Below are 117,301 nucleotides of genomic sequence, written 5' to 3' on the forward strand. Positions count from 1 at the left end.
GTAATCTCCATGCTTCACTGTACAATCAATTCCTTATTGATAAAATAATTAATTGAGGTTTCACTTTAGAATGTGTAAAAACAAATGCAAACCCTAAACTTGAACTTAGTTTCTCCAAAAGCATTCTATTGGCTTTCCCCAATTTTTGGTAACATTAATTGAGACTTTCACTGTCAAAGTTATTAAAAACTTTTTTTTTTTAAATGATCAAAAATCACAAAATTTTAAACGCTTTATATGTTTAATAATTAAACTCGTAACTCACTTAAATGATCTTGAATGGCAACTTTTAAAGTCAGCCATATTGCCTGTATATACCATTTTGAATTTAGTCAAAAATGTACTTTTTGGGATTTCTCCAGCACATAATGCACTCGGTGATTAAAACTGGGAAACTCTTTGATATTCCAAACTGTTTTGTAACATTTGAACCAATTTTACCATGAAGACACCAAACATGAAGTAATGGTGCAAAGCAAGTGTAAAAAGTCACATTAGCAATATTTAGATTTGTCTGTTGTCAATAGTGTTGCAGTGTAGTGTCACAAAAGTCACTTTCGAACCAAGTAGCTTTTTGTAGGTCAATGAGGCAAATGCACATGAATAATTTTTTTGCACTACTTCTAATTCCATTGTCCCAAAGTCAATGAGTTTTTGGTTAAATGCTTAAAAATAAGGTCTCTGGTTGACACTGCTCAAGATATACACAGTTTGGCTAAATGGGACAACAGCGGTTGTATTTTGGCTTAAATTCATGAAAGTTATGTTTATTTGAAGATTATCAGGAGGAACAAAACATGTAAGAATCCTAAACCTTTGTCGGTCACACAGCTGACTTTCTGCACTTTGAAAAAAGCCAATAGTATTTTTCCAGTGGCTTTTTTCAAAGGAACCTGGGTGATGCTAATTTCATAGTTGGCCTACAAAAATGCATTATCCCCGCAGCGCTCTGAGACCTCTTTCTGCTTGTCAAACGTTGTAAATGATCGTTTTCTCTGATCCTTTCAACCAATTAGAGTTCTTGTTCATGCGGTCCTTTTATTCTTTAGATTTACATTACACTGAATCTGCCACCATCTTAACCAGTTTTTGTACTGTATGGTTCTGAGCTATGCTGCAATACAGTTTCAAAAGTTCACACTAAACCAGTTTTGGCCCATCTCGGAGTACCAACTCAATTTCCACATTAAGTTGAATTACAGATGCTTTGAGTCTAGCGGCGTGTTGACTTCAGAGAAAGGAGAGGCACATCAAATTGTGTTTTGGTGCGAGTTCAAGACTGTTAGATCCTAATTGAATGTGCATGCCAGCTTGTCACTTGATTCCTATAAGGAGCCTATTTAAGTTGGGATCAAAAGGGACTCCGGAATGAAACCGCTCTTTCTGAAAACCCTGGTGTTTAACATATGCATTCTGTGTGGTTGTCCACAGAAAAGCCAGTTCAGCACTCATTAGCAGATGATGAAAAGGCCCCTTACAAAATGATCCAGACTATCGGTCTGTCGGTGGGGGCGGCCGTGGCCTACATCATCATCGTGCTGGGCCTCATGTTTTACTGCAAGCAGAGGCGCAATGCCAAGAGACTGCACAAGGGACAGGATGGAGACGAGCGAGAGGTGGAATGTCTCAACGGTGTGTGCTGGTAACTTCTGCTAGCATGCGATTGTGAAAAAATACAGACCCAGTTCTCTGATCCAGTTCTCTGATCGACCCATAGGAGACGTCCAACAGAACGGCCACACCACAGCAGAGATCCAGGAGGAGGTGGCGCTCACCAACATGGCCGCCAGCGGAAACCACAAACGCCACAGCAGTCAAGACAAGCTCCACTTCCCCCGAAACAACCTGCACACCATCACCACACTGGGTACAGCAATTAACTAGCAAAAACAGAGACCTGCGGACTGGTTTACAACTGGCTTTAACAACTCCAACGACATAACGTTTCTCCTCATGTAGGTAAGGGGGAGTTTGGTGAAGTGCTGCTGGCGAAATCGAAGGCCGCTGAGGATGAGGAGGAGACGGTGGTGCTGGTGAAGAGTCTGCAGACACGCGACGAGCAGATGCAGTTGGATTTCCGTCGTGAATGTGACATGTTTGCTAAGCTCAGCCACGCTAACGTCGCTCGTCTGCTGGGCATCTGTAGAGAAGTGGAGCCACACTACATGATAATGGAGTACACTGACATGGTAACATCAGCTCACTGCATCATATCTATCTATCCATCTATCTAGTCTATCTAGTCTGTCTATCTATCCGACCGTCTGTCTGTTCATCTATCTGTCTGTCTGTCTATCATTTCCACTTCTTCACTCAAAAAACACTCAAGACTGTGAAGTTTAGCCATGAACTTGTCTTCTGAACTTGCCTTTTATCCCCAATAGCATCAGAGTAATGTGCTCTTGTGGCATATGGCTTTTTTCTAGTTATATTTTGAAGTGCTAATTGAAATATTGTGTCCTGAGATGTGTTTCTTCACTCTTGCCAGTCTCATTTTGCCGTGTTATTTTCAGGGTGATCTGAAGCAATACCTGAGAGTGTCCAAGGGCAAAGACGAGAAAGTCAAAGTCCAACCACTCAGCACCAAGCAGAAGGTAGTTAATAAGTGTCTCCAGTCTCTCTTATATACAGTATATGTACATAAACACACGTCAGGACGAACCGCACTCACTCTGCTGTCTGCTCGCAGGTGTCGGTGTGTCTGCAGGTGGCTCGAGGCATGGAGCACCTGTCCAACCAGCGCTTCGTCCACAGAGACCTGGCTGCACGAAACTGCCTGATCTCCTCCAAACGACAGATCAAAGTGTCTGCTCTGGGCCTTAGCAAAGACGTCTACAACAGGTACAGCCAAACACACATCCTGCAACATTTGCTTTTTATTAAAGCAATTAAATTCACTAGCAATTCCTAATCTATGATTCGAGCCAAAGCCTTTGATTTATAAAATGAAAAGAACGTTCACTGAAGTCATCTTTTCCAATGCAAATGCTTCCTGTAGTGATTGTTCACAGGCTTGTGAATGTTCTTCTCTTATCATCACACACACTGCTTCCCCTTGTGACGAAGTCGTCTCTTTTCTGTGTTTGTGTAGCGAGTACTACCATTATCACCAGTCCTGGCTTCCTCTGCGTTGGCTCCCGTCTGAAGCCGTCTTTGAGGACGATTTCTCCACCAAGACGGACGTGTGGTCGTTTGGAGTGCTCATGTGGGAGGTCTTCAGCTTTGGGGAGCTGCCGTATGCCGACCTCACGGATGACACAGTTCTAGAAGGTACGTCTCAAAATGGGTTTTGTATTGCCTCGTAGGGGTGTGACGGTACACACACATGATGGTTTTTGACGTCACAGTTCAGTATGGTTTCGGTACAGCAGGGGAAACTGAACATTAAAGGGTTAGTTCACCCAAAAATTCAAATTAGTCCATGCTTTACTCACCCTGAAGGCATCCTAGATGTATATGACTTTCTTCTTTCAGACGAATCCAATCGGAGTTATATTCATTTTTGGTAGCACTTTTATTTTACAGTACGTGGTAAATATCTTGTACCTACAGGCAAGTGAGTGGTAACACAAGGTATTTACCTGAAGTGTATGTGCAAAAGATAATTATCAAACAACAGCTCCAGTGGCGCAGGTGTTAAAGTGTGTACCGTAGTCTTTTTGACGTGATCAACCCGAGCTTGAATCCGCCTTTTGCTGAACTTTTCAAAACTCACATCACATCGGAAAGGCATTTATTATCAATAAAATGAAGGAAATAATCAAAAAGTTGAGAATAAAGTATCAGGTAGGTGTAGGGAGGGATTTATTGTCCCAATAAGGTTGCATCCATTTAATAATTTGAATTAGTGCTGTCAAATGATTAATCGTATCCAATTTATAAGTGTTTGTTTACATAATGTGTGTGTGTACTGTGTATATTTATGGATATATAAATACACACACATGCATGCATATATTTAAGAAAAATTTTAAGTTTATACATTTAAAATATTTATATCAATTATATTAATATAAATATACATGGAAATATTTTGAAAATATATACTGTATGTGTGTATTTATATATAAATATACACAGTACACACACACAATGTAAACAAACACTTATAAATTGGATGCGATAAATCGTGATTAATCATTTGACGGCACTAAATTTAAAAGGATAATTTACACTGTTATTATCGCATACTGCTTTATAATGTACCTCAATACTGAGGTGCAGATAATTGCCACAATTTGCAATAAGTAGTATCAATACTTATTGCAGAAAATCCTGTTTTAAACGGTTTAAAACACTTAGTGCTTATATTTAATTACTATTTATTCTTAAATATAATAATCAGCACTCAACTTAAAAAATCGTATGCAAGACAATAATGCAGTTTACTTCTAAATTATACAATTTATATTTGTTGAAATATAGTTACACAGTGGCTGGCATAACTTGTTTCACAACAGATTTATTTAAACATACATTAAGACGTCGTTAATAGGTAAAATATGAGTATATAGTCTAATATTTTGTGAAAGGCTCTTCTCTAGACTGTATTTCTCTAGCGAACTAACAAGCTGTGGACACTGATGGTAATGAAATTTTGTTTAGAAGCTGTGTATTGACGTCTTTCCGCGGTTGAAACACTGATTGAGTGATTACATGAGGCATGAGATGTTCATTCATGTTTATTTTGTGTTATAACTAGTAGTAAAGCTGTTAGAACTGAGGCGTTTATACAGCGATCTGTCGCGCCACATCAAAGAGCACCAAAACAGCATTTACTGGGAAAAAAGGACATCATTTGAAAGATGAGACTTTGTTTCCTATCATAAGTAAGACTATATAAAACTGGAAGTTTCCAGTGAAGTTCCACTCATGCAGTGGTTAAAACAATCCTGTATTTGTTTGATATCGATTGCTTACCGTACCGTTACACCCCTTATTGACTTATGATTTCTTCCTAACTTTCTTTATGTGTCTCTACAGCTCTGCAGGAAGGGAAGCTGAAGTTGTCTCCTCCTCAGGTGTGTCCATCTCGAGTCTTCAAGCTGATGGTGCGCTGTTGGGCCGCCAGCCCCAAAGACAGACTGTCTTTCAGCGACATCACCGCCGCCCTCAGCGATCTGCCCTCTGAAAGTAAAGTGTGAGAGAAACGGATCGTCCTGCAAGCCATGGTTCAAAACCCTCCATCCTAAACATTCAGATTCAGCGTCTTGCCTCAAGAACAAAAGGACTTGGAATTTGATATATTTTCAACCATTTCTTCCTTTTTATAAATATATGTTATGTTTTAGGTTTCTCAAACATCTGGTTCTTAATGGGGTTTGTACCAAAAGCTGCCCTGTCACTTCTCAGTTTGAGTTTGCCCACACAAAACGTTGAAATATAGTAAAATATAGTGCGTTTGTAATACCAAACCATGCACTGACCAATTTTATATTTTAGAAGGATTGTCTCGGGAGCCTCTTAATTTATTTAAAAGGTCCTGTTTGTTCAATGTACAGAAAGGTACTGTTTATATGACTTTTTTAATTATGTTTATGACCTTTTTATATAATTCAGAAGTACTCATACAAACAGACTGTCGAGAAAACTGTTTATAAGACGACTTTTCATTGAGTTCAAATTTCAAGTGCCTGTAAAATGAAGGATGTCTTGATTTTAGTATGCTGTATGTTACGACTTGGAAAGCCTTGAATGTTTTGTTTTTTTATACATTTATAGTGTTTTACTGCTTAGTACGAGCTCCGTGTTTTGTATTGTAATTGCTACCCACACGTTACATATCGGTTTCTATAAACATTCAGAGGTATTCTTGAACAAACGCTTCTGTCACATACTCTGCTGTTGCAATAAAATTTCACTTTTTAACAAAGCTTGTTTTGTAAATGTAAAAAAACTAATGTAGCAAAAGTAAGCTACCTTGTATGCTTGTAAGAAGCTCATTGGCCATGGCTGACATTTTCCCATTTCCAGAAACGGCTTGCAGCTGTATACTTTCTGAAGTGCTCTTGTATGAAGTGGTGAGGGCTGGAGTTTCTGATTTTCTGGAGGAAATGTAGATCTTCCTTTTCACTGAAGAAAAGGTGGTTCTGGACCAGAAAGAAGTCTTCCTTAAGCTTTGATGGGAGGGAGGCATCACTGCCACAGACTTCATGAGTAGTGTTTTAGTTAGTGATGGCCATTTTTGAGTTAAATTAACCTTTTAAAGAGTCTTCTTTACATGCTCGATCAGCTTATATGGCTTGGACCTGGGAAACATGCAAAAAAAGAAAATTAAGGTGTTTTGCCACCATTTGCCTTTAATACAGCTTCCAACCTTCTTAGAATAGGTTCATACATCTTTTGAATAGTCTCCGGTCTGAAGAAGGGAATCGGCTTCTCGCTCGTCTCTCCAAACCTGTGGTTTGATCATGAGTCAGGTGACTGAGCCGCCAGGGCAGATACTGAAGTTCATCTTGGTCCTCCAGCTGTCTAGGTTTAATGACAATGGTCATCAGTTGTCTTCTGCTGAAGATCTTTCATGGATGCTGGCTTTGTGAAGATCTCTGTGGTGGAAACAGGGTCTTCAAGGCAGTCCCTATCATTCACTTTTAATTGTATTTTTCTTCCCCAATGAATTCTCGCCATGCTTTGCAACAGCAGTCATAATCGTAAAGACTACAAACACTAACCGGACTACCATGATTTATCCGTTTTGGATGTCTAACAAGCATATTATTTCACAGAATGCTGCTAAAAAACAATAGAAGCCCAACAGAAACCATCACATAAATTCTAATGGTTTCCATCAATATGAACCATTAGCTTTTTCAAGTAAAACCTTACAAAAGTCCTTTTTGTAGTGTGTTTTAGGATTTAACATCCCACCAAATCCATCTCATACCGGTAGACACCATTATAGCTTCCATTAAAACCAATACAATTCCCATCATAACCATTAAATCCATTAGATTTTCTGTTGTGTTTTGGGCAGGGGTCTATTGATTATTTCAGCAGGGTTGTACTGAACATTGCTGAACACAACTTATACTACACTCATACACAAACTAGAGCATCTAAACTAAAGATAACTGCAAGGATTTCACATTTTGTCCAACCCCTGTATTTGGCCATGCAAAATGATATCAGACAGTCAATAAATGAATAATTATAGTCTAGTACAGTGTTTTAGCACTTCTAGAAGTCAGGTGATGGCTCCCTCTGGCGGTGTGGAGGATGGTCAACAGGAACGATTGTGAAACCTCATAATCTATTGATTATATTCCCAACATAACATTGAAATGAATCATTTAGGTATACACATTTACGCTTTAATTTGTTGTGCTTTATCAGTAACTAAATAAATAAATGTCCCTGAAGGTTTTAATGAGATGGCGTCAGAAACGCAGTACTGTTTGAAATCCATTAGGTGGTGATGCAGATCAAATATAGAGAGGCATATTATAGTGAGAAGCTTATTTTAAGACACATTTTAGCAGTGCAGGTTCATGCACTTTCCCCAAACATGGCATAGTCTCACAATGAAGCATTGATTGAACCTGTCATGACAAAGCATTTGCAAAGATCTGAAATTAATATTATAAAACTTTTTTTTTTTAATCAAATGCACGGGTTAAATAGTCTATCATCGTCCTCCCCCCCTGTCTGTCTGTGTGTGTGTGTTTCTATCAGGGTGGATCAATGCACACACACACACACACACACATACGCGCACTCTCGTCCTGTCCGCGCATCTGCAGCGTCGCGTCGCTCCGTCTCTCTCTCTCTCTCTCTGTCGCTCGCGGCTGACGCGGGCCGCTCCTGGATATGTGCATGTTATAAAGCCGCCGCATCGTAGGTCGAAGGCCAGGAGACATGCCGGTGTGACTGGGCTCGGATATCCGTATCTTCCGCGCTATCTTGGCTAAGCCCGGCTCCGCGGCTGTGCTGGAGCGAGCGGCCTGTAAACACAAGATGTCGACCAGAACGCCATTGCCCACCGTTAACGAGCGCGACGCCGAGAATGTAAGTCAAAGATACACTGTATCGCTCCGCTTTAACATTCACGATGATCACGCGTTTGTTCTCGTGTGCGGTCTCGCGGACGCGGACACGAGCTGGTAATGATTTCACGAGCCGGATTGCTTGAGCGTGTACTCGTTTTGTCTTCTGAGGTTTGATAATCGTGTCCAGTGTTGATTTAAAGCTATTATTAGAGTTATATTTGTTTGTGTAACTGTATGGATTGCTCAGGTGCGTCTGTGCTGTTGACCAATGCAACACTGATGATCTGCTCCTCATCAAATCTGATTGATTTCCCATCATCATCATCATCATCAGACTCACTGCGAGCTCATGCTCCAGCGTCCCGGCACCACTTTTCTTAATGTAACTACATTATAATTAATATGTGACCCTGCACCACAAAACCAGTCATAAGGGTACTTTTGTTTTGCAATTGAGATTGCTACCAAACCTGGAAGCTGAATAAATCATCTTTCCATTGATGTATGGTTTATGTTAGGACAATATTTGAAAATCTGGAATCTGAGGGTGCAAAAAAACAAACAAAATATTGAGAAAATCACCTTTAAAGTTGTCCAAATGAAGTTCTTAGCAATGCATATTACTAATCAAATATTAAGCTTTGATAAATTCACGGTAGGAATCGTAATCTTAATATCCTAATGAATTTTGGCATTTAAAATGTATAACTTTGACCAATACAGTGTATTGTTGGCTATTGCTACACACATACCTGTGCTACTGATGGGACACACATATAATAAGCTCAGTAGGCCTACTTTAGAGTTTATTTTTATTTTTCCACTGACAAAGCTGTTGGTAGATATTTGGACTGACACAAGGGGAAGTTAAAGAAATACTGTACGTAAAAATGATATTTTCCTCCCCTCCCCACACTGCGTTCACACTGGGTTTATAGCGATCTGGATTTTAGCGTGGATTTAACTGGGTGGGGCTACTCGGTGAATGCCCTGTCGCTTTCCTCCGCTGTTTAGGACAACTTAAGAAGGAAGTGACGAGAGTTTTTATTGCTTTGTCACTTCAGGTTTGGCTGTCTTTAGCTTATCTTTCTGTGAAACACACAAGCGGAAGTCAGAAATGAAAGTTTGTGCACTACTCTGTCTGCTTTTCTGTAAGCGACACCTACTGTCACAAAACGAGTTTGCATTTTCATTCGGCCTGTTTTTCTGCACTGGTAAGGACATGCTTTCTCTCTGAGAAACACAAAAGGAGACTTTTTAACAATCTTAGTACTTAGTAGACCAAATAATCACCATAAATGTTCACAGTGTTCTCAGAAGCCTTTCTTTTTTTTGCTGTAATTGAGTGAAAAATTTCCACTTCGTTTGATTTTAAAATGCTGTTGGGCCTTCCAGAAATATCAGTCTATCATGAGATAAATGTGATTTGAAGGTATGAGGAAATGCAGTGCGGTTTTGGGATTTTTGCATTTTGTCAAAAAGCTTGATTCATAGAGGCAATAATCATTGCCAGCACAATGATCTTGATCGGTAAGTTGAAGACAGGAGGCCGTATAAAGCTCCTGTGGGTTTAATGTCATCTCAGGTTATAGGCCTGCAGAGCTCTGCTTATGTAAAGGATTCCTGTACTTGTGTTAAAATCCTCCAGTGATGCAGCAGACACTGTCAGGATCAGGTCTGCGGCCTGTGGGAGAGTCTTTATGGTCACACGGGGCGGTTGACTCCATGTAATTACAGGCTGTGATTAATGAAATGCTCAGAGGTCGTCTGGGTGTGGGTCATTAATTTATGCAGAATCAGTGGAGGAAACATCTAGAGATCGCTGTCATTGGCTCTGAACATCTCACCATATCAGTACTGCTATCGCAATTCAATTCAAAGAGTTGCTGATCATGGTTTTTAGTGAAGGATTCTTACACTTTCACATCTTCCGTGTCTTTGGACTTTAGTTTTTTTGTGGAGCACAAAAGATATTTTGAGAAATGCCTGAAAAGTGTTCTTCAAAATATCATCTTTGTGTTCCACAGAAGAAGAGTGATACAGGTTTGGAACGACACGAGGTAAATGATGACAGAATAATTTCTTTAAATGCATTATAGGTGTTGCAGACTGCCAGGTTTTCTCATGATATGAGCTCTATAAACCTGAAGAAGAGTTTGAAGTAATCATTAGATATTGATTGGCTGTTATTGCTTGGTTTGCATTCACTCTTGCCTGTTGTCATCGGGCTTGAAGTCGCTGATATGTGGATGAGAGGAGGGACTGTTTGCTGCAGTGTGTCCTGACAGAGGTCAAAGGGTTATGGATATCAGTGCACTCCTCTCTGTTAAAATCAATGCAGCTGTCAAACTGTAAGACGCTCGCACCCCCTCCATCGCAGCTGCCTTACTGTCTGTGTGTGAACAGAAGCACAGGAAGCCCAAGTGGTCCCCGTAATTGAAGAACAGAGTTATTTTGGAAATGAACCAGTGTTGTTTGAATTGCTTGAACAATTACTTGACTTTTTGGTCATTTTCGGTTGAATACATGCTGCTTTCACGGTTTATAAAACATGCAATATGTTTCAAATGATTGTTCGTATAGGCCTATAGCCTATAAATACACTACCTTAGGGACAAGACAAAGTGATGTAGTTGTTGTGGGGGGGGGGGATAGGATTGAACAGCATTGGCAGCAGCAATGGTTGTCCCCTCTACCATGTTTAAAGTTTATGGGCATCAAAATGATCTCTGAGTTTCCCAGTAGTAAATACGACTTGAGAGGCATTCACGTCTAATTTCTGATTAGGAAACTTGTATTTATGATAATTCTGATAGCACGTGAAGGCAGCATAAGAATAAGGGATGGTAGGAAAACATAGTGCTTTTAAAAACATTTCCCCCCTTCAAGCCAAACGTACTATTTTAGACAGCAGTTTAAATCCTGTGTAGATAGCGAATGTGTTTTTGACTGCCTCAGTGTGTTTTGTGACGCTGAGGTGAAATAGCAGAGCAATTTGATAATACTAGCCCAAAAATAATAGGCCGCCTAATAATAATTATAATAATGATGATAATGATAATAATAGGTTAATGAGCCTAATATGGTCTTGACTATCGACAAAGACATCTGCTATCGTCGATACACGATACTATCGTCTATCGGCACAACCCTAGACAAGCTAAATAAAAATTAGACCCCATTTACACATCCACTTGTGATCGGTTTGACAAAAACAAATCTTAAAGGAACACTCCACTTTTTTTGGAAATAGGCTAATTTTCCAACTCCCCTAGAGTTAAACAGTTGAGTTTTACCGTTTTTGAATCCATTCAGCCGATCTCCGGGTCTGGCGGTAGCACTTTTAGCTTAGCTTAGATCATTGAATCCTATTAGACCGTTAGCATCTCCGATAATTTCAATAATTAAAATGAAAAGTTGCGATTTTCTAGGCCGATATGGCTAGGAACTATACTCTCGTTCCGGCGTAATAATCAAAGTGCGGCACGATGACGCTTTTGAATCGAAACAATAGACCATTCATCAATAGACATCATTTAATGTCTTTTTGGAGATGGTCCGAAATGAAAGCAAAGGCGAGATATTAAAGCTCCCTTCATGACATCCAGGGAGCTTATGACGTTTGACGTAATCGGGCGACACTTCACCACTTTTTTTTATTTGTAATTTTTGTTATAAAAAATTATGGCCATTTGACTTGTGTCCTGTGTTTCCCATATATTGAGTTATTTGTGGCAGCCTGTCACAATATCAAAACTGACCGCCACAAATAGATTTTCCCAAAGGCTTATAGGCTACTTCGTTGAATAAACTGAGCACTGCACGTTTCAAAATTAAAATGCAGCGCAAGTGTGTTTATATGAATGTATCTTTGAAAAGAACTGACCATCTTCAGAAAAGCTTTGATGCATTTTCATTTCGTCTTTCCTGTAATGCCTGACAAAGGAGCGTTTGTGAGCGCGGTGTTTATTTGATTACAGCCGTTACAGAGGAAAGCGCTATATCTCCTGCTACAACAGCGCCTCCTGCTGGCAGAGAATGAATTGGCAAATCTGTGGGAAGCACTGGTGTCTGTCAGCAAACATAAACAAAAAGCATCCTTCAGAAATGTTTTGAGCCATGAATTAGGCTACTATCGTGTGCCCTGCATTTCTCAAACTCTCTTTTATGAGATAAAGAGGGGAAAAAAAGAAAATCGGACCAAAAAATCAGCATCATATATCGGCCATCGGCTGCCCTGATGTCTAAATATCGGCATCAGCCAGAGAAAAACACTTTTCGGTCGACCTCTCTTGCTGACACTTAAATTAATTGTTTTGCCACTTTTGCTCTTGTTATTAATGTATTTTGAATGCAAAGAGCACTTTATTTGTTCCAAAATATGAAGTTTTGTAATAACCAGTTGTTCTGGTCCGGATCTTTGACACTGATGTAAATTCAGATTTGCACCTATGAATGTAGACTTTTGAGCAGCCCTGGTGTAAATGTTGCTGTTGCATTACAGAAAGCAGTGATGCATGAAATTGAGTGTTTTTTTTCCATTTGTGTACTTGCTTGTAGAATGTTTCAACAACAGAGTATGGAAGTGAAAGTGATGCAGGGATCGAACAGAGCCATCACCATCAAATCAAATGTGATTCAGGGTGCTTTAGAGGGTTCTTGCAGACGCGCATTGGAAGGATTTCACTTTTACAGCAGTTGTGTAACAGTGGAAGGGCTGCGAGAGAAGGGAGTGCTGTAAAGGACAAGTGTGTGTGTGTGTGTGTGTGTGTGTGTGTGTGCACGGGGGGGAAGTGTTTATGGAGATCGTACCTTGTCGGAATGTTTTTGTCCTGGCAGTGTGTTCATTGTCATGCTAAAGCAGGAATGCCGATGCTGCTGTGTCATGAAAGTCTGGAAAACCGCAGCTGTTTCATCTCTTCAGGGTTCACTATTTATCTGTTGCTTCTGATCAAATTTGAGCTGTTCTAAAACCAAGTGAGCTGCCTGGATGCCTTCTAAGGGGCCTCTCAAACATTTGTGTTTTTGAGACGCAGTGCAGCAGAATGGAACTGAATGCAGTTCTTTTTAAAAGTTTTAAAACTTCTTTTACTTGACATGGTGACTTAATGAAGTGCTCATGGTGCAAGATGAGTAACAGCAGTCAATATAATGATGATCTCAAACTGAACGTACTGAATGGTTATGCTATTACATAACCTGTCTACAAATACAAATATTAGGTCGATATAATTGGAGCTACCTGTATCAGTGTTTATATTTAATCAACATTGGCGTCATCGTAATTTGCAGATATGTTTTTATATAGGCCTAGTTTATACGTTTATATATTTATGTTTTTGGGAAGTCACACCGCATGCCTTGTGATTTAAAAAATGTCATTTATTTTCGTCTTTTGACTTAACCACATGACTTTGTCTGTGAACATGTTTGTTTTCTTTAAAATAAAGTTTTGTTAAAATATTATTTTGGTATAATTTAAAGGAGTCATATGATGATGCTAAAAATACAAATATTTGGTGTAATGCAGTGCGTTTATGCGGTTTAAGGTTCAAAACACATTATTTTCCACATACCGTACATTATTGTATCTCCGCTCTGCCTCTCCTTTCTGAAACGCTATGATTTTTACAAAGCTTATCGTTCTGAAAAGTGCGGTGTGTTCTGATTGGTCACCTCAAGCGTGTGATGCCCCTTACCATATTTGGACACAGCCAACGTCTCCACGACATTGCGGCGTTTACATTTTAGGCGGTGTTTTGCAACTCTTCCAGCACAGAGACATGGGGGCGTGTTTCAATGAGGCGTTTTAGGATGCGTGCTTGAGTTTGAACTTTTAGAACGAATAGGCTCTAGTCTCTTTGGGTTTGAGACTTTAATCTTTACGACTTTATGGATCTTATGTATGCACGAACAGCTTGTAACACTCCAAAGAGAAAGGAAAACATGAAATCACGTCATATGACTCCTTTAATAAAAATAGGATGAAAGCGCATAACTAATAATTCAGAAAGCAGTAGGCTATTTTACACAATTATTCAGTTTTGCCTGTATAGCCTTCTTCAAGTGCAAAATGTGGTCCTGGCCAGCATTGCGTATCATGTGAGTATCATTGGATACCTCGCTGAGTCACCAGATGCACTGAATGCTGATTGTCAAGGCCTGGATTGGGCTTTCTGCCATTGTGCTCAAAATGCAAGATAATGTGGATCCTAGTTTCGTTTCTTGAGGCTTCAGGCGTGACTTATTGAGAAAATCACATGGCCTGAATGCAGGTGTGGTGGCAAGTTTTAGGAGTCCAGCCAGATTTAGTTGAAAATTTGGCGTTTGCTCAGGAAGATGTAACAAGGATGACACCAGCTCTACTGAAAATGGTCATATTTCAGTTATTTTGGTTTGTGTCGGAGCGCCAGATTCCTCTCTGGCATGAGGCTGTGTTTCTTCAAAGCTCCACATGTTCTAATAGCTTCTTTGAGTATAAATGTGCTTTAGCTTTTTGTAATACTGAATTCTGCTTGCATTGATGTCAAGAATAGTTTTCTATTCAAGGCAAGGCAGAACTCACCAATTGTCCTTGTTTAGGACCTTATTTGACTGCTAAGCTAGAAAATAAATGTCCATAAAAGAAAGTTATGTCTTTATACCCAGGAATGGCATGTTGTGGCAGCCAGCATGCATGAACAAAACCACTTTAAAGCAGGAAATGATGTCATAGAGAGGACCCAGAAGACCTGCAAGATTGTGTGTCAAGATCAATAAGTCTCTTAAAGATAACTTGATCTTTTTATGAAAAGGAAAGGTTATACGATGTCATGTGGTGTCAGTTCCCTGAAAGCTTAATGATATTCATCAATTAAAAAAATTCTAGCTTGAAAATATAGCCTATTTAAAGTCTTAACTGTGAAAATGCAGTATCCAAACGCAAATGGTTGTAATTAATGAGCACTTTGGAATAGAGACGTGAGGTTGGTCAAAAGATAAGTGAAAGCCATTTTAAATGCAAATGGGGCATTCCACAGAATTGCATTCTTAAGATATAATCAGACAGCATTAATATAGCAACAAATTATTTTGAACTCTAAAAACATACCAATACTATGCATTTCATCAATAGAACATTAAAAAAAGTCAATTAAATATTATTTTAAATAAATAAAATTTATGCTAAAAGATTTTTGGCCTGTCCCTCACTATGATTTTTCTTTTTCAGCAGGACTTTTAATTTGCAAAATTATATAAAATCTCATTTGCGTATTGTTCTAAATACAGTCTCGTTGTTAAGCAATGGTTTTGGCACAATTATGCATTTTTTCTATAAAATATTAATTGTTATTGGCGTTTGAAGTTCGTATCACAAATTGAGGTTGCTGTGAGATTTTTAGCTGCTATACCAAAAAAGACACCCAAACTTTCGATTGATTTGATGCATTTTCCTGTCTCAAATTTTTTAAATCGCTGTTGCAATATTGCTTATATCACAAAATATACCACCAAAAGCCCTATTTGGATGGGACTAGTTTATCTAAACTATGTTTGAGTTTTGATTCTTATCACCTGACATCTGCGAGTTTCGTGTATGGGTCTGTTTTGTACATCTGGGTGTTGCAGAGATCGCGCGCACTGTATGCGTGACTGCGTATAGTCGTTCGGATTGATTACCATATATAACCACAGTTTTACTACAGATACCATTGTGAAGCTATATGCTAGCAAATAGCAAAACCATGGTTGATGTGTGGTTACTTTAGTTTTTTTTGTAGTAAAACCATATTTAATTTTCGTAAAGATACATATGTAATTAAAACATGATGTAATCGAGTGCAGAAATGAACGTGAGTAATCTTACCTGAGGCTGATTTTACAGTAGCCAGTCTTAACAGTTTAACGTTACGTGATCTGGCTCGTGATTTTTATTGTTGTTTTTCTTTGCCAAGAGGCAAACATTTAAAAAATGTGCACGGTAAAAGCGTCTATGGCAATTAACGTTGGTCAAAACACACAAGCAAACGCACTGTGAAAGAAATGTTATCGGCAATCACAGACGTTCGTATTCGGACAGGATTAGTTTTATCACTGAGTTTTGCCTGTTGTAGTTATTGTCTAGCCTAAGTTTTGTAATATGACGCTCGACACTGCCCTCTAGGGGGAGGAGCCTGCTAAAAGGTTCCAAATTCCAAACTTTGAGTTTTGAGTGTTTAGGCTTTCGAATGATATCAAATTTAGGATAATTACTCAAATATGTAATCGGGATAAACAGGTTAAAAGTCTTCAAAAACATGCATTCATGTTGTATGTAAAATATCTTAGTACTTTTTACTTGACATTAAATTAAACTTGATGAATGAAACCATATGTAACCTTAAACATTAGTGGAATAATGTTGGAAATCATACCAAAGAAAATATTTTTGACTTTACTCTTGCAGTTAAAAATAAAAAAATTGCCTAGAAAAGTAATTTGGTGCTGAAATATTCAGTAAAATTGAACAAAATTCTAAATGTTGATGCTTTTAAGCCCTCCATGAGGCTGGACTCAGACCATCGTTACTGTAAACAGGCATGAGTTCAAGTTAACATTATACCACAGATGTTGCTGATAAAGCTAACATGCATTGAACACGTGACCGTCGTGCCCTTAAACTAACCTTCATTGTAAAGACGGCGTATTGACCAGGGTAAATGGATGAGACTTTTATTGGGTTACCTTAATGTTGTTGTGTGCCACGAGGAACAATAGAGGAGACACGGTGATGGTAAGACCACTAGAGAAGGTCTTTTCTCTGGTGATGGACGTTGTTCCATTTTATTGTGTTATATAGCACAGGTCATCCTCCGTTCACCAGAGTCACAGGACTTTACTGTACAAGTGATTCACAACAGGCTCTTCCATTCACTGAGGTCTGGACACAACGGTCTTGAAAGTCCTACCATTGTGTTTCTTTGTCAGGGAAATGTACTCTCTTGTAGTTTGTGTTAGGGATGGGTGAGAGACTCTAGCTGTTTAGCGTCTTGTAGTTAATGAATTAGTTTTAAAGCCAGTTTGAAAGTCAGCATGGAAATGGAAATTCACCTAGTTTGCAAATACAAGTTCTAGATCTTATTGTGAACAATTCATCCATGTGTTTCAGATTTTTGGACCTTGTAATTAGGATTGCAAAAAAGGTGGAAAATTTCCAGTGAATTTCGGAAACATTCCAGAAATTTTTTAACTTTTTTTTTTTTGGAATCTTCCAGGGATTTTTGGAACGTTTCCAGAAATTTACCGGAAAATGTCCACCCCTTTGCAACCCTACTTGTAATATGTAATCAAAATCTCATAACTGGATCTTTCGACTTTTCTGGTGAGATCTGTCACTATGAACATTTCATTGTGACATCAAACGGTACAACATTTCTAACCCGTTTAATATCTTACTGTTCATACTGGTTTGTACAAAGTTAACGTGATTGTGGTAAAAGCAGTCTACTGTTGCTAAATTCTCTTACAGTAATGCCCAAAAACATGTGATTCCAAATTAATTTCAATTTATGATCAAATTTCTAGTTCACATTTTAAAAGTTTTGTGCAAGTTACTTAGTCTGTTTATTGGTTGAATATCTATTAGCTACTAATATTATTTCACGTTAACGATACATATCATGAACTTTTTTTTTTTCTTTAAATAAGGTCTTTATAATTCTTGTCACCAGTGTCAATATCACAAAAAAAATGCTAGCTTTAAATTTAAAAAAGCTCACTGAAGACAAGTAACGAGTCAGCAATTAAATAAGAAACTAATTACAAAAAACTACAGTAGAACAAATAAGAAATGCCACATGCATTCTATAAAGTAATCAAATATATAAAAACACTGCATATTCTTCACTGTGTGTGAATTAAATATATACACCTTATTGAAGATACAAAAGTGATTTAGTCAAGAGCAGTGAGATTTTCTCTCTTTTGTTGTTTGATTAGCATGAATGGCAGGCAGCAGGAATATTAGACTGCTGTCACTTTAAGAGCTGCCTGGATCCAATATACTGTTACACAGTTTGACACGCACGCACAAGTGTGTGTATTTAACCGTTTAAAGCCTATAAAGCAGCAAAAATAGCTTCGCTCAATACTCCCGCGCTCCATGAGCACCGTCTCTCAGACAAGCGCGCGCATACAAATGTTGCTGATTGCATTTCAAGTTTTCGTGATGGAGACAATAGTTGAAAATCTCTACCGATCGACAAATTTCTACCAGTTAATCATGTCTACCGAGTATATCGCCCACCCCTAACTCTTGTTTAGTGGATGAGACCCATTATTTTACTGCTAAGGATTCATCGTTTCTTCTCTCATAATGAGCAATACGTTTAAAGTCAAATAATATTTATTGGATGCAGGAAGTCATTTTCAACAAGGCTTTTCCATTCTTATGTAGCTTAAAACCAATCATATTGTTTCATGATGTTCAAAATGAGGGCTTTCATGATGGCCAAAGCAGATCAGGCTTCCTGGCGTAGACACAGTCTCAGATAAACGAAGCTCCACTCCTGTGGTCCCAGCGCTCCTCTGGTAATGGATTCTGATATAAGTGCTCTCAGTGCTTCAGGCTGAAGGTCTCCGCTCACTTTATCCAGTAGCTTCTGTATATTTGACCACCAGATTTCTACTGCGGTCTAGCTGAAGTTAACTAGCTCCAGTGCTTTCGCCACATTGATGTAATTGTTTGACTGAGCTCAAAAAGTGCTAGGGAGGCCTTAAGGGAGTCTTGTACTGTGACACTCATTTAGGGTCAGGTTCATGTCATGCACATAGGACTAATGGGTGTGTGTGTGTGTTCAGAAACAGCCAAACTGAGATCAAATAGAATGCAGGGGTCTTGATACACTTTTACAAGTTAAACCATTTTTAATGTGATGTGTTATCTTTAAAAAATGCTCATGGCGTGAGATGCTGAAAAAAAAAATGGGGACAGAATAATACCGATTCCTACAATTGAAATGTTTTACTGTAATTGTCTTTTTTGTTGTTGTTGTTGAAGGTGATGAGTTTGTTACAAATGTTCTGCTTTAATGGATGATAGTGTGATGTTATTCTTTAAAGCGGATGAATTGTATGCCCCCGGGGTCTTCTGATTGGTCCACTGTTATGGAACTGATATTGTTTAGAGGCGCTGCATGTAAAAGTGGATTTTCTTTTAAATTAAACTCCCAGCATTCATGTGCGAGATGCTGCAAAAGATGCAAGAAGTGAACGCAGTGGTCATGCACCTCTGTATAGCGCCTGTTTACATAGAAAAGCAATTAAGAAGTAGCGCATTGAAATGTACAAGTTACACCAGAACGTAATTCTAATGGAATGCTTAAAAAGAAGAAAAACCTTTATTATATTACACATTTGGCACAAATTTCTATAAACAAATAGGTATTACTCTCACACCATTTAAAAGTGAATGCAGTCTGCCCTGTTACGGTCCAACCTGTGGTTTCAATCATTTTTCATATTATTTTGAGATTTTGTAATGCAGTTTTAGTAGACAAAAACTTAATCAAATCAAAATAAAATATATTTATACATGCATATATTTACAGATAGATTTGATTTACTTCCCAGCAATAACACAAAGACAATAGTGTTGATATGAAATCCACAATTGAAATGAGATGTTATCTAAATAATTTCAAATATCATGTCAATGTTATTTTTTAAATAATAGTTTAATTATATCAACACTTTTTTTGTAGTTTTGAAAATTAATTAGGAAATTATAGGAGTATAGAAAGGTTGAGTTGGGAGTGCTTTTCTTTTTAAATGTCAATTTTTTGAAAACGTTACACTGCAAGATTTTTTTTTGTTTGCGTGTAATTTGAATTGACCACCCTTTCCTTTCGTCTCTCAGCACACGTCTGTCGATGGCTACACGGACACACCAGCACCACCCACGAAATCAGCCAGTCGACAGAGTCTCCCGCGCTGCCGCAACTCGGTGGCGTCCATCACAGACGAACAACCTCACATCGGGAACTACAGACTCCTCAAAACCATCGGCAAAGGGAACTTTGCTAAAGTCAAACTTGCCCGCCATGTTTTAACGGGAAGAGAGGTGAGCAGATACATATTGTTTTATATACTAGTTCTGTCAAACGATTAATCTCATCCAAAATAAAAGTTTTTGTTTACATGATATATGTGTACTCTGTATATATAAATACACACACATACAGTATATATTTAGAAAATATTTACATGAATTCCAGCATTAGAAATGGTCTTGACGCTTCATTTTTCATAGATACATATTGTGATTATTTTGCAAATAAAACCTTCAAATAATAACACTGCAGTCCTTAGGAATGCATGTAGATTCAAAGACATCGGTGTGAAAGTTGTACAGGCTGTGCATTTCCATTTACAAATTACTTCTCAAACCTAACTCAGAAATAGGGGGGTGCGATATATATTGTCTGCGATTAATATCCTAATTGTTGTTTTAACGATGTGCAATTTGACTGAGTATTTTGCAAAAACAAAACCCCTACGCAGTGCATTACGTGATGAAGTCTAGTGGGTTAAACAGTGCACGTGTGCACTTAGTGTGTTCTTTCACAGTCTATTAAAATGCATTAAGAAAGATTACAACATTCAAGATATGGGGGCAGAAGATGTACATTTATATCATTTCATATAGTTCAAATCACACGAAGAGTGCCAATTTGTCTTCAAAAATAAGCATGATTACAAATGTGATACTGATTTTATACAGCAGTTCAATGAACAATGTTAAGAAACTTGCGTTTTAGACACAATATTGCCTGTTTTTGCTCTATTTCTCCAACCAAAAATAAATCCAAACGGCCACCACAGAACAGTTTTGCATCTCAACATGACCGTGTTTAGTTCCTGAATGAATCAACTGTTTAAATGATTCGGTTCAGTCGCAATGACTCACTTATTAATAGTGATTTGCTGCCACCTACTGGCGGATTTAATTTAACATTTAAAGTAGCTTTTCATTTTTAAAATATCAGTATTTAATGTTTTGTTTCAAATATTAAAACATTATGCATTTGTAACTGCAGGTTAAAGCACTCCATGTCCCTCTGAACTGCATTAAAACATATGTAAGTACATCTAAATGCCACTTCAGATGCAACTTCTGCAAAGATTCACTGCGTTGATACTGGTTTCATTTGTTTGGTAAAAGCCGTAATGTCTTATTCTTCTAGTTGACTGATTAAATGGAACAATTTGACTCAAAAGCTGCACATTTTTAGAAGAAATGGCTTTGTTAAAGGTTAAAATGCCAATTTAAACTTAATTTTTTTTATTTCTGTTCACTGATGTGAACTGACCACACAGAATATGAAGAATATCAAACACTGCAGCTGTCCACGGTAGTCAGATATCAGCACAATAACACACTCGGAAAAACATTATCGTTATCGAAAAAATCCCCCAAAATATAGAGATATTATTAAACATATCACATTATACATTTATCCTGTTTAACTGTCAGTTCTCCCTCATTCAGGGAAGCGTAAGAGATTTATTTTGCGTTTTAAAATAAAGACATTAGCTTGTGCTGGAAACAGCATGCATTATTTACCAGCCTGTACGTCAGAACATGCATGCAGGACCAACAGAAACGCCAGATTATGTAAGAAATGGAGCCGTTTTGCTCTGGCGCGGGGAGGGATGACGACGTGGATGCCCCGTAGCCGTTAGATGTTTAGATGTATTTATAGGCATCTATAAATATACACGTTACCCAGTAACACTATTTGTTTTTCAGGTAGCGGTGAAGATCATTGATAAAACACAGCTCAACCCCACAAGTCTACAGAAGGTGAGCCCTCAAATGTCTTGACTGAGACGGTTTTATATTGGGTGTTTTTTTTGCTTAATTGTGATGGTTATTTCACAATGTGACATCTTAATTATGTTAAAAATGTCTAATTTTTTGTCAGTAAATACATGTTTGTGACGTTCTTCGCACATTTTTGACTTTCACCCAGTTGCCTGTTTTTTAAGACATACACTAGCACATTAGAAACATTTGTTGTGAGATTTTTGTTCTCAGTATCTTTGTAGACACACAAATAATTTAATAACTTTTAATTTGATTTATTCCTCAAAATCTTTAGTGCTCTAAACTCTCAGTAAGGTTTTGTTTGTGTGCGTTATGCATTTGACCAAGGGTTTTCGAGATGCATGTTTGATCACAAAAAACATGGTCGTTATGTTACTGCTGAACTAACGCAAACCTCCGAGGATGTTTTCCTAGACTAAGAATCCAGTTCAGTGTAGTAAAATTGCAACGCCTCACTCAGAAACACACATTGTTAGCATGTTTAACATTTTCGTTGGTATTGTTAGCATGTGTGTGTTCTTAACCGCATTTTCCTAGGCATTTTAACATGTTGCTAACATGTTTAGCATGTTTATAGGCATTGTTAGCATGTTGCTAGCATGTTTTAGCAAGTTTAATATGCACTTAGGCATTGTTAGCATGTTGCTAGCTTGTTTAATGGTCCTATGCATTGTAAGCCTGTCATTATCGTGTTTTTTCAGTGTAGTAAACAGTAGTAAAATTGCAACACCTCACTCAGAAACGCACATTGTTAGCATGTTTAACATTTTCTTTGGTATTGTTAGCATGATGCTAGCATGTTTGTTTTCTTAACCGCATTTTAGCATGTTGCTAACACGTTTAGCATGTTTATAGGCATTGTTAGCATGTTGCTAGCATGTTTAGCAAGTTTAATATGCACTTAGGCGTTGCTAGCTTGTTTAATGTTCCTATGCATTGTTAGCCTGTCATTATCGTGTTTTTTCAGTGTAGTAAAATTGCAACACCTCACTCAGAAACACACATTGTTAGCATGTTCGTAGGTATTGTTAGCATGTTGCTAGCATGTTTGTTCTTAACCGCATTTTCCTAGGCATTTTAACGTGTTGCTAACATGTTTAGCATGTTTGTAGGCGTTGTTGGCATGTTGCTAACAATTTAAGCATGTTTAATATGCACTTATGTGCTGTTAGTATGTTGCTAGCTTGTTTAATGTTCCTATGCATTGTTAGCCTGTCATTATCGTGTTTTTTCAGTGTAGTAAAAAGTAGTAAAATTGCAACACCTCACTCAGAAACACACATTGTTAGCATGTTTAACATTTTATTTGGTATTGTTAGCATGTTTGTGTTCTTAACCGCATTTGCCTAGGCAGTTTAACATGTTGATAACATGCTTAGCATGTTTATAGGCATTTTTAGCATCTTGCTAAAGTGTTGTAGCAAGTTGCTGGCATGTTTAATGTTCTTATGGATTGTTAGCCTGTCATTATCCTGTTTTTTTGTGTTACTAGTATGTTTTAGCTTGTTACAGGGCATTGTTAGCACGTTGCCACCATTTTTATCACACTGCTGACATGTTTTAGCATGTCCATCGATGGACAGAGAGAGAACTGTCAGGTAGATCAAATGTTCCCAATCCAACATAAATATCTGTTGAACTGGATGATAATAGCAGTGAATAAAAGGCTTGCCTTTTTGTCTTGGAGCAGAAAATGTCAGAGAGGCTGTTTCTTGGCTTTTATAAGCAGCGATGACCTTAAAGGGAATGACGCAGCCTCTTGTGATGAGAACAACATCAAAGCTCATGCAAGTCAATTAGTCTACAGCGGAGCAAACCTCAGTCTTGGTGTCCACTGAACATTTTAAAGCAACATTCACGTCCTTTCTCTCCTTGCAGTACAGTGGGTGATTTCCAAAATCCCAAAGCTGTCATAAAGTGATGTTAGCCGATGACTGGCTCACTCAGAGGCTCATTTTTAGGCAATGTTGACGCGTGAAGCGTGACATTTTCTTCATACCGTTTCCATTAGTGGGCTACTATTAAATACCCCATTAAATGCTTTGTCAAGCATAGATTTCATAAATTTAAGAGAAAATCGAGAACCGCTGATTTGATGGATTTTTTTTTTTTTTGCGAAAAAAAATGAATAGTTTTCCCTCCCCCATCTTTTGTTGTTCATTAAGAGCAGTTCAGGGTTTTGAAATCCCAAGTGAGTCTTGAATAAATTGGAGGCGCGATCCTAAAATGGTCACAAATAGCGAAGTTACATTCGTTAAACGACCTTTGCTTGTACACGTCACTAACACCATTCGATGAAAGGCCGTTAATGAAGGGATTGCATTGATCAGTTTGCTTCGGAACGACTTTCAACCTCAATGACGTTTGGTATTCGCTCTCCATGCTTTAACACCTCTGTGAGAATACAACATTGTTAAATAACGTCATTTTATATGTTGATGTAGCTCAACTGGTAGATCATGACACTGGCAATGCCAAGGTCATGTGACTCTTCCCAGAAGACACATTCATTTGAAAATGAGTCTACTATACATTGTTTTGGAGAAGTATCTTCCAAGTGAATGAATGTGAAGTTCTGTTTCCGTACGGTCAATTATCATCTCATTTGAATATTTTAATGAGGCTTGTCCTCTATTGTTTGATTGATGTGCACATTAGCATTGCGTGAACAGATGGACAGTGAGGTTGTCAGTGAAACCTGCACTGATCTCTCTTGCCTCACGTATCGACAGCAAGATTAATGACTTCATGTTGAGGTTCACGCACACACACAATGTCAGAGTTTGTCTGTAAATACGGTTGGTTTACCTCCTCCCCCAACAGGGATCATCCAGTTACTTCATCACATTGTTAATCGCCTGACGTCATAACTGAATCCTCTTCCAGTACATTTATTCATCCAGAATCAGTATTCAACAATGAAATAACAGCTGCATGCTGGTTCTGCTGCAATCTTACCCTGCACAGAGCGATCAGGGTTATTTCCTCAGTTGTGGAAACCTCTGCATGCAGTTAATTGCTATCGGCTAACCTCTAGCTCTGTCATTGTGCTTTTATGAGCTCTGACTATATCTCCTCTCAACCAGTGTTTGCTCAAATGCATTCTCATTTAATCGGCATTTTGAATAATTCGTTTGCCCAATCTGATGACTTTTGTGTTTTCTGTGCTCATTTTGGAGGGAATAACTACTGGTGCAATTTGGCTTAAGCCCTATTCAGACGGGACTAGTTTTACAGGGGGTCGTTAGAGAAATGTGTTTCACAGAGGAACATCTATAAACAACATGTTGCTGGAAGTTATCAAGGTAACATGCCTATTCAAGATATAGTAGCTTTAACACGTGTCATTGGTGAGATTTTGTATACCACAGTTCATAACTCTGCCACAAGGGTGGTCACATTAGAGAAAATCTGGTGAAATATCGCAGGCAAAAAGGTCCATCGTCTACTGTATTATCAGTAGAGTAGCGATGTATGAAGCACAGCTCAAACAGAAGTCATTTTCAAACCAAGCAGCTTTCTTTTGGTCAACAAAGCGAAACCATGTGACCAAATTCTTTGGTAAAATTCCTGAATCTGTGGATTCTTCTTGAAATGACTAGATTCTGCCTATGGAAACTTGTCCAACAATAGTATATGTGACTGCAGCTTTAGTATTAACTGATCCAGGGCTGCACGATTATGTCAGAAATAATAGTGGTTGAATATTTCTCTTAATATTGTTGTTAGGGCTGTCAAAAAAAATTGAATTTAAAATAAAATAGGAGAGAAGCCAAAATATTTTTTTCTCCCTAACCGAAATTATGCCTTTTAATTTCGAATATAATTGGGATATTGATGATATTTAAGTACAAAATTCAAATTTGAGTTTTTCAGCCATTTTGACAGCCCTAATTGTTATATCAGTGAGAGTGAGATTTCTATTGAGTTTGTTGGTCATAGTGATGCTCACTTTACAGTGTCATTCATCCAGAGTGTGTTTGTTCAGCCTCTGTTAGTGAGGACTAGTGACGGGAAACAGACATGTGGTGCCTGCTTGTGATCACGTCTTTATAATTCATAGGGATTCTCACACACACACACTGCACTGTAGGACCCACTACAGGAAATGACACGCTTGTCAGTGTTTGACTGGAATGTTGCTGTGGTTGTTTTTAGAAATATGGCTTTAAAAATAGAAGCTCGGGCTCCTCTGCTGATTATTTACCAGAGCAGACTGCCAAGAAAAAACACAGCTTCTCTCCTTTTTTCCTTGATTTCCCTTTTTCTCCCTGTTTTTGCTTCCAACTGTTCAGAGGACACATTCCACGGGACAGAGAGAGGTCAGAGGTTACGTGTAAAGAGACATCTCTGCTGTGCTCATGAGATCTTTTACAAACTTCAATATATATATATATTGTTCATTAGAGAACAAAATAATTAGTTTGTCATTTATGCCCCTGTAATACGTGCACTTTTTTGCACATGCTGTTTTAATTCCACAGTTACATCCATTATTATAATCTCACATTTTCCAGACTTCAGTGATCAGTTTTTACTTTTGAACTAATAAACTCAAATTTAAACAAAATAGGCAGCGGCTATTTGCAATAATGAAAATAGCTATAGATTATATTTACAGTGTTAAAATAGCATGATTTTTTGCTATTGATACTTATTTATCTGCACCCCAGTATTGTAGTACATTATAAACCAGTACGCGATAATAATGTATTGTGTAAATTATAATTTTAATTCAAGTTATTAAATGGATGCAACCTTATAGGAACAGCAAAGCCCTCCCTACACCTACCCAATACTTTTATTTTCAACTTTTTGATTATTTTCAGAATTTTTATTGAAAGTAAATGCCTTTCCGATGAGATTTGAAAAGGGAGGAAAAACGTTCGGCAAAAGGCGGGTTCGAACTCGGGTCAATCGCGCCAAAAAGCATGCGCCTTACTATCTACGCCACTGAAACAGATGTGAAACCAGCGTCTTTTTAGTGTTGATAACCCAATCACACGTTGATGGGCGGGGTTAGTGTAAATAGCCTCTGCCAACAAGGCGGGCTATTTGCACTGTGTACATAGACACTCTGAAAAAACTATTGTGAAATACTATTTATTCTCATTATGCAAAAAAGTAAGACACACTTTCCATGAACAAGGTGTGCAAAAGGCCTTAAAGAAAAAAAAAATTTAATTAAGCAAATTAGTTTTCCCTTCCAAATTTGAAAACTCTGTTATAATAATTTAAAATGTTTGGGAACGGTTTAAAATCCTGATTTATTATTATTTCCTAACAATATGCATTAAATAACTTTCTATAAAAATGTATTTATTTGTTGATTTGATTGAAGACAAAAATAACTGTTGCAAGTAAGATATGACTAATTTGGGACCAAATATTGCATATTATCTATAAATTAAGGAACTTTTTGTTTTTAATTCTCAGTCAACAAATTGTGACTACGGTTGAATGGTTCAGCTTAGCGAATTCAGTCAACACTGCAATTCATATGAAAATTGAGAAAATAAGATCAGGTCCGTATGAGAGACATTTGATGTAGTTAAAACATCTGATTGTTTTATGTTTGATGATAATTTATATCTACATATCTAATAGTTCCTACGCCAAAGAACGAGATTTGTGCATTTTGTTACTTTTTAAAAAAATACAAATGGAAAGTGACGAAACATTCGTAACTTTAATTATAGAGACTGACTTTTACACTGTTTTATTTGAAATTTAAAAACAATGCTATTGAGTGTAAAGCGTTTGACGTTTGCGTATTTGCAGTTGCGTTGTAATTCTAGAGTCTGTCTGTATGGAGGTGTTTTCTGGAATGTAGTTCCCACATAGATGTGTTTGTGATCATAAAAACAGGCGCACCCAGAAGAAAGGCGTTCTGGCACAGCTTTGTCGTGAGATAAATTGATCTGTCAGTCTGTGTTGTTGGGTCTTTCTGGGCCGTGGTTGATGGAGCCGATGGGACACTCTACCTTTTTCAGCTTTTCACTTTCATCTCTCTCGATGTGACAGTAGTGGGTGTTTTGTGCAAATAGGATACAGATTGTTTCTTATTAAATGTAAAGGCAATAAAGGCACATTGTGTGCTCTTGAGTGAGAACTGTTACACTGCACATTAGGGCTGGGCGATAAATCGGTAACGATAATTGTCGCGATATAAATTTCCTTGATTAAAACGATATGAAGAGTTCGATATAATGAAAACTGCGCTAGTCATTTGAAGCGCGACACTCAGACTGTTTATCAGCCGTTTACAGCGCTGTGAGATCCAGTGTGAAGTGTTCAACACGCATGACTCGATTTGATTTAATCTACTTCTAGTAAACTAACGATACAGTCCGGAGGCTTTTCAGTCTATAAATCGCCATCATTTACCATGGATTTACTGTAGTAACACTCACTGCACCGTGGTATTGTGTCAAAGTGTGGCTATTTGTATCAAATTTTGATTATTAATGTAGACCTGAATTAAAGGAGTATAATTACAGTATTTTTGTGATTTAAGCTATGGCATGCGTGCATTTAGCCTATGCTAAATATTTTTAGACTGACTGTTTTTCATACAAATACCTAAAAACCATAGTTATATTTTTACCATGGTATTGAGGTGCTATATGTGTGGTTTTAACTGTGTTTATCATGATTTAAATGCATGCTACTATGGAAGTCCAATGATTAAAAAAACCTCTAATTAAATTTCACCATATAAAAATGAAGTTTTAAATGAACAATTTTTACAGACGTTACTTATTTTGATACTGAACAAAAACGTACATCTAGCTACTATCAAATGTGCATTTTTAAGAGAAGAAAGTAATATTATTATTAATAATATTATTAATTATTACCAGGCAACACAAACCAGTTTCTTGATTTGAAGCAATATTACATGCAGAAACTAAGAAATGAATTTTTCTATTAAGATATTTATTTTAAGGAATATTAATGGTATGATTTCTACGACTTTCACTTTGAAGCAAAAATCTGGCTTTAAACTTGAAAGAAATGAAGATTTGACATTTATCGTAATAATTATCCATATCGACTGATCTGAAAAAAATGATCGTGATCAATGTTTTGGCCATATCGCCCAGTCCTACTGCAGATACACTGTTATCAAACATCACTGTAAAAAAATTCATTAAACATTTACTTAATTACTATTAATAGTAATATTAAAAACTGAATATTAGCAACATTATTGTAAAGGTAAGTAAAATAATCATAAGAAATAATAGTAATTTTACGTTTTTCCAGTTACTTCAAACCAACATTTGGTCCCAAACTAATTATCCCCTAAGGAGCAGCTTAATTAAAAAGAAATGGACAGTCATGTTACTTGCAAGCATTGTTTTTTTAGTATTTTAGTGCTGTCAAACGATTAATGGAGATGTTTTGTTTGTCTGTGTATGTTTATGTATATATAAATACACATGCATGTATATATTTAAGAAAAATCTGTCACGTTTATATATTAAATATTTAAAGATAGACATGTAAATATTTTCAAAACATATGCTGCATGTGTGTGTATTTATATATACATAATAATAAATATACACACAATACACACATACATTATGTAAACAAAAACTTTTATTTTGGATGCAATTAATTGCGATTAATCATTTGACAGGACTATTTATTTTTTAAATGTTTATTATAAAAAAATAACATTCATACAAATCAGCAATTTGAACTGTTTCAAAAATCATTTTAAAAGTTATATATATATATAACTTTTAAAATATAAATAATAGTACTGGTATCCAATGGGAATTTTTCTTTATTCATCAGTGTCAATGAAAGGCAGTGTTTTAACTTCAGAAAATGAAGACAAATTAAATATATGACCAATTTTATTATTATATATATATATATATATATATATATATATATATATATATATATATATATATATATATATATATATATATATATATATATATATATATATATATATATATATTTTTTTTTATTTTCAATAGTTTTGTACTCTGTTTGACAGACTCTGTCAATTACTTTAGAGTAAAGTCTATATTTGGGTGGATTGTGTCTCCCGTCTCGTAGCGGTCACGTGACACAGCTTGGTCTGCGCGACGGCACGCTGCAGGGCTGGATGTGCTCGCTCATTCATGCGGCACTCATTCACAGAAAACGCTTCCTGTTGTTTTGACTAAAGAAAGAGGATCTGTGAGGAGCTGCTGTCTGAGAGAGGCAGTGTTTTAGGATGAAGAGACACTGGGGGAGGAACCTGGAGTAGTGTTTATCCATCCAGCATTGACCCTTTAGGCCGCTGCGCTGCTAGGTTTTGGTCAGTGACAGCTGAAGTAATCTACAGTCAGAAGTCTAAGAACCGCCCACTTAGACCGGAAGAGACTCTGATTGACATGTAAAGCAACCAACCACAGTTTGGTTTTTGCATTTACTGCTGGGTAAATGTGAAAACAGATATATCCAGGAGAGAAGTGTGGTATATGTGCTTATGAATATTTGATTTACTTGCTGCTAAGTGCTTCAAAAAACTCTTGATTATGTTTCTGAATCAGTGCCACGAATCTCGCAAACTTTGGCAAAGTGACAGGTTCTTCCTCAAAAGTGCTTATTATAACACAAGTGGCTTCAGAATGCAATTTTATAACAAAACACTTGCCGTTTTGCAGTGTGGATGCATTTTTCAAGTATTTCAAGCACTTAAATAGTACACTTTTTACTGCACTATATTTCATGAAAACAGTTAATTGTTGTTTCAAACAGAAGCGCTCAACACCCGCTCTGCTTCGAGAAACAGTCGTGATGAACGAGCTGGTTTTACAATGAGCCTGTTGAATCCGTTCACGAATCAGTCTGAACATTCAGTGAATCAGTCAGATTCACAAGTGTGACACAAAATAATCAAGAACCTGGAGAACCTTTGAGCTTTTTGCACGACTGATGGCGCAAGAAATAAGTTGCCCAAAAGCCGAAGGTCAAGTGCTATTTATTGCTTAAAACTCCTATATTTCCATGGTGAGTTTCTGTTACTGGCTGAACCTACGCAAAGCATTGGTTAAATATTAAAATGCCACAATTCAGGGTCAGAATATGTAGGGAACCTTACATAAAAGCAAAAGGATAATTATAAGATGTTTTCTCTAATGTTTTTTGTCTCTATTTTCACCCACAGCTCTTTCGTGAAGTAAGGATTATGAAGGTCTTGAATCATCCTAATATAGGTAAGACTTCATGCTAAAATGTATTTTAAGGATCACTAGACCATATTCTGCACTTGTATTTGTGTATGAAATTCTCTTGTATATCTCACATATATATGGGTTGTTGACATGGCATTTTTACTGTCCCACAAGATAAACATGCATATAATTAATATTGTGGTTATTTAAAATGCAGTAAATGGTTAAACATTTATTTTTCCTATATGGACCTGTTATTATAAAAGCTGCAATTTTAGTAGATTTTTAAATTTTTTGAGCCAAATCTCAAAATTGTCCAATGGTGTGACCGTCTGAAGCATGGTTCAATAAATTACAACTTTTATAAATAAAAAAGCATAAAAATGTTAATAAATACCTCTGGCATAATTGTACAAGTGTCTATTTTAGTAAATGGCAGTCTTTTTTTTTCATCCACATATTTCTGAAAGCGTAGGAGCTTGATACATTTTGTCTGTGAAAACCATGTCCTATGGTGCGACTCCATATCCCATATTTTAAATCGGCCAATTCCAGAGAAAACTATAATTAGTTGAAGGATCCCATTCATGGTCGTGTTCCTGAAGCCCCCTGTGAAGCTCATTGCATGAGCAGATGGTCAATTTATGGCTCAGAATTGTTCAAATATTTTACTTTTTTGGAGCCACTACAAAAGTGTTGCGTTTTGTTGTCCTTTACCCCTAAATTGTATATATTTTTAATGAAAAACTGCATTTTAAACTACATAATCATGGAAAATTATGCAAATATGTCTTGCTAGCCGCTAATGACAGGCTAGCTTGGAATAGCAAGGTCATTAATTGACAGAAAAAGGCCTGTACTGTCACATCGCAGGACAAAGATGTCACACCACAGGACAAGGTCTCTTTAAAAAGCATTGTAAATAATTAAATAAGATTTGTTTAACTCCTTTTTATTCTTTTTTTGATCATTTTAAGTGTTTTTAAATGCAATAATTATATTAATTAAACTATTTTCTTATGTTTTTACAGTACACTTGTGTTAAATTCATGAAAATAAGTATAAAATGTGATGCATTGTTTTTGAGACCGAAAGAATTGAGGGAGAGGCATTAGTGGAAGAAAGAGGAAATGGAAATATATAGAGAATTAACTGGGATCCATGCAGAAATGAGGAGATGCTAAGAGAACAATACAGAAAGTTAAATAAATAATTAAAATGATGCCTTAAAAAGAGTAGCCTGAAAGTTTTACATCTTAGTTTCACATCTTAATGAATATAGTTTGAATATCAATCATGTTTAGCTGTGCCACACCAACACGATCTGACTGCCAACTCGTCACATATTGAAGCTTGGTCAGGACCACTTGGCGTCGCTTTCTGATGCTCAAGTGCCCTTTATATTTTCTCAAAGATTAGACTTCACACTACATAAATATATGCATTTATTTGTCAAAAAAAAAATATTTTTACTGCATATTTGTCAAGTACCTATATATATACATGTATAAAAAAAAAAAAAAAAATATATATATATATATGAAATGTTGAAATGTTCTGAACTAGCTTTTATTTTGTATTAAAGTTTTAGTAATTTTGTGCTTTTTGTAATTTTTTTTTTTAATAGTTTTTATTATTATTTTTCTATTTAACTTTAATTTATTTGTAATAGTTTTAGTTAACAATAACAACACTGGTGTGAGGCTCCAAACTGACCCTCATAACACCCGATCAAGACTGGAGCGGTTTAGACCTGCTAACTGGAAATGATGTCTGTCTTAATCAGTTTTAATACACAGCTCAGTTTCATCCGTGACATGGCACTTTCCCCCTCTTTTCTCTCGCTCCATTTTTATGAGATGTTAACTGGATTATTTATATTCCTAATGGAAGGGAATCACGGGAGAGTCATTCAGACGGGCTGCTTTAGCGCGATCAGCTCTGCACGGCCGATGTCTGACCAGCTCAGCTCTTTTGTGCCTCTCTAAATGGCACAAGACTCTGTTTTCACTTCTCTATCGATTAGCATGACTGGCTGTTTCTGCCGTACCCTTCCTGGGGCCGCACGCGTGTCACTGCGGGCTTCTGATTGGCCGAGACTGAGCTGGATTTTAGATTAATCAGACTAAAAGCTGATATTTTTTCTCTCATCTTTCCTAACACACACACTGCATGTTAAAGACTGCATGCAGGAAGCAGTCAGCCGTTATTAGCGTCCATCCACAGAGTAAATTGAATTACAGAGGCTCTTCACATACAGGAAAGTACACAATGAAATGGAAAGAAACAGGAAGCCGTGTGTGTGACGTCTTGCGTGTATTTTAGCACATCTCCATAAGCATCCCTGATGCATTGTTTCTCCATGTTATGGATGAGTTTCTGAGAGAATCGAGCACAGAGCAGATCTGTCGTCATTGTAGTATGGGGCTAAAATAGTGTCAAAATATTTAGTATTTACATATGTAATCAAAATTACATCCACAAAATATGATTCAAACCACAATTCATAAATGCACAAGTATGATTGCAAGTTAGTGAAAAATATTTTGTATGATAATTTTGATACTCTTTTAGCTCCATATTGTTCTAAACAATAGTGAACTGCCCACTCTTGTGAATAAATGCGCTTAATTGTTTTGGCACTCTCTGTATCTGTCTCTCTCTCTTTCAGTTAAGTTATTTGAAGTAATTGAAACCGAGAAGACCCTTTATTTAATAATGGAGTATGCAAGTGGAGGTGAGTGTGATGGACGGGTGAGATTCATATTTAATATCACTATTAGCGCAGGTCATGTCACACATCTCTGAATGTCTCCGTTTATATGTCAGGTGAAGTGTTTGACTACTTAGTCGCTCATGGGAGGATGAAGGAAAAGGAAGCCAGAGCAAAGTTTCGACAGGTGAGACACTTGAACTAGTTAATATTAGAATAAGTATGAATATGTAATGTGTAAGTGACGCCTAATAAATAGATCTGGTAACACTTTAGTATAAAGACCAATTCTCACTATTAACTAGTTGCTTATTAGCAAATCTAATGTTAACAATATAAAATTGAGTTTATCATGACAATCACAAGGACTTTGCATGCTTTGTAATGTTTTAGTATAGATATATTTGGGTAAATATTGCCATTTATTATGTGTTGTTGTTGTGTTGGTTTGCATACAGTTAGTCATATTAATTACACTTATTTTAACCATGTATTGCATTAAGCATTTTCCTTCTGCTTGACAGTGGTTTGGTGGAAAAGATGAATCCTCCAACTGAAAGGAAAAAATAAATTTCTTTTAAATGCATTAACTGATTTAGTATATATAGTATTTAGAAAGAAAAAAGGATTTATAATAGTCATGTCGTGACCAGTAAATACGCTGGGGGCACCTTCCTCCTTTATCACCTTTAATGAATGTTGATTAATTTGAATACGGTTTAGTACGGCGCACATGCACACCCTCTAGTGGTGATACCACACTACAGTGTTTGTCAAGTTTCCCTCTGATCAGCTGTTCGTGTGATAACCGTAAACGAACAGACATCAGATTGAGTGTAATTAAACCCCCTGCTGCAGCTGGTTTGTGGAATGATGCATTATTTGTCATGCTAATGTGACTTTGTGTGTGTGACTACAGATTGTGTCTGCAGTGCAATATTGCCATCAGAAGAGAATAGTCCACAGGGATCTCAAGGTGAGACACACACCGTTTAAGGCTGTGGTATAGATCTGCTCACCTTTAGTGATTTGTGTTTCATTGATTTCTAATAACTGTGCACTATGCAGACAGCTTTGCTACATTGCTACCTCTTTGTGCTTCTCTCTCTGTAAGGCTGAAAACTTGCTGCTAGACGCAGACATGAATATAAAGATAGCGGACTTTGGCTTCAGTAACGAGTTCACCATCGGGAGTAAGCTGGACACGTTCTGTGGCAGTCCTCCGTACGCGGCTCCAGAGCTCTTCCAGGGGAAGAAGTACGACGGGCCAGAGGTGGACGTCTGGAGTCTGGGGGTCATCCTCTACACGCTTGTCAGCGGCTCGCTTCCCTTTGACGGACAGAATTTGAAGGTCATTTCTTCTTATATTTAAGTTCACGAAAGGGCTATTTAGACTACAAACGATGCGACAAAATTAAGCAAAATTATTCAAATCACTGTTAAAAATTGTAATGGTATTATGTTGTATTCTCACACTATTGATGTTTTTTCTCACATGCATACATAAACACATACTGTTTTTCAAAGGGGTGGGGTTAGTAAGGATGTTATTTGAAAGAAGATAATAGTTTTATTAAACAAATATGCATTAACTTAATCAAAAGTGACGTTTTACATTGTTACAAATCATTTAGAATCTTAAGAAATGCTGTTCTTTTGAACTTCTATTCATTAATGAAACCTGGAAAAAAACGCTGTTTCCACCAAAAAATAATAATAATAATAATAAAATAATCAGAAAGGTTTCTCTATATTTCAAATTGAAATGCTTGAAATGCTTTAACCCTGGATATAAACATATAAAACTACCAAATTTAGCTTAATTGCAAAGTTTAATGTTAGCATATAATCATTGCCGTTAATAGTGTTCACAGTCGGTTTGATTGTGTAATTTGTAACTAACTGCATGATACTTATGGTGTGTGCACCAAACGCGAAGCAAATATTTGCATCGCGTTACTCGCTCTAGTTTCCTTGCAGGATGTTTTTGTGTCACTTGCGTGAATAAAAACAATAAAAAAACATTTTCTGGTACAACCGGACGTGACAAACCGGACGAGTCAATAAGCTCTTCGCTGAATTTTGTGAATTTTCTGATCGAGTTCAGGTTTTTGAACTTGCATGGAAGACGTGATTGAGGCGTATATTGCGCGTTTGCGCCAAATCGCATTATTTGTGTCGCCCGGCACGAATATGTGTCTTTGCATTGACCTGCATTGCATTGTATGTAATCTACTCACACAAATAATTAAATGAGCTTTTGGTGTAAACACAACATAACTGTACATTTCTGTCATAGTCACCACTAATAACCTACTTACAATTTTCTGTAAAGCTGCTTTGCAATGATTTGTATTGTGAAAAGCGCTATACAAATAAACTTGAATTGAATAAATATTTTAAAAACTGCTTATTCCTAAAACTGCTTGCCAAATCTTTGGGGATTTCTGATTTTTAATGTATCCATAGACATATAAAATACCTATTAGCCATAAATATGTTCCCAGTATAGCGCAACTAACCTCTCAACATTATTTTTTAAATGTGTTGCTAATTCTGTTTGGTGACGTTTTGTTTGCCATGTAAAATTTTGGCAAATTTGCTTGCTTTTGAGCTCCAACTACAAGAACCATAAGTTGTTAGCAGCATTGTTTTTTTCTTATTGGTTAGTTTGGTTGGTAATTTATGTGTTTTTATGTATTGAAAACACCCTATTTAGAGTTTCATTGCAGTGTGGATTTGTACCGTTGGTGTGAAGAGGTTCACTGTTTGCTTTAAAGTCTAAAAAAACCTGTTCCACTGCTCCATTTTAGGCTCATGTCTTTATATAGTTTACTTAAATCCAGCAAGTTCCCCTAAAAGCCTATGGTCCTGGCTGTGTGTGCTGTATTTGGTCCTCACTCTGAATGTTGGTCCGCACAGGAGCTGCGAGAGAGAGTTTTGCGAGGGAAGTATCGTATACCGTTCTACATGTCCACAGACTGTGAAAACCTTCTGAAGAAACTGTTGGTGCTTAACCCAGGCAAACGTGGAAGTCTAGAGGTGAGACTGATAAACACTTCACACACCTGTATGAATTTTGAAAAGAACTATAGAAAAATATACTTTGCTGTGAAACACTGTGAACAGGGCTACTGTAAACTCAGAAAAGAACAAAAGATCCATAAAAGTAGTCCTGTACACTTTATTCCAACTCTTTTGAAGTCATGTGAAATCAAATCTCAATCATTAAACCTGACATCTCTCGAGTAGTAGAAACTTGTTTAGAAATGAGCTGAAGTTCAGTCAGGCCACTCTAGTGCAAGGCATTCAATATTAGTCCTCTAGCTATCGCAGTGTAAACCAAATGGAGCATGCAGATTCATCTGTTACATCTGCAGCCTTTGAGCTTTCTTGTGTAATATTTAATAGTCTGGTTCAGTGTTTGCTGCGGGGCTGGCTCGACACCCTCCTCCTCCCCAGCACCACCTGTCTAGATCCGCTATGGAGGATATTATGTCATGTCTTTGTGCAGTAGCTTGTCTTGCATGCTCACAGCAACATGGTCGTGTATGTCTTGGCGGTAGTGTCCCAATACTGCTTTTGATACCACGTGGAAAAAATGGTGCAACATTTACATCAATTTAAACAACATCTAAGTTAAGACTATTTTGCTTTTGAATGTACACCTGCACTGCATTTCATGAGTAATATAATTTTAGTTTACAGCTGTAAAATTTCAATACTTTAATGTCTTAATTTCTGCAGCGCATTGAACCCCAGAATATACTTCTGTAAAATATACATTTGTCGTGTGCAAACTTCACGATGAAGAGAGCTGTGGAAAACTAGTATTGAAATCTATATTTTTGACAATATCCATTAACATGCTAAAACTGATAATCGATTAAATATTAATAGTAAATAAATATACATTCATGTGCAGAGGTGTAATTTAATGTCTGCCAATGTCTCACAGCAAATCATGAAGGACCGCTGGATAAATGTAGGTCATGACGAAGAGGAACTGAAGCCCTATACAGAACCTGAGCCGGACAACAGCGACACCAAACGGATAGGTTTGGACCTTCCCTGACCCTTCTGTGTTTCTCTCTTTATTTCCTTCTAATGCATTTCTTAAAATAATGGTTAAAGATAGTGTGTCTTCATCGTACACTACATGGCCAAAAGTGTGTGCGCTTATGCAGGGATCATGCAGTGTATCATCAGATCTCTTCTCTTTCAGAGCTGATGATCACTATGGGTTTCCCTAAAGATGAGATCACAGAGGCATTATTAGGGCAGAAGTATGATGAGGTCATGGCTACGTATCTTCTGCTGGGCAGGAAACCTCCAGAGGCAAGTCATACATGTTAATTAACTAATTAACCAAAACATCAGTCATAGTTACTGATTACTCACATCCACTTCAGTGTATTGTGTGCAGTTCTATTTTCTGTTATAGTTTGAATTAATTTTTACTTTCATATTTAAAATTGTAGTAATTCTTTTTTGTTTTTAATCAGTTAATAACTTTTTTTTTTTCCCGTTTCATTTGTTTTGTTTTATTTGATTACATCAAGTTAAAGTACATAAAGATAAATTTGTCCCTTGTAGCTAGCTGAAATGAAAAAGTTGTAGTCTACTATAATAACCTTGATCTTGTTTTAGTTTGAAGGAGGCGATTCGCTGTCCACCACAAACCTGTGTCAAAGGTCACGACCCAGCAGCGACCTGAACAACAGCTCTACACAGTCACCCGCACACTCCAAAGTCCAGCGCAGTATCTCGGCCACGCAGAAACAGCGACGATTCAGCGACCATGGTACAAAACAGCACCACGCAAAACATTTCAGTTCATTCTAAATAATATATTTATGTAGCGATTAATCGTTGCCCAGCACTAATTCAAAAAATAAATTTTATTAATTTTTATTATGGATTTTCTAAGTTTCAGGGAGTCTAGGTTTGGTGTAAAACTTGGGTGAGCTATTCCTTTTAAATAAAACCCAGCCTCAAAACGAGTTCCCATATATTTTAAAAACAAGTTAGATAGATCTTTTATCATTAAATTTATCTAATGTATTTGACTCTGAGATGATGTTTTCATTTTGAAAGTAACATGAGTCTGATTGTGTGCAGTTGCTCCGTCCATACCTCCGGCCGTCTCCTACACCAAACGCTCTCAGGCCAACAGCGTGGAGGGAGAGAAGAAGGAGGAGTGGGACGCGTCCCGTAAGCTGCCCTCCTCCAGCTCTAAAGGAGACATGGCCACCTCTCCTCTGGTGGCCCAGGAACGCAAGAAGACCTCCACAGCTTCAGGGGTGAGAGGTCACACCAGCCGTTACATCACGTGCCACAGATGCAGGATACAAATACATATAACTAAAGGACATTGCACACTAAGTTCAAAATTTTCTTCCGAATTTTTCGCACGTTGAAAAATAAATATGACCTCATGTTGTGTCAATCACGTTTGCACACTGCCTCCGAAACCTTATATATATTATATATTACCATATATATTATTATACATTACTGACACTCTATCCTCCAATCTGATACTGTTAAGTGCTTTGACACAATCTGTATTGTTAAAAGCACTATATAAATAAAGCTGACTTGACCGCCATGATGTTATGCCAAACACATTTAGTTTTACATGATACTGGAACACGAGTGAAGTAGCCTACAAAACCAGGTTTACATAAATGATCATATTTGGGCATTCAAATACATTGTGAATATGGAAACATTTGATTTTGTGTCAAATGAGACCCAACATTGGTTTCAGTTGGGTTTTAGCCTAAATTAGTTTTTAATTCCTATTCTTTTCTAAATACTGTTAAATTGAAAGGATTTGTTGTGGAGTGAGGGGAACTAAAATAGCCTAGCTATGTTTACAGTGTTTATTATAATGTTTGTAAACATTTCACGTCGGCGTTATGCCTATTTCTGAATGAAATAATAAAATGTGAGTAATACGCGACTTATGTTTTTTCTCTAAAAAAAACCCAATTTTATTTTATACACGTAGCGTATTTTAACCATGGAGCAAACCTTTTAAAATTGTAATAAATTACTGAATAAAATAAATGACTTTTTAAACCGGTTAACTGATTGTATTAATCGGTCAAAATTCTTGCGGCCGGTTAACGGTTAAAATGGGCATCCCTACATCGAACAAGGTTTCTGTGCATGATGAATTTTTAGGATATGAATACAAAAAACACATATGAAAATGTTGAACTCCATGTGCAAGGACCTTAACAGCAGATCACACACTCTGTCTGTAATCGTGTGTGTTGATGTGAACAGAACAGCGCTGCTGGTGGAATGACGAGGAGAAATACGTACGTTTGTGAGCGATCCAGTACAGACCGGTGCTCAGCCATACCCAACGGCAAAGACAGCAGGTGAGCAGACTCAGACATATTAACCTGATATTGACCTCTTCACATAAAGATTAGCGCGACAAAAACACATGATCCAAGATCTGATCTCTTATTGGTCCGTGTTCATTCCAGAGCAGATGTGGAAACCATTACCTAACAAACAAGTACAAACGAAAAGAAGGGCATTTCACACACTGCTCTCTCTTTACATAAATTTTAAATGCCTAAGAATTAAATGACATCTGAACACATTTATAATGGTTTTTTTTTAATATGTGTTATTCAGTTATTCTACATGTTTAAATGTGATATAAAAATAATTACATTTGAAATAAGTATGAAAGTTACTGATGGATCATGCTCATTTTTCTGATTTGTCTGTTTCTGGTTGTCTTTCTGTCTCAGTTTGACGGAGATGTCCACCTCTGCGACTGGATCTTCCTCCGTGTCTCCAGGAGCGTCCTCCGCGCTGGCGTCCACTCGACCGCGGCATGTGAAGTCCATGTCTGCCTCAGGCCACCCCACCAAGTCTCCGCTGCCGCCCATCGAGGACAACGCTGAATTCAAGGGGTGAAGACATGCACTCTTTCGTATTTCAGAGACAGTGGTATTTTAGCATTGTTCAAATACTATTATAGGGTTGTTTTGTCTCATTATTTCCCTCAATACTTACAAGACACATGTACATATCATGTCTGTAACAACACTTACAATGTACAAAAAAGAAAACGAAACAAACAACCAAACAAACAGTAGGGACTAGCGTATGCTAGCACAAAGCAACATCAGGTTAATACTGTATGCACTTTGGAAGTTAGATTTAATAATCCATTGCTAACAATAACAACCACAGCATTAAGGGGACTATTATAGGCTTTGTTAATATTTTAAATTAGTTTTTTTATATTTTCTGTTTTAGTTTTGTGTTTGTCAATATTTTTATTTGTCTTTCTAGTTTTTTCATTAATTTTAATCATTTCTATAATAAATTGAATAAGATTATATTTTGATTTTAGTTACCAAGTAAAACTAAATGAAAATGAGAAACATTGCCTTGGCAAGTAGCTTTTCTTTTCTTTTTTCAAGTATAAAAAAAAAATGTTTTATATATTTTATTTTATTTCATGTTTATTTTATTTTTTGTTTGTTCGCTTATTCCTTTAAATTATTTTTAAGGAATTTAATTATTTTGGTTCTGATTCTATTGTACATAAGTCTTGTTCCTTAATGAATACATGTCATATAAATTATTTTAATCCTATATATATATATATATATATATATATATATATATATATATATATATATATATATATATATATATATATATATATATATATATATATATATATATATATATATATATATATATATATATATAATGACTAATCCTATGTATGTATATGAGTGTGTGTGCGCATGTTTATGTGGTTTGAGGACACAAATTTGTATAATGACATGGGTAATATATGAGACAAAACTACAGAATGTCACATTTTATTATTAGCCGTTTCAACACATACATGTTTTACCAAATAAAAGAACAACACTTTTAGAGTTCATATCACTCATTGATGTGAGCATAAGTATTGGGACAGTTGAACATAAGGCAGATATAAAAGATTAAAAGCTATTATTTAGTTGCAGATCCCTTGCACACAATCACAGCAGTGAGTCTGTGACCCATAGACATCACCAGACTCTTGCTCTCATCCTTTGAAATACTTTTCCCAGCCTTTAATGCAGCCAATCCCAATTGTTGCTTGTTTTGGGGAGTTTCTGCCTTTACTCTCCTCTTCAGCTGGTGAAATTCATGTTCAATCAGATTTAAATCTGGAGATTGACTTGGGCAATCTAAGACTTTCCATTTCTTTGCTCTTATAAATTCCTTGACTGAACTGGCAGGGTGTTTTGGGTCATTGTCCTGATGCAATATGAAGCACTTCCCAATGAATCTGGTGGCATTTTCTTGAATATTGGTAGGCAAGATGGTTTTGCACCCTTCCTAATTCATTCTGCTACTGTCATCATACATTAAGTCATCAGTAAAGTTGAGAGGACCTGTTCCAGAGACAGCCATGCATGCCCATGCCATGACACCACCTCCACCATGCTTTACAGATGAGGCTGTATGCTTGGGATCATTGCAGTTCCCTTTTTTCTCCACATTTTTGCTTTCCCATCACTTAGATAAAGGCTCATCTTTGTCTCATCGGTCCATAAACACAGTTACAAACTCTTCTGGCTCATCTTTGTGCTTTATAACAAACTCTAATCTTGCCTTTCTATTTTTGGTGCTGGTGAGGTTTGCATCTTGCTGTGTAGCATCTGTAATTCTGTGTCAAAGTGTCCTGAGGACAGTAGATTGTCAGAGCATCACCCCAGCTTTCTGGAAGTTGTTGCTGATTTTACAGACACGTCTTTTAGGGTTCATTTTCACAGCTTTTATGATTTGTCTGTCATCAACTACTGTTGTTTTCTCAGCCGATCAGGTAGTTGTTGGTTGCTGGTGTCGCTGGTGGTTTCCAAACTCTTGATTTCTCCATGCCCTTTGTTTTTGCTAGAGCTCTAACTGACTTCCTCTTTCTCTCAAAGTCAGCTCCCTCATCTTCATCCTGGTTTGTGTGTATCATCATCGAATGCAAGATTCAGAATACAGAAGTAATGGATATAACTGATACGACACATTCCCTGCTTTTAATATCTGAAGAATGAATGCAACAGGACACAGCTGATCACTTAGAAAGACCTGAGAGGCAACTGCTCCAATACTTATGCTCACATCAGATAGAGGGAGGAACTCTAAAAGTGCTGAACTTCTTAGCTGCTAAAACATCTAATGAAACGGCTAATAATAAAATGTGACATTCTGTAGTTTTGTCTCATATTCATCTTTTAATCATATTTGTAAATGTCTTGACTCCACAGCCAACAGAGCAATTTTGTCTTTACTCTTCCAATACTTATTATAATCTCTGTTTATCTGTCTGCAGCTCTAGCTCCAGGGCTCCATCCACGTCTCCGTCAGCTCACAGCATCAGCAGTATGACTCCGGATCGGACACGTTTTCCTCGAGGCACCTCCAGCCGTAGCACCTTCCACGGGGCGCAGCTCAGAGACCGCCGCAGCGCCACATACAACGGCCCTCCTGCGTCGCCCACGCTGTCCCACGACACAGGTGCTCTCGCCCAGGCCCGCAGGGGAACCTCGTCCGGATTCATCAGCAAGCTCACCTCCAAGTTTGGGCGGAGGTCAGTCTCTAGATCCGTCTCTGCACTGCTGCCCACATGTATCCTGAATGTGCATTAGCTTTAGTCTCCTGAGGTTTGTATGGAAGTCAGGTCAGGATTCAGCAGAATGGCCTGCAGTACTGTAAACGGTCAAAGCTTGGAAAAACTCAAACACAGGTTAATTAAAAGTGTCTCATTCTAACCAAGACTGCATTTATTTGATCAAAAATAGAGTAAAAAGACAAATACTGTAAAATATTCCTATTATAGTTATCTATATTATTTTTAATAATGGTTCTTGTTGTTGTTATCAATGTTGAAAACTGTTTTGCTGCTTTTGTAGAAACTGTGATGCATTTTTATTTTTTTTCAGAATGATTTGATGAATAGAAAGATTCAAAAGAAGAGCATAGACAGTCAAACCAAAACTTATTCAGACACCTTCAACATTTCTCACATTACATCAGTTTATTCGCTATAGTTTAGAAAATGGTAATAAAATATGACAAGAACTCAAGAGATAAACTGCGTCAGAACAAATGAATCTTGATAATGTCAGATAACTTTGATAGAAAGGTAACTCTGTTGAATAGCTGTAAGAACACATCACCAAACAATGCTTCATTTTGTTCAATCTGACGTGTAAAAGGTCGCATTAGCAATTAAAAAAAACACACTTGAGCAAAACGTGGTCATGTCAAAGTGTCTGAGTAATTTTGGTCCCGAATTTGTATCAGTTTTACTGGTGGTCCACAGTATGAAGAATTTGTGGGTGTAATATGTCACAGTTTACTTTATTTTGCTATCCTCACTTACATAAATGAACCATAGTGTCCTGCACCCACTAGTAAAAAACAATTATCAAAAATTATATCTGGTGTCTGAATAATTTTTAGTTTTGTAATATTTTGAATGTCTTTTATTGTCAATTTTGAGCAGTTTAATGTGTCTTTGCTGGATAAAAGTAATAATCTCTTATTAATTTCTCTTTTAAAAATCTTACCCAAAACTTTTGAATGGTAGTGTATCGCAGTTTCAGCAAAAATCACGAATAAAATAAAACTTTTTAACATTAAAAACAGAAACACTTTTTATTTGATTATCACTGTATTTTTGATCAAATAAGTGTGGCTTTGATGCGCAAGAGACTCATTTCAAACATCTTACTGCCCCCAAAACTTTGTTGTGTATCAGTTTACAAGTTATACGTTTCATGTATTGTTTTATAGTGTTTTTTAGAATTCAAATTCAAATTTCTCATTTAAGTTAGAAGTATTTTAATACTTTAAATTGCATCACCTTGAGGCACCCTTGGAAGTTTGCTGAAGGCCGCTAGTGGACCCCAGCCCCCTGATTGATTTAGCACTGTTTACAAACCATTAGCACAGGAATCTCTCTTTAACAGCTGAAGCGGTGTGTGTGTGTGTGTGTGTGTGTGTGTGTGTGGAAGCGAGAGAGCCTCTCACACACACGCACACGCTCAGTGCTGAGCCTGCATTGACTCTGGAAGGACACTGTGTAAAGTGTGCTGATCAGGCAGCTGGCTGCATCTGAAATCAGATGCCATGTGTTAACATCACTCTCAGACCTGCCCCCTACTGTCTGTTTGCAGTTGCATTTGGTGACGCCAATGCAGGAATTACACATTTTAAAGCAATGGTTCACAAAAAATGAAAATTTGCTGAAAATGTCTTCACCCTCTGGCCATCCAAGATGTAGATGAGTTTGTTTCTTCATTAGATTTGGAGAAATGTAGCATTACATGCTCCACAGTGAATGGGTGCCGTCAGAGTCCAAACAGCTGATAAAAACATCACAGTAATCCACACCACTCCAGTCCATCAGTTGACGTCTATTACAAACACATGCAATTACAATTTTAGTGCAATCAACAAATATGTGGGTGGATTTTGATGAGAGACAACAGGAGATGGACTTTTTCACTGGAAGAAGCGTTATTATGGATTATGGACTTTTGGTCAGAAGCGACAATTTAAAGTTAAAATATCTTTAATGACTGATTTCTTTTCGTACGAACACACCTTTTGTCTTCACGAGATGTTAACTGATGGACTGGAGTGGTGTGGATTATTGTGATGTTTTTCTCAGCTGTTTGGACTCTCATTCTGACGGCACCCATTCACTGCAGAGCATCTTTTGCTGAGACACTGATGTAATGCTACATTTCTCCAAATCTGAGGAAGAAACAAACTCATGGCCTGATCTGGGATGTCCTGATTGTGAGTAAATTTCAGTAAATTTATGTTTTTAGGTGAACTGTCAAGTTTTTAATAAATCCATAGTGTATTTATAGATAAATAAATCTCCCATAATACATGTATGGCCATTTTCACTTTCGTTCATGTGTTCTTCAGATTTCATGGCTGAACTAAAGGTCTGGTGTCCTGGCTTTGAACATGCTGTGTTTGTTTGTTTGTGTTGTAGAACTCTGTCTTTCAGAGCGGCCAGGTAGGGGATGATAGTTTGACATATTTCCCGTACATATGGAAACGTGTCCTCACACACCCTTCTCCTCAGAAATAGACTCCTGTCGCCCCGTGTGTTTCTTACTAATGATCTGTGCATCCGTCACCTCTGTCAATGTTTGCACGGCCTGCAGACTGACTTCCTCCTGATGATGATGACACTTCCCCCACCTGTGTGTCCTCAGACTTTACCTGTGGAGACTGCTCGTGATTAGCTGTAGTCTGGTTCAATCTGGTCTGTAGTGGTCCTGTATCCGTTCCCCTTCCTCCATTAGGAATGAATCTCTGTGGTCAGAAGAAGCCACTGTCCTCCACCAATCAAAATCACATTTTAAGGCAGTTTTTGATTATGCAGCCAGAATGATGAAATAAAGGAATAAGAGGCCGTTCCTTACAGTGATTTTACTATGGTTAAGAGATGTTCACAGGTGCACATGAAGCAGTCCCCAGAACTGTGGTAAAATCACTGTAACAGTGAATGGTTTTTAAAAAAATGCAATATGATGAAACCATCAACAGCAGTAATGTATTGGTGTGTTCACATCAAGGACAATAACTGTAAAGGTAAAGTTGTAATAATTGTCAGAGAATAATGATGTCTACACTACATCTATAATGATAACCACAGAGAAACAATGTCATTAGAATCATTTTCAGGGAGTTTTTATGCATTTTTTTCCCCCCACAAACCAGTTCAGCGCAAACCTCGTCTTCAGCTGATTCTAAAGTTTATTGGCAGTGTTATTCACAGTGCGGATTGCCAACAAAACACTGAAACAAATACTAACCCCTAACCTTAAAGGGATAGTTCACCCCAAAATGAAAATTCTGTCATTAATTACTCTTCATGTCGTTCCAAAACCGTAATACCTTCGTTCATCTTCAGAACACAAATTAAGGTATTTTTGATGAAATCTGAGAGCTCTCTGACCCTCCATAGACAGCAATGCAACTGTAATGTTCCCAGGTCCAGAACATAGCAAGAACATTGGTAAAACAGTCCATGTAACATCAGTGGCTCAACTTCAATTTTACGAAGCTACGAGAATACTTTTTGTGCGCAAAGAAAACAAAAATAACAATTTATTCAACAATTTTTCTCCCCAAGTTAGTCAAAAATCTAAAATATCTTAATTTGTGTTCCAAAGATGAATGAGGTCTTGCGGGTCTGGAACGACATGAGGATGAGTAATTAATGACAGAATTTTCAATTTTGGGTGAACTAACCCTTTAAAGGTAGGGTAGGCGATTTTGGAGAGGTCAGCATTGAAAACATAAGATCCCACCCTCCCTGCATAATCACTCTCCAAAGCCACGCCTCCTAAAAACACATGACTACGCACAAGCATATCAGAGGCTAACCAGCGAGATTGAATGCAATGCTGTCAGATTACCTCGGGTCTCATTCACCGGTGACAACATTACAGTACAGAGTGCTTAATATTACAATAACGCCGTCCATTCTCGCTTGGTCTGCAATAGCACAATGAATGTGCTGTTGACGTATCATGTCTGTGCAAACAGGGTTGCAAATACACACGATGATGCATACATACATTGGCCGGTAGGACAGTCTATAGTAGTATTTTTTGGTCCTATGCCTTCCAAAGATGATATAAATATATTTAGACCACTTAACTTCTTGATTGCTATTGGGATGTGAAGAGACTTTTGAACCAAATCACTCACTCTACCTTTCACCTAAACCTCAGTGTAGAATTGGTAGGACATCCTGGTAGATAGCATTACTGTTTGCCGAGATCAGAATTCGAAGGCTGCATCCCTGAAGGACACAGACTTTGAAGGCTGTGAAGGTCGGACCGACCGTTAATATATGGGCTGATCTAGGATTGATTTTGTTAACGGTGACAGCTGCAGTTGATGAGTGGCAGTAATGTTTATACTGGACTTTTTTTGAAGGTGATATTCAACAGTCCTAAAACTAAACGGGGTTCACAACCTGTCTAAATATGTTCACCTTGGTCCATTTCTGTGCAAAATAATGGGTTTAAACCGTCTATAAAATCACATCTCGGTAGGAGTTCAACATAAAACAGCTTTAAAGGTTGTTTTATCTTACATATGTGGATTTGTATCGTTAGACGGCATTCGTCGCACCACTGTGACGCAATCTTTCCTCTAAAGGTGCACTCTCTGAATTGGGACTAAGCTATTGAGTTGGCCAGTGAAATCGGCTGTGGGTGGGTTTTGCACTGAACTGGTTTGGGGAAAAATTTCACTTTTTTTTTCAAGCGGCCAATTGATTAAACTTAAACATCCCATCAAAGTCCACCAGACTTAAAGGCACTCAAGCATTTAAAACGGCAAAAACATAACTGTGTCGCACTTATAATATACAGCACGTTATCATTTGTGAACGCTAATACGGTTATCGTTATAGTTAACCATTCTTGGTGTGAATAGGACTAAACCATAGGCAGTTTACGATTGCCTAGAAACTGTTGTCTTGTTCCTGTTAGAAATGCAGACTTGTACTAATCTATAGAGCTTAGCTGTCCACTGTTTTCTCAATATGACCTCTGATATTTCCCAAGGGTGCCCAGTGAAGGAGAGGCCCGCGGTCGGGCGTACAGTTTGAGGTGAGGTTTTTATAGATCCTCTGTCTTATGTGACATTGTTGCTTGTGGGGTATTTGTTGTTGCCCCTTCAGATCAGTCGACAAGAGTCTGTGTTCATTTAAATGGTTCAGATAACCAATGTACAGTATTTGTGTGAGATTTCTGATCGTTTGGTGTAATTTGCATGTTTTCTAATCATTGAGAGTCGTCTTCTGTCTCTCTAACACAGATTTCAACCCTCTAACGTCTAAACAAGCTTCGCAGTCCGTTTAAAATAGGATGCACTGATACTGAAATATCTTGACTCAAATAAGCAAAAACAGACATCCAACATCATCCCGCAGATGTCTAATAGCAACACACTTTACTATATACAATATATATATTGTGAGTCTAATGTAGTGTTTTGTTTTAGATTTATTGGCCGCAATTTTTTATTTTTTTTTATGCACCTTATTGGTTTTGTAAGGTTGCTCCAAAAAAGGCCCATTTACACCCAAATCACTAAATATTCAGATGCCTATAACAATATATTTGCATCCACACAATGGACGGTAATATTCAGTTTATTTTAAGCGCACAGTGCAGTTATGCTGTCTGGTGATTTTAAATGCTGAACCTCTCTCATTCAAGTAGATTCTAATTGACTTTGTTTTTTACAAAAAAAAATCACTCTTGAAAGCGTTTCGACAATATTGCTCCTTTGTGTCGTTATCAGTATATATTTGTGAGGAGGACTTTGCTATTAATAGAAAATGTAATTCTTTTTAACTTTATAGGTATAATTGTCGTGTTTTGTGTGAGCGGCCCTTAAAAGTCTGTTCACACTAACAGTGATCATAACGATAACTATAGCGCATACACCAACATGCAATTAAATTTATTTTAAGTGCGCAATCAGAGGCGGACAGTAGTGAAGTGTCTGTTATCTAAACGAAAACACCAATAAAGAACACTTACATTACAACATTCTAAAGCATAATATGAAACGTAGTGCAGTAAAAAGTACAATATTAAGTAATACTTGAATAAAAGAAAGTACTAGACTTCTAATGTAATCAAGTAAAAGTAAAAGAAAGTACTGCATTTTTACTGTTCTCAAGTATTAAAGAAAAAACAACAACTTTTGTTTATGAAATGTAGTGCAGTAAAAGTTTTCCAAACAAAAACACTGATAAAGTACAGTTACTTTTTAAATTTACTTGAGAAAAGTAAAAATACTTGACTACTGTCCACCTCTCGCGCACTGCAGTTTTGTCGTCTGCCAACTTTAAAGGATGAATTCTGATTGGCTGTCAAGGTTTTCTTCGGTTCATCAGCTAGAAAAATTGTTCTGAAAGCAATTTCAACGATATTGTTCTATTTAGTCGTTATCATTATAGCTGTAGTGTGGACATCGCTATTCTCACAGAATTAGAGCGATTATTAAAACATTGTAGTAATTATTATATTTGATGTGAATCGCCCTTAAAGATCTTTTCACGCTGATAATATTAATCACAATACTAACTAAATTAGCGTACAAGCCAATGTTTGATCAAATTGTTTATTACGTGAACACTTAAAGATATTCAGCGCTTACTGTGCCAAAACTTCAAAGATAATTGGCTGTCATTTGTTTTAATTGCTCATCAGTTGGAAAAATTGCTCTGAAAGTGATTTCAACAGTATCGTTCATCTGTGTCGCTGCCACTATACGGTGGATATAGGATATAGTGTCGATTTCACTTCACATTAAACGATTATTAAAAATGTATGGTTATCGTCCTTGGTGTGAACAGCCGTTAAAGACCTGTTCGCAACTGTAATGATAACTATAACAATACTAGAGTGTCTGTAAGTGTCTTTACACTAATTCCGCCCACCAATGTGTGATTGGAGTAGTCAACATTACGAAAGACAATTATCAGACCGCTCCAGTGGCGTAGCTGCTATTGCGTGTGCCGTGGTCTTTTTGACGTGATCGACCAGAGTTCAAGTCCACCTTCTGCCAAACTGTTGTTTTTTTTTTGTTTTTTGTTTTTCTCTTTTTTTCAAATCTCATATCACTTCGGAAAGGCATTTATTTTAAATAAAAAATAACTAAATAATCGAAAAGTTGAAAATTATGTATCGGTTAGGGTAGGTGTAGGTCTAGATTTAATGTCCCGATAAGGTGGCATCCATTTAATAATTTGAATTAAAATTATAATTTACAATCAATATGTTATTATTTCCTACTGTTTTATAATGTACTACAATACTGAGGTGCAGATGATTGCCACTATTTGTAATAAGTAGTATAAATAGCAGAAAATCCTGCTATTTTAACAGTGTAAATGGCATCTATCGCTGCAAATAGCCGCCGCAAATAACAATAACTTTATTAGTGCGTAAATCAATGCTCTCTAATGTGGTGTTCATTATAAGTGCCCATTGCAGTTGTAAATGTTCTTTTAAGTTGTGTGGAAAATAATCTCTCTAAAGGTGATTCCAGTGATTGCTCCTCTGTCGTTATCAGTATAGCTGTAGTACTATTCTCATATAATTAGGGTGATTATTAACTTTACCTCTGTTGCTTTTGTCCTTAGTGGAAACAGCCTTAACTCAGACTCCTATTTCTAATCTGTGATGAGCATCAATCTGACATTCTGAACGCTTCTGTGTTTGTCGTCAGGAGCGGATCTGGAGAACCCAAGGAGGAAGGCCGTGACTCGAAGCCCAGATCGCTGCGTTTCACCTGGAGCATGAAGACCACCTCGTCCATGGAGCCGGGAGACATGATGAGAGAAATCCGCAAGGTGCTGGACGCCAACAACTGCGACTACGAGCAGCGCGAGCGCTTCTTGCTCTTCTGCGTGCACGGCGACGCGCGGCAGGACAGTCTCGTCCAATGGGAGATGGAGGTGTGCAAACTGCCCCGCCTGTCTCTCAACGGCGTGCGCTTCAAACGCATATCGGGGACGTCCATCGCCTTCAAGAACATCGCTTCCAAAATTGCCAATGAGCTCAAGCTGTAAGCAAAGGGTTGGGAAAAAATACACAACTATAGGGAACACTAAAAAAGGAATCTCACCAGGAAGTTTGAGCACCATTTTGAGTTACTGCTTCTGTAAGCTACTGCTGTAATGTGTAGTGGAGAAAAAATATGAATGCGAAAAGAGAAAAAACGCCCTAGCCTGATCTTCATGACCTCTTGCATATACACCTGGTTAAATCCACCATCTTGCAATAATATCGAAACCCTTTCAGGGTCGGCAGGACAGAGATCTGTCGCGCGAATGATCGTAACAGACTTAAAACCGACTTTTCCACATGTACAGTTCAAATCTAGAATGTTTTTGTTGTATTGAATTGATGATAGAGTTGTATAATACAAGACTTTCAGCCTACTTATGTTGTATAGTCACTATTGAGCTCTGTACAGAAATATTATGTTCAATGTGTCATACTTGTTTAGTTGCTTTCTTTCTTCATTGGTTTTTTTAGATTTTGAGACCACTCCGTTTTAACTGTTTTATAACTTATCAACATTTGTTTTTAAAGGGACAGTTGATCCAACAATGGACGTTCTGTCATTTTCATGTGGTCTCAAGCCTGTATGATGTTATTTTTCATGGAATTAGTCGTAAAAAGCTGCACAATTCTTCAAAATGTTCTAAGCGCCAAAAATGATAAAACACCATAATAATAATCCACACAATTGCAACTTCTGTGCAATAGCCATACGTTACACTTTGTGTAACAATTCAAAATCTAAGTTGTTAATCACTGAAAATCTGCATTTAAAAAAATAAACAACAGCATACATGAGGGCAAGTAAATAATGACAGAAGTTTAATTTTGGATGAATTATCCTTTTAATTCAGAGTGAGGATTAGAATGTGATCATAACATCAGAATTAACGAGTGTTTTGTAGAGCAGGCAGTGTGTTTCCCAGATGCAGGTTTGGATGTACAAATCAGCTAGACATTAGTAAACGAACATCAACATTATCATTCCATACAGAACATACACTGATACTGAGATCATGGCGCTGTAGTGCAGAAATCCTGCGGTGTGTTTGGCGCAGGAGTGGCCAGTTCAGCAACACTGAGCCGAGTGTTTTCCTTCGAAATCGAGAGACGAGAAAAGCTTCAACTGTAAAGGCCCTTGCACACAGAGTCCGAAATTTTCGAATGCGTTTTTTTTTCCCGTATTCGTCATCCTATCGAAAATGCTTGTTGTGGATGCGAAAACGCAGAAAATCGAACCTGATTCCAATTTTATGACGGACGAAAGTTTCGATGGCAGCGTGTAAACGTGATTGACACAAGGTCGTATTTATTTTTTTACGTGCAAAAAATTCGGACAATTTCGGACTCGGTGTGCAATGACCTTAACATTTATTTATTAAGCCATTTTATGCCTTCCTGTTTTATTAACTTTCCAGAGAATGCATGACTTTTTTTTTTTTTTTTTTTTTTAAACCGTTAATTGTTTTGTAATAAGTGGTGATGATGAAGAGATGGGTTACGGCCACTCGTACTGGTACTTTCTACTAGTTTTGTACTGAAGTATCGAAGGTTAAATGTGCAATGCTGTCTATGTTGTATTACTGTTATGCTGACTAAAGAGGTTGTGACTGCACACTTTTAAGGGAAGATGAGGTCAAGTTTGCGTAGTTTGAGAAAAAGGATTCGTGACTAAAAATCTTAAAGGGTAAAGCTGTGATTAAGGTTCAGAGAGGCATTGAATGTTCGAATGTCAACTGTGATGCTCCATTTTGTGACGGTACATTTCCAGTTTTTATTTTAGGTTTTTTTTTTTTTTTAAGGCTGTTTGGATGAAACCGTTTGGATGTGAAGCAAGCTGAAGGCTGAGGATCTCCGAAAAATGCAATTAAACTCTTCAACACATTTCATCCTTCCACACACTCTTCCCATTTATTCTCTGGACATAGTACTGTACATTTCTGCGGAAAAATCCCTTGGGCCACTGTGGTTCAGTCCCACTGGAGCACATTAAAGCTTACTTGAAATGAGTCTTTGAACTAAAATGTCTTGTCCTTTTTTGAAGTATACCGCATACCTCATTGTAATCTATACATCATGTATTTTTCTTGTTCTTGATAACCAACTGAAAAACGAACATTGTGGTCTTGTTTTGCAGATGATCATATATACAGGTAGTAAATATATACTGTGAAATGAGTCTGTAAACGCAAATGCAGCTAAAATATGTAGTTTTCATGTCAATGCATTGCTTAGGTCGTATTTCAGACCCAGGAAAAAAAAAGAAAGATAAGTTGCGTCTTAAAGAAAATTAAGCCTATTTTAAGACTATTACAACTCTGTATTGTGACATTTTCATGAAAATGTGTGTGTAATGGCTTCGTGAGAAGACTGTAATGGGCGTAAAATAGGTGTTAACTATGTCTTTATGTAGAATAGGGTGAAATACAATCTAGACATTTCTTCATGAGAATTCAATAAACAACTAGCATCAACATTTTATAAACATCAAGAAAACTTGCAGTCCCTTTTTCATCATAGTTTTGATCAACAGAAGACTTTTCTCCAGTGCAGGGGTGCCAACCCTGTTCCTGGCGATCGACTGTCCTGCAAAGTTTAGCTCCAGTGTTTGATTAGAGTTGGAGCTAAATTTTGCAGGACAGTCGATCGCCAGGAACAGGGTTGGGCACAGGGTTTCTCAAACCTGTCCTGGGGACCCCCAGCCGCCACATATTTTGTATGCCTCTCTCATAGGCCACACCCAGTTCAAGTCTTGCCGACTCTACTGATGAGCTGATGAGTTGAATCAGGTGTGTTAAATGAGGGAGACATACAAAATATGCTGTGGCTGGGGGTCCCCAGGACAGGTTTGAGAACCACTGCTCTAGAGCGACGTTATTTCAGTTCTCAATAAAAACAAAAAGCCTCCTGATGGCCGCTTCACTTCTGAGCAGGTACCAGGTCATCTATGCCACCGTTGTTTTCCAGTCTTTTCTCCATTCGGATGAGAAGTTTGACCCCATCCACTACTAGCTGGGTCAGCTCCACTTCATTAAAACCAATGGTCTGCAGGTTGCTGATTTTGTAGATGCCAGGACAGCCTGCACATTAACTGCAAATAATGCGGCATTGAGTTTGTTCAGAGTAGCAACTAAATGAAGTTAGTTTCCTTTGATGAACAAAAGGAAATAGAGAAAATATAGCAGTGGCAGCTACAATATAATTTATGCGTGACCAATTAAAATGTTCTTTGTGTCATCTTTTTCAGGATTTAATTTAGCAATCTTGGTGTGAAGATCATCTGAGCAGAATTTAGTTAATGTTGTGTTAAATTTGAAGTAGGAATAGCAAAAAATTATAAGTTTTAATGAAACGTTATTAGATATGTCAAAATTTGGACTTGGCACTAGAAAATATTAGAGACACCCTAAAACGCCTCACTGGCATTCAGAAATAATTTCCTGTGGCCTAATGGGAAGTCATTTTTACCTATTGGTTTTTGAATCCCTTCTAATCTATATATTAGAAGGTGAAAAATGTATGTATATTTGGATGCAGCCTAATTACATTTTTTATGTTAAACTGTGGCTGATATCCTGCATGATTTTACACTACAGATCCTCTGAGTTTTGCCATACCAGTTGCTTCCATCTGAAGTCGTAGTCTGTCCAGGATGTCATCCAGGCGTTTGTTCTCGGCGAGATGCAGCAGTTTCACTGTGACACTTGCCTTCAGGCCTGTGCCAACCTCTGCAGGTGAGCTGACCACCCAGCCCAAGTGAGGCTTCCAGATAAATGGATGTCTCAGTTTCTTATATAGTGTCTCCATCTTTAAAAACATTTTAGATTGTTAGTGTGTGCTGAATAGACCATATATAGTATATATTTATGGCATGCCTCAGGGTTCAATAATAAGACCTTTTTTCTTCTCGCTGAAAACATATCAATATTATATTGTATGAGGTAGTCAGTCAAAATAACCTTCAGCACATTGATGCAGATCGTTTTAAATGCCTCTTGTAAGCAGGCATCACTTCTGTAAGACACCAGTTTCAGATGGTCTTCCATGTTCACCCAAATAGCCAGGGTCCCGTCCTCACTTAACCTAATTGCAAGGCAAAAACATACTGTAACTGGCTCTGATGCAAGCATATACAGCCATAAATTATGAACTCTAACCAACCACAGGGCCCTTGCATCGGGCCAGTCACGAGCCACACCAATCTTTATCAAAGACAATGTTGGAGAGTCCATCACAACCCTGCGGTCTTCACTCTCGTGGCTGAGTTCATCTATGGAGAAACGCTTTCCAGACAGATCCTCACCCAGCTGCTCTAAAACTATGAAACAAGTTATATTAGCAGCATAAAATATATCCATCTTAGACTGAACTGCAGTACCTGTTTTGGCCAGTGTGAGGAGCTGTCTGCGCTCTCCTCTGCTGCAGTGTGGGGAAGCAGAAATCTTCAATGCTGAATCTGATAGCATATGCTTGATCGAAGTCATCACCACCCTACACACATTTTACACATCTATACCACAGATTTTGCACTATTCTACAGATCCCTTGACTATATTACAATCACAAACTTTACACTGAGAGGAAAATGAGAGACTAAATGAAGTTATATCAGGTTTTTCCAAAAGATAAAATGTAACACTCAGAAATGGAGCTATAAAACTGATGATCTTAAACTCACGTTTGGTTGCATATTTTAGTGTGGTTTAAAATCATCTGAAAATCTTGAGATGTGAAATTGAGTCTAACATGTCCATTTGGTCTCCATTTAATCTCATTTTTTAGATGAGGTGTTGTCATTAGATATTTTTTTCTTACCTTCAGGTTGTCATAATTGAAGTCGCTCTCTTGAACAGTGTCAGTGCTGACCTTGTAGCCATGGTAAGACTCGATAATACGGTCAAAGAAGTCACAGAACAGGATATATGACTGAGCATCCCCTGCTAAACACCACTGCTTTTGGTCTTGGGGACTGACCTGTCAGACTAGAACTAAAATATAACATCATGGACAGGGTTTACGAACACAAATATGATTCATATTTGTTTATGGTTCACATCTCATTCCTTAGAAAGGTGTGGCTCTAAACTGAAAGTTCACCCAGCCAAAAGTTAATTCACAACCTTTTCTTTCTCAGACTTGGTATGGTAAAAAATGCATAACTTAAAAACAGGTTGTCAACCTTTCCCTCCCAGGGACCACCAACCCAGATTATTAAATAAAAATACATATAAAAATGTTAATAATACAATTGATTAAATAAAAATATAATTAATAACTTTTTTAAACATAATTAAAATATCAGATGATGGACCCCCAGGGGTCCACAGATACATAGAAACTTTGACCTGATATTCAAATGAGTCTCTTCTGATGTGTGCTTTCTGTGAGTGAGAGTGTGTGTGTGTACTTGTTTTTGCTACATTGTGGGGACCGAGGAAGTCTATGGAAAGTCCCCACAATTCACAGAAACAAACGTGTGTGTGTGTGGTCCTGGTAACCCTACATTATGGGGACAAAATGTCCCCACAAAGATGCCAATATCCGAAATCCTTTTCCCTGTGGGGGACATGTTTTGGTCTCCATGAGGAAACAGGTTTATAAATCATACAAAATGAAGTTTTTTGAAAATCTACAAATACGGAAAGTTTTCTGTAAGGGGTAGGTTTAGGTGTAGGGCGACAGAAAATACAGTTTGTACGGTATAAAAACCATTACGCCTATAATAAATACATAAAACATGGAAACCCAACGTGTGTGTGTGTGTGTGTGTGTGTGGATTAGTCAATTTTGTAACCAAATTCCCCCAGAGGGAAAGTAAAACTTGAAACCTGAATAAATGCAGTCTCTTGGAAAAATTTTTTTTAAATGATACTTGCATATAATATTAATGAAATAAAAGGCCACTTAAGATTGCATTTTTAGCATATGCTAATGTGTAGGCCTGCTTATTTTTCAGAAGGGTTCCCATGAGGAAAATGATTTAATAAACATTAACGATGTCTTCAGATATATTAGCTGTATTCCCCTCTTTGAGGGCAGTGGGTGTACATTCATTCAGAGAAGGGATAGTTTCTCTGCAGTCTGCAGCCGTGCAACTGTAACTGTTCACTGGAGATTATGACTCATTCTATAAATTACTTCATACTGCCAAATACACACACACACACACACATACACTCACTCACACACACTCACTCACACACACACACACACACACAAAATAACTCACCCGGGTCCTCAATTCCGGGGCGTATGATATCATCAAAAATGACCCCGCTTTCAGTTGCCCGGTTGAACTGTCGCGTGTACATGTACAGGCTGGGGATCCAGCCCATCAGGGTGTAGTTTCTGTCCAGGTTTGGGAACTCGTCTTTAGGGGAGCTTGTCTTCAGATTGAACCTGCTCATTGGGTCACGGGGGAGTAAACTCTGGGCAAAAGACAACCGACAGATACCCAGCCTTGATAGCAATTTGACATCAAATATTAGTCAAGACTTGATCAAGATTCTGTAACATCATTTTAAATTCAGTTCGGATGACAGTTTCTTCCAGTGGTAATTGGGTGAAAATAGGAAGTTAATCCCACACTGAAACTAGTTTAATGTACAGTGCCTTGCAAAAGTATTCATACTCCATTTTTTTTTTTCACATTTTATGGACATCGGGTTCGGGTAATAAGTGAGTCGGGTAGATTCGGGTCGGGTACGGATTTTAGGACCCGAGAAGACCTCTAATATGAATGCTCCAGAGCTAAATTTCAACTGTCCCAGATAAGGGTATGAGTACTTATGCAATGGAAGTTTTTAATTTAAGTTTTATATTTTTAATACATTTGCAAAGATTTTACTTTACCATTATAGTGTATGGAGTGTAGATTGATGTGGAAAAGCAGTGACATCAAACGTAAAAATAAATTAAGGGGTATGAATACTTTTGCAAGGCACTGTATATATATATAGGTCAGTATGTTTCATGCTCAATTTACATCAAATCCATATCATGTTTTTGACGTCAGTTTGATTTGCGACCTGTTTTTTCATTTCAATTTTGATGTCAGTAATATAATAATGAATTATCTTTTGAAGACTTATCTTTTCGGTGCAGTCGGAGTTATTTTTGTTAGACTCCATACTGGAAAAACTTTTTAATTATCATCAAATTATAATATAGTAAATATGTGAACCAGTGTTATTTTAGTGTCAGATAAGATACCATGAGATACCATTACAGTTAAAGTTTTAGTAATTTTGTTTTGTCATTTTTTTAAAGTACATCTATGTAGTTTTATTTATTCATGTATTATTTAGGTTTTAGTTATTGTAGTACATTAAGTTAAAATACATTAAGAGAAACAAGTTTTTTAAAATGCTTTTTTATTTTAGTATTTAATGTGAACAGTGCTCCTCTTTTGAACCAAACTACGTCTCAAACTTGCCAAGAATGGTCAAGGATGTATAGCGAGAGGACGTGGTTGTGGCGATCCATCCGAGATCACTGAACAATGCAACTGCCTGGCAGCACTCTTTTTTTTCTTTTTCCGTTCACAAGCAGAGAAGAGTACGGGACTTTCCACTAGCTGGGTGTAAATGGGTTTGGTGTATTTGTGAAGGGGAATACCTCCAGCACAGGCCTGTATTTTGACTCCTTTGGGTGCTCAGTAGGTGCTGAAACAGAAATCAGACATGAGATGTGAAGTCTCACATACCTCTACACTAACGCCACACAAAATTTACATTTTGTGTTAGTGGTTTTAATCTAAATGAGTGGTTAAAGGACCAACAGGTTCTGAAGTTCGGTCCATCTCCGCCACATGCAATGGCATTTCATGCATCCAAAATGTGGCACTTACGCTTAATCATCCACATTTTTTCTCGTTTCCACATCTTGAGCTTTCTTTTGTTTGTTTGTTTTTTTCCTGAAAACGCTTGCACACAGACACACTCCAGCCGACAACAGCTAGACGTAGCTGTGGACGATATCTATGAATAGCCAGAGGGCCTGATCGTCATATGAGCGGCTATTGTCCCATCATTCACCACACAAAGCACGAGCGCCCATGCCGGTGTCATGTTGCCTGTCTGTAATAATGGAGCTATTTATACGCTTGTGTCAGTGCCATACTTCACGTTGAAACACTTGCAGTGTCTGTACATTACTGGGGACAAAACCAGGGGTTTTTAATTTGGTTCGATTTGTGGGATTTTACATTGGAAATAGATCTGGAGATGACATGCTTTGAAGGAAAATGCATGGGTGTTAATGTGGTCTAAGTGTGAATTATGATCTTTCGAAATGCGCTTGCTTTTCATTTAATCACCACAACTGCAAACATTACAGGTGTCACTTTACTGATAAAAATAAATGTAAAATAAAAATATCATTTTGGCCAAAATGATTAGAACACTAGTATTTTCAGCAGCTAAAAAATGGTTTTGCTGTAATATCAGTTTACATTTCTAAACATTCATTTAGCCATTAATTGTAATAATCCAGTGAGATTTTTGACTGTCAACAGCCAGTGCTCCATGCAGAGATCTATCTTGTATTTAGCACGTTGATATGCAGTTTCAACAGTGTTTAGCTTACGGTCCATTGAACTAACTTTAAAATAAAAGCAACTTCTGTAAAGTTTAAAAATATCAGAGCCAGTTTTTAGGGTGGGCTCTTACAGCGGTGACCACTGAGCTTCAGAAAAACAAACTAACCACTGTCCTTTTTCCTCAAAAAACATTGAGGATAGCATCGATCAGGCGTCAAGACACACTATTTGAAATGCTTTTCTTTATTGACTGGAAAGCAGTGCAGGGAGATATGGGGATAGACTTATTTAAGCATTAAAACATGACCCAAGTCTTTATGAGCCAACATGTTGCTGGCAAGTGTGCTCTGATCTGCATCACTCACTTCGACAAGACAAAGACCATTAAGCAGACATGGATCTTGGCTAAAAATAATCAGTATCATAAACGGTTATGTTTTAGGACCGATACTGTTCTCATGTGCAGAATTTTGTTCATCCACATCCAAACTGAAATTTCATAAATATGGCACATACGATCAATACATTCAACACCTTCAGCTGGTTTGAACTGATTCAGATCGATGAAAATCTGTGCATGTAAACATAATAACCAGTGCTACTACAAAACAATGTCTTCAAGCGGGTTTTAAATGACACTCCAGTGAATCTGTTTAGGGACAATTCATTTTTCTCACAGGCTACAAGTCCTCTAATCCAGTTGTGTCCACCTTTACTTTGATGAACAGTGTGTCGTCTCTCACATAAACGGCATTTCGAGGGGCCTCCAGATCGCCGTGGGATATGAATTTCGGGAAACCTGTAGCCACATTAGCATCAGTTGTTGGCCGATGAAAGCTATCGCTGTTGGTATCGGGGGTGAAAGTACTGCTCTGGTGGTTCCTCGAGCCGCTTTGATCCAGCAGTGCTAATGTTATGTTCTGTCTGAACGGCCACGGTAAGAGCGAGTCGAAGTCTCCACGCATTATCGTGATGTAGAGCGACAGGTGAGTGCCTCTCCCTGAGCTGTCTCCGCCGAGGTAAGCGCGCACACTGAGCTTGTAGCCACTACGGCTGGTGTAGAAGGGGGTCGAGTTGAGCGAGGTGCCAGCCTCTTTCCGGTGCCGGTAGTCGCGCACTTTCCAGATGAGCTTCCCGTCATAGGAAGTGGATTCCAGCTGGCGGAAACGCTGCTCGTTACACTGCAGCTGCTCCACGTGGATGTCTAACAAGCGGGTATGACGCTGACACGTCTGCTCTAACGCACCTGAGGAACACAAACACACACAGTTCTACTGTTACCGTTTACACAAAGAACTGTGTGAGACCAGAAACAAACTCTATAATTCACTCATCTTGTGGTTCCAAACCTGTATAGGCCATGACACAGTAAGCCAGGGTTGTCAAAAGTCTGTCTTGACTTGGTCCAAAAAAGCATAATGGCTAATGCTAACGGAAAGGAGACCATAGGCCTTTTTTTTTAATGGATGTCAATGGAGGAGAAGCTTCACTACACTGAGGAAACGGCTCATCATTTAATGAATCAACAGCCTATCAGCTAATCTTCAACATGTTTTACACTAAACAATACTTTTGGATTGAACTATTTTTGGAGTTTACACAGAAAACATGACATTTTATAAGAGAAGTCACTGACTTTTTGCTACAGGTGGGATACCGCTAATGGCATTTCTCATTCATTCCTATGATATCCGTTTTGAGCCGATTGAGTGTCGTACAACTCTGATTAAAATTCAATGACATCAAGGCTGTGATTGGTTATTACGACACACGTGATCCAAGTTAGCCATTATGCTTTCTCCAATAGTAAGTAATAGTAAGTCTTCAAACTGTTGCTCTACCAGAAGACTCTACTCTACTGTTGAACAAACCAGCAGATTCTGATTAGGTATGTTTTGAAGCATAGTAGCTGGTTTGAGCTGGTTTAAGCCGGTCATGTGCTGGTCCTAAGCTGGTTAGCTCCTGCTCAGGACCAGCTTGACTTAAAGGGCACCTTTTATACAAAATCAACTTTTACATGGTGAAAACAGTTGGACAGAAATGTGTGTGACCACAACCCTACACACCATGCAATGTGATATTTTTTAATCCCTATTAAATCAGTCTCACTAGTACTGCTGTTTTGGTTCTCATGACGTCATATTGCTTAGGCCCCGCCCATGCCTTTGACATAGTTTCTGCTCTCAGATAGTTGTATGCTGTCCTTCATTTTCTCTGCTCTTGAGCTGCTGTATCGTTAACAATGTCTCGTAAGCAATCCCCGTGTTCTGTGTTTGGATGTAAGACTGAAGATAAGAGTCTTCATTTTCTCCCAACATCTGGGCCCGTATTCACAAAACATTTTATCTTAACACTAGGAGTTCTCCTAAATAGCAGTAAACGTTTTTAGCTAAGAGTTTTCTCTTAAAACCTATTCACAAAGCTGCTGAGACAAACATTTACTAAGGAATAGAGAGAAGTCTTAAGTTAAGAGTAAGGGCGGGGTTCACCTTGTTGCTATGCATGATCAGCATGCTTACTAACTATGCACACAGTGATTGGCTGATAAGGGAGGGCGCTCTGTCAGAGATTTATTCATAGAATATGTTGCCATATTCAAATAAAGGTATAAAAATAAAACTGTTAATTGCCACATTCAAATAAAGATTTTAAAACACAACTAAAGTGTCACTAAATTAAACATATGTTCAGTTAATTGTCAACCTCTTACATGTATGCTTCTCATAATTAGTGAATATGCAAATAAACAGAGTAGAATAATCATAGATGATAGGAAGACATGCAAACATAAAAGGAAACCAAACTGGATACAAGAAAATGTTACCTCTTGCCCAGCTGATTGGAGGTATCACCTTTTTAAAAGCTCATTTGTGTGCATACGTTATCAAACTATTTTAATTGATCAGCAGTATGTTTGAGAGATTAGTTTGCGTCGCGCTGTAGCACAGCTCGGCCCATTGAGCTGCATCAATGACAGGTTAGTGCGAGCTCTGTAACATCGAGCTGTTTCGTCCCACTTCAGTGCATTTGGCTTCCCATATGTACAGCCAAACACCGGTTCTTTTGCTCTCAGTCATGGTGCTTTAACCGGCTGTTTATTGTTGAAGGTATGCATAGCAGAGAGAAGTATACGCTACGCCTTCTTCTGGAGACGGGGATATGCAGCTCATTTGCATTTAAAGTGATACACACCAAAACAAATCTTTTTTTAAACACACCCCAAAAATCACATTTTCCAGATGTTATAATAAATGATCTGTGGGATATCTTGAGCTGAAACTTCACAAACACATTCTGGGGACACCCAAGGCCAATATTACATTGTGTAAAAAGGGGCATAATAGGTGCCCTTTAAGTGCTGTGTTTGATACAATAGATCACCAGATTCTCATAAACAGATGAAGTGATTATGTTGGTCTATCTGGAACTGTTTTGAATTATTTTTATCATACCTTAGCAGAATCTATTAGTAATACCTTGTCAGAACATTACAAGTTATCATGTGGGGTTCCTCAGGGATCAATTTTAGGACCACTGCTTTTTAATCTTTATTTATGTTTAAACTTTGTTACTTTTCAATCACATTATCAGGAGGCATCAGTGGATCTTTTTTCATAGTTATGCTGATGACACAGTTGTATGTAGCCATGTCTCCTAATGATCATGTTCAACTTGATTCTCTTGTAAATTGCATCCAAGACACAAAGGACTGGATGTCACAAAATTTCTTACAACTCAACCGAGATAAAACTGAAGTTTAGATTATTGGATCAAAAGCACAGAGAGAGAAATTGATCCCTAAACTAAATATACTGGGATTAAATCCAAGCGGCAAAAAAATTAGAGGAGTTGTCTTAGATTCGGAATTTAACTTTAAAGCTCATGTACATAATATTACGAAAATTGCATTTTATAATCTGAAGAACATTGTCAAAGTAAGACCACTTCTCTCTTTGAGCAATATAGAAAAAAAATAATGCATATGACTATTGTAATGTCCTCCTTCTTTCAGGTCAACTAAAGAATACAATTAATCAACTACAGCTAATACAAAATTGTGCAGTTAGATTATTGACAAAAGCCAAAAAGAGAGATCACATTACACCTGTATTGAAGTCATTACACTGTTTACCAGTCAGTTTTCGTATTGATTTTCAAAATCATTTATTAGTTTATAAGGCATTGCACAGATTTTTTTTCTTCTAACAGTACCTCATAGTAGAACTAAACAGTTTGGTGATGCTCCTCGCCTCTGGAACAACCCTCAGAGGACATAAGATGCGCTGAAAGTATTAAGAATTTTAAATCTAAATTAAAAACTTTTCTTTTAGTCTGACCTTCCTGTGATGTCCTATAAAATCTTTGTATATTTCATATTTTGTTTTTCATTCATTTTAATGTTTCATATTTTAATTATAAATTAAATTAATTGTTTCTATTTTGTATTTGGTGTACTCTATTGTTTAAGTATTTGGTTCCTTCTTGCTTGTAAAGTACTTTGAACTTGTTTGGAAAAGTGCTATATAAATAAATATGTGCAAGATTTTGCTTGCTAAACTACCTCATGACCAACTAAAGACCAGCTTAAACCCGCTGACATGCTTCAAAACACACCTAACCAGCATATTGAGGGGTGAGAACTAGGTGAGTGACATTTTTGGTGAAATTAAGAGCTTTCAACTGCAGGTCATGTAGGGTCATGGGGTTGTTGGAGTCTGTCCCAGCATCACATGGGTGACTCAAACCAATGGGCAATTTACAATTCACCTGTCCTGCATGACGTCTTTGAGATTGTGCACTCTGAGGAACCAGGGACCTTCATGCACCACTGTCAAGGTCATGCATCTAGGAACCCAACAGCACAACTGAATTCAACATTCAACTATTGAATGTTTGCATTGTGCATTTTGAGGTTCACCCATCTTGTCCAGCAGGTCTCTACAAGTAAACTGTGTCAACATTCAAGTGGCCCATCAGACTCGACTTACCCAGGTGTTCCCTGAGGCTTTCTGTGACCGCCACCTGCTGTCTGAGGGAGTCCAGTGATGCCCGAAGACTCGGGAGCTCTTCACTCAGTTCAGACCCCAGAACGCCCCGCAGATCCCTCAGTTCACGCTGAACACTGCAGATCCCCACTCGCTGCTCCTCCACAGACCTCTGCCACACAAACACAGATCATACAGCCAACTCTGACCTTCATACAAACTGTTATATAACAATATATGTGCATATCCGTGTATTTGGCAAAATAGATCAATAAAAATGCAAATAAAATATGCATAAAACGATATGCACTCAATAGAGGCAGATCATTTTTTTTTTCATCCAATAAGAAGACATCACACAATCTATAATGGAAACAGAAAATAAATCCTCAATGCACACAAAAAACGTGGCACTGCCTGAACAGACCATTTGATTGGATAACCGGACTAACTAGTGGACCAATCTCTTGCTTGAGCCAAAGTCTGTCATCAAAATGATTCCTTGAAGAACTGTCTTTACCTGTAAGGTAGTAAGAGTGCTGTCACACAGGGTGATGTCCCGGTCCAGATTACTGACCACAAGGCTTTTGTCCTTCAGCTCCCCCTGCTGGACTAACATATCCTGCTGTAGCTGTTCCACCTACAACCACCACCATTTGTGTTACATACAACATTTTTATTTAAGCAATAGTAAGCATAGCACTTAATGGGATGTACTTATAACATTGTTTTATGAACCATAATGTCTCCATGATTTTACACTGGCATTTATACAGCTCGTTTCATACCTGTTTCTCAAGTTTGGTGTTGCTTTCCAGAACAAGCCGAACATGGGAACTGAACTCTGAGTTTTCATGAACTTGCACTTTCCCTCTTTTACCCTGAAAGAAAGACAGAGCTCAAAGGCTAAGATCTGAAAACGTATTACAGCTTCAGACAAACGGAAACTTTTATTGAACTGCAAGTTATTGAATAGGAGAACATAACTAAAAAGACATTCAGTGTTAAATATGAGTGTTTACTTACTCTGAATGTGCAGCCGTAGTTTTTATAAATGCAGTCAGTCTCCACCTCGAGACACTCATCAGCATGAGCTTGCAGCTGCAATGAGGATCAACAAGCAAATTAAAATACTGCACTATTCATGGAGCCCCTAAGCGGGCATATGGTATTTTAGTGCTTACGTTTGTAAGCAAACACTTTAAAACTAGATGCATATTCATTAGAATACAGCTTTCTAAAAGCAGAGTAAAGCATCTGAGTGTGCCACACCTCGTGTCTTTTGATCATCTGAAGACACTTGTTGGGGCACGGGATTTCGATTTCAGGGCATGAAGTCTTCTGATGGACCTGTCATAGTTCAGAGGCAAGATTAGAAACAAGCACACCTCAGATGACTGTATGCAGTATTGAGAGAGGGAAGCGCTCTGACCGGCAGCTGAGACACGAGGAACGATTGTCTGCAGTGATGGCAGGACTCCAGTCGGACGGAGCAGATGTTCCTCTGATGGTCCGTTAGGTTTTTGCGTAACACAGTGTCATTGCACCCTACATTTGAACATCTAATTCGCTCATACTGGCATGCTTTTAGATGATCCTGAGAAAGAGAGGTATTGTATTGTTATTCTCAGCTCTGGATGATGGATACAGACACGCAATTTCCAGCATATTAGATCACGTTTTGCCTTTTACCTGAAGGTTGCATAAGGTAACCTTCTGTGTGCAATCTGGGGCGTTGGTGCAGTACATCTCTAAGTTCAGCAGTTCCCGTTTACAGCAGTTGTCTTGAAAAACCTGCAAGCATTGGAATTGCCATTCACTGAAATATAATGGAAACTAAAGCTAGATTTTCGATAAGTGTACTTCAATACGCATTTAAAATGTTAATATTCTCACCTCTTCTGGTTTTATAGGAATGCTGTCTAAGGGACATTTGGAACTTCCCCCATTTTCACTGAAAAGAGGAAGGTTTATACATTGCCAAATCATTTTAGATGCACTTTCAGATGACAATTATATTCATCTTTGCTGATATGCATCAAATTGTTTAATTGAGTTAACTGATGAATGTTTCTTACATGTAAGCCCTCACGCACTGAGCGCAGAAGATGTGCCCGCAGCCCGTCTGGTGAGGGTTCAGGACGATCCTGCCGCAGGACGGGCAAATGAACTGCTGCTCTAAACGCAACACGAAGCACAGCGTGCGATTGGTCAGAATGGACTCCAGCTCCCATGACTTCATGAGCTCAGAGTTCTGACTGGACAAGCCGGGACGCTCGTTCTCCTCTGTGGCCATGACAACCTGGTGAAATGAATGGAAATTAGATGTAGGCTGACACAGCGACAGATATGTAAATCATTTGAGAACTGCAATTCTATTTCATGTTCCTCTTTTGTTTTTAGCATCATTGAAGTTGATCTATTTATCAAAATCCTCTAATAACACCTGGAACTAATATTACAAAGAAGCAATAAGGGCTAAATTAAGCATTTCTTTTTGTGTTCCAAGTTCAACATTTGTGATCCTGGAGCACTAAACCAGTCTGAAGTCGCTGGGGTATATTTGTAGCAATAGCCAAAAATACATTGTATGGGTCAAAATTATCCATTTTTCTTTTATGCCAAAAATCATTAGAATATTAAGTAAAGATCATGTTCCATGAAGATATTTTATCTACTGTAAATATATCAAAACTTCATTTTTGATTAGTAATACGCATTAAGAACTTCATTTGAACAACTTTAAAGGAGATTTTCTCAATATTTTGATTTTATTGCACCCTCAGATTCCAGATTTTCAAATAGTTGTATCTCAGACAAATATATATCCTTTGTCCCATCCAGCTGTCAGATGATGTATAAACCTACATTTAAAAAAACTGACCCTTATGACTGGTTTTGTGGTCCTGGGTCACATATTTTAAAGCATATTTACTTGCATTCACAATTTCAAATATTTCTGGCTATAACAAGTTGCAATACAAATATCCGGGTATCAGGAAGTCAACAAAACACACACGTTTTCAGTTTTATTCGAAAGTTATGTTTACAATGATATTACATATAATATTAAATTATTACTATATTATAACAATTGTTCATTTAAAAGTTTAAATTAAGATGGAGTGAATTTTGAATAGTTTGGTTGCCAGCTTTTACCCTGTTTTATAAAACTCCTAAAATGAAAAAAAAAATGTCATTCCAAGTGTTTCTTCATTGTTTCGTTGTTCAAAATGTTTCAAACCATGTGACCCTGGAGCACGAAATCAGTCTGAAGTCGCTGGGGTATATTTGTAGCAATAGCCAAAAATACATTGTATGGGTCAAAATTATTGATTTTTCTATTATGCCAAAAATCATTAGGATATTAAGTAATGATCATGTTCCATGAAGATATTTAGTAAATTTCCTACCGTAAATATATCAAAACTTCATTTTTGATTAGTAATACGCATTAAGAACTTCATTTGAACAACTTTAAAGGAGATTTTCTCAATATTTAGATTTTTTTGCACCCTCAGATTCCAGATTTTCAAAAAGTTTTATCTCAGCCAAATATTGTTGACAAACCATACATCAATGGAAAGATGATTTATTCAGCTTTCAGATGATGTATAAATCTCAATGTCGAAAAATTGACACTTAAGACTGGTTTTGTGGTCACAATGGTTTTAATTGGTAATCTTCTTCCTTGTCCTCAAATATCAAGTTCCACCCCGTTAGTCTTTTATAACATCACATGAACTCAAGCCAGTTGCTTTTCCTATTTAGCTCATACAGCAGTCTTTTTGGATGATTTTATTTTATCTTATTTGTTTGTGTGTGGTTTTGTCACGATCAAACATTCCACCCCCTCTGATTAAGATTTTTTTTTTTTTTTACTTTTTATATCCATCCTGTTCATTGTTTTGTAAGCAAGTAACCATAAGCAATACAATGATAAAATAACAAGCTAAAAAAATAATTAAAAGCTTGAAGCATCTGAGCTCGACCGTTTATATAGCAAGACTTCCTTTCACTTTTAGATCAAATACATCCTGTGTTGAGTTAATAAATGCACTTATGCGATCTCAAATGAATTCATTTGAACAGCCTGTATGTTGACTTGAAACACAGTTATGAGGGGTTACAGGCTTGACAGATGTAGTTTAATTCGACTCAGTTTTATGAAACGACAAGGACTAGAAATGTGAACAAATATCCGTTCTGTAGCCTTTTCAATGATTAATTGTTAATATCTTCCCTACTCATATACACACACAACAAAACAGAATGATAATAAAGGAGACTTTAATTTATGATTGCATAGTTAAAAAGCGATTATGACCCAATTATAGTAAGCGAGTGGACGCATGAATCTGATGTAGTTATTGAAGCACACTGCGTGCTGTTCCTGAGAGCAAACATATGGGGAATCCCCAGTGCAACAACATGACACTGTCAATCTATTACACCGCTTTATAAAGTGCGCACCAAACAGCAGCTCAGTTAACCATCTTAAAACATTTACTTTCGCTTTGCACCATCAGCTATATAATAAGCACCATCTATTTTTTAAATGCATGGGTTTACATACCTGAGGGTTGATGGCGTTAATAGCTCATTTTGACTAATGTTTCAGTGGATACAAGTTAATCCTGAGATATATATTTGACAGCTACGCGTCTCAGCGCGCAGTACGTCCCTCTTATTTTGGGCGCGCTGCCACGCGATGAAAGCGAACGGAAAACGGAACGACCAATCCTACTACGGCGAAGGCCTCGGCTCATGAATATTAATTAGGGAGCGTCTCAGAACGCAGACTAATGAATATTCATGAAGGAAGCCTCGGCTATAGTAGGTTTTGAACAGAAAGTGCACTGCAGGAAGTTTCCATAAACGAGTAAGAGAAACCAAATTAAATATTCCAGAAATAGCTGAGACACACTTTAATGCATCTTTCAACTAAAACAGGAAAGAAAACGTTTAACACGCACTCCAGTGTAGAAATGCTAGATGAAATTAGAGTCTGTGTTCAAACGTGTTTTAATGTTTCCATACGACAAGCACGTGACACTTCACATATGAACATGCTTTAGGCACACATTTAGAGAAGGGACTTTTCATTATTTTACATATAATGCCACCACGCTCTCAGCTGCCTACAACCCGCTCTTAAAAAATACATTTAAAAAAAAACTCAACTTAAACTTTAAAATAAGAAAACGCGCTTAATATCGTCATTAAGCACTTTTCAATATGCAGCCAATCCGCATACAGTAGAAACAGCACTTTTTTCTGCTGAAACAAACATTAAAATTATTTTGTAAGTGCAAGGAGCACACATATAAAAATCTAGTTCTAGACTTCAAAAATCTTCTAAAGGAACTACCAAGAAAATTTAATTTGTACACAAGTGAAACGTGTTTACACAGTGACTGTCTGCATGCACAATATTCCAGCATTAATCAAAGATTGGTCATATTCTGATTAAGTCAAGGTCTAGCCGTCTACCATAACCAGATGAGCATTTCAGTTTTTAAAATAGTTTGAAACAAACCTTAAAAACACTGCAACTGAATATCTGCACATCCAAACAAAGGTCGTTCTAGATTATACAGCTGTGAGAAGTCAAACCATTCAGGAAAAAAATAAAATAATTCTTGGAGCAAAACTAATTAAATGAACGTTCTACAAAGAAGAAATGGCATTTTAAAAAGAATAAGTCTCATGATATAAATTTATGTTCTTGTGTAATATTAATAACATCAATGAAAAATCAGTTGCTTAAAATTACCAAAACAAATATGACCCTGGACCACAAAACCAGTCATAAGAGTCCATTTTTCAAAATTGAGATTTATGCATCTTAATAAATAATCTTTCCATTGATGTATGGTTTGTTATGATCGGACAATATTTGGCTGAGATGCAACTATTTGAAAATCTGGAATCTGAGGGAGCAAAACAAAATCGCCTTTAAAGTTGTTCAAATGAAGTTCTTAATGCATATTTCTAATCAAAAATGAAGTTTTGATACGTTTACGGTAGGAAATTTACTAAATATCTTCATGGAACGTGATCTTTACTTAATATCCTAATGATTTTTGGCATAAAATAAAAATCAATCATTTTGACCCATGCAATGTATTTTTGGCTATTGCTACAAATATCCCCCAGCGACTTCAGACTGGTTTAGTGCTCCAGGGACACATATGGCAAGAGCATCACAATTACTTCCAAAGAGAATAATGTACATTAGTTTATTCTGATAATGCTCATTACACGCATTCAGTAATATTCAGAGCCGTAGATTATGTAAACCTCGTTCAGAACATAGGTTTAACCAGAATATAGACGTTAACTGGAAAACGATGTGCATGCGAGCATGATCACCTGATCTCCGATCCTCAGTTCAGAACCCTGCACTCTTTAGGGGTAGAAAAGGCTCAAGCTACATGCACATTCTGATTAAACAGCACAACTCGGGTCAACAGCTTAATGTCTGGTTGGAAAATGTGGACCATTTACACTTTTCTGCAAGTCAAACAGGTTTATAAACAAACCCGATTAAATGTTAATTAACAGATGAGGTTGAAAATAAGCATTTTATACGCAAAAGGGACTGAGGTTGTTTTTGGTATCCATGACCAAAAAAAAAAAAAAAAAAAAAAAAGGTATAATGTTAGGAATTTTCTATGATTTTCCTTAGCAATTAAGTATGAGATTAAACATTTTCTTGTTAAGAGCACTTTGATGGCAAGAGAATTTGGACAGGTGATTTTCTGTCGGTCTGTAGCACCAATATTAAAATATGAAACGCATAAAATGACAACATAGTAATCAATCACAGACAGAGATGAACAACAAAACAAACAAAACCCTTATAAAGAGGTTTGCGGTTACATCATAGATACTAAGGAACAACAAGAAAAAAAGTGCTGAGATAGAACACAATATTTTAAAGACTTAAAGTGATAGTTCACCTAAAAATGTAAATTACCCTGTGATTTACTCACCCTTAAGGTATCCTCGGTGTATATGACATCCTGCCTCTTCCAAGTTTTATAATGGCAGTGAATGGCTGTTGAAGCAAAATAAAGTGCATCCATCCATCATTAAAAGTGCTCCACAAGGCTCCGTCAGGTTAATAAAGCTCTTCTGAAGCGAATTGATGCATTTATGCAAGAAAAAGTCAAACTTTATAAACCGTAACCTCTAACTGTCGTACGCACATTTACGAGATAGAAGTGACGAATGGCCAAGAGCAGACTGGGTTTTCCTTTGCTGTAAAAAACAACTTGGTTCTCGTGAGACTAGCATATTCTTACCGGAGCTAACGCTACGCCTACGTCATCCACTCGTAAGACACTTAGCGGATGCTAAAGATTATGGTTTATAAAGTTTAAATATGGATATTTTTCTTACACAAACACATCTCTATGCTTCAGAAGGCCTTTATTAACTCCCTGGAGCCATGTGGAGCACTTTTTATGATGGATGAACGCACTTTTATGGGCTTCAACAGCCATTCACTGCCATTATAAAACTTGGAAGAGGCAGGACGTTTTTCAACGTAACTTCGATTGTACTCATCTGAAAGAAGACCGTTATATACACAGAGGAAGGCATGAAGGGGAGTAAATCATGGGGTAATTTTCATTTTTTTGGGTGAACTATCGCTTTAAAGTACAATGTTACAACATGATTACAAATCTAAAATAACAAAAATCAGTTTAAATAAATAGAAAGTTACATAACTAATACAGCTTAAAACAATCATTTTTTTCCTAGTATTCACAATGAGAACTGCTAACTAATTATTACCTTCATCTGCAATGTCACAAATATAAAACGCATCAGTGTAGAGAGGAGGGGGGCATCTCGGACTGGATGCCCACCAGAGTGGGTGGCTGCTGGCCCGGCGCGGCTGAAGCCATGATGGGAACAGGGGCTGTGGGTCGAGGGTTGAGGCGCGGAGGGAGGGGGTTGGAGGGTCGAATGAGCGGTGGAGGCTGGTTCAGGGCAGGACGGGGCTGAAGGAAGCGGGCTTGCTGCTGCAGAGGCGGCGGCTGACGGTGTAGTGCTGGAGTGGCAGGAAGAGATGGGCGCAGAAGCGGTGGAGGCTGGTTGAGGGAGGTGGAGCTGCTGGCTGCTGTTAGTGACGCTGATGTGGCTACAGGAGACGGACCGGAGGCTGGGGTCACCTGACCCTGATTGAGAAAAAAAAAAAGGTGAAGACAACTTAACACTGGTGTCATTTATTACATTGTGAGAGGCAAAGCTAGGCGTTTAAAGACGACGTTAGCCAAAGAACTGTGGTGGAAGGGAAGAGATTCAAAACTCTGTGGCAGAACGGAGTAAAAACAATCTATCAGTCAGAGGGAGTTTTGGTTCCTTGCTGCTGTCGCCTCTGGCTCGCTCAGTTGGACACATTTCATTTCCAGCGATATCGTCGACTTGATTGCACAAATACTATTTAAATTAAACTGAGCTAGACAATGACATCACTGAATTCAATAATGAAATGCCTTTAACTGAAAATTGAGCATTTAATCTTATTAATATACATTACTGACACTCTATCCTCCAATTTGATACTGTTAAGTGCTTTGACACAATCTGTATTGTTAAAAGAGCGTCTATCTACCGTCTATCAGCGGATCCATCTATGTGCAGATATATTAGGGATTCACTGATAGACGCTACTTTAAATAAACCCTTCTGTGAGATGATGTGGCTTCTTACACAGAATAAGGCACGCAACATCTTTCATAGTGTTCCAAGCAGTGATAAAGACATTGCATTACTATATACTTCATTATATTGAAAAACACAATAATAATAATAGTAATAAGAACTCCGATAATCCATTTATTGTCGTAGTTGTGCATTTATTAGTCACGTTGAATTAATGAAAGCAGTTAAATCTTCTGTTTATTCAGCTAGCGCTATAGGGATCTCTTGGACCTCTGCGGGGCGTATTTGGAGTTTCTCTGGTCTTCAGATGGAGATTTACAGCTGATCACAGAACCGTGCTTCACTGACAAGATGTGCATGATAATCACAGCTTTTGCCTAATCGTGATTTCTCTTGCGGCCCTATTTCAAACGCTCCTGTGTGCTTCCGAGTGAGCGCTCGGTGAAGAGCGTGAAGCGATGATCATTGTAGTCAATCACAGACTGCGCTCTGTTGAGCGATCAGTGGGGTTTAAGAATCCGCTCAACAGCGCTCAAATCTTAGCGGGAAATTACCTTTTTAAAAATTTCAGTATCAACTGGTATTTGACAGCACTAGCCCAAAGTTTACTTCAGTTTTTACGCGTACACTGCACGTGATGAATATTTCGGCATCAGAAAAGCATGCACGTACTGTACACGCACCAACTGATTTTAGTAACCATGAATACTTTGTATGCACATTGTTGCACATGCATATTGAAACTGTTATGCACTAAACATTTGTTCCACAAGGTGGCAGCACTGGCCCCGGCCGCTGTTTCAAAGTATAAAATTAAACTACAGAGACGGAACTAGAGGTCTGCACGGGACTGTTTTTTTAGTCCCACTCCCACGAGGTTATATTCCGCACCCACCCGCTCCCGCGATATATTCACTCGTTTAACATTTACAACACAATAGGAAAAGTGTCGCAGAGAAAAAAATAAATACGACATTTCATTTAAAATTATAGTCCATGCAAAATATAAACAAAACAGAGTTGAACGTTCTTCAAGGACAGCGCAGCCACTTTGCTCCATCCTTATCCTGCTCTGTCACTCATCGTCAGCCTGCCTGTTCTGTCTGAGGACTGTATATTCACCACCGGCACAGTCTGCTCTGAGGACCGTTATGCACATGTTGCTCGCAAAGACACGTGACGCAGAAAGCACTGGTTCATGCGTGCATAACAGTCCTGAGTGCAGGCTGTACCGGTGGTCAATAAGAATAAAGCGTTAAAGAATGTTAGACCGCCCGCTCCCATTCAAATTACACCAGAGTTACCGACCGCTACAGTGTTTTATTTGGGAATTTAATCCCACGTCGCAAGAAATCTAGTCGGGTCCCACGACCTCTAGATGGAACAACAACAAAACAGCAGAGACTATACACAATTTTTTTTTCCCATTGTGTCTATAGACTTAATAATGTTTAAATTTACTATTTTTTTCTATTACTTCATATGAGAGGCTTTACAGTTTTCACCCTTACCTCTTCCTCTTCTTCATCTGTGCTCTTTCCTGAGGAGATGTTGCTGTTCTTTCCATCCTCACCAGAGTTGGCACCGTCTCCGTTGGGGGTGTGAACTCCCTGCTCCGCCTCCCATTCCTGAAGCACCTCGTCCAAGTTAAAGCGCCGCCGATAGTTCACAAAGAAATTCTTCACCTGCCCCACCGTTTTATTCCCAATCACATCAGCAATAGCCTGGAAGTCCTTCCCGTATTTTCGTACTCCTAGTTAAACGAGGAAAAAAGATGTTGTGAATGAAATTTGGTACAAACTGATGCCATTAACCATTTACTCACCTTGTACTGCCAAAAGCTGCTCATCTGTTGTCCAGCGGGCATTAATTTTTTGGGTGCACTGGAACAAAATGTAACTTTTAGCAAAATGACGATATGCAAACAAAAACGAACACTTCGGATTAAAGTGCATATGAGAACAAGCTCGAGCAGAAATGAGTCACCTCAGGCAGTCTGAATTCATCAATTCCATCGTCAAGCTTCTGTTTAAGTCCACTGTTTAACTGCTTGGCATTTTGAACCTAAAAGAAAGAATATTAAACATAGGGAAGTTCATTTCGGTCATTTCTCTTAACCAACAGCTGGCGCTTGTTAACTGATTATTAACCGTTAACCGACAAGATTATTTTAATTCAGAACTGAATTAAATTGGAAAGGATAAGTGTCTGTGACCCGTTAAAAATACCAAATTTGTTTTCCAGGGATTAATTTTACATGTGCAATAAGCAGTAAACAACAGAACATGAGGATTCACTTGGTCACACCACATCATGCACCTGCAGCGCTTCTGTGAGCGGAGAAAAACATAATAAACCTAGGCTATATATAATGAATAAATAGCCTACACCAGATATTTCTACTTCATAAATATACAAAACGAAGGTAAACAACCTGTGCAACAAGTAGGCTAGCATGCACAGTTTCGGTGTATTTTTGTGTTGCGTGAAAAGAAACCAAGACGACAGCTTTTTAAACCATTTAACATTGTATTAATCGGCCAGTTCTTACTGTTGGTTAACAGTTAACCAATTATAATGAGCGTCCCTAATTAAGAAAATTAAAAAATTATATTCAAAGGCTTATACGGACATTAATTCCAAAATGATTTATTCCCCAATATTTTTTTTTTTTTAACCTTTTGGAGATTCCTGGCCGTACCTGTCGTTTCAGAGACACCAGCTCCGTGTCGAGTTGACGCAGGACAGAGTTTGCGGCGCTGGAGCTGCAGGAGACGGCCACCACATCCTCCTGTGTGAGGTACATGCCTTTGGGCGGGCGGCACTTGGACCGCTGGCTGTGGTGACGGTGCTGCAGGGTCTGGTGGTCTCTCCGTCCCAGTCCAATCTTGGAGCTCAGCGTCTGAGGTTCTGCATGACTCTGTCAGGGGGAAAAACAAATCACTGCATTGAGACACTGAAAACAGATGAAATATAAAGGAACCAATAGACACCTTTAACATACTTCTGAATATTTGAAAGAATTTGAATGTGTATTTATTACAAAATCACATTACCTCCTTCTTCGCCTCTTTTGTAGGGTCATAATCACTGTCGTTGGCCTCAACGGGGTTGGCTTCTTCCATCTCTTCCTCACTATTATGACAAAGGCAAAAATCAAAAGACCAGAAACACTAAAAACTTGAGTCAGCTCATAAATGAGCTCAAAGATCAAATGGATAAGCGACCTTTCATCGTGATTATTCCGGTTTGCCAGCTTTCGTGCTTGCCGGTCCATTAGACTTGTCCGGGATCGCGTTTTTTTCCACGAATAGTAGTACTTCACAAGACTGGATATGGATTTGTCCGGCAACTACAATCAATTATCAAATTCAAGAATTAGTGAGGTATAAAATATAAGATTGTAATTAATGATGCATCTGATGACTCACAAAAATAAATTTATACCAAAATAAAACCACATTAATAAATAAAAAAAAAAAAAAGGCTTTTTTTTAGCAATAAAATGTTTTTGAAAGAAATCAGGGCTGCAATCATTTATTCAAAAATGCAAGTTAATACTGTTAAATATAATTTAAATAACTGTTTTGTATTTAAGTATTTGCATTTATTGCTCCAGTCTTCAGTGTCACACGATACTTCAGAAATCATTCTAATATGCTGATTTGCTGCTCAGTCAGAAATGATTGGTGCACAGTAATTAATGCGCAGTATAATGTTGTATCTTGTGTAAAACTGTTTTTGTAGCTTAATAATTTTGTAAACCATGATGCATTTTTTTAGGAATCTTTAATGAACAGAAAGCAGAAATGGCAAAAGATTAAAGTTCAAAAGCGCAACATTTACTTGAAAGAAAAATATTAGAATGATTTCTGAAGGATCATGTGACACTAAAGACTGGATTAAGGGTGCAGTAACACTACACTTCTCGTTCCTTCGACTTCCACTCATACGCATACAAATGCAGGAGAGCAGAAACACAAGTTCAAGTGAAGTTTCACATTTCACTGCGCTCCAAACTTTAAGTTCGGGGAAATCTGACCTGCAAATTCATATCATGTGAAACCGTGTGACCAACAGATCAATACGTCCCTCGCAGCTGAATTAAAACATACATTTAAAACTGCAGTGTTGTAGGAAAGTGGATAGATTGTGTTTTTACATTTTGTCTAGTGTGACCGCAAGTTAAAAACGCTCAAAATTCAGCTTTGCATCACACAAATAAATTACATTTTCAAATATAGTATTTAAAGGTCCCATGACATGCTGTTTTTTGGATGCTTTTATATAGGCCTAAGTGGTCCCTAGTACTGTATCTGAAGTCTCGTTCCCGAAATTCTCCTTGGTGCAGAATCTCAGCCACTACGAGCCAGTCCCACAATGAGCTTTCCTTAGACGTGCCATTTCTGTGTCTGTAGCTTTAAATGCTAATGAGGAGGAGAGAGGCGGGGCAAGGTGGAGGGTGGGTGTGTCTGATCTAGGTAGAAGATCTGAAGTGCCAAAACTCGTCTGAACGCAAACTTGAGCAATGACGTCATAAATATGCAAATTAATGAGACGTCACCTGCCGCCACAAGTCTCACTGGAACAAGTGAAACACTGGATACGGTACTTTAGTTGGTTTGTTTATGTACGCTGTTACAGTTATCATCATGTAGCTAATGCTAGCCTACGTTGTTGGCTTTTCATGTTGCTCTGAGCAACTGCCATGCTTCGCTCGTTTGCAAGCCATGATGTCTCTCGAGGGGAAAAAAAAAAATTTGTGCTCTCCTCGCACGGTCGTAGCTCATTTTCTCATGGGCGGGCAAAGCAGAGAAAGGGGAGGTAACCTTTCCCCGTATGACGACATAAGGGGAAGAGTCCAGATCGGGCCATCTGAGCTTTCATTTTCTCAAAGGAGAAGTAGGATACCCAGGGCTCGGTGTACACCTATCGCCATTTCTAGCCACTGAGGGACCATAGGCAGGCTAGTGGAACTCATATTAATGTTAAAAAAACCTCAAAGTGAAATTTTCATGCCATGGGACCTTTAAACAGAGAAGTTGCATTTTACAGTATTATGATTTTTACATCACAGAATCTCAAATAAACTGAAATGGACAAGTCTTTTAAATTGAAGTAATATTTCATCCTTTAATATTTTTACGGTATTTCTAATTAAATAAATTCAGCCTAGGTGAGCATAAGAAAATTGTAATAAACCTAAATGTAATATAGTAAAAAAAGTGAATTCCGCATCATGGTTGTGTGAAATTGTTGGTAAAATGTTGGGAAATTTTCCTAAACGTTTTTGTTTTCTTTATGCAAAATATTATTTCTCTTTCTAGTTTTGGGATTATATGTGACCTAGACTCATTTATAATGAGATTAAGCCTCTTAATTTGAAGGCAGTAATACTAGCAGTGATGACTCACCATCTGCTGGATCCGATGAAAGCTCTTCCCATGAAAACTGAATGCTTGTTCAAACAACACCTTGTCCTCCACCGTCCACTCATCAGGGAACGGGGTGAAGTTTGGCAGATCAGCAAGGGACTTCTCAATGTTGTGTTTATGCCAGAAGAGCATGCCGAGAGCCTGTGGAGCACAGAGGACATCCATACATTAACAAACATTGACAACAACGACATCTTTGAGGACTGTGTTCTCGTAACTCACCTGCTCAAGATTATATCCATGCTTTTCTTTTGCAATTGCAATGTACTCATCCACTGAAAAGAAAAAAATAATACACACACACACGTACACAAAAATGCATGATGTTGTGACAATGAAAAATTAAGCAGAAAAAAAATAAAAAGTTGCTAATACTTACATTTAGAGTCAACTATTGTGTGATGCGGAGACCAAACCAACATGCCACCATGGTCTTTATCACTGTATTTTGTGGAGCCTACAAAATTACAATACAAAATTAGGATTTAAGATTTTAAAACTACACTAATTTCACTGTTCATTTGATAAAGTTTTAGTATTACCAATATTTATTTAAAAACCCTTATTTAGTGTTGCAGTTATTTGAGAGTTAAATCACACTCGGTTCACAATTGTGCGTCTTTCTCAAATTAATGGCATTTTCACTTAAGTCCTGAACAATCTTTATTTATATAGCGCTTTTAACAAATACAAATTGTGTCAAAGCAGCTTTACAGTAGTAAATATTAAAATAGTGGACAATAGTAAACTCTCAATTGTTTGTTAAAGGCAGCTTATCATTGAATTGAACACAAAACTGCTATTTTATCGCTTTAGGAAATTTTACACGTTATTAAACGTTTCCCCTGTTTAAGTAGCGTATTTATAAACGAACAAAAACCAAGATTAAACAGTGACTCGCATTTAATCACATGTCAAAGTTACTGAGTATATTAGCTGAAGAGTGGCTAAGCGAGAAAGCTAACATCCTTTCACTAAAAGCCTCTCATGAGCCCGCAATCATACACTAAAAATAAAAACAGATTTAAAATAGGAACACTGTCCATTCGACAACCCAAATCCTTGAATACAAGTCAAGTAAAATATTGATTTATACGCTAATTGTTAGGCGCGATAGGTGTACCGAGGCTACCACAGTCAGTCAGGTTCTTAAAGGCAGAATGCAGAGCTTTTCCCTAACTTACCTGGATCAAACTCAGGAATATTTGCTTGATAATCTGACCCCACACGCATGCCCACATCTGAAAACAAGAATAATGTGTGACCTTTCGAACTTAAGCAATTAAAATACATAAACAAGCTCCGCAGGGGTGTTCGAGGCTATACCGTGCTCGTCGTCGCTGCCGCTCTCGTCCGAAAAATGCCCATTCGAGGCGTTAGACGGGCTTTTCGTCCCATTTAAGCGACCTTTGCCCAGATATTCCAACCCTTTGTCCATCATTCCCGGCATAGTGGCGATACGCGAGATAATTTTGATGAAAAATGAAATATGTCAAGACTACAGCATTTATTCTCTGTCCAGTGGCTCTGCGCAGCTGCGCCGCTGTGCTCTCCGGTATCCCTCCGCTGGATAGCACTCGTGTTCCCTTAGCTCCACTGTCTGTCTCTCCATCCTTAACATCTGTTGTGTGTTTTCATCAAATGTTCAAAGTAAATGAGCAGGTTTGCGTGATTTTGTTCTTCGTTTAACGATAAACTCAGGTGTCCAGATCTAGTTTCCCTCGCGGAAGGATTTGTTACGCATGTAAACAAAGGCGAAGCGCGGCTCTTGTGTGCGCCACTGTTGCATCACTTCTTTTCAAGCATGCTTTCATTGTTTCCTTTCAAAATGTCAATTTATCTTTTGTGTATTACAATTATTATTAAACTGAGCAGAAAAGGTTTATATCTCGTAATAAATATTAGCTATGTTTACTGATTCGCAAATTTAGCTATTCATAAACGCTTCTTTTAGTAATATAATTGTATTTTTTTATTATTTAAATCCTAGTCTTCATCATTTGCAAGTTACACTTAACGAAAACCTGCCATAACAGTGTTTATATTTATAATTACACATAATAGTTCTACCTTTGATTTCAATAAACTTATATAATCAGACGAGTGTTATTCTGCTATGGCATCCATGATTTGCTGCCCAAATCAGTGGTAGACTACAGTCATGAATAGACAAATTACATTAGTTCTTGCCCTTACTTTTTAAAACATACACATTCCTCTTAGACTATACTGACTTTCTCTTATTTTGAACAGCCTCCGAATACAACTTGGAAGTCAATTATTACAAACTTTGTACTTTATCTGTGCTGTGTATGAATCAACTAAGTCTACAAATTTAAAAACATGTAATTTAATAAAAAAATAGTTTGTTGGTTCGTAACAATCAGCCCTTTTAACAATCCTTATAGCTTTATTTTGTAACATACATTGAATTTATATTATTTTTGTATGTATGATATACGTAAAATATGTTTTATTATATTTAATATTGCAATAGATTTGGACATTTTTGTTTTTACATGATTAATATGTGGTGTCCAACATAATCTATGATCAATTATAACATTTATTTTCATACACTCTTTCTATTTCCTCAGTGTTAATCCTTAATTTAACTTTATTGTTACTTTGTCGATTACTAAACATTATAAACTTTATTTTACTTAAATTCAGTGAAATTCTGTTATCATCAAACCATTTTTTCTGATTCAAACTAGTTTGGCAGAATCTTTTACCAGAGGCACTTGACATGTTGGGTCTTTAGATGTGCAGTCATTTGTGTAGAGGGAAAACAGCAGTGGGGAGAGAACACAGCCCTGAGGTACTCCGGTGTTGATGGTGCTCATAAGCTCCATCACTGAGACACCAACAATACAGGACTCTCAAGACAGGTTCATATCGAGCAGAAGAAAGCTCTGCCGGTTCTGTAAGCCGACAAAAAGACCAGACATTTGGCTCTAACACCACAGGACAAGGATGTTCTTGAATCTGTGAACACAGAATTGAGCTCTCTTGGAGACACTCAGCTCACTGAGATATTGACAATTTGAATGAGAAACATGCAGAGCAGTTCACACAGGAGTCGCATGACACAGCTTCTCTCACTTTAAAATCACATACATAAGCACAGAGAGAATGGACTACATGAAGGTCTAAGTTGCACCAGGGATGGAGAGTCTTGAAGATGAACAAACAAAGTCTCATTATGACCAGGCAAAGCTACTGGAGAGTCAGAACTTCCTAGTAAGAAACACAAGAAGAGTCTGAGCAGCATCTAAATTGCTTCACGCTGTCCTTCGTTCAGAGAGAGGGTCCATGAGCGTCTAGCCTGACAAAAAAAATATAGGTGCACCCCTGCTGCATCAGTGCGGATATTATTCTTTATTTTTTAATATTTTTATTTTATTTATTGAAATTTTGATTTTATATTTTTCCTGGAAAATGATTAGATTCTTATATTTTCAGCAAAAAGTATTTATATTTGGTATTTTCTAAAAAAAAACAAAAAAACATTTTGTTTAAAAATTTTATTTTAAAAATTTACACATTTTCTCTGTTACTTAAGTGTAATTTTATTTTATTGCTTTGAGAAGATGATACTTGAGAAAAGTTTCCAATAATGGTCTGCTAAGTGAGAGTGGGGAGAATTCATAATTTGAGAATATGCATCCAGTTTTGTGTGAGAGCAAAGATATCCACATCCATTACATGGATGCGCTCTCGTGTTACAGAACAGAATGTTAATTCAGAGTAGAACAGAACAGAATAATGGTATTTTGTTTTAATAGAACAGAACATAATGTTAACTTTTAAATGGAACAGAAAATAATGTTAACTCCAGAACAGAACAGAATGCTAACTTCAGAACAGAGTGTAGAACAGAACATCAGATTTACTTTTGAACAAAACAGAACAGAAAAGAACTGAATGTTACTGTCAGACAAGAACAGAAATGAATGTAAATTTCAGAACAGAACAGAATGTTAAATTCAAAACAGACCAGGGTTGTGTTTCTCAAAAGCATTGTAAGGTAAGATGCTCCTATAGAGACCACTGGGGGCAATGCTTCTATGATCTACTTAGGCTTGCGATGCTTTTGGGAAACGCAGCCCAGAATAGAATGTTAATTTCAGAACAGAACATTCACTTTAGAAGAGAATGGTGACGAATAGAATAGTTAGTTTCAGAATAGAAGAGAATGTTAACGCCTCTGATTGGTCATCGCATTCATAAACTCATCGGAAATGTGTGTGATTGGTTATAAAACTCAACGCTGCAAACAAGGCCTAAAAAGAAACCTGATGCAACGCGAGCAATTCTATTTGAAATGTAATTAGACACTTTTCATTCATTTAATCGTAATAGATTTAGCTTAATTGTGCATTTTTTGTTTCCTTATCTTAAATTTGGGGGCATTTTTGCCCCAAGCCCCCGTTAATGTTAAAGTCGTTAAGGAAGAACCATCCTCAAGAGATGAGATCCTCTGGTGTAGTACGCACTCGTATAGTAGCCACCCGCAGCAGTACGCAGTGTGCAGTACGCGCTCGTCATCACACCTTGATCCGCAGCACCTGCGGCTCCTCAAAGGTCCCGCTCCCCGCGTGCCACCGACCTCTCACTGTTCAGTCTCGAGCGACAGATTCGCCACGGCGCTCCGTGATTGGCTCAAGCACGTGCCAGTTTATTTAGAGCCGCCGTTTCCCGCCATCGCCCGCCTTACGCGTGAGCGCGCAGCATCCGCCGTTAATTTATAAACCGAATTAAGGTAAGAAAGACGCTTTCTTTCACTCGTATGTTGTGTTTAGCGTTTCTCGGGTGATCGGTGTTTGTTTCGGCGGCGAATGAAGACGCGGCGCGTGTTTTACACTTGTGTAAATTAACTTACCTACAGTAATTGATGTTTACAGTCTTATTATATTTCTACACGCGCGCTGTTTCTGTGAAAAGGCGAATTGTTTGCGAACTCGTTATTTAAGGTCTTAGTAACGTCGTAAAATGATCATCCGGTTTGTCTTTACCGACGTACACTTGTCTGAAGTTTTTACACTTACTTGTGTAGCAGTGTACGCGTCTGTTTACCTGTTTTTGTCAGTTTTATTAGCTTATAATAGAGTTTAGCTGTCGGTTATCTGGGCTGATGCTCGTGAAGCTGATTCGCCTGTGACCTCTGACCTCGCAGGCCCTGAATAGTTCAGGCAGACTCGTCCATTGTTTCTGGTCACGGTCCACATGATTGAGATTTGGCAAGTGTCTGTCTGCCTTTGTGTGTTTGCTCCAATAATCTTTCACAATGTCACTTTCTGATTGGTTTGGTCGTGCCAAGGCTTGATTTGCCGTGCTACTGAACATTTTCGGTACGAATGCGTGTACTGTTACACCCCTAGTCTTTAATATATATATTTTTAACATCTGTTATGTACAAGCGTTGCAGTATATGTCTGCTCCAACTGTGAGTGCTTATAGGTGGCATTAATTCACCCTCCATCAGTGGTGATGTGACTTTGTGTTTCAAGAGCTGAGCGAGTGTTTGTGTGTTAAATGTGAATCACTGATTCTGGACCCAGACACTGCACCCTTATCTGACCCGCCTGTTTCAGGACATGGGGTCTCTGCTAATGAGCTGATGAGTTGAATCAGGTGTGTTTGATTAGGGGGACATCTGAAACTTGTGGTGTTCACTAACCTTTAGGAGCAGGCTTAAAAGAGACCTGAAATTTAAGCACATACACAAATTAAAATTTGGTGCATCTCTAAAATGAGCACAAGAATATTTAATACATTTATATGTACCCAAAGAGTAAAGTTGTAAACCACTATATTTTTACTGAATTATTTTAGTGCCACAGACTTATTTTTTTCAAATAAATAAATTGAATAGATTCTTAGAAAATAGTTTTTTGACCGGTGTTTAATTTAGCAATGTTTTTAAATGAATAAACTTTCTCATGTTTACTCATACTTGCTTATTGCATCACTTTTGTGATGCTAGTCTTTTGGTTCTTTATAAAACGTAATGTGTTTTAATATGTAAATGCTATTGAAACAACATTATGAGAATTGTAGTGATTTTAATAGTGTATAAGTCTCTCAAGGAGGTTTAGTGAATATTGAGTATCACCCTGCGCTCTTTCAGATGGAGTCGCTGCCGTTGAGCTGGAATCTGTTTTGAGCTTTTTAATCTTTCAACAGCAGGATAATGCAATTATTCCTCTTGGTTTGTCATGATTATTAATTTCAGTTGATGTAGGTATAAATCCAGTTTAGCCACCATATATACCCAGTGATATTACAGTATTAATTAATAATTGTTTTAATCTCCTAATTGTGAGTGTAAATGCATTTAAGGACAACGCCGTTTTCAGTGGTCGTTTTAATACCTTCATTGCTGTTAATACTTCCGTTTACTCAGTCACGTCATTTCCTGTGTGGAGCACAAAAAATATTTGACACATGTTATGGTCCAAACAGTGATGGACCTTATGTTTGGAGTCATACAGATTTGAAACAAAGTGAGGATGAATGAATAAAGACGTTTGTTCATTTTTGGGTGGAATACACCTGAATCTCAGCTCACAACTCCACTTATTCTCCTCTGAGCTCCTTTCTGACTGTAGTTTGGTGATCACTTGATTTATGGTTCTGTGGGTAATTTCTCTGTCCACAAGTGCTATGAAATACACTATTTTTAAAGATAATTGATTATCAGATGGGAAGCTTGTTACAAATAATGTTTGGTGACGCTTTTATTTGTGCATAAATTGAAAAAGATTGATCTTGGGATTTAGAAATAAATATCAGTTCAAATGGGATCACAATTAATTGGAAAATTAAATATATTTTGTGGTACCAATTTAGGCCACCAGGTGCCTCTATAGCAGGGGTCCTCAAATCTGGACCATTCCTGCAGAGTTTAGCTCTAACCCTAATCAGACACACCTGAGCATGCTAATCAGAGATCAAGATCATTAGAAAATCACAGGTAGGTGAGTTTGATCAGGGTTGGAGCTAAACTCTGCAGCAGATTGGACCTCCAGGGTAAGATTTGAGGAACCCTGCTCTATAGCATGACATTTAATGCTTAGAGAGGGGAATGTGGATTTGGGCTTAGGAAGGATCTATCCAATTAAAGCAGTATAAATATTTGCTTGAATGTTAGGTTTTGCAGTGGAGATATATGTGTATATGTATGTGCATCTCAATAAATTAGAATGTCGTGGAAAAGTTAATTTATTTCAGTAATTCAACTGAATTGTGAAACTTGTAAATTGTTAAATTCAGTGCACATATACTGAAGTAGTTTAAGTCTTTGGTTCTTTTAATTGTGATGATTTAGTGAATTGGTGGGTTTTTGTTAAATGGGAGACTATCTCAACAAATTAGAATACTTCATAAGACCAATAAAAATTTTTTTATTGAACTGTTGGCCTTCTGGAAAGTATGTTCAGTTACTGTATGTACTCAATACATGGTAGGGGCTCCTTTTGCTTTAATTACTGCCTCAATGCAGCGTTGCATGGAGGTGATCAGTTTGTGGCACTGCTGAGGTGGTATGGAAGCCCAGGTTGCTTTGATAGCGGTCTTCAGGTCATCTGCATTGTTGGGTCTGGTGTCTCTCATTTTCCTCTTGACAATACCCCATAGATTCTCTATGGTTCAGGTCAGGTGAGTTTGCTGGCCAGTCAAGCACAGTAACACCATGGTCATTTGAACTAGAGCCCTGCGCGGGACTGTTTTCTTCATCCCGCTCCCGCCCGCGCCCGCCGAATTTCTGACCATTACCGCCCGCTCCCGCAACGTGTGTTACACTCCCGCCCGCGCCCGCAAAACTCTGAGAATTTATTCCCGCACTATAATAGAGATGCATTGATTTTGTGTCTTCTCCCGTCCCGCAGGAAAAAAAAAAAAAGTATTGTATTGCTATTATTAAAGAGATTCATGTTTGTTCCTTTCCCTGACCTGCATGTATTCTGACGCACTGGTAGGGAAGATGAATATAGCCTGGGCTATCGGGGACATCTAAACGCTTAGGCTACCGCGCGTTTCTTTAGACTTCAAGTACTTTGATTTTGTTGACAATGACATCATGTCGCTAGGTTACCTCCCGATCCCGCAGTGTTTTTTTTTTAGCCGCCCATTCCCGCCCGCAGCAAAGTTCAAACCGCCCGCTCCCGCGAGATTTGCGTTGGGTCCCGCGGGTCCCAATCCCAATGCAGCCCTCTAATTTGAACCAGCTTTTGGTACCTTTGGCAGTGTGGGCAGGTGCCAAGTCCTGCTGGAAAATGAAATCATCTCCATAAAGCTTGTCAGCAGAAGGAAGCATGAAGTGCTCTAAAACTTCCTGGTAGATGGCTGCGTTGACTGTGGATTTCAGAAAACACAGTGGACCAACACCAGCAGATGACATGGCAGCCCAAATCATCACTGACTGTGGAAACTTCACACTGGACTTCAAGCAACATGGATTCTGTGCCTCTCCACTCTTCCTCCAGACTCTGGGACCTTGATTTCCAAATTAAATGCAAAATTTACTTTCACCTGAAAAGAGGACTTTGGACCACTGAGCAACAGTCCAGTTCTTTTTCTCCACAGCCCAGGTAAGACGCTTCTGACGTTGTCTCTGGTTCAGAAGTGGCTTGGTAGCCCTTTTCCTGAAGACGTCTGAGCGTGGAGACTCTTGAAGCACTGACTCCAGCTTCAGTCCACTCCTTGTGAAGTGTTTGAATCAGCTTTGCTTGACAGTATTCTCAAGCTTGCAGTCATCCCTGTTGCTTGTGCACCTTTTCCTACCCAAATTCTTCCTTCCAGTCAACTTTGTATTTAATATGCTTTGATACAGCACTCTGTAAACAGCCACAGCTTTCAGTAATGACCCTCTGTGACTTACCCTCTTTGTGGAGGGTGTCAATGTTCATCTTCTGGATCATTGCCAAGTCAGCAGTCTTCCCCATTATTGTGGTTTCAAACAACAAGAGATACCCAGAATTTATACTGTAGGGATGGTCATTAACTGAAACTCAAATGTAAATGTTCTAATATTTTGAGATACAGATTTTTGATTTTCATGAGCTGTGAGCTCTAATCATCAAAATTAAAACAAAAAAACTTTTGAAATGTTTTACTTTACATGCAATGAATCTAAAATATATGAAAGTTTCACTTTTTGAAATAACTTGCAAGAAAAAATGAACTTTTTCACGACATTCTAATCAGTTCAAGATGACCGAAGTGCATTATCAACAAAAAACACACCTCGTACATCAAAAGTGATTGCAATTATAGAGCTGCGATTCTATTGTGCTCTGTCTGTTTGATATGCAAGTGAAATTTAATGGAGACTCACTCGCTGTCAGGATGTGCCTTTATGTAAAATTAAATGTTGTGAATTTGTAACCCTTCACCTACCCCTTGTCCCTTGAAACCGTTTCAAGGGGTAGGGGTGAAAATATCCCCCTAAGAATTGGGACACCACTACTATACCGTCACACATTACATACATCATCTAGCTCCTACAATACACACACCTATACTGGTGTGCATTATTAATGCTCTGCTTACTGACACAAACAAACACATATCGGAGATCGTGCAGCTCAAACGTCCAGGAGCAAAGAAACCCGTCAACGCTGCCCCGCGGCTTTTATTAATAACAGTTTAAATACTGGATCACTACATTATATTTTCCAGCAACGACGAGAGGATAAAATTGCTTTTTGAAGTAAACTCATTGTAAAGGGAGACACACAGACGTGCATTCACGCAACTTTCATCTCTCTCTCTTTTTCTCTCTCTCTCTCTCTTTTTCTCTCTCTTTTTTTTCTTTTTGCAAACTTTTTTTTTTTTGAATAACATGACCGTAAATATGAACACACGATTGAATGGAACATAAAACAAATGATTACTTTTTCATTCAAATCTTTATAAATAACAAAAATGCTTATATTTGATGTGTCTTTTTGTTCACTCGGGCAGCCATGTTGCTGATGTATGCTCCAGACCCCTTTGTTTGAAGTGTAGTCCCGAGAAATCTTCGTTTGAAGGGCTACCCCTCCAACCAAGAGAGAATTGAGACACCCTCTAATTTTTTTTCTTTCTGAGCAAACCTTTTCTCTACTGGGCGGACATTTCGGGCACCTGAGCAAAAACATTCTTTATACCAGACCTGTACAGCGTGTGCACAAAAAAGTGTGTGACTTTTAACTTTAATGTGCTATTTATATTTGATTTGACCCTTGATGTAACTGATGTACATTTTAGGTTACCTGAGAAAACATTATTACAGTACAATACACAAAGTTTGGGATCAGTAATTTTTTTTTTTTTTTTTTTTTTTTTTTTTAAAAAGAAGTTTCTTGGGCTCATCAAGGCTGTATCAATTTGATAAATACTGAATATTATTTCACAATAATATTGTGAAATATTATTGCAATTTAAAATGTTTTCTATTATAATATACTTTGAAATATAATTTATTCCCGTGATGCAAAGCTGTTTTCAGTGTCACATGATCCTTCAAAAATCATTATAATATGCCCATTTCTAATCAATGTTGTAAAAAGTTGTGCTGCTTAATATTTTTTGGGACCTGTTTTTTTTTTTTTTTTTCAGGATACTTTGAGAAATAAAAAGTTAAAAAGAACAGTGTTTATTCAAAATAAAAAAAAAATGTTACAATATACACTATTCAAAAGTTTGGGTTCAGTAATTTTTGTTTTTTTTATATTTTTATTCAGCAAGGATGTGTTAAATGGATAAAAAGTGATAGTAAAGACAACTGAATTTATATTTAATTTCACAAAGAGCTCAAAAGCTAAATTAGTCATTTTAAAAAGTTTTATATATTAAAGCTGATCTCTATCTATCTATCTATCTATCTATCTAGCTAGCTATCTATATTGCTATAATATTTTAATATCTATAATTTTAATATTGCTATAATTTAAATATGAAGCTTAAAATTATTAAATTATGAATATATTATATGAATTATAAACAATTGCAATTAATATAATATAAATATAAGTAGCTGCAAAAGTTGGGCAGTTTTCTCTAAAATTCTTTGACCGTAAACTGCTTTAATTTGTATGGGGGAGTGGCTTCATTGCATCAGATATGTCACTTTGCTCACAGCTGATTGGTCCAGTTTGGGTTTGCGATCTCTAACCCAGAATAAAACCTGCTCTGGAGCAAGGTAGCTCTGTAGCGTAAGATACCATGGTGACGAAACCCGCTCAAAACCAACCCATCTTCTTGAACCCGAAAACTCACAGTTTGCTCAAACTAAACAAAACCGGCATTGTGCTACAGCCCACAGGGGTGTTGAAATACTATTGGTTAAACTGGCAGTGGGCGGAGTCACACAGACCAAAACAAAAACCGATATTCCGACACGGAACACACATTACAAAGTAGAGTAACTGACCGTAGCCTTGTTTTGTGTGATCTTGGCGTGCTTCCTAAATATCTGCAAACATATGGTATTTTTATGCTTTAGGACAGTAAAAAAAATACATACAGCACCTTTTAATATTGCTAAACATTTTTGTGCTAAGACATTGCAGGTAAATAGAGGCCTGAGTGAGCTGCCTGCCTCTCCATTACTCATGAGTGTGTGTGAGTCGCAGTGTTTCCCTAAGTAGGGAACAGATGGTGGAGCAGTGTGCATGTGTAAGTGACTGACTCTGTGCTCTTGTTTGCAGACGTCCTCTCCAGCCATCATGGCAGTCAGGCTGTGTGATGTGGCTTCTCTTCTGAGAAGTGGCTCGTGGGCAGCCGAGCCGTGGACTGGGGTTTGTGGGACTTTTTTCTTCTTCCATCACTGTCAGTCCACTGTTACCGTGTCACACATCCTAGAGCTGTGTTGATTTTGGGTATTTGTTGGACAACTGTGCAGAAATATCAGGGCAAATCTGTTTTCAGCATTGAGTAATGTATCGCAGACTAGGGGTCGACCGATTATCGGCCTGACCGATTATTGGCACCGATATTAAGCATTTTTATGATAATCGGTATTGGTCATTTTCAAAACCGATGTGCCGATAAAATTATTTATGAAACGCGCTATTTGGCTCTGATGCAGCCTGTCAGAACTCACCACTCTGTGGCCTAGAGCAGTCTCCGCCCACCGCGCATCTGATTTGTTGAGAGTCAGGAGTCCGACCAATCAACGTGGAAGACTAAAGGCGCTCTCACACCGAAAGCGCTTGCTAACTGGTGCTGCTTCATCACGCATCAGTTCTCTCTCAAAGGCAGCAGCAGACCTTGCACAAGTTGCAATAAATTACAATCCACTACACTGAAGTTGTAAAAATTATCTATTTATGGTTTCCTAGATGGGGGAAACGCAGGGGGAATCGCGGAATCCAGTCATATAAATAGCATTTACTGTATAATACACAGAATTAGTCAAAGTTTGGATGAATTAATTAAAAGTAGGTCAGTACACTTAAATCGACTCACAATATGGACTATCTGTAAACATTAAGCTGCAAAAAGACTATTTAAATATGAATTCTGCATGTTCGGCGTGTCTCTGTATATGTGAAAGGCACAGACGCGCGGTTTTGACACGCGCGCACACACACACACACTGAAGTGCGCGACGCTCGCGGTGTTTTCCGCATCTGCCATGTCACTAAATGAGGACATAAATACATGAACATCATCCCCAGAACTGCTCTGAGAGTTACTTCATGAGCCATTTGACTGTTTCGTTTGAGTAAAACGATCGACATATCATAAATAGGCTACAGAAACAAAGTTTGGTTTATTTACTAATACTACTACAATTATTACAACTTTTGTTTAAAAAGAACAATCACACAATACGCTATTTCTTCCACGTTTTAATTTTAATAGTAAGCCCATTAGTTTAACTCTCATTTGATTAAAATATAAATTAAATTAATGTTTTATGCCTTCATTTGCACTGCACTGTAAATGGAAACTAATGGAAATTACTGTCACATAGGCCAAGATTAAGATACTGTCACATAGGCCAAGATTAAGTTACTGTCACATAGGCCAAGACTAGGATGACGGAAATTGAGACATTTCAATAGGCTATTGAACCGAGTGAGCCTATAACAGGCTATTAGTGTTATAGTTTCATTAAAATAGTTGCGGTCTTCTTCGCAACTTCTTCTACAGTGGAGCTATGAAGACTATTCAATTATTTACACGTATTATATACATTGCGCTTTTTAAATTAATCAATTGATATGCATTAGATGATGAATTGAATAGTCCCCTCTTGTAGATAACCTACATTTATTCGGTTGATTTAGTCAACCGAAAATAATTAATGAAGAATTATGAGAGGTTATGCTATTACACATACATTTCTAACATGTAAATTATTGAAGCCAAATACTTGCATTTCCCCAAGCTGTTTAGCTTTAGTATTTAGTATTCATAGGCTTAATCATGAAGCATACAGTGGCCCCACTTTTAACTCTCTCTTTATATATTAACCTTATTGTAGATGGATGCATGGGGGAAGACAAGAGTAAGAAGTGCAACCAACACTAGGGAAGGCCATTTTTGTCAGAGCCCTTGTTATTCTTAATTTTGACATTCATTTTCATTTTTACACCAGACATGTATATCGGTTCAATATATCGGTTATCAGTCTACTTGGTCTGTAATAATCAGTATCGGCATCGGCCCTGAAAAACACATATCGGTCGACCCCTATCGCAGACATATCTGTTGATTCCTTGAATGCAATGTTAATCAGAATCCACTCACTGCTCAAAATGACTGGAGTTTTGTTCAGTTCTGAGTTATGCAAGCTCACGAATCCTCTTGTTATAACAAAGTGTAGAGAGTGTAAGAGATTCGTTGTGCAGTGTAGAGAGCTTTGTTGATTATAATGGAACTGTGAGATTGCGATGAAATGAAGTGAGTGACGGCTTTTAAAAATTATTAAAAATTAAGGGAATGCAAATGCGATACTGAATAAATGTAAATGTCTGAAAATATACCTGCATGCCACTTTTGTGTTCTTCTGTGCCACCTTTGTGTAAACTAATTTGATAATTCTTATTTGGGTCATACTTCAAAGACGTAGAATCTGTGATTCCAAAGTACAGTATTTACTCCGGTGCATTGACTGACAGCCACACATCAAAACATTAGATTCATCCGCGCTGAGGCACAACCCACTTAAAGAAAATAATTCTGCTAATAACTGCAATTGCAGGTTTCAAAAAGAGATGGCGACAAAGAGGCAAAACCTACGGACAGCAGCTTTAAACCTAAACTGAAACTGAATCTCGTGGTAGGCTCACATACCTCTCATTCGGAATCATTTCCATGAATGAAACATTGCATGTAACATTTGGTTGCTACACTATGTAATATGTAAAGAAGGCTTTGTACTTCTCATGTCCCAATATCCACTTTTGAAACCTCATTCTTCACATAAGCAAAAATGTGTTAAAATGCCATGGCATGGCGATGCGCTGATTGGCAAAAACACTACACATTGTACAACAGAGAAGATAAACGGAGTAACCAAAGGCCTTTTGTATGTTTAGTTGTCTCATTTAGTTTGATGATGAAGAGGTTGCGATGGCAAGTTTGCAATGCTAGAATGATCTGGGAAAAATTAGTATGGACCACTCTACAGAATTGGTCCAAAATCAGAGTTGGAAACATCTTGAAAAAAAAAATTGTATGTATGCAAATTGTATAATATCCAAGGTACACATTTCTAGTAATTGTGCAGTTAATTCTCATTATATTTTCAGAAAGTTTTGGAATATGTCCTCTCCTCAAATTTGTCACTACCGAAACATCGTAATAATAATTTAATTAGAAGGGTTATATTGACACATTAAGATTTTGCTTACATCTAGATGTAAATATTTGTTTTGCCTATTTTATTAAAGTTTCAGAGGTAAATCAATGTTACATATTTAAAAATATTGTAATTTATGATATTTGCTGTATTTTGAATCCAGTTTTTCTTTGTAAAAGGCAAAAAGTCGATCATCCTGATGTCAAAGTTAAGGATTCATTAGTTTGGTTATACATTGAACCCAAAACTATCATAACATCTTAGTTGATATTTCTGTATACTTTTATTTTTGACGAAACATCCCATGTTTCGGTAGTGATTACACATTCTCTGTAGTGACAGTAATGCTTTGGTAGCAAACACATCACATTACAGAACTTTAACTCGCATACCAAAACACTACTAAAACGTACTAAAATACATTTTTTTTTTTTTGGCGAAACAGTGCTAAAATGGTTGATTTCCCCCAAATATGAGGATTATGTGTTCCCTTTTGTCACTACCGTACCGAAACAATGATGTCATGTTTCGGTAGTGACAATTCTATGGGATAACACCCAAAAAAAACAAAGATGTCACAAATTAATCTGATTTTAAACCACAAGAAGAAACGAAAGAGAACTCAAAATTCTCTCTCTCTCTCTCTGTTAATTCATTCAAATACATTCTATCCTTTAAAACTACTTCATCTGTGTCTGATTTAAATTGAGTAGAATGCTAGATCTAAGAACTGTTGCCAAAAAGACTGGTTTCTTGCCTCCGTGGCATTCATTCAAATCTTGTAATGCACACCCATGGATTTTCCCTTACATACAGTATTATTTGGGCAAAGTAGGCCTACCTAAAACACAATTAAACATGGAAAGCAATATACGTAAATTTGGGAAATCAAGACAAAATAAAACCAATTAAACCATCACTAGTCAACCAGTATACACAGATGTGAAAATGCACGATCCAAACTTAAATGGTTGTAATTGAAGAATGCTTTGGAATGTAGACCTATGTGTATTTTCAAGACAAACAATAAGTGAAAGCATGTAAAATGAAAGTGTTAAGAATAAAGAATTTTAAATTGACTATAAAGAATATATATGGTACAGTTAATTTTGTATAAAGTAAATAATTTACAAAATATTTTTGAATCTAAAATTGCCATAAAATCAAAGCTGTATGTCTAAAGATATGTTCAAAATTTGAAGTTGATATTACAAAAATTGAGGTTCCTGTGAGATTTTGTTTAGGCAGTATACCAAAAATAACCACCAGGTAACACCCTAACTCCATAGATTTTTTTTAATGCATTTCCCATCACAAATCTATAAATTCCTGTTACAATATTACTTCTATCACAAATAACCACCAAATATGGAATCTTGAGACTCGCACCTTTCCAACAATGTTTTGTCATGATTAGAAAAAGTTTTGATTAGAAAATATTGTTGTAAATGTAATATGATACTTGACACCAACCACTAGGGGGAGGATTAGGGGTGTGCAATATATTATCTATAATATCATAATTCTTGTTTAAATGATATGCGATTTGACATTATCTAGTATATCGCAAAAACACCCAGAGAGTGCACAGAGATGTAGGTTAGACTACTGCGCAAGCTCATTTAGAGTGCACGTTTTCACCCCGTATTAAAATACATTTAGAGTTCTCCCAAAGTTCAGGATAAGGGGTCAAAGATACCCCAGTATGTATTTTATATTTGTACGATCTGATATAGGTAATATTGTCAAGTCACATTTATTTATATAGCGCTTTTAACAATACAGATTGTGTCAAAGCACTTAACAGTATCAAATTGGAGGATAGAGTGTCTGTAATGTATAATAATAAGATTAAACACTCAATTTTCAGTTAAAGGCATTTCATTATTGAGTTCAGTGATGTCATTGTCTAGCTCAGTTTAGTTTAAATAGTATCTGTGAAATCAAATTGATGATAATCGCTAGAAATTATGTGTCCCCAACTGAGAAAGCCAGAGGCGACAGCGGCAAGGAACCAAAACTCCCTCTGTGACAGAATAGAGAAAAAAACCTTGGGAGAAACCAGACTCAGTCGGGGGCCAGGATATTATTGTTTATTTATTGATTTAATTAATTTTAAATGTATAAATGTATTATTTCTATTTTTATATTGTTGCAATTTCTAACAATAATAGTATTATGTAGTTAGGTATTTTATTATATTTTTAGTTTTTTTTATTTTATTTTATTGTATTTTTAGTCGAGTTCTTCACTGGGGATATGTCCCCGGGGGCTCATCCAGGTGTCCGGCCTCCGCCGACGATCAAGGCTGCAGACATCATCTCCCAGCGCCGATCCACCATCTGATCCGGATGTGTCTTTAATCTAGATTTAAACTGACAGAGTGTGTCTGCCTCCCGAACAGTGTTAGGTAGATTGTTCCAGAGTTTGGGCGCTAAATAGGAAAAGGATCTGCCGTCCGCAGTCGATTTTGATATTCTAGGTATTATCAAACGGCCAGAGTTTTGAGAACGCAGTGGATGTGGAGGACTATAATGTGATAAGAGCTTGTTCAAGTACTGAGGAGCTAAGCCATTCAGGGCTTTATAAGTAATTAACAAGATTTTAAAATCTATACGATGTTTGATAGGGAGCCAGTGCAGTGTTGAAAGAACTATATGGTCAAAGGCTAATATGGTCATACTTCCTGGTTCTAGTAAGGACTCTAGCTGCTGCATTTTGGACCAGCTGTAGTTTGTTGATCAAGCATGCAGAACAACCATCCAATAAAGCATTACAATAGTCTAACCTTGAGGTCATAAACGCATTAATTAGCATTTCTGCATTTGACGTTGAGAGCATAGGTCGCAATTTAGATGTTTTTGAGATGGAAAAACAACAGTTTTACAGATGCTAGAAACATGTCTTTCAAATGAAAGATTGCTATCAAACAGCACACCTAGGTTATTACATGTGAGGTTTTTATGTCCGATAATTAACACCTCTGTTTTTTCCGAATTTAGCAGTAAGAAGTTGCTCGTCATCCAGTTTTTTTTTTTTTTTACATCGACTATGCATTCCATTCGTTTTTCAATTTGGTGTGTTTCACTGAAGAAATATAGAGCTGAGTATCATCAGCATAACAGTGAAAGCTAACACCATGTCTCCGAATGGTAACATGTAAAGCGTGAAAAGTAACGGCCCTATTACTGAGCCTTGAGGTACTCCATACTACACTTGTACTTCCACTAATGCCAACAAAGTGTTCTAGTCTATTTAAAAGAATGTTGTGGTCGATAGTGTCGAATGCAGCGCTAAGATCCAGTAGCACTAATAAAGAGATACAACCACGATCAGATGATAGAAGCAGGTCATTTGTAACTCTAATGAGAGCAGTCTCAGTACTATGATACGGTCTAAATCCTGACTGGAATTCCTCACAGATACCATTTTTCTCTAAGAAGGAATATAATTGTGAGGATACTACCTTTTCTAGTATCTGTGACAGAAAAGGAAGATTTGAGATCGGTCTGTAATTAACTAGGTCCTTGGGGTCAAGTTGTGTTTTTTTTAATTACAGGCTTAATAGCAGCCAATTTGAAGGTTTTTGGGACATATCCTAATGACAGTGATGAATTAATAATAGCCAAAAGAGGATCTAGGACTTCTGGAAGCAGCTCTTTTAGTAGTTTAAATGGAATGGGGTCTAACATGCATGTTGTTGTATAAGATAATTTAACAAGTTTATACAATTCTTCCTCTCCTATAGAGAATGAGTGGAGTTGTTCCTCAGGGGATCTATAGTGCATCTGATGTGATACTGTAGCTGACGGCTGCATGTTTACAATTTTATCTCTGATGGTATCGATCTTGGATCTTGATGACTACTGATATGAATTCAGTTAATATTAATAATAAGTGACTTAATTATTATTAGTAAGACTTATTGTCTTTTACACAATTTCTGTTTTTGCTTTATCAACAAAAATAGATTCAAACAAAGCCAACTGAAAACAAATGAAACTTTTAAATAAATAAAAGTCTCAATGACTCACTGATGCAGTGATTTGCTGCCACCGATTGGCGATTTAGGTTTATATTAAAAGTATAGGCTATTTTCCCTTTTTTCCCCAAAATCATTTCAAATATTAGTATTAAGTGTGTTTTAAACAAACATACATTATTTATGCATTTGTAAATGCAGGTTAACTACATTCAAGTCCTGCATTAAACAGCCTGTGTAAATGTATCTAAATGCCACTTCAGATGCAGATTCTGATCATTGCAAGCACAAATTTGGTTGATTCTGATTTAATTTGATTGGTAATGGCCCTATATTTGAATTTGATTTAAATTTGACAAAATATGATGCATACATTTTAATTTGGTTAGAAAATTGGCCTTGAAGGTAAAAATGGCCATTAAAGGTAAAATTCAATTTAAAGTTATTGGGAAAAGTTAATTTCTCTTACTCCTGCAAACTAATCACAGCACAGAGTATGAAGAACATCAACGGCTTTGGGAGTCAGTTGTCCACGGCAGTCCTAAACCTGCCAAAGTACCAGCACACACACATGCTCCGCAAAATATCGTCTAATTATCACTATCGACTAATTTCAGAAAATATTGAGATATATTTTGCCATTTTTTTTCCATTATTGCACACCCCTAGGGGAGGAGCCTGCTAAAAGGATTTAAAGTACCATTTCCACGGTCCTGTAAAACCACAAATCTTTCAAATAAACAATTTGTTTCATTTATATACTTGATTCTGTAATCCTATTAAGGCGCTTACAAGAATAAACTAATTGAAAATAAATAGGCCTACATGAAAATAAAAGCATGAATAAAAAGGAAGTAAATGCTGTAACCAACAATGTAACTCTATTTACACGCCGCTTGAAAAACTGTGTAAAACTACTTTTAAACAGGAAATGAAATATGTATGTACATATTGTTTGCACAGGACTAGCAATAGAGGACTTTTACCCTTTTCACCGAAGGTAAAAGTCACCGTAATCTTTACTGACACTAGCTGTGCTTCTGTTACAAAACTTTTGTGATATTTTTAAACTTTTTTTTTTTTTTTTGCGAAAAAACTATTTTTCTATTTTCTAAAAACTATTGCGAAATGACAGCGTTTCCATTAACCAATGTTACACGACACAAACTTTTTTCCACTCGTGATAATTTATGGTGACGGATGTTGGTAGGTTTACGTATACCATAGCCACTGCACTTAGAAAAAACTAATTACTTATGAACAGATTTTGTTGATTAAATCTAAAACGCATTGAGGAAACGGTGCACAAATCACTCTTTTATTTAAAATGAACACAGACTGTGGACAGATTATTACTAATATATGACTATATTTTACATATTTAAATAACCTGAAGTGTTCCTGTTTTTCACTTACTCTGTGTGTGTTTGCATCTATAGCAGGTGATCGCTGCCATGGAGACGCAGATGTCCAACGGGCCAAGCTGTACCACCAGCAACGGTCCCAACAGCGTCTCTAACAACTGTTCGTCACCTGTGGAGATGTCCAACGGTACAGAGGACAGTAAAACCAACCTGATCGTGAACTACCTGCCACAGAACATGACGCAGGAGGAGCTCAAGAGTCTGTTCGGCAGCATCGGAGAGATCGAGTCCTGCAAACTTGTGCGGGACAAAATCACTGGTATTCATGGCTGTCTCTAATGATTTTTGACCAATAGGGCTTTTATGATTGATTGATATTGATGATATTAGAGAGCAGAGTGGCCAATGGCTGGTATTTATGCTGATATCACACTATTAAACTTAAGCATAGTTAGATAAAAAATAATGCTGCAACTAAAATGTATTTACAGAATTAGAAATCATTACTTTAAAATTAATACAAAGGAAAAAATATATAAATACAGTTAGGGCTGGGCGATATGACCTAAATCTTATATCACGATATGAGTAATTTTAATTATAATTACATGCATCACAAAATAGTTATTTTTGCTTTAAATAAGGCCTTTCTTTTTGATATGCCAGAAAATGTATAATTCTTGTCAGAAGTGTCAATATCACAAACTAATACTAGCCTAAATAAAATAAAAAAAGAATCTCACAGAAGACAAGAAAATGCTTAGCAATTAAATAAGAATAAGAAACTAAAAAGTGATTTAGTCAAGAGCATTGAGATATTTTCTCTTTTGTTGTTTGATTAACATGAATGACAGACAGCAGGAATATTAGACTGCTGTCACTTTAAGAGCTGCTCAGATCCAATATACTGTTACAAATGCATTTTCCTTCTCAGCTGTTCACTTTCACTTAAGACCTAAATTACTGTTTATGAGGATACTTTCAAAGATGGGCATTTTGACATGCAAATGTGTTTTTAACTGTTCGTTCTTTTTATTTTTATTTTTTTCTTCCTCAGGAAGAGTCTCTCAGACAGTGCATGCATACAGTAAAATGAGTTTTCTTTTGCTTCTGATTGTTTGGTTTTAAACGCAATGCTTAAAGCACATGCAAACAAGTTTTCGCAGTTAATGCGGCATAGCAACATCACATGAGCATGATAGAAATGGTAGTTCAAAATCTCTACCTGTTAATTATATCGCCCACCCCTAAATTCAAATATAAATGATATTTCAGATAGCAACTTCTTGATACTGTAATCCTGTTGTTGCATTTCACAAATGAAGAAACTGTTAAAAACATGACTTGAGTGTATATGTCTGTGCACTGCATGGTAATAATTTTCTCAAATAATAAACAAAACAAAACAAAAAAACAGGTAATGTTAACTTTATATACAGTACATAGTAAATATAAAAACAATTGTGGCAAATTGGATTTAGCGCAGCATTGTTTAAAATGATTTAAAGCTCCAGTTTGCACGGCTGGATCATGCACAAAGTACTAATGTTTTTAGACAGTCTACAAATGCATTCTTCAGAGGCTCTAACCGCTGCATAAGCAAAAGGTTCATAGAAGTTAACGGTTATGTCAAATTTTTATTAGACATTAAGCAAAGAAAGTCTTCAAAAATGCCGCTTGAGTTCTCAGTGGTGTCAAATAAGGCCCACTTCTGACACTTATGTTAAGGATTCAAAGGATTCAAAAGACCTGAGTAACCTGCAGTAACCCTGATGCTTCTCATATGGAGGCTTTATACATGTCACCATCAGCAGCTCACCTCACTGTGATGCTGTGATGGTCAGATCCATAATGCACTGCAGTGCTCATAAATCCTCACCTGAGTGTTTGTGTGCTTAGGTCAGAGTCTGGGTTACGGCTTTGTGAACTATGTAGAACCCAAAGATGCAGAGAAGGCCATCAACACTTTAAATGGTCTCCGGCTGCAGACTAAAACAATCAAGGTAAGGTCTGTCCGAAGTGAGGCTGCCGTCACAGGTAGTGCTCGTGTTGCATGTACTAATTTTGTGTTTGTGAGCAGGTGTCGTTTGCTCGACCGAGTTCGGCCTCCATCCGTGACGCTAATCTGTACGTGAGCGGTCTTCCTAAAACTATGACCCAGCAAGAGCTGGAGCAGCTCTTCTCTCAGTACGGCCGCATAATCACTTCCAGGATCCTCGTGGATCAGGTCACAGGTGAGATCTTTTATATTAAAGTGCCCTTATTATGGGTAATGAAAGGTTCATATTTTGGTTTTGGGAGTCCCCAACAACAGGTTGACAAGCATGCAAGGTCAAAAAAACACTTTCATTGTCTTATAATATGCATTTATTTTTACCTTACTTGCTCAACGATTCCCAAATGATTTGTTTTTAATGATTTACTTTTCCAAACCCCTCCTTTGCGTGACGCTAATCTGCGGTGATTGGTCCGATTGGTCTCATTTACATTTCATAATAAAAGCTGCGTTTGTGAGGGCAGTGCTGCTTTGTGTACAGCGTTACTGGGGAGACAGATATTTTTACTGCCACCTAGAGCAAAGAATGAATTTTTATTTTCATTAAGACCAACAAAAAAGACCAACAAGTGGGCGGGCAATATGCTGATGTTTCATGATGACATGGATTCGTTTTAAAAATGACTCGTTTCAATGATTCAGAGTCGACTCTTTCTTTTGAGAGACAATAACTTTATACACGGTGCACTTTCAGATTTAAAACTTTGCAGGAGCTGTGTTACACACTGCATGAAATGTTATTTTCAGAAATCCATTATAGGGGCACTTTGAAACTATGGCATCTGTCATCTAGCCATGAAAATCATTGTGAAAGAATATAATAATTTAACAATATATTTATGCGTATGATGCGAGTAGTGACTAGTGATGCCCCAAATGGAATTTTTTTAGTTTAGCCCAATAAAACAGATCCTAGTCTAGTCAGATTTACAGTATTTTTTTTTGTTCAGGTGTGTCCAGAGGTGTGGGCTTCATTCGATTTGACCGGCGTGTTGAGGCTGAGGAGGCGATTAAAGGGCTGAACGGACAGAAACCACCCGGTGCCACCGAGCCAATCACGGTGAAGTTTGCCAACAACCCCAGTCAGAAGAGCAGCCAGGCGCTGCTGTCCCACCTGTACCAGTCACCCAACAGACGCTACCCAGGACCCTTGGCGCAGCAGGCCCAGAGATTCAGGTACCCGCTGACACACACTCGCTGCGCTGGAACTGACTTTGACTCGAGTGTGATTTCATTGTTTGTGTGTTTCAGGCTGGATAATCTGCTCAACATGGCATATGGAGTCAAGAGGTACGTTCATTTGAGCTGCTGCTTGTGGGAAGTCTATTAAAGCAGTGAGTTGGTGATTTTAGAAATGGCAGGGCTCCAGACTAACTGCTTTCATAGTATCGTACATACTATGAACCGCAAAAAGCAACAATATTGATTCTAGCTGATATATTTTCTGAGTATACGAGTCTCACTGGGTCAAAATTGCATTGCTAAAGTAAAAAACTAAAGAAAAGCAGTTGTGTAAATCACATTTTATTACATTTTAGAGATTTATGATTAGTGATAAACTAGTAAATATTGAAAACATGCATTTTAGTTCCCATCAAAATAAACTCTAAATTTAACTATTTCGAACCTGAATGTAGAATGGTATACAACAAATCTAAATTACAGTAGTCATTATAAATTACATTGTATTTTAAATACTAAGTTGAAACAAGTGAAACTGAAACAACCGGCAGATGGAAAATGTGCTAAACAAATAATCTTAAGCTCATGAACTTCTCATTCAACACACAGCCATGTTTTGCAGGCTTGTACTTAATTACATTGACACATTTCTTTGGAGTATAAATTGCAGCATCAGGGTTTTTCTGGCTCAAAATGATGCGGAGATGGTACCGTCCTGATCGTGTGCACACATTGTACCCACCCTTTAACTGGCAGAAGCAAACACTTTAACATGCAACATATTTTAGGTGTTCTAATAAGTATATTATTGAATATAGATTCAATATAAATATTGAAGAAAGCTAGAATTATCAAGTTACATTTGACAAAAAAAACCTGTTGAACATTAAATTAAATGCAACATAACTGCTAAAGGGGGGCTCTTTGTAAGATTAATACTACAATTTAACTTAAATCTCACTTTAAAAGTGTTTGAAATAATTGATTTAATGTGGATTTTTAAAAAATAATTTATTTGTAGCCTTTTATATTAAGCTAATTGCTTAGCATTTCTCATGTAAACATGCATTATTATGAAAATACCCCAAAACTATACTGCTGTAATAGTGTTTATTAGCTTCGTGTTTCATGTGTAGAAATGTTTCTCTGGGTTTGCTGGGTACAGAACACGACGTGGAAGTCTAATGGATACAGATCTAATGATTCACTCAACTTGCAATGAGATACGATTCACAATACTGATTTCACGATGCTGTTATCTCAGTTTATTTATTATTATTTTTACAAAAGAGCGAGATTTAAGACTAATTTAATTATAAATGAAAACCGCCTCAAATTCTCTACGCAGGAAAAACCTTTACTTTAAATGTCAGAACTTATACAATATTCTGCTAAATACATTTTCTATAAAACTATGGAAATTATGGAAAATGTTTGAACACAAAAACAAATGAAATGAATACACTTCCATAGCTTCACAACAAATATTAATTATATTCCATTACTTTATATATTAATGAATGTATATTTTAAATTATTACACATTTATTTATTTATTTATATGTAGCTTTCAATATGAATGTAGCACATTTCTGGCTAAGTACCATGTTTTCTTTACTGCAGTACATCCATGATTGTGATTTGTGGATCGAAAAGCCTAATACACAAATGATTTCTCTAGTTTTCAGCATCAGTTCTGTGAAGCATGTCAGCGCTGTTTCATCTCACTAAACTAGTTTTATCACAGAGACGCTTGTTGTTTGAAATGGAGAATTCTGGGCCAAATTTAAAAAGCAGACTAAACATTCCTTTGAGCAGAATGGAAAATTATGAAACAATTACTCATTGCCGTCACTTTATAATCACTGAATCCATCACTGCAGATCAGCCTGAGCTCAATGCCATGAATGATCCTTTCAAGACTCTGCATTAACACTAATTTACACTGTCTGCATCTGCATTTTCTTAAAATAAATATAAAAAAAATATTAACGATGCATAAAATTAATGCAATATATATTTTTATAGATGTAAATGGGTGTTACACGCTCCTGAAGGAACAGTATAGATGTTTGGCGGCATACTAGCATAGAAAATAGCCTTTATTGCCGTTTTAGCTGAAATGCAGTTTTTGTTTGTTTTTGGCAGTAGATTCTCACCCATGACCATTGACGGGGTCACCAGCCTGGCAGGCATCAATCTCCCGGGTCACGCCGGCACAGGCTGGTGCATTTTTGTGTATAATCTGGCACCGGATGCTGACGAGAACATCCTCTGGCAGATGTTTGGCCCGTTTGGTGCGGTGACTAATGTAAAGGTCATACGAGACTTCAACACAAACAAATGCAAAGGATTTGGCTTCGTGACCATGACAAACTACGATGAGGCTGCTGTAGCAATCGCCAGTTTGAATGGGTACCGGCTCGGGGACCGGGTTCTACAGGTCTCCTTCAAGACAAACAAAACACACAAGGTCTGAGTGAGTGACATTGTGAACGTGACTTTACAGAGATGACAGGAAAAAAATTCATGTTTTTTTTTTTTTCTTTAAAATAGTTTGTTTTAAAACATGCGTTAAAGATTTAACAGCTGACTGTTTAAGTTTGTTTATTTTGGTATATAATGTGGCAGGTGAGCTCCTTGAGGCTGAGATGGAGAGCTTTCCCGTGGTGTTCCCATCTCTCCTCGTGAGCTTCTGCCGTGCAATCCACTGCATAATGTGTGCATGAATCTTTAGTTGAACTTTTTCAGTTTTCTTTGTGCTAATGACTGTCTTTATGTTAAATATTTAAATAAGTATAAAACAAGATGTACATGTTCTTTTGTGTTTGAAAATTTGTAATTTAGTTTTTATTGTTCAGTACATCAATAAATACATTGAAGGGAAGACATTCTGTATTTTGGTTAATGGTCATTTCTTTTTATTATATCTGCTTAGGGCTGCACAATTTGGGGCGAAATCCAGTTGTTTATCTAATTAAAATTGTGATTTATGATTTTAAAGTTTTTGGGGGTTTTTGGTGAAATTTTATTATGTAGCAGTATGTTATTAGTAGTCTGGCCAAATTTGGGGTCTCTAGGCCTATCTCTGTAGCGCCACCACCAGCTCAAAAATTTACTTTTCTTTAGCTTATAACTTTTAAGAATGACAGTCCTAGGACAAACGTTTAGTTAATCTGATTGCTGTTCTCATGGTTATCACATCTGTAGCAAAATTGTAATTAGTTATAATTCTTTATCTCAGTTGCCAGAAGTAACTGTAGTATAATTAATATTAAAGTTGACTAATCTTTGTTCAGTTAATTTTGTATAAACTCTAAGAAATGTTATTTTTGTGGTCACAGAAAATAACAATCTTACAGTACTAATGCGTTAGAGCATGTAGCAAGATCAGGAATCATTTAAGTGACATTGATCTGCCAGCAGTGACCGAATCAACTCGTGTAATTTGTCATGTTAAAAATGTCATGGAATTTGTGCACCAAAGTTTTAACTAAACACTAACACACAACTAGTCTAAACAAACAAACAAACATACAAGTGCACTTACATTGGGGAAGGGCACGTGATAGTGAATGTAGAAATGAGGCAATGAATCTTTGAAGAGTCATTTAATCATCTGCACGGAACCATCAGTGCCATTTTACTACAGCCAATCTACAGCTTATAATAAACCCCTGTTTTATTTAGTGAAATGTACAATATTTGCATTACCTTGGCTGTTAAACAAGCATCCAGATGCAGTCTCCGATGAAGAACGAAGAGAACAGTCCTGATGAAGTTCGAGGTTCCAGTTCACCTTTGCTGAAGTTTTGTCAAACCAGGTTTGATGCAGAACAACATTGATGAATGGAAAGACAAGGCCGCAGCCTGGTACAAACTTAGAAGACATCTAGCTCAGCATCACCATCTTCAGTTTCTCAGAAAACAACCTGTGATATTGTGATCGGGGATCTTTTAACGTATGAAGATGTTACACCCTTAAGATGTGAGTGAGCCAATGAGGAACTGTGCTTTCGGAGGGAAAGTTTATGATCCTTTTGTTTTCTAGTAGGATGTTTTGCATATTCGATGGTGCTGGCAGTTTGTATCCCTTCGTGCTCTGAATTAATATAACAAGAATGCAATGAAAGCTATGAGGAGGTGATGTACGCCAATGTGTAGTGATCCAAACAAAGGTGATTTTGATATCAAACACGGTACCAATAGACCACAGCAAATGACAGAAAATAAGCAGGTCAGACTCCTTTGGCACATAAGGCTTGAAGGCCATGTTGGCTCCCTGACTGTTGGTGCCTCCAGGAGTGGGGGTTGTGCCGTAGTGATGTAGGTTGTGGCAAGGTACAGGTCTTGTGCAGCAGATGTTGAGGCAGTGTCAGAAGTTTGTCCTTCCCAGTACTCCTCAGTTGAGTTTTGTTAAAGGAGCTATTTTGCTAGCATCAGTAGATCCTGTAACTCAGAAGTAGGTGTGTCCAGCTGTCCTTGTGCAGCCTCCGTTTGGCACTTGGTTAAGGATGTGGAGGAGGATGTTGTGGTGGACTGCTGTTGGACACCGTGGTTTTTGCAGGATGAGGATGCCCTTTTCCATGGCTTCTCCCAGTGGTTGGTCTGGTACCTGGGTCTGTTGCCATGGTGACAGTTCTGTCCTCTGTTGCCTAGTGGCTTTTATAAAAGGGTCTTGCAATGTGGCAATGCTGGGTGCCTTCTGGTGCCCGCATTGGATTCTGGGTGGTACAGTGCAGAAACAATGGGATTTTAAAGGGGTCATCGGATGCCCGTTTTACACAAGTTTATATAATTTTCTAGGGTCTTAAAGGTTACATATCATGAAAATCTGAGAAATTAGTTTTCCAGGTTTTAAGTGCTTTAATCAAGTCCCCAGTGCATCTACCAACCAAGGAAACGTGAAAAAGATTAACCCAGTAACTTTTGTTTTAGTAAGCCTTTTTCTGCAAGCTTCTGATAAGACGAGTGCGTCTGATTTCGCTCCCTTGGTAACGTGGCAAAGGGATCTCATTATAATATTACCACCCCTTACTCTAAGTTTCCACCTGCTGCGTCGTCATTTTGATTTCGCAAGCGACAACGGTGTACCAGTTCTAATGCCATGGTGAAAGTTTGGTGTGTGACTGGTGTGTGATTTTAACGTAAACGTACCCGGTTACTATCGTAACCTCAGTTCCCTGAGATATGGGAACAAGTACTGCGTCGTAAGACACTTGTATGGGGAAAAACAAATTTTTTCCTCTTCACTGAAGCCTTTTCAATCACTCAGTGAAACTGCACGTCCATTGGTTCGTGCAGTGCTATAAAATCGAACCAATGGCTTGGCGGCAGCGATGAGCGAGCCTATGGCTACGCAGCCCGCCATAGCCTGCCAAAATGGATGGGATCTCTGGCTATATAAGCGGCCGCATCTCAGATTTCTTCGAATGAAGCGACCGAGGCGTGCAGCTCATAGCACAGCCAGGAATGCAGTACTCGTTCCCATATCTCAGGGAACTGAGGTTACGATAGTAACCGGGTACATTCCCTGTCGATATTCCACTAGTACTGTGTCGTAAGACGCTTGTATGGGAACCAGTACAATCACGCTGTGCTATGATGGGGAACAACTCAAAACCATAACTCACATGGGAGAAGACCCAGGGGAGTTAAAAATACACCAAGCACAGGCTGAGCCATCAGGGTCATCCATGGCCTGGGTGGTGTTCCATAAGTTGACACTTGGTGACCATATAATATGGCCATCCAAGAGACGGAGGGACTTGAGCAATGTTGGTCAAGTGAACCCTAAGACTGCTTAATTAGAGAGCTAATCAGAAAGGACTCTGGCCTGCAAGGCGGGAACATCCAGGTTGTAAAACCTCATAAATGTGGACGGCAAGGACCAGCCGGCCGCCTCACAAATTTCTGAAATGGACACCCCGCTGGACCATGCCCAGGAAGAGGTGATGCCTCTGGTGGAATGGGCTCTGACTCCCATGGGGCGCTGCAAGCCCAAGGAGGGGAGTATGTTAGGGTGATAGCATCCACTAGCCACCTGGAAATTCTTTGCTTCGTAAACAGGACAACCTTTAGCGCGGTTAACGAAGCTGACAAAAAGCTCTTCTGACCTCCTGAATGAGGCAGAACGCTCAATGAATACTCTCAGGGCCCTGACGGGGCAGAGCAGGGACAATTCCTGGTCATCCGTTGAGGGGGAAAGCGTGGAAAGCGCTATGACCTGGGTTGACAGAAAGGGCCTGTAGGTCTCCTACTCTCTTAACTGATGCCAGTGCTAACAGCAGGGCGGTTTTAAACGAGAGCGATCTCAGGCTCGCGGATTGCAATGGCTCAAACGGGGGGCCTTTCAAGGCCCTTAGCACGGTTGGTAAGTCCCAAGGTGGAACTGTACGAGGGCGTGGAGGGTTCATTCTCCTGGCGCCTTGCATATATTGGACCACCGCATTATCTCTGCCCACCGATCGACCACCAATAGGGGCATGAAAAGCCGCTATGGCTGAAGCGTAAACCTTGATGGTGGATGGGGAACGCTGTTTATCCAGCATCTCCTGCAGAAACGAAAGATCTAGTTACCTCTGAGGTATCAGTGGTTCTAAGTCGCGGTCTTGACACTAAGCCCAGAAAATAGACCATTTCAGAGCATAGAGGCGTCTGGTAGACGGGGTTCTAACTTCCGCCATAGTGTTTAAGACACGCTTTGGGAGGACAAAAGGCTCCCGTTGAGCGGCCACACATGCAGGGACCATAACTCGGGCCGTGGATGCCACTGGGTGCCGTTCGCTTGAGAGAGAAGGTGCCGTCTCAAAGGAATGGGCCACGGGGCTGCTTCAAGCATCTGGAATAACTACGACACCCACAGTTGGTTCCTCCAGAGAGGGGCTATTAGAAGCCCGTGCCGTTGTTCCTTAACTCGTCTGAGTACCTGAGGTAGCAGGGCGATTGGAGGGAACGCATAGAGCGGAAGACTGGGCCACTCGTGAAATAGATTGGGCAATGAGATTTGTCTTCGGAGGCGAAGAGGTCTACTCGAGCTCTGCCAAAGACCTCCCAGATCCTCTGAACCGTGAGCGGGTGGAGTGTCCATTCCTCCGAGGAGACGTTGTTCCTCGACAACATGTCTACTCCTTGCTCCTTGGTTTATTTTGCCCGGCACATGCATCGCCTTCAGTGAGCGCAGATTGGTCTGAGCCCAAACAAGAAGGTCTTTCACCAGTGTGCAGAGGCGCTTCGAGACAATGCCACCCTGGTGATTTATGTATGACACCACGGACCTGCTGTCTGAGCGTACTAGCACGTGGTGTCCCCTTATGTCTGGCAGGAAGAATTGACAGGCACGACACACTGCTAGCATCTCTAGGCAGTTGATGTGCAGACCCGACGATGACTCAGACCAAATACTGAAGGTTGGCCTGCCCTCGCACAGCACTCCCCAACCCTTGTTGGAAGCGTCTGTCGTGACAACATTCCTTCTGTGCGCCGTGTCTAAGATCACATCTCGCTTCAGCCACAGGGGGTCCCTCCAACGGCTTAGGGTTGATACACAGGCCCGAGTCACCGTTAAGCGATGGCGACCGTGACTCCAAGCTGCAGATGGAACCCTCTGCTTGAGCAAGAACTGGATTGGCCGCATGTGAAGCAGGCCCAACTGATGTACTGGTGAAGCTGCTGCCATAAGGCCCAGTATTCTTTGGAAAGCCTTGAGCGAGTGGGCGGTGCCTTCCTTGAAGGAGGCCGCACGGCACTGAATCGTCGTGGCACGCTCCTTTGAGACAGTCGCTGTCATCTGCACGATAATTGTCCCCAGGAATGACACTCGTTGGCTGGGTGACAGTGTGCTCTTGGCAAAGTTGACCCTGAGCCCCAGGCAATCTAAGTGGCTGAGGAGGAGGATCTTGTGTGACGTTGAAACTGCCTCTGACTGGGCCAGAATGAGCCAGTCGTCGAGGTAGTTGAGGATGTGGATTCCCATCTGCCGCAGAGGGGAAAGAGCCGCATCCATGCATCCCGAAAAAATGCGGGGAGCCAGGGACACCCAAACGGGAGGACCTTGTATTGGTATGCTACCCCCTCGCATGCGAATCTCAAGAATCATCTGTGATTGGGGGCTACCTGGATGTGAAAGTACGCGTCTTTCAAATCCAGCAACATGAACCAGTCCTCTGGGCGTATTTGCGAGAGGATCTGCCTCAATGTCATGTGGCGGCGAAGCGGCTGCTTATATAGCCAGAGGCCCCGCCCATTTTGGCGGGTTGCGTAGCCACAGGCTCGCTCATCGCTGCCGCCGAGCCATTGGTTCGATTTTATAGCACTGCACGAACCAATGGACGTGCAGTTTCACTGCGTGATTGAAAAGGCTTCAGTGAAGAGGAAAAAAGGAGTGTTTCCCATACAAGCGTCCTACAACGCAGTACGAGTGGAATATTGACAGGGAACTTGTGTGTGAATGAGTAAACTTAGTTTACTCACATGCTGTGACAGCCGCTTTCTGTCCGTGTGCTTTGGATGTGTGCACTCAGAAAACCATATATCAGAAGTTTAAACTAATATGGTTTAAAACGCATGATTTCAGTGCAATAAACATGATAATCAGAACCAAATCAGATGTTTTTAGCAGGTACGAGCTGAAATGGTGCAGCTCTATTCTGGAAAGGGGGTCGAAATCAGCTCTGTTTTCAGCACCCTGATCTAGTCCATGTTGCATTAAATGCTAGTGAGCTCTGCTGACTCCGCCCCTCTCTTCCGTGGAGTGACGAGTAGACCATAGATATGTGTAGATTGCCTTTTTGACCGCTCCAGATACGTTGACGTGTTGGCCATCCCGCATTCACCATAATAATCGATGAATATTCAAAGATATACAAGCGTATAACTTGCTGTTGTAGACGCACACAGTCAGTGCGCTCAAAGATTCACAGACCGTTATAAAAATGGCGAATGGCTTGCGTATCACGGCCCATAGAAAGTCAATAATGAGACATCTAGGTATATACACTCACCTAAAGGATTATTAGGAACACCATAGTAATACTGTGTTTGACCCCCTTTCGCCTTCAGAACTGCCTTAATTCTACGTGGCATTGATTCAACAAGGTGCTGAAAGCATTCTTTAGAAATGTTGGCCGATATTGATAGGATAGCATCTTGCAGTTGATGGAAATTTGTGGGATGCACATCCAGGGCACGAAGCTCCCGTTCCACCACATCCCAAAGATGCTCTATTGGGTTGAGATCTGGTGACTGTGGGGGCCATTTTAGTACAGTGAACTCATTGTCATGTTCAAGAAACCAATTTGAAATGATTCGAGCTTTGTGACATGGTGCATTATCCTGCTGGAAGTAGCCATCAGAAGATGGGTACATGGTGGTCATAAAGGGATGGACATGGTCAGAAACAATGCTCAGGTAGGCCGTGGCATTTAAACGATGCCCAATTGGCACCAAGGGGCCTAAAGTGTGCCAAGAAAACATCCCCCACACCATTACACCACCACCACCAGCCTGCACAGTGGTAACAAGGCATGATGGATCCATGTTCTCATTCTGTTTACGCCAAATTCTGACTCTACCATCTGAATGTTTCAACAGAAATCGAGACTCATCAGACCAGGCAACATTTTTCCAGTCTTCAACCGTCCAATTTTGGTGAGCTCGTGCAAATTGTAGCTTCTTTTTCCTATTTGTAGTGGAGATGAGTGGTACCCGGTGGGGTCTTCTGCTGTTGTAGCCCATCCGCCTCAAGGTTGTGCGTGTTGTGGCTTCACAAATGCTTTGCTGCATACCTCGGTTGTAACGAGTGGTTATTTCAGTCAAAGTTGCTCTTCTATCAGCTTGAATCAGTCGGCCCATTCTCCTCTGACCTCTAGCATCAACAAGGCATTTTCGCCCACAGGACTGCCGCATACTGGATGTTTTTCCCTTTTCACACCATTCTTTGTAAATCCTAGAAATGGTTGTGCGTGAAAATCCCAGTAACTGAGCAGATTGTGAAATACTCAGACCGGCCCGTCTGGCACCAACAACCATGCCACGCTCAAAATTGCTTAAATCACCTTTCTTTCCCATTCTGACATTCAGTTTGGAGTTCAGGAGATTGTCTTGACCAGGACCACACCCCTAAATGCATTGAAGCAACTGCCATGTGATTGGTTGGTTAGATAATTGCATTAATGAGAAATTGAACAGGTGTTCCTAATAATCCTTTAGGTGAGTGTATATGGAGCATACTAAACTTCAGCCACGAAACAGGCTAACTAGCACATTATTAGTTAAGGTGATTTGCAAAGATTCATAAAAACCCTTATACTCACTTCTTCTGTAGACTTCAAAATGAAAGTAACATTAATCCTCTGCGTCTTCAGCGGTTCAGATGTCAGGAGTAAATGACGACTGCTATATTCATTAGTACATCCAACAACTAAACACTTCAATCACTTAATCTGAGACATCTTGTCTTCTCCTGCCCCGGAGTCAGTCGGACTGTTTACAGCACACTCAGGGCAGGTCTAAGGTAAGACTACCTTGTCAATCAACTATCGTGGGAGGGGCCTGGACAGAACTACGTCATTCTGACAAGAATCTCAGAACAGCCTGATTTGAGAGGGGATTTTAAAATACGGATTAAAAAAAAAACACTGGGTGGATTATCATTATAGGATGGATGTGTACACACACTTCCAACACACATTTATGTTCAAACAACTTGTAAAGTGAATTTTGCATCCGATGACCCCTTTAAAAACACCTTTAGTGGACATCTTGTGCTTGTTAAAGTGCCTTCTGTGTCAAGTCACACAGCTGTTGAGAATTGGCACTGTGCGGGGGCAGGCCATAATGCCTAAAATATGACTTACAATAGGGTGAAGGTATCGGAGGAAAAGGCTCTTGAAGCTGGTGTCCCCTTCCATTCCAGGTTCATTGCAAACTCCAAAGTAAGCTTGTCAAAGTCTGGTAGTAAGCATGGGGAGATTCATGCCCGCCTTGTTTTCTGTCTAGGGCAGCGATCAGTCCGTATTCAGACTCTGGGTCTGAGAATTCATTTATGATGGCTTGTTTTAGCTGCTGGTAATCTGATTGGATGTGTCCTGACTGTCGAGCCAGGAAGCGTCGCACCTCTGGGCTAGAGGTGTTCCAGAGCAGACAGAGTCTATTTTAGTGGTTCACACTGGTCAAAGACTGCAGGTGAAAGTCAGTGTCTCACAGTTGAGTGTGGACATCATGGTCTCCTGATTTCTGGTGTGAATGCAGGGATTTTTCTGGCCATTCAGTTGAGGTCTTTGAGTGTCACTCCAGGTGCCGTTTCAGGGTTCGCGAGACTTAGGAGGAGCTTCTTCCCCCAGGCCATCAGGCTCCTAAACTCTAACTCTGTGTCATAACATCACTTGACTCCATGTAAATTTCACCATATCAATAAGCTATTCATAATTTTTCTCTACCTCATATTGCTGCTATTTAAATACCCTGTACAACTTTTTTGCACATTCCTCTTTATTACTATTTAAGTCAACAACATACTGACCTGCACATTTATATTTATATTTTTAATATTTTATTTTATTCTTTTATTTTTTCTACTTTTATTTTTCTTAATATTTGTATTCTATATAATTGCACTGTCCTTGGAGCGGACCTGACCTACATTCCACTGCTGGTTATACTCTATATAATTGTGTATGTGACGAATAAAAATCATGAATCTTAAATCTTAAAAGTGACCTATGTGCTATTGCTATTATTTCTTAATTCATGACACGAACGCATAAATTCTCAGCAAGGTGCTGGCATTTGAACAGATTCCACAACATTCATTTATAGAACAGATCAACACTGTCCTTCCGCAAGATATAACAAGCGATTCTGGACGCATGTTGGTGACACAGAGCACTGTAAAAACTAATCTATAGAATTTACCCAATAAATGTGAGGTAACAATTTGCATCGACTTTGGTGGGGTACATTTAATCCCATATATTGAGTATAAACTATCTGAAGTAAAAAGCTATTAAATACTTGCATAAATTGGGTAACAATACCTCACATTTATGTATATATTCAACAGCTACTTACTCATTAAAATTAGGTAAAAATTATCTCTTCAAATCAAAGTTAATTAATATCAGTTAATAACAATTACTTATTCAAAGAAGGTACAATGTACCCCCCACAATAAAGACATTCAGATGGTTCATCAGATCAATGTTTTTAATCCAAAAAATCCTATGAAACACTCAAAATATGCTTTACACAACATTTCAAGTAATGAACCTGTTTTATAACTCACTGATCTATCAAATGTTGTTTCAAAAATGTTGGATAATAAAACATATCCCTGTTTTAGGACATCCAGATCAGAGCGGAAAAGAGAAGTGAGGAGATCAGAGCAGTGCTGGATGTCCAATCACATTAAGATTTTCTTGTATCTAAACTCTGTCTCTCTTCAGATTTACACAACAGTGACTGACCAAATCTGTGGTCCAGGTACATTCATATAACAAATAACCGAACAGCCTTGTTTATATGCAGCAATGATGCACCAAATTATCAAAAAACACAGAATAAAGTGCTAAATAAAGTACAACAGCTTCACACAACAATGAACGATTTGACTTGTTTTATAACTCACTAAGATAACAGTTTCAAATGTTGTTTCTGGATAATTGGCTACTGCAAACAACACATGCCACTTATTCTATTTTAAAAATCAAAAGCACACACACAAACTCCACATGGTTGTTTCTGTGCATGTACAGTATCAAATATCTGGATAAAGATAAAACTGAACGCCAACATTCTTTAGTTTTTGAGCTTGCTCTCACTCTCAAAGATAGGATATCTTTGAGAGTGAGAGCACTTCCCTCCTACTTCCACTCACTTTTACGAACCTACATCCCCTCCAGAAGTTTGAGATCTGCTAGTGAGCGACGCCTTGTGGTACCATCACAGAGAGGCTCAAAATCACTCTCCAGAACATTCTCGTTCACCATTCCTGGCTGGTGGAATAATCTTCCCACCCCTATCCGGAACGCCGGATCTCTGGCAACCTTCAAGCAACAACTGAAAACTCATCTCTTTCGGCAGTACTTGACTTCATCCTAAACTCCTAAAAAAAAAAAAAAAAAAAACTTTCCCTCTATCTTTCTCTCCACCTACTAGTTTGTACTTATTTGAACAATGACTGAGACTTGGTGTTACGAGCACTTCCTCTGTCTGACTGCCTCTTCAAGATGAATCGCTTTTTGTATTCCCCAATTGTAAGTCGCTTTGGATAAAAGCGTCTGCCAAATGACTAAATGTAAATGTAAATGTATAGGATGAGAATAAAAGAAACAAACAAATGGGGAGGGAAAGAGGGTAGAAGGAGAGATCAAAATTCTTCAGGCCACTTTCTATTGGTATTCCTTTTCTGTCAATCTGGGGGAAATCCCAGAGCAATGGAGTGGGCTGAGAGAGAGTGGATGGATCTGTGTCTGTGTGTGGAGCAAATAAGGGAAAAGAAGACAAATATAAAACTACAACTCCATTAAAAGTATGTCCAGACAAAAGATCCTCTTCGAACAAGAGGGGAAATGTGTGTCTACTGCATGAGCTTATTTTTGAGGCTCTGGACCTTTTTCAGTAGTTTTGCCCCGTCAATTTCCAAAAACAGTTTTTGAAAAGCTTCAAACGTGTTCTTCAGCTCCTTTGGATATTCGATGTTGATTGCATAAATGAGTCCCATCAGCAGTATGCATGCCTTTGTTCGGCTTCCACATCCTTCCATCACTTGGTTTCCCTCGATCACAATAGACAAATCTGATGGATCCTCCTCAGCCATGACATTGTGCTTCACAATCACCTTCATCGTTTTGTCTGTGTAGTCCTCACATCCAGCGTCGCCCACACTCACTCAAAAACGTGGTACACAGATGTGCAAATGTGCTTTGTATCTCATGCTTTCAAAAAGTCTGCAAAAAGCCGAAAGTGCCATTGTCTGTAACAATGCTCTCTGGGTTGCCATGATGGCTAGGCAGTACACAGGAATTTGATAACATCCTCAGTAGTTGCGCTGGTAGCAATTGCGAGCTCACAAAGCAACTGCACAATATCAAAATAAGAAAATAGTGTGCCAATAATGATAAGCAAGTGGACATGGACAGTTGCTGCTTTGTGTAGAGGGGTAACCATGCCAATCAGTGTATTTCTGTGCTGCCATAAGCACCACCTGCTGTCAGAGAATGAACTTGCATTTTTATTCAGCCCGTATGCAGGTTCTTTTTTTTTTTTTTTTTTTTACATTAAATGAAAACTGGGTCTGATTTTCACATTGATGCTGTCAAGTGTAACTGGTCACTAATATAAATATAAATAAGCTAATACACACGTGGTCAGAATTGTTGGTACCCTTGGTAAATATGATCAAAGAAGGCTCTGAAAATAAACCTGCATTATTTATCCTCTTGATCTTTTATTTTTTTTTAAATCACAAAAATCTAACCTTTCATTGAACTAAAACAATTGAAAAAGGGGCAAAATCTCATAAATTTGGGTGACTTACAATCAGCGTTTGATATTATTCAAGCAAGGTTTTTTAGTTTAAAGTTGGTCTTAAATGTTGATAAAACAAAATTTATGTGGTTATCAAACTCTAAAAATTCTTTAGATGGTTCTGTTGTTCTCCGAACTCTGCAAGGGAAACTGATCGCATTAGTGTCAGAGTATAAGTACATGGGCATCATAACTGAAGACACACTACGTTTTAATTCATATATTAATTATTTGCGATTAAAGTTGAAGAAGCGGCTGGGATTTTATTTCAGAAATAAGTCTTGCTTTTCATTTAATGCAAGGAAGAAGCTTGTGTCTGGAACTTTTTTTTACCGATTCTTGACTATGGCGATGTGGTGTA

At 38.0% G+C, this 117,301-nt stretch overlaps 5 protein-coding genes and 1 pseudogene across 9 annotated transcripts in view; 3 read left to right on the forward strand and 3 right to left on the reverse strand.

Annotated features, from left to right (window-relative positions):
• LOC306874645 (inactive tyrosine-protein kinase 7-like) overlaps nucleotides 1-5,870 on the forward strand; it is a 39,807-nt gene extending 33,937 nt beyond the window's left edge. The window contains exons 14-20 of the mRNA XM_079424813.1: nucleotides 1,432-1,632; nucleotides 1,718-1,867; nucleotides 1,960-2,189; nucleotides 2,514-2,594; nucleotides 2,690-2,841; nucleotides 3,092-3,270; nucleotides 4,984-5,870. Of these exons, the coding sequence (XP_079280939.1) occupies nucleotides 1,432-1,632; nucleotides 1,718-1,867; nucleotides 1,960-2,189; nucleotides 2,514-2,594; nucleotides 2,690-2,841; nucleotides 3,092-3,270; nucleotides 4,984-5,144 (1,154 nt within the window). The 3' untranslated portion in view covers nucleotides 5,145-5,870. The remainder of the gene's footprint in view (nucleotides 1-1,431; nucleotides 1,633-1,717; nucleotides 1,868-1,959; nucleotides 2,190-2,513; nucleotides 2,595-2,689; nucleotides 2,842-3,091; nucleotides 3,271-4,983) is intronic.
• Nucleotides 5,871-7,708: 1,838 nt separating this feature from the next.
• LOC306874670 (serine/threonine-protein kinase MARK1-like) lies at nucleotides 7,709-53,412 on the forward strand. 2 transcript variants are annotated; one of them, XM_079424876.1, is made up of 18 exons: nucleotides 7,709-8,004; nucleotides 19,861-20,064; nucleotides 21,754-21,807; nucleotides 31,010-31,058; nucleotides 33,688-33,753; nucleotides 33,846-33,916; nucleotides 34,649-34,705; nucleotides 34,844-35,080; nucleotides 36,652-36,771; nucleotides 37,688-37,787; nucleotides 37,955-38,067; nucleotides 38,380-38,533; nucleotides 38,851-39,032; nucleotides 40,027-40,124; nucleotides 40,509-40,673; nucleotides 43,097-43,354; nucleotides 48,375-48,419; nucleotides 51,055-53,412. In XM_079424876.1, exons 1-18 carry the CDS (start codon nucleotides 7,954-7,956, stop codon nucleotides 51,395-51,397), a joined length of 2,367 nt encoding a protein of 788 aa, XP_079281002.1. In that variant the 5' UTR covers nucleotides 7,709-7,953; the 3' UTR covers nucleotides 51,398-53,412. The 2 variants fall into 2 exon arrangements, with proteins under 2 accessions (XP_079281002.1, XP_079281003.1); XM_079424877.1 differs by lacking the exon at nucleotides 48,375-48,419.
• An 899-nt stretch (nucleotides 53,413-54,311) lies between these two features.
• LOC306875295 (creatine kinase B-type-like) lies at nucleotides 54,312-59,275 on the reverse strand (annotated as a pseudogene). Its single transcript has 9 exons — nucleotides 59,242-59,275; nucleotides 59,010-59,056; nucleotides 57,596-57,820; nucleotides 56,208-56,342; nucleotides 55,771-55,883; nucleotides 55,554-55,710; nucleotides 55,352-55,475; nucleotides 55,010-55,199; nucleotides 54,312-54,472 (listed from the first exon to the last, which is right to left on the reverse strand). The product of its transcript is annotated as a creatine kinase B-type-like (transcript).
• An 886-nt stretch (nucleotides 59,276-60,161) lies between these two features.
• On the reverse strand, nucleotides 60,162-72,797 carry LOC306874679 (TNF receptor-associated factor 5-like). 2 transcript variants are annotated; one of them, XM_079424884.1, is made up of 11 exons: nucleotides 72,723-72,797; nucleotides 66,995-67,218; nucleotides 66,813-66,870; nucleotides 66,609-66,710; nucleotides 66,349-66,513; nucleotides 66,189-66,266; nucleotides 65,943-66,017; nucleotides 65,705-65,797; nucleotides 65,437-65,556; nucleotides 64,920-65,088; nucleotides 60,162-61,177 (listed from the first exon to the last, which is right to left on the reverse strand). In XM_079424884.1, the coding sequence occupies exons 1-11, from the start codon at nucleotides 72,753-72,755 to the stop codon at nucleotides 60,612-60,614; spliced, it is 1,683 nt and encodes a 560-aa protein (XP_079281010.1). In that variant the 5' UTR covers nucleotides 72,756-72,797; the 3' UTR covers nucleotides 60,162-60,611. The 2 variants fall into 2 exon arrangements, with proteins under 2 accessions (XP_079281010.1, XP_079281011.1); XM_079424885.1 differs by lacking the exon at nucleotides 72,723-72,797 and adding an exon at nucleotides 69,493-69,646.
• On the reverse strand, nucleotides 69,923-80,578 carry LOC306874680 (REST corepressor 3-like). Its single transcript, XM_079424886.1, has 12 exons — nucleotides 80,357-80,578; nucleotides 80,215-80,271; nucleotides 79,410-79,487; nucleotides 79,253-79,305; nucleotides 79,010-79,171; nucleotides 76,823-76,947; nucleotides 76,652-76,730; nucleotides 76,297-76,515; nucleotides 75,582-75,659; nucleotides 75,421-75,478; nucleotides 75,107-75,348; nucleotides 69,923-73,108 (listed from the first exon to the last, which is right to left on the reverse strand). The coding sequence occupies exons 1-12, from the start codon at nucleotides 80,478-80,480 to the stop codon at nucleotides 72,755-72,757; spliced, it is 1,629 nt and encodes a 542-aa protein (XP_079281012.1). The 5' UTR covers nucleotides 80,481-80,578; the 3' UTR covers nucleotides 69,923-72,754.
• A 2,724-nt stretch (nucleotides 80,579-83,302) lies between these two features.
• Nucleotides 83,303-105,310, forward strand: LOC306874681 (ELAV-like protein 2). 2 transcript variants are annotated; one of them, XM_079424887.1, is made up of 8 exons: nucleotides 83,303-83,795; nucleotides 90,727-90,816; nucleotides 99,252-99,495; nucleotides 101,076-101,179; nucleotides 101,257-101,410; nucleotides 102,183-102,408; nucleotides 102,484-102,522; nucleotides 104,563-105,310. In XM_079424887.1, exons 2-8 carry the CDS (start codon nucleotides 90,745-90,747, stop codon nucleotides 104,891-104,893), a joined length of 1,170 nt encoding a protein of 389 aa, XP_079281013.1. In that variant the 5' UTR covers nucleotides 83,303-83,795; nucleotides 90,727-90,744; the 3' UTR covers nucleotides 104,894-105,310. The 2 variants fall into 2 exon arrangements, with proteins under 2 accessions (XP_079281013.1, XP_079281014.1); XM_079424888.1 differs by lacking the exon at nucleotides 90,727-90,816 and having other exon boundaries at nucleotides 83,526-83,795.
• The last annotated feature ends 11,991 nt before the right edge of the window (nucleotides 105,311-117,301 follow it).

This window comes from Barbus barbus (assembly GCF_936440315.1).
Source record: "Barbus barbus genome assembly, chromosome: 9".
Classification (NCBI taxonomy): Eukaryota; Metazoa; Chordata; class Actinopteri; order Cypriniformes; family Cyprinidae; genus Barbus; species Barbus barbus.

What these genes read in the sequence shown, in the direction of transcription:
- LOC306874680 (XM_079424886.1), bottom strand. Translation starts at nt 80,480, where the DNA reads ATGCCGGGAATGATGGACAAAGGGTTGGAATATCTGGGCAAAGGTCGC. An exon ending in ATGGATATAATCTTGAGCAG is followed by an intron (nt 79,172 to 79,252) that starts GTGAGTTACGAG and finishes TGTGCTCCACAG; the next exon opens with GCTCTCGGCATGCTCTTCTG. An exon ending in CGGAATAATCACGATGAAAG is followed by an intron (nt 76,731 to 76,822) that starts GTCGCTTATCCA and finishes TTGTCATAATAG; the next exon opens with TGAGGAAGAGATGGAAGAAG.
- LOC306874679 (XM_079424884.1), bottom strand. Translation starts at nt 72,755, where the DNA reads ATGCGTTTTATATTTGTGACATTGCAGATGAAG. An exon ending in CAGTGCGTGAGGGCTTACAT is followed by an intron (nt 66,871 to 66,994) that starts GTAAGAAACATT and finishes TCCTCTTTTCAG; the next exon opens with TGAAAATGGGGGAAGTTCCA. An exon ending in AAGCCTCAGGGAACACCTGG is followed by an intron (nt 61,178 to 64,919) that starts GTAAGTCGAGTC and finishes TGTGTTCCTCAG; the next exon opens with GTGCGTTAGAGCAGACGTGT.
- LOC306874670 (XM_079424876.1), top strand. Translation starts at nt 7,954, where the DNA reads ATGTCGACCAGAACGCCATTGCCCACCGTTAACGAGCGCGACGCCGAG. An exon ending in CAGCGACACCAAACGGATAG is followed by an intron (nt 37,788 to 37,954) that starts GTTTGGACCTTC and finishes CTTCTCTTTCAG; the next exon opens with AGCTGATGATCACTATGGGT. An exon ending in GGTCGGGCGTACAGTTTGAG is followed by an intron (nt 48,420 to 51,054) that starts GTGAGGTTTTTA and finishes GTTTGTCGTCAG; the next exon opens with GAGCGGATCTGGAGAACCCA.
- LOC306874681 (XM_079424887.1), top strand. Translation starts at nt 90,745, where the DNA reads ATGGCAGTCAGGCTGTGTGATGTGGCTTCTCTTCTGAGAAGTGGCTCG. An exon ending in TGTGCGGGACAAAATCACTG is followed by an intron (nt 99,496 to 101,075) that starts GTATTCATGGCT and finishes TTGTGTGCTTAG; the next exon opens with GTCAGAGTCTGGGTTACGGC. An exon ending in ATGGCATATGGAGTCAAGAG is followed by an intron (nt 102,523 to 104,562) that starts GTACGTTCATTT and finishes TGTTTTTGGCAG; the next exon opens with TAGATTCTCACCCATGACCA.